Consider the following 141,867-nt stretch of genomic DNA (forward strand, 5'->3'; position numbering starts at 1 on the left):
TCTTTGGAAAGGAAACTGAAGAACAGAGAGGCCGTATGAATGCCCAAGGTCACATGGTGGGTAGGTGGTGGAACCAGTCTTCAGGTGCTGGGTTTTTGCTTCCTCTCTGATACCGGCCTGCTTTGGTAAATCTGAGGAGGTGGTTGGTGAACAAAGTGAACAGTAAGGATTGCTCAGGGGAGGAGTAATTTTAAGGCAGTCTAACACTGTGTTTTGTTTTTGTTTTTTCTTCTGGGCAGGATCTTAGTTCCCGGAGCAGGGATCGAACCTGGACCCCCAGCAGTGAAAATGCCGAGTCCTAACCACTGGACTGCCAGGGAATTCTAGACACTATTCTGTTTTTAAATATACTGAGCACTTACTGTGTACATTTGCTGTACATTGTCACATTTAAACGTCACTTTGATCCTCTAGGTACTGTAACTATCCCCCATTTTACAGATGATGCAATCGAGGCTCAAAGAGACAGGGTCACCTGCCCAAGGTCATAAACTGAGTGGTGCAACACAAATTTAATGCAAGGCAGCAGGAATTTGGAACTCTTGCTCTTAATCCAGATGGACTTGGTAGGGACCCACTCTAACACAGGGGTGCCTTCCTGGCTTCTGCCAATCTGGGATGTCCACCTTTGTGTCCTCAAGCACCTAGGATAGATTCAGGCACAGAGTATGCACAGAGTGAATGTCCATTAAGTGACATTAATAACATTTGTCTAAATAAAACAATCTACAGAAACCAGAAGAAGGAATTAAAATTTATGGAGTCTCTCCCACGTGCCGGGCACCTTATACAGGGCACATTTAATTCTCTCAGAGGGTCCTTCCTTTTGTTTTATTATCTGCATTTTATAGATGAGGAAAGTAGACTCAAAGAGGAAGCATGATGTTAATGGAAGAGCCAGGGTTGAAGCCCAGTCTGCCTGACCTCCAAACTGGTTCTCTTTCCACTGGTGGGATCTGTGACTGGAGGTTAGGAGTGTGCAGGTAGGGTGGGTTCAATAAATGGCGACTGGTATAATATGGTAACAATAATTATTATTATTATCATCATCTGTAAAGTGGATGTGTAATCCTGACATGAGGAAGGGAAGGAAGTGCTTCAGAAGTGGCAATCTCAAGGATGCCCTATTCTCACCCCATTCTATTTGGTTGGCCAAAAGATTCCTTTGGTTTTTAAGTAAAAATAAAAGACACGTTTTTCAGTTTCATCAAGAACTTTATTGAACAACGTATTCACCCTTTTGTTCCACTACCTTCTGCCATTTTTCAGGCAACTTTATAATTCCATATTCACAAAACTTTTTATCTTTTTGAGCAAAGAACTGTTCCAGATGTCTTTTACAGTCTTCCAAGGAATTGAAAATTTTTCCATTAAGAGAATTTTGTAAAGACTGAGATAAATGGAAATCCGAAAGTGCAATGTCCGGTGAATACGGCGGATGAATCAGAACTTCCCAGCCAAGCTGTAACAGTTTTTGCCTGGTCATCAAATAAACATGTGGGTCTTGTGTTATCCTGATGGAAGGTTATGCATTTTTTGCTGACTAATTCCGGATGCTTTTCGTCGAGTTATGCTTTCAGTTGGTCTAATTGGGAGGAGTACTTGTTGGAATTAATCATTTGGTTTTCGAGAGGGAGTTCATAATAGAGTCCTCCCCTTCCAATCCCACCATATACACACCGTCACCTTCTTTGGATGAAGACCGGCCTTTGGTGTGGTTGGTGGCGGTTCATTTCGCTTGCCCCATGATCTCTTTCGTTCCACATTATTGAACAGTATCCACTTTTCTTTGCCTGTCACAACTTGTTTTAAAACCGGAAAGTTTTCATTACGTTTCAGTAAAGAATCTCATGCAGAAATATGGTCAAGAAGGTTTTTTTCTGCTTAATTTATGTGGAACCCAAACATCAAAGCGATTAACATAACTAAGCTGGTGTAAATGATTTTCAACGCTTGATTTGAATATTTTGAGTATGTCTGCTATTTCCCTCATGGTAAAACGTTCGTTGATTGTTCTCAATTCATGTCTCGATTTTTTTTTTTTTTTTTTTGCGGTACGCGGGTCTCTCACTCTTGTGGCCTCTCCCATTGCGGAGCACAGGCTCCGGACGCGCAGGCTCAGCGGCCATGGCCGCTGAGCCGCTCTGCGGCATGTGGGATCCTCCCGGACCGGGGCACAAACCCGTGTCCCCTGCATCGGCCTGCGGACTCTCAACCACTGCGCCACCAGGGAAGCCCCATGTCTCAATTTGATTGCTATCAACTTCAACAGGTGTATCCGACCGTGGAGCATCATCCAGCGAGGAATCTCTAGCACGAAACTTCGCAAACCGCTTTTGACACTTTGATCAGTCACAGCACCTTCTCCATACACTGCACAAATCTTTTCTTGCGTTTCACTTGTGTTTTTACCTTTCTTGAAATAATAAAGCATAATATGTCGAAAATGTTGCTTTTCTTCTTCCATCTCCAGTATTAAAATGGCTACACAAAAATTCACCAAATTTTTATGTTTTTTCTTTTTAATGTACGCTGATATGACAGCTGTCACAATACAATCTAACACAATTGTTTCCAATGAAGTTAAAGACAGCTAAGTGCTACTAGAGCCATCTTATGGAAAAAACGAATGAACCTTTTAGGCAGCCCAGTGGGTTCCAATCTTTCTTCTACCAGAGCTGGATGGCCAACCTGCCCAGGACACTACAGCCCTGGCTTTCTGCTGCCCTCTGCTGGCATCTGTCAGATGTGGCACGAGGATGTGAAATCCATATGGCCCCAGCATCAGCTCGCTGACAGGTTCTTTGTGAGTGACCAATACTGGGTTGGGGAGACAGGGCTAGTGAGGCTCTCTAGGGCCTCCCTCGTGAAATACTCTCCTTGCTTCCAATTCACCCCCCACTGCACATTGTCCATATCCTATCTGGTGGCCAGAAGGTTCCTTTAAAAACATATTAGTCAACAGTTTAGTGGATTAGATAACTCTGAACAACTTTTTTTTTTCTGAACACCTCTTTTGCTCAAAAAAATCTAAAAGTGCTAGGTAAAATATAAAAATACACTACTGAGCTGCTAAGAATGAAAGGGATATAGCAAAACCTATTTCTTTTCTTTTTGGCTGCGTTGGGTCTTCATTGCTGTGCACGGCTTTCTCTAATTGCGGCCAGCGGGGAATACTCATACTTGCGGTGTGCAGGCTTCTCACTGTGGTGGCTTCTCTTGTTGTGGATCACGGGCTCTAGGCATACGGGCTTCAGTAGTTGTGGCTTGTGGGCTCTAGAGTGCAGGCTCAGTAGTTGTGGCACACGGGCTTAGTTGCTCTGCGGCATGTGGGATCTTCCCGGGCCAGGACTCGAACCCGTGTCCCCTGCACTGGCAGGCAGATTCTCAACCACTGCGCCACCAGGGAAGTCCATAGCAAAACCTATTTTGATACACGAGTATTTCTGCAACATCTGAGTCATACAGCTTATGAAAATAAAGGAGATTATCAATTCATGAAGTCTTCCTACATGTAAATCTCAAACATGATTGGACAAGAGTAATTGTATCATCCACTTTAGACCTTTTCTATCATATTGGAGGACATGAGTCAAGTATGACAGTGGAATCTTTGGTTCTGAAAATTGTAAATCTTTAATTGTAATAAAACTGGAATTATATAAATACTCAGTTTTACTGAAATACAAGTTATATATCACAAAGTTCACTTGTATACAATTCAATGGTTTTTAGTATATTTACAGAGTTGTGTGACCATCACCATAATCTAATTGGATTTTCATTTTACATTTTCATTACATTTATCACCCCCAAAAGAAACCCTTTACCCTTTGATAGACACTCTTCATCTTCCCACCCTGCCTCCCACTCTGGACAACCACCCATCTATTTTCAGTCTCTAAAAATTTGTCTATTGATATAGCTTTGCTTATTCCTTTCATATAAATGGAATCATTCAATATGTGGTCTTTTGTGACTGGCTTCTTTCACTTAGCACAATGTTTCTGAGGTTCTTTCATGTTGTAGCCTGTATCAGTACCTCATTCTTCTTTTTTATTGCTTAATAACAATCTATTGTATGAATATATCACATTTTGAGTATCCATTGCATCAGTTGATGGACGTTTGGGTTATTTCCATCTTTTGGTAACAATAATAATAATAAAATACTATGAACATTATGTACGAGTTTTTGCATGGGCAAATGTTTTCATTTCTCTCAGGCATATACCTAAGAGTAGACCTGCTGGATCTTATGATAACTCTCTGTTTTATAACACTTGAGGAATTGCCTAACTATAAAACTGGAATTGTTTATTTTTTCAAACAAACTTTTAATTTTTTTAAATATAAGTTTTGCATTTTTCTGTCTGGTGATCTGAGGGTGCAGTTCCTTAGACCATAAGAGTAGACCTTAACACATATTTATTGGATAAATTGACTGTTTTGTTTGATGTTGACATAAGCTAGAGGTTATTTTTATCTCTCTTTTTCTTTTATTATTGAAGACACACAAAGACTCTTTTTAGAGTTTTACTTCAACCATGTCTTGTAAAATATTCTTCAATTTTTCTTTAAATGAGTGCTGTAGTGGTATGTTGATTGAACTGATATATATGAAGATGATGTATCAAAAGATTACTATCGGGCTTCCCTGGTGGCACAGTGGTTGAGAGTCCGCCTGCCGATGCAGGGGACATGGGCTCGTGCCACGGTCCGGGAAGATCCCACATGCCGTGGAGCGGTTGGGCCCGTGAGCCATGGCCTGTGCTCTGCAACAGGAGAGGCCACAAGAGTGAGAGGCCCGCGTACCGCAAAAAAAAAAAAAAAAAAAAAAAAAAAAAAAAAAGATTACTATCAATTTTGATGAAATAAACTTTTAATTTTAAAAGTTTTAGATTTACCAAAAAATTGTGAAGATAGTACAGAGAGTTCCTATACATCCCACACCAAGTTTCCCTTATTATTAATGTCTTATATTATTATGGTACATGTGTCACAATTAATGAACCCATGTAGATATATTATTATTACCTAAAATTCATACTTTAATCAGATTTCCTTAGTTTTTCCTAATGTTCTTTTTCTGTTCCAGTATCCCATCCAGGATGCCACATTTCCTTTAGTTGTCATGTCTCCTTAGGCTCCTCTTAGCTGTGAAAGTTTCTCAGACTTTCCGTATTTTTGGTGACCTTGACAGCTTTGAGAACTGGTCAGCTATTTTGTAGAATGTCTCTCTATAGAGATTTGTCTGATGTTTTTCTCACGATTAGACTTGGGTTCCTGGTTTTCGGAAGGAAGCCCAAAAGACAGATTATCTACAAAGGGAAGTATTTGACTGACAGCAGACTTCTCAATAGCTTCAGTGGAGGCCAGGAGACAGAGATAGAATATCTGCAAACTGCTGAGGAAAAAACCTGCCAACCTAGAATTTCTACTCAATGAGACTCTTTTTCAAAAAAAGCATAAAATAAAAACATTTTCAGATAAAGCAAAACAAAGAGTTTACCATTAGCATACCCTCTCTCGCTAAGGGAAATTCTCAAGGATGTAATTCAGAGAATAGGAAAATAATCCCAGAAGAACATTCTAAGATGCAAGAGAGTGAAGAGCAAAGAAGACAGTGAACACATAGGTACCTCTGAATCGACATTGACTTTATAAAGCAACCATGATATCTAATTTGTGAGATTAAGGAAAAATGAGCACGAAAATACTAGACGAACACAGCAAATAATTTGGGAGAGAGTAACTGAAGATCATAGATTGGAGTTAGTATGATTAGAGAATACAACTTCCAAATAGTAGAAGGAGAAATGTTTTAAAAATAGTAAAACTAAACAATAGACTGTTTAGTATTCATACATATGCCAATATATTAATACTGTAATGAAATATAAGGACATGATTATAGCAAAATTCACATATTGGTAATCTCTGGATGTGGGAAGAGGGAATGTGATAAGGGGTGGGGCAGTCAGAGGGACTCAGATGAATTGATCATGTTCTTTTTCTTTTTTGGCCGTGCCCAGGCCATGGCAGTGAAAGTGCCGAGTCCAAACCACTGGACCGCCAGGGAATTCCCCATCATGTTCTATTCTTTAAACTGGGTGTTAAGTATATGATTATTTATTTTCTTATTCTTTACACATTAGCTAGATGCCTTAATTATTTTAAATATTTTAAATACTTAATAAAAATTAAAGGTAACTCCATAAAACAAACCATGTTATTTCTCCACTGAAACCCTCTAGTGCCCTCCAGCTTGGAATAAAATCTGGCTGTCTCTCCTGGCCTCACGTGGTCTGCATTATCTGGCTCTTGTGACCTCTCTGCACTTTCTCTCTTGGTCATTAAACTACAGCCACCCAAAGAAGCCAAGGTCTTTCATACCTCAGGGCCTTTGCACAGGCTGTTTCGTCTCAGCATTATTGGCTCCTCATTAACTTTTAGGTCTTAGCTTGAATACACCTCTTCCCCTGACTACTCTCCAATAGGTCCTTCTTGTTATTCTCCATCGTTATCCCCTGCTAGTTTTTTCAGGCAGACATCAGATTTGGCAATTATTTGATTTGTTTTCTTGCTTAATAAAGACTCCTCCACTAGACTGTAGATCCCATTAGGGCAGGGACTGTATACATCTTGTTCATGGTCTATCACCAGCACCTAGCACAGTAACTGGCTGAGACTTACTAATTTTTTTTTCCCCCGTTCGTGCCGCACGGCTTGCAGGATCTTAGTTCCCTGACTAGGGATTGAACCCTAGCCATCAGTAGTGAAAGCATGGAGTCCTAACCACTGGACCACCAGGGAATTCCCAAGAGGCTTAATAAATATTTTTGAATGAATAAATAAATGAACTAATGTCAGACAGATTGAGAGAGGAGGCCCAGGAATAGTCTGTTTGATCAGAAAAGATGTGATTTTTCACGCCTACCCCAGCCTCACTAAACAAAATTTGTTGAATAAATGAAAGAAGGAAAGAATTCCAGCTGTGGGTGGCATCATTTTAAGTGGAAACCAGAACACTTTTCTGCTATTCAGTATTCATTCATCAAACATTACTGGACTTTTACCGTTTACCAGGTCTTGTGCTGGGGCTTTGATGGTGTGTAATACCGTGCCTGCCCTAATAGATGGAGATTATTGAGCCCTGCCTGAAGGTATGAAGTGCTGAGCTCAGTCCCTCTCCCAGCCTTCAGCCTGGAAGGCCATCCCTCTACTTACCTTTCACGGACACAAGCTCCTATTATTCTCCCTCAGGAAGTATGCATTCATTCATTCATCCATTTAATAGATATTTATTGAGCATCTACTTTGTGCTGGGCAGTATGCTAGGTGCTGGGGTTACAGCAATAAACCAGGTGGACAGAGTTCCTGCCCTCAGTGGGTGCCCAGTCTATTGGGGAGACAGGTGATAATCAACTAAACAAACATATGAAGCATGAAGTACAAATTGTGATGAGTCCTGTGAAGGAAATGAACAGGATGGTTATGGGAGAATTATTAGACGTTCTCTCAGCTTTCATTTTAACAGGCATTTTAAAAAGGCAGTCTTGAGCCTCCAGCACAGAGACAGCAAGATTACAAAGTGTGAGGGTGTCCTCTCTCCCTGACTTGGCTTGGGTGGTGGAGAGAGCCCTCTTAACTGGAATGGGTTACCTTGTGGGAATGTGAGGTCCCTATTACTGGAGGCACCTAAGCATGGGCTAGAGTGGGAGCTCTTGGGGATGCTATAAAGGAGCTTCTTGCTTGGGGTGAAGTGGGGGAATTGGACTTGGTGACATGTGATGGGTTGCCCCTCCTAAACACCAAAATTTTTCGTTGCTAATGTTCTTTTATTCTAAATTCCACAAGCCTACAATTTGAAATCTCTAAACATTCTGAGAGTCTGATTTTTTTTTTTTTTTTTTGGCTGTGCCGTGTGGCTTGTGGGATCTTAGTTCCCTGACCAGGGACTGGACCATGGAATGAACCTGGGCCCCGTCAGTGGAAGTATGGAGTCCTAACCACTGGAACACCAGGGAATTCCCCTGAGAGTCTGATTTTAACAAGGATCTTAAGGTAGCTCAGAAGAGGCCAAAGCTTTGGAATCAGAAATAACCTGGTTCATATTCAGGCTCTGCCATTTATTAGCTGTATGACCTTGGAGAAATTGCTTTCCCTCTCTCATCCCTGGTTTCCTCCCCTGAGGAATGGAGATGATAATGCCTGCCTCACAAGGTTGCAAGGAAGATTAAAAGATGGTATATAAGCGTAGCACCTGGTTTGGTTTCCATCCCACAAGACGCCACAGAGTCTTAGATTTTGTTATTTATTTATTTATGGCTGCGTTGGGTCTTTGTTTCTGTGCGCGGGCTTTCTCTAGTTGCGGTGAGCAAGGGCTACTCTTCATTGTGGTGCATGGGCTTCTCATTGCGGTGGCTTCTTTTGTTGCGGAGCGTGGGCTCTAGGTGCACGAGCTCAGTAGTTGTGGCACACGGGCTTAGTTGCTCCGCGGCATGTGAGATCTTCCTGGACCAGGGCTCGAACCCGTGTCCCCTGCATTGGCAGGCGGATTCTTAACCACTGCGCCACCAGGGAAGTCCCTATTTTTAATTTTTTTAATAATCTTTTTTTCCTGACCGCGCCATGTGGCTTGCAGGGTCCTGGTTCCCCCACCAGGGATCGAATCTGTGCCCCCTGCAGTGGAAACACAGAGTCTTAACCACTGAACTGCCAGGGAATTCCCAAGTCTTATATTTTGGAAACCTCCTCACTAAGATCCAAATTTCTCCTTGGGTGCAGTATGGTGACACAGTGAGCTCTGGTGCCAGACTGCTTGGGCTTAGTACCAAATGTCTCTGAACCTCAGTTTCCTCATCTGCCTAATCGGGATAATAACAGGACCTACTTCCTAGGATTATCTTGAAAGTTAAATGAGATGATCCACCGAAAGCAGTTATGTTAAGCAGTTGGTCCTGTAAACTCTCATTATTACTTTCATCATTGGGTCTTGGAGGTTAGGAGTGTTGAAAACTCTGCTACCTGCCTTGGATCCCGAGCACGGAGGTCTCCCTATCTCAGATGAGGGCCTGAGACCGCTGGTCCAAGGGCCTGAGCCTGCAGTGCCTTCAGTGGGAAATGGAGACTGGTGAGCTGATCGGCTCCTCTCTTCTGCCTTTTCCCTTCCCCCTCTCCTATCCTTTGAGAGTGAACTGGTTTCCTCTGGGAGCTCTGCCCTGGGGTTTGGTGGGAAGCCAGGCCTGTGTGTATGTGTCTGGAACGCCAATTTCTGAGCCACAGCAGAGAGGCATCAGCTGACCACAGAGGAGGGATAATGCATTCCTCCAGCTACAGAGTTCCTGGGGGTGGAGTGACAGGGGCACAGCTGATTGGCATTGCCCATACTGTGTGATCATGGACACACACACACACTCTGTCTCTCTCACAGATATGCACATAAAATACACATACACATCTCTATATACACACGTACACATATACGCATGTACATGCATACACCACTGTTTTCTCTGACTCTACATCCTTCTTCCTTCTCTGCTAGCCTCCTCTTATTCTGCACACATCATCCCTCTTCTTCCTCCTTTCCCATTATAACCACAGAAAACAGTCTCCCAGGGCAGGAACTCTGTTTCAGGGCTTTTTCTCACCAAGTTTGTCTGGGGCTTATTAAGTCTTTTTAAAGCAGGGCAGTACGTGGGGGGACTTTTAAGGATCTGGTTTCAGGCTTTGGTTCTGGGAAAGGAGTCTCATCTCCCCTCTGGTCTCTTGCTTCCCTCCTGATCCCCGCCGCCCACCCCGCTACCTTCAGAATGAAGCTTCCAAAAGCCAAGTAAAATGCAGTTCTCATTTATCATTGTTTACTGTCAATTTTCTCAGGTTGCCCTACAATCTTCAAGCACACTCATACTTGAAAAATATCAATGCATATATATAATTCTGTATTTCCTTCTTTCTTCTTTCTTTCCTTCCTTCCTTTCTCACCTTGTCTCTTTCTTCTATATATTTATCGAGTGTCATGTATATGTCAGACGGTTGCTTGGTTTGTTTCACTTGTGTCTACCCTGTTTTGATACTTATCACTCTAAATTAAAGCTATTTGATTGATGCTTGTTTTCCAAGATAATTACAACTCATATTTTTATTTATTTTTATTTTTTTAAAAAGGTTTTTGTTTATTTAGAAGACACAGACTAACATTATTAGATGGTAAAGTTCACAAATGGGTTCATTTCATTCCTTAGTTGTTTTTGGTTGCATTGGGTCTTCGTTGCTGTGCGCGGGCTTTCTCTAGTTGCGGTGAGCAGGGCGTACTCTTCGTCGTCGTGTGCGGATTTCTCATTGCAGTGGCTTCTCTTATTGTGGAGCATGGGCTCTAGGCGCAAGGGCTTCAGTAGTTGCAGCATGTGGGCCCTAAAGCACATGGGCTTCATAAGTTGCAGCACGTGAGCTGAGTAGTTGTGGCTCTCAGGCTCCAGAGCGCAGGCTCGGTAGTTGTGACGCACGGGCTTAGTTGCTCTGCGGCATGTGGGATCTTCCTGGACCAGGGATCGAACCCGTGTCCCCTGCATTGGCAGGCAGATTCTTAACCACTGCACCACCAGGGAAGTCCCACAACTCTTATTTTTAAATGCTAATTATGTAGTACAGGAATTGTGTTAAGCAGTTTACCAATATTATTTTATTTATTCCTCATAATAATCCCATGGATAGTAATTTTAATATCCCTATTTTATAGATTATGAAATGGAAGCTGGGGCTTCCCTGGTGGCGCAGTGGTTGAGAACCACCTGCCAATGCAGGGGACACGGGTTCGATCCCTGGTCCGGGAAGATCCCACATGCTGCGGAGCAACTAAGCCCGTGCTCCACAACTACTGAGCCTGTGCTCTAGAGCCTGTGAGTCACAACCACTGAGCCCGCGTGCTGCAACTACTGAAGCCCACGCACCTGGAGCCCGTGCTCCTCAATGAGAAGCCTTCGCAATGAGAAGCCCGTGCACTGCAATGAAGAGTAGCCCCAGCTCGCTGCAACTAGAGAAAGCCCGTGCACAGCAGCGAAGACCCAACACAGCCAAAAATAAATAAATAAATTTATATAAAAAAAGAAATGGATGTTTATAGGTTAAAAATGTCACCCAGGACCACAGAGATAGAAAATGGCACAGTGTTATATGTCAATTATATCTCAACAAAGATGGGGAAAAAAAGGCACAGTAGGAATTTGAACACAGAAAATCAGAATCCAAAGTTCCTGTTCTTAACCACAATGAGATCCTGCCTCCCAGTGGGCTGTATGTCCTGTGAGGTGAGACACTATCTTGTTTACAACTACTTGTTTATGTACTTACCACTGTGTCTGGCATATAGTGGATATTCAATAAATATTGTTGAATGAATGAATGAACTGTGAACTCATCCTTTGCTGCTATGTAGGCTGCAGAAATGAGAAGGAGGGATATGGGCTTAGAAGCCAGAGAGACCCAGGTTTGCATAGAGATCTGTTCTTACTAGTGCTGTGCCTCAATTCCCTCATCTATAAAATGGGGATAATATAAAGACTGTGCAGGATTCATGTGAGGTTTAAATGACAATGTATATTAATCAGCCAGCTCATGTGCCAATGTATAGCAAACTGAACAAATGACATCTATTTTTTATATGTACATGTGCATATAATACAACCGCATTATGTATGTGGCCTCAGTGGGTTTTTTTTATTTTAAAAAATGTATTTATTTTATTTATTTATCTTTGGCTGTGTTGGGTCTTCAATGCTGGGCACAAGCTTTCTCTAGTTGCGCCAAAGGGGGATGCTCTTCATTGTGGTGTGCCGGCTTCTCAATGCGGTGGCTTCTCTTGTTGTGGAGCACGGGCTCTAGGCGCGTGGGCTTCAGTACTTGTGGTGCCCGGGCTCAGTAGTTGTGGCTCGTGGGCTCTAGAGCACAGGCTCAGTAGTTGTGGTGCATGGTCTTAGTTGCTCTGCGGCATGTGGGATCTTCCTGGAGCAGGGCTTGAATCTGTGTCCCCTGCATTGGCAAGCTGGTAGGCGGGTTCTTAACCACCGTGCCACCGGGGAAGTCCCCTCGGTGGGTTTTCAGTGATATAGAGCCATTCCCCTCTTGTTGGATACTTGGCTTGGCCTCTAGTTATTTGCAAACAGAGGTTTGCTGTGGACAATTTGTATACGTACCTATTTTCTTGTGAGTTTTTTTTTTTTTCCCTTGATGGTATCTTATGTGGAGGATTCTACCTGAAGATGCAGGGAATCTACAGACTGATGTGGCCCTATTTATTGCCTAACACATCCCAGGTAGGAGTGGAAGATGGAGACAAGAGGCAGAGATGAGGGCTGCTTGAGATGCGCAAAGTGATGGGATTTTTCTGGTAATGATCACACCTCACTTGTGTGTTTGGCAGCTGTCTAGCAGAGTGGGTCAGTGCCCAGGCACCAGTGTCAAACAAGCCTAGGTTTGAATCCCAGCTCTGCCCTTCTCACAGATGTGTGACCCGGGCCAATGAGATCTTCTAAATTGTAATTTTCCCTTCTGTATAATGGGAGTGTTCTTAACGGTAGCTACTCCACGAAGCTATTGTAAAGTTGAGAAAACACATGAAAATGCTTAGATCTAAGCCTGGCCAATAGTAAGCATTCAATAAAAGTGATTATATTGATTGCATAAGATTCACAGAGTACAGTATATTTCCCCATTGATTTAATCCTGACACAGTCCCTGTGAGGTAGGGGTTATTAGGACCTCCATCTCACAGATGAGGAAATTGAGGCCTAGAGAACTGAAGTGCCGGGACCAGGGTCGATGTGGAGCTCACACAGTGTCTGAGCAGGGTTCGTAAACCAGGTCTCCAGAGGCCCAGACCCAGAGCCCCACCGTCTAGCTTTCTTCTCTCACACCAGGAGTTGTGGGTTCTTCTCTGGCCAGTGTGGTACTTCAGGCTTTTCCGTATTCGACTGTGAACAGAACAGGGGCTTAATCTCTTAAACTCCCTTCCAACTTCGAAGTGGGGACAGTGTTCACCCCTTACCCAAGCCCTAAACAGCCAGCAACGCGTTCATCCCAGAGGGCGGAGCCTGGCAGCGTTAGACACCAGGCCCCACACTAAGCCACGCCCACAGACCAAAGCTCCAGCCCCACAGTGGGAAACCAGCTCCCTCAAATCTCCTCCACTAGCAACCTGCCTGCGAAGTCCCTCGCAGCTCGTGTCTACCTCTTAAACTCAAGCCCTGTCCCTGGAGTCCAGCGCTCCGCCATGTGCAGCCCACCCCAACGCCCAAAGCCTCGCACCAGGATCCACGGTTCTGTCTCTTTTTCTTGTGCTCCCAAGTGGGCGAGCTACGGCGCCGGCCCTCCACGGCCATGCCGGGTGCAGTCTCCTCCACAGGGTCTTAGGGTCCAGCCGCTGACACGAAGTTCCGCCCCCTAATGGCCCTCTCCATCCCACTTCATCCGCTGGTTGCTTTAACTCGTGGCACCGCCCGGACACCCTTATGACCCCACCCCCATGTAGTCCCACAGCATATCCTTCGGCTCTTGGACCCCACCCCTGCCCCCTCTAGCTTGACTGTGGCCACGCCACTAACCGTTAGCCACACCCACATATAGCCCCGCCCCTCTAGGCTCCACCCCCGGAGGCCAGTGGTAGGGTGGCGGCTGGCCCAGCCGGGCCCCGCCCACCCTCCGCCCGCCCTCCGCCCTAGGCGCTGGGTTGGAGCGGGCCGGGCACTGCGGGGCAGGGCGAGCGCGGCGGCCCGGGGGCTCGGAGGCGAAGATGGCGTCAGGCAGGCGTGCCCCGCGCACCGGGCTGCTGGAACTGCGCGCCGGGGCGGGCTCGGGGGCTGGAGGCGACCGGTGGCAGCGGGTGCTGCTCAGTCTAGAGGAGGACGCGCTGACCGTGAGCCCCGCCGATGGCGAGCCCGGCCCGGAGCCCGGTGCCCAGCGGGAGCCGGAGCCCGCGCAGCTGAACGGCGCCGCCGAACCGGGCGCCAAGTCCCCGCCGCTGCCGGAGGCGCTGCTGCTCCAGCGGCGCCGCGTGACGGTGCGCAAGGCCGACGCCGGCGGGCTGGGTATCAGCATTAAAGGTGGGCGCGGGGCCACCGAGCGCACGGGTCGTGGTGTCTGTGGGACCGCCGAGGGCGCAGAGGTCGCGAGGGCTGGCAGCGTATTGAGGACATGGAGTTGGATGGCTTCTGTCTGGGGGGTAAGGGCGTCTGAGAGGACAGAGGGAACCGAGGGCACCAGGAGCACCAAGGTCGGAGAGGGCTTTGAGGTCTCAGTCAGAAGGCACAGGTGTGGAGGGCGTTGGGGACTCACCAAGGACACGTGTGAGTGGGGAGTTCTGTGTGGAGGCAAAGAGATCTGAGACTGGTTGCCTAGTCTAGGGTTGCATGGCGATCAAGAACAACAGGGACCCCAGGAGAGCAAAGGATGGAGAAAGGAGACTGAGGCCTGGGGTGCTACTAGGGCAGGGAGGGGGAAGTCTTCAAGACACAACCGAGGTGGGAGGGAGGAGTAAGGCCTGGAGTAGGAAGCATGGCTGGTGGGGAGATTGGAGACTAGCTGGAGGCGCCAGCTGGGCTGGGCTCACAGACGGGGGCCAGAAAGGACCTAGAAATCTGAGGACCTAGAAAGGCTGTGGACCTAGGTGAAGAGCCCTAACAGCTGGGTTTGAGTTTCCTGATCTGACCATTTCCACCTTCCACAGGATTGAGGTGGGCTCTCAGCCCCCAGTACTGACAGCTTTCTTTAGGGGGCAACCCAGACTGAAGTCCAGAATCAGCTGTGTGAACTTAGACAAGTCATTTCCCATCTCCGGACCTCAGTTTCCTCAACTATATAATGAGGGTAATGGTAGAATTGGGATGTTTCTATGAAAACAGGAGTCCAAAGTACTCACCCTGCCAGCACATAGTAGGTGCCTGGAGAATTATGGCTGTTAGATGAGAGGAAGAATAGAGGTCACGAGAGACTCCCAAAGTAGCTAACCTCGTGCTAAAAAAACTGCACACCCCAGCTGTTGGGTTCACCATTCCTTCCTGAAGGGGTGGGGATGGTGGTGACTTGGCTACCACTGTGTGCCAAGTGCTGTGCCCAGTACTCTAGGCTCATGATCCACTTCATCCTGGCAACGAGTACTAAAAGGTAGGAAGCATAATCCTCATTTAGTAGGTGAAGAAACTGAGACTCAGAAAAGTAAAATGGTTTTCCCAGGGTCACACAGTCAGTGAGCGACAGAGCTGGGATTTGAACCTCAGTTATGAGGCCCCTAGAGAGTGTCCAGAGGAGTCGGTTCTTCCCCATGGAAGGGCAAACTTCCATGCAGCCAACCAAAGGGATCTAAAAGGGGAAAATGGGAAAGCCAGGGAGTGGGCACCAGTTTTGCCTTCAAACTCCGGCATGGGATAGGGCAACAGATCAATCCAGAAATTGTACACTCAATGTGTTAAAACAGGAAGGAACTTAGAGTTCACACAGAGTTCCATTTTGCAGATGGACAAACTGAGTCTTGGAGAGGAGGGGGACTTTCCAAGGTCACATAAAGTTACCTCCTAGCGTCATACTTCCAGGTGGGAGTAGGGGTACTTTTTGGAGGTGTCAGGGGAATACCAGCTCCATTCAGTTCTTCATGTATGGAGACTGGGCTCCTGTTGCAACGTTGACCTTTCCTTTAGGGTCCAGCCCAGCCCAGGCATCCAAGAATAATCATGGATTCAAACTGAACTGAAGTCCCTAATTTCAGGCAGAAGAGGGCAGATAGATATAAATAGAAACTCCTTCCTTTCCTAGGTCTCACGCTCTGTGTGGTGCAATGAACAAACTGTTGGGCCTGTGTGGGGGTCTGGAGAGGCATTCCAGTCCTACTTCTGCCACCAGTTTGTTGGGTGACATTGGAATTATGACCTGGGCCACTTGTTCCTCATCTTTGAGGATGGAGCACTAGTATGATACCTGAGGGCCTGACTTGTAGTCTACCATAGAGTTAAGAGTGTTGGTTCTGGAGCCAGGAGACCTAGGTTCAAATACTGGCTTTGCCGCTAACCAGCTGGGTGACCTTGGGCAAGGGGCTTCTCTCTACACTTCAATTTTCCTAGTAGGAATCTGAGCATGCCTGTGTCACTGGGGTGTTGTGGAGATGCAACGAGACAAGATTGAAAGCATTTAGCATGGTGTTATTACTGTTTCTGATTTTAAAAGGACATTCAAGAATTTAGAAATAAAGCAATGTGGTAAAATGTATTAGGTTTTTTTTTTTGGCTGCGTTGGGTCTTTGTTGCTGTGCGCGGGCTTCCTCTAGTTGTGGTGAGCAGGGGCTACTCCTTGTTGTGGTGCGTGGGCTTCTCATTGCCGTGGCTTCTCTTGTTGCGGAGCATGGGCTCTAGGCGTTCAGGCTTCAGTAGTTGTGGCGCGTGGGCTCAGTAGTTGTGGCTTGCAGGCTCAGTAGTTGTGACACGCGGGCTTAGTTACTCTGCGGCATGTGGGATCTTCCCGGACCAGGGCTCAAACTCATGTCCCCTGCATTGGCAGGCAGATTCTTAACCACTGCACCACCAGGGAAGTCCCCAGATAGGCTTTTGAAATCTCTAGACTCTAAGGCCTTGGTTTCTAGCCTGGATCCTAGGTTGTAAAGCTTTCTGATTGCTAAAGAGATCCTTCGTGGCCATAGCAATAGCTGACTTCTATCTTTATTCTTTTTTTTTTTGCGGTATGCGGGCCTCTCACTGTTGTGGCCTCTCCCATTGCGGAGCACAGGCTCCGGACACGCAGGCTCAGCGGCCATGGCTCACGGGCCCAGCCGCTCCGTGGCATGTGGGATCTTCCCGGACGGGGCACGAACCCGTGTCCCCTGCCTCGGCAGGTGGACTGTCAACCACTGCACCACCAGGGAAGCCCTCTGTCTTTATTCTTGATTAGAAGCTATCAGTGGGTTCCCCCATTATGGGAAAATTGCTTAAAATCCAAAATAAAATAAGAAAAAAGTTTCTGAAGGACCTTGTAAGTTACTCAAACACTGGTGAACACCCAAAGCATTTAACCAAAAGATACATTATAACATTATAAATCTAGAAAATGACTTGCAAGTGTTATTAGTGTCCTAACTTCTAAGGCTCTTTTCTGAGATTCTCTTTACTCTCCACTCCCCATTTCCCAGCACTGGTTTGGACACGGTGAGAGACCTTCAGAAATAATTTTGCCTCGATGTGACTCGCAAGTGTTGGAGTGTCTGCCTCAGTTTCTTCCTCTTTCCGTGCTTGTGCAGGGGGCCGAGAGAACAAGATGCCTATTCTCATTTCCAAGATCTTCAAGGGCCTGGCAGCCGACCAGACGGAGGCCCTCTTTGTAGGGGATGCCATCCTGTCTGTGAATGGGGAAGACCTTTCCTCTGCCACCCATGATGAGGCGGTGCAAGTCCTAAAGAAGACAGGCAAAGAAGTGGTGCTTGAGGGTAAGCATTGGGGACCCCAGGGGTGTTCAGTTCTTCCCTACCTTCCCCAGGCCTCATGCAGTGTGGGCTGGGAGGTGGGCAGGGTTGAAAACAGAAACAGAACTTGGGGATCCGCCTTGAGACAGCAAGGGCGGTGGCCCAGAGCCAGGCTGACCTGGCTTTCATTTCCTCTCTCCCACTCCCTAGCTCTGTGGCCTTGGACGAGTCACCTCATTCCCCTGAGCCTTACTTTCCTCATCTGTAGGGCAGGGATGTAACTTCTGCCTTACTGGGTTGTGGAAGGAGGACAAAAGGTCCATGGCAGGCAGGGTCTGCCACCCAGTGAGTGACTCAGGGGAAGAGAAGGGCGGGGACTGGCAAAGGGGCGGCTAAGATTCTTTCCTGAGGAGCCAGGGGAGCTCTCAACTCTGAGTTCTCCTAAAACCCTGAGACCCATCTTGCTTTGGGAGGGGACTTGGCCTTTATGTTGCAGGACATCAAATACTTCCAGCTAGGCTCAGAGAGGAGTATTATTTTTGGGCGGGGGGGACTTGGTGGCTCCCCTCCACTATCCCGTCACTGTGGGTCTTAGCTGAGACCTTGGCTTTCTCCGGGACTCAGTTTCCCATAGGTTGTTACAGTCTCTTGCTGGGGTGGTCCCAACTTCTGCCTTTTGCCAGCTCTGTCAGGAGGTTTCTGCTCTGCTCAGCCCTTTCATCAAACTCCACTCTGTGGGATAGGGAGGGTAGGAGGGAGATGCAAGAGGGAGGGGATATGGGGATATATGTATACATATAGCTGATTCACTGTTATACAGCAGAAAGTAACACAACATTGTAAAGCAATTATGCTCCAATAAAGATGTTAAAAAAACCCAAAAACCAAACCCCCAAAAAAACTCCACTCTCTCAGTTCCGGAAGCCATGGGGGCCTGAAGAATGTGTCTTTGGCTCCTGGCCCAGAACAGGCACACGGAGGTGGCGGGGGCTGATGGAGAATGCCATGGCCAGTGAAGCTGCAGAGCTGAGCCCCAGGCTCAGATCCTGATAGGTTGCCTTTGTGTCCCCAAAGAGGTCTCCAAGAGGCCACAGAGACAAACAGGCTCTGGATCCCTGGGTGATCTTTGGCATTCTTGACCTAAATTCTCTATTGTTTTGTTTTATTTTATATTTTATTATCTATTTAAATGTACTGTGTGTCTATTTAAATGCTACTGTTGCATTTTAAAAATATATACTGAAAGCTGACTCTGCAGTATTGGTCCCTAAAAGCTTAAGTATATCAATCATATTTTAACAGCAAAATTAAATAACAAGATCACACATTAATGATATGGATATAGGAGACTTTCCCTCCCATATGCCTCATCACTCTGATATTTATAGCCAGTAATGCAGTTTAAACAGTTGAAATTCATCAAAGTGTCATATTTTGGTTGACTTGAAAAGCTCTTTTAGTCTCTGCTGTTTGAAAGTTTAGTCCATGGATGGTAAAATTTCTACTGTAGACACATTTCTGATCCACGCCAAGGTCCCCTTCACCTCCTCATCTTTAGGTAAAGAATGTCTCTATCTGCCTTCTCAGTGTGGATCATTCTGAGAGGGTAGCATCTCTGAGTGTTAGACGTTTGAAGCGTCTCCTGGTTTCGGGGCTAATACCCAAGCCTTCTACCTCATTTACTCCATTCCTTCCTCACTAAAGCCAAGAAGCATTTCCAGAGACCTACTATGTACCTGATTTGCAGAGCATTGGGTCAGAAGCTAAAGCAGACCCGGCCCTTCCTGAAGGAGCCCACCAGTGAGTGGGGGAGACAAAATATGAACACTGTCTTCTCCACACAAACTATTTAAAAATCAGCGTCTAAAATCCTGTCTGCTCTGTAATTAATCTGGCCTTAGGCAAGACCCTCGTCTTCTCTGGGGCTCAGTTTTCATATCTGTTGGGGTTAAGCTAGATCAGAGATGACCAACAGCTTTCGAGTGTTAGCTTCCTTGGTGGCTGCTGAGAGTTCCATATTTGGAAAGATTGGGAGGTCTTATCTGGGCTCAGCAGAAAGGAGCTGGAATTGATTAGCAATGTCTGCTGCACATAGAGTAGGGAAGAGAAATACCATGTGTAACATCCCAGGACTGAGGGTTTCCAGCACTTATGTTCTCTAAGACTTTTCATAGGGCAAGAGCTTTCCTTGGCAAACGCTGCCCCAGGCTGCTGGATGGAGCCTGGCCTGCCTCTTGCCCAGCATAGGATTTGGCACAAGGTAGGCACTCTATAAATGTTAGTGACTCCCCTCCTGTCCCATAGCATTTATATAGAATTGGTATTATTTCCTCCTTAAATGTTTGGTAGCATTCTCCAGGGAAGCTACCTTTATAGAAAGGTTTTGTTTGTTTGTTTGTTTGTTTTGCCACACTGTGCAGCATGTGGGATCTTAGTTCCCCTACCAGGGATCGAACCCTGGACCCCTGCAGTGAAAGTGCGGAGTCCTAACCACTGGACCGCCAGGGAATTCCCGATTTTAATGTCTTTAATAAGGCAATTTAGATGATCTGTTTTTTTTTCTTTTCTTGGTAGTTTATGTCTTGCAAGGAATTTGTCCATTTCATCTAAATTGTCAAATTTCTCAGCATAAAGTTGTTTATAATCTTCTGGTATTTTTCCTCCCTTTTGGATGACAGCCCTCTCCTGCTTTCTCTTTCTCTCCTCCTCCCTTTGTACTGCTCTACTCAGTGGTTTCAAGGGGACTCTCAGTCTCGTGGGGCAGATAGCTGAGCAAACCTACCAGATCACCATCCTGTCACAGGTGCTGAGATGGGGTCTGCGCAGGGATTGGAGGAGGCCGGTGGTCAGGAAAGACTTCCTGGAGGAGGGGATGCTGGCACTTTATGAACAATAAGCAGATGTGGGTATGGGGTGGCGAAAGGGCATTCTGGGAAGGGGAGCTGTGTGAGCAAAACCACGAAGGGGTGAAATGACTTGACTTACCTGCGGAGTTTCCTGGGAAGTAATTCAGCTTTATCTGAGCCTAGGTGTGAGTGGAGAAAGAGAGGGCTATTCAGACTGACAGATTCTGCAGGGCCTTGAGTGCCAGACTAAAGGAATTTGGAGGGAAACAGAGCGGTTAAAGGGTTTTCAGCAGAGGCTCACATGGTCAGCTCTGGGCTTTACAGCATCAACCTGGTTTGGAGGGAGGCAACAGTAGATGCAGAATGGCAACAAAGAGGCTGGGGCCACGAGCAGGAGGGAGATGGTGGTGGTTTGACCTAAGCAGGTTTGAATAAAAAGAGGAGTCTCGAGGTTGTAGCCTTCATGTTAGTTTTTTCCCAGCTTTTTCTTAGTTGAAGTCTCTGTCTGAGCTGCTCTCCAGCAGGCTTGTAGAAGGAGGTAATTCCACCCAGTGCGGGTGAGCACTGGCGTCAAGACTCTTTGAATCGCACAGGTGATCTGAAAAGCCTGGAAGACATGAGGGATCTAGGATGCTGGGTTGTGACTGGTCCTCGAGATTTGGGGGAGTTTGTGGAGACTGGGCAGCTGCCCCAGTCTGGAGCCAGAGCTCCTGGAAGCCTCTCTGGGCTTAGGATCCTCCCAAGCACCCAATCACTGGTCACATTGTTCAGAACTTCCCTGCCCTCATCCCACTTCTAAGACCACCTCCAAGGGCCCATGGCCTGTCCTTTGGATGTGAACTTGGCAGGGCAGCTGGGCATCTTTTCTGAGGTCTGGGGCTTGTTGGGTACAGAGCTTCCTGAGAACATCCTAGAAGAAAAGATGTCACTAGCAAACTGCAGTTGCCAGCCAGAACCCTACTTCCCTGGCCTAAGTCAGGGGCTCAGCTGGGTATCAGCAACCCCAGCCTGCCTTCTAGACCTTTTCCTCTCTGAGGGCAGGAGTTTGCACAAGTGTCTTGAGCCTATTCTCAGCTATAGCGATGTATTTGTGACCAGAGTCTGGACCCAAGCTGACAGCCAACACGCCTCTGTCTGCTGCTTAGAGAGGCCCATTGTGTGCAAGGATCTGGAAGCAGGGCCAGCCTGGGCCCTTGGAGACCAGGCCTGGGGGAAAAGGGAGGGACAGCCAAATGCCTCCCCTCCCTCCACCTGCAGTGAGGCTGACAAGACACAGGTAACAGGGAGCCTCTGATGCATTAAAAAATAATACTAAAGGACAAAAATGAATAAAGCCAATTTTAGTACTTTGTACAAAGTAGAGAAGGTTCACCCCACACAAAGATCAGGCTTTTAAAAGATACAGGCATGGGACTTCCCTGGTGGTGCAGTGGTTAAGAATCTGCATGCCAGTGCAGGGGACACAGGTTCGAGCCCTGGTCTGGGAAGATCCCACATGCCACAGAGCAACTAAGCCCGTGAGCCACAACTACTGAGCCCGCACGCCTGGAGCCGGTGCTCCACAACAGGAGAAGCCACCGCAATGAGAAGCCCACGCACAGCAACGCAACTAGAGAAAGCCCATGCACAGCAACGAAGACCCAACGCAGCCAAAAAATAAATTTATTAAAAAAAAAAAGATACAGGCGTAGAGTAGCATGTACATAAAAGACACAGAGAGTAGTAGGAATTGCTATAATCCCTGCTTTACAGACAAAGTCACCAAGATTTGTTGAGAATAAATAACTTTCTTCAAGACATACAACTAATAAATTGGCTGACTCAGAATTCAAAACTAGGTCTGTCTGATTGCAGAGGCCACTATTGACTCTGCCTTGGATAATACCTACCTCTCATAGTTGTTTGCAACATAAAAAAATAATGCATGTAACATGCTGGGACCAGTGTGCATAAGTAGGCACTCATTTATTTTATTTGCTATTTATAAGGATGAGACAATGCATTTGAGGTTTATGGCACAATTCCACACAGTAAACGTTTGATAAACGTCAACCTTTGTCGTCATCACATCAGCAGCAGCATTTTTGTTTTCTCCAGTAAACCTGAAGGTCTCTGCAGGCAGGAGTCATGTGTAGTTTGCCTCAGAGCCCCAAGCCTGGCACCAAGCCCAGCACACATTAGATGTTGGTGAGTTTGGGGGGAATGATCACCTAGGGGACATCCCTGACCGTTTCTACTTTGCCTTTAACCTCCTCAATTGCAGTTCACTTTCCTAAATGTTTAAGATGGGGCTTAAGGCTCAAGCTGGGCTTGACTGATCCCTGAGAGTTTCCACTGTGAGTCCTCAAAACTCCAAGGCCAGGCCCCTGCCAGCTCATCGCCTGGGAGATGGACACTGCCAAGTGTCCTGCCTGAGATTTGGCTCAATACATCACCCCTGTCAAAAGTGGGATGTTATTAATGGATGCAGCTAATTTGAGGCCACTCCATGCAGCTTAGCCGAGTGATGCTGTGCCTGAGAGGTGCCTGAGGGACCTGTGTTCTGGGAACAGAGGCATGAATGGAGCCCCCGTCCAGTCCTCCCATGGCTGCAAAGACCTGTTGTTCTAATCATTGTTCTCAAGAAAACATTAATTTGGCTGCACACCCATACGGCTTAGGGCCATGTGATTCCCCACAGACAAAACTTGGCTTAATTCAGTCCTGGCCTGTTCCCTGGATCTTTGATTAAAATGCTTGTGGAGCTCTGGAGGCAGGTTTTGGCCTTGATTAGCTATGTGAGCTTGGCTGCTGGTGGTGGTGGTGGAAATTATAATGATAAGAATGTTAATGATAGTGATGGTATGTCTGCTGTTTAATGAGCACCTACAGTGTGCTGGATACTGTGCTAGGTGCCTTCCATATGCTTTCTCGTTGCATCCTCAAAACCACCCTTATGATTCAAGGTACCTTATTCATTCCATTCTACAGATGAGAACACTGAAACTCAGAGAGGTGAAGCTTTTGCCCGAGGTCACACAGGGGCAGAGATGGAATTTGAGGTCAGATCTGTCAGATGTCAAAACCCATATTCTTAAATTTTTTTTAAAAAAGTAATTATTAATTCATTTTTTGGCTGCGTTGGGTCTTCCTTGTTGCATGCGGGCTTTCTCTAGTTGCGACGAGTGGGGGCTGCTCTTCATTGCAGTGCACGGGTTTCTCATTGCGGTGGTTTCTCTTGTTGTGGAGCATGGGCTCCAGGCACGCAGGCTTCAGTAGTTGTGGCGCAGGGGCTTAGTTGGTCCGCGGCATGTGGGATCTTCCCCGACCAGGGTTCGAACCCGTGTCCCCTGCTCTTGGCAGGCAGATTCTTTTTTTTTTTTTTTTTTTTGGCGGTACGCGGGCCTCTCACTGTTGTGGCCTCTCCCGTTGTGGAGCACAGGCTCCGGACACGCAGGCTCAGCGGCCATGGCTCATGGGCCCAGCTGCTCTGTGGCATGTGGGATCCTCCCGGACTGGGGCACGAACCCGCGTCCCCTGAATCAGCAGGCGGACTCTCAACCACTGCGCCACCAGGGAAGCCCTTTTATTTGTTTTTAACAAAAGTTTATTCTTAAATGTACAGTATGTTCCAAGACAACACTTCATTCTAGCTATAGGTGGCAACAGATGTTATGGCAGAGAATCCAGATGTTTAAACAGGAATGGAATTAATGATCATCATTGCCTCAGACACAAGGAGCAGATTACTTTTTGCCAGATTTCCTTTTTTTGCAGATTTATTTATTACTTTTTTATTTATTTAATTTTATTTTTGGCTGCATGGGTCTTAGGTGCGGCATGCGGGATCTTCGTTGAGGCATGTGGGATCTTTTGTTGTGGCACGCAGGCTTCTCTCTAGTTGTGGTGCGCAGGCTCCAGGGCGTGTGGGCTCTGTAGTTTGCAGCTCTCTGTGCAAGCTCAGTAGTTGTGATGCACGGGCTTAGTTGCCCTGCGGCATGTGGGATCTTAGTTCCCTGACCAGGGATTGAACCCGTGTCCTCTGCATTGTAAGGCGGAGTCTTTATCACTGACCACCAGGCAAGTCCCTACCAGATTTCTTAATTCCACCCGTGGTCAGGGGCCTTTCCCCGGGGCTTCGCTTTTAGCTCCTCAAGTTTTTTCTGCTCCTTCTTCTGTTTCTGCTTGAATTGCCTTCAGGGACTTCTTGCCACCTTTGTGGCCCAACATGGCACCTGCCGCCCCTTCCCCAGACCCTGATGGTATATTTTTGAAAAACAGAGTTTAAAAAAAATGTGAAAAGTAATATATCCTTAATTAAAAAAAAAACAAACAGGAGAGTGTAAAGCAATTATCTTCTCATACCCATGGCTAATATTTTCACACACTTCCAGAGAAAGGTTTCCATATTTGTTTTTATCATTGAGCAAGTTGAGGACCTCTTTCCAACTCAGCACATGTAGCTCTGTTTCATTCTCTTTATTATTATTATTATTTTTGCGGTACGTGGGCCTCTCACTGTTGTGGCCTCTCCCGTTGCGGAGCACAGGCTCCGGACGCGCAGGCCCAGCGGCCATGGCTCACGGGCCCAGCCGCTCCGCGGCACGTGGGATCCTCCCGGACCGGGGCACGAACCCACGTCCCCTGCATCGGCAGGCGGACTCCCAACCACTGCGCCACCAGGGAAGCCCTATTATTATTATTTTTAAAAATAAATTTATTTATTTATTTTTGGCTGTGTTTGGGTCTTTGTTGCTGCGTGTGGACTTTCTCTAGTTGCGGCTAGTGGGGGCTACTCTTCGTTGCAGTACGCGGGCTTCTCATTGTGGTGGCTTCTCTTGTTGCGGAGCACGGGGTCTAGGTGCTTGGGCTTCAGTAATTGCAGCACGCAGGCTCAGTAGTTGTGGCTCGTGGGCTCTAGAGTGCAGGCTCAGTAGTTGTGGTGCAGAGACTTAGTTGCTCTGTGGCATATGGGATCTTCCCGGACCAGGGCTCGAACCCGTGTCCCATGCATTGGCAGGCGGATTCTTACTTAACCACTGTGCCACCAGGCAAGTCTTCATTCTCTTAAATGGTTGCATAATATCCCATTATTGGGATTCAGACATTCATCTCACAAATATTTATTGAGCCCTTGCTCTATGCCAAGACTCGATGTAAGGCACTGGGGATGTAGCTGTGAACAGGACTGAGTGGTCTGCCAGGAACTCAACTTTTAAAAATAAAAATAATTTATTTGGCTGTATTGGGTCTTAGTTGCAGCACGCAGGATCTTCGTTGGCATGCAGGATCTTTTGTTGCAGCTCACGGGCTTCTCTCTAGTTGTGAGATGGCGTGTGGGCCTAGTTTCCCCATGGCATGTGGGACCTTAGTTCCCCCAGCAGGGATCGAACCCGCGTGCCCTGCATGGAAGGCGGATTTTCAACCACTGGACCAGGGAAGTCCCGAGCTCACTTCTTGTATTTAGCAACCCCTATTCATGGGATTCAAGTTGCTCCTAGCCTCTTGTGCCATAGACAATGATGCCATGACCCCTCTATGCACCTGTGAACGTTTATCTGAAGGGGATTCCTGCAAAGGGTATTGCATGTTCAAAGTGTTCATGTGCCTTTAGGATCTTGATAGATGGTGCCCCCTATACTGTACAAGGGTGTGGAAGGTCAGATTTTATGCCCCAGAGTGTGGCAATCCAGGCAGCTCTGCTGCAAGGCCTGCCAGTGGCTGGGAACTATGTATAGTCCAGCCTTGCTGGACCAGCAGGACCTCAAAGATCATCCAGAGCCCGTTGGAATGCCAAGTCCTCTCCTCAGCATCCTGGGTGGGCAGGTGGGAAACTTGGACTTGAATCCTCACAATGCCTTACTCAGAAAGCTGGCATATCAGTGCCAATTATATAGGCAAGCAAACTGAGGCTCAGAGAGACTGTGGGACTTGCCAAGGCCGGAGAGTAAGCGTCAGGGCCTGGATTGAAGTCTTTGTCTGTCTGTCTGTCATGACATCCTGTGCTCATCCCCTTATACTGTCATACTAAGAATAGTAGCAGAAATAATAACCACACTGCTATTTATTGAAGACCTATTCTCTGCCAGGCAGGACAAAGTGCTTTACAAGCATTGAATCTCAGTATGTTAGGAGATAGATATATTTTACTCCCATTATAAAGATGAAGATGTAGAGGCTCACAGAAGTCAAGTCACTTGTCCAGGGTCACAGAGCAAGGAAGTTAAACCCAAGCCTGCCTCACTCTAGAGCCCAATTCAATGTTGTCTCCATCCTGAGAAGCCCCAGGCTTGTCAATATTCATTTATTTAACACATTTCTTATTTACTGATTACCAGGTATATGTCAGGTACTATTCTTGATGCTGGGGATATCCTAAAAAGCAAGGAAACATGTCCCTGCCTTTATGGAACTGACATTTTGGTTAGAGGAGAGAGGCTGTAGACTAGTAAGCAAATGGATACATCATGTAATTTCAGGCAGGGGCAAGTAAATGAGCACCCACTGAACAGACAAGGAACAGCTTGAGCTTAGGGGACAGGCTTTAGCCAAGACTCAAAGCCAAAACGTTCAGTCATAAACATTTATTGAGCACTGGGATAAGTACTGGGGATACTGTGTTGAGCCAGAACAGATGTATCCCCTTCTCTCTGCAACACATATGTTCCCTCCCAATTGTCCTGGGCCAGGCAAATGGTCCTGCCTTGCCTCTGTTCCTTGCATTTCTAGTGGAATCTATTCCTGGCTCCTTGGGGTCAGGGCTGGCTTCTCTCCTTGGCAGAGCTGGCAGTCGGGGCCTCTGGAAGGGGCAGGGTGTCCTGTGTCTGTTTCAACTTTCCTGAGGAGGAAGGGCGCACGTATCTGCTTTACCAGGCTCCTGGGCTAGAGGTTTGGCTGGGGAGGGTGTGGACACCAGTTGGGTCTATCCTTGGGGGTCTCAAGAATGCTGGCCACAGGGTCATGGTCCTGCCCTCAGCTCTCTAGGACACTGCCTTTGGGCAGCCCCGCCCTGCCTGGCTGGGTGACTCAGGCAGAAATCAGAGCAGGGAGGAGGCCTCAGAGCTGGGCTATTTATGGCCACACTCTGGGGGCCCCAGCACCCCACCCCCACTCTGGGACAGGCTGATTGGTTGGTGAAGTGCAAGCCGTGTTTCAGACACCAGCTGGTATGCTGTCCATCTATAGCATGTTCCTGTGGGAGAGGAGAAGGAGGACCCACTTCTGGGATGGCCTGGGTGAGCAGGGCCTCTGGTAGTTTCTCTCGCTTCAAAGGTGACAAATATTCATTTGCTGAGCACGTAGCATCGGAGATCCCTGCTGGATTCTGGGGGGTACAGAGACGAGTCAGTCAGGGTACCTGCCTTCACAGTGCTCCCAGCCTGGAGGAGAACACGGACTCCCACATGGACACATAGGGAAGTGGGGTCTAGGGGACTGCAGAGGTGGTGGGCGTGGAGGTTCCAGAGCGGGTATCTGGGAAGGTTTCCTAGAGAGGCGATGTCTGAGCTGAGCCAGGACCTTCTGGGCTGTGGCACCTTCTCCCGCCTGCTGAACGAACCTGTCCTGCCCTGGCGTTCATTTCTCCATTCACAGAGCACTGACTCTGGGTTTGAATCAAGCCTGGTTTCTGTCTTCTAGGAGCTCCCAGTTTGGTGCGAGAGACAGCCCCAACACACAAAATCACAGCAGAGTTCTAAGTGTGGGCGGAACCTGTGTCATATGTTTTATATCATCTTATTTAATTATAACGTCTCTCTGAGGTACACATCATTATGCAGATTGAGGGCCAGAGAGGTGAATTACCTCGTCCATGATCACATAGCTAGACAGAGCTGGAATTCAAATCCTAGAGTGCCTGTCTCCAAACCGTGTACTAAGGGCATTCTGTGCAGGGAGAACTGCATTTTTAGAGGCATTTGGAAGCTCCTACAGCTTCTGAGAGCTCTGAGGAGGTTAGTATAATTGGATTAGAGAGCGAGATTGGGGATGTGGCAGGAGGTAAAGTCAGCAAGGTAGGCAGGGCTCAGGTCCTGGAGAGCCTTGCAGTTGGGTGAAGAGTGCAGGGAGCCAGAGCATGGCTTTGAGTAGGGGAGGGACGTAGTTAATTATAGTAGGGAGATATATCAGTTGCAGCCTGAGTCGGAGTGGGGGGAATGGGTGGGTGCTGTATTAGTTAGGATGCTTTTGTCTGCAAGTAACAGGAACCCAATTCAAAGAGGTTTAAACATTGAAGAAAATACGTTTTCTTCCAGAATACATAAAGTCAGCATGGCTCCAGGGTGGATTAATTTAAGGATTCACCATCCTCAGTGTGTGGACCCCAATCCTGGGGTCAAAGTGACTATCATCGGTTTAGGACCAACTCCCCCCTCCCCGCAACTTCTAAAGGCTAAAGAGGAAGGGAAGGGAGTATATTTTCCCTCACAGCTCATTGGACAGAATTGTATCATCTGCCCCATTCTAAGCTAATCACAAGCAAGAGGGATGGAATGATCATGATTTGCTTTGACCAGTCAAGATTTTCCCCCTGGGCTGGGGAGAAGCCCAGCCTTTTGGGCTCTGGGTTCTGTTAGCAAGGAGAAAAAAAAGTAGGGGAATGGTTTGGCTGTCAGGTAGGCTGTGATGTGTCCCACCTCTATCACCCCTTGAGACATAATCCTGGGGTAAGTCATTGCTGTAATGGTGAGGATGAGTCATTTTTAGTCTTAGTTCCCAATCTTCAGACCTAGACTTTGTTCTCTCAAAAAAATCTGCTCTTGTTTTCAATATAACTTCTCTTCCAACCCCAATAGGGCTTGTAACTCCCTCTCACTTTCACCCCTGTTTGCCTTGGATCCTATCTGAGCCTCAGGGCCAGTCTCCTGCAACAGAAATAGCTTCTTATGTGGTTCTTCCAGGGAGCTGGGCCAAGAACTGCTTCCCCACCCCTTCCTGGTCTGTCCGCTCACAGGCAGAGCATACTGACTGGGCCTTGACTGCAGACATCAGATGACTAGCAAGCCAGATGGCCATGGGAGTAGAGGTGGCTGAGAGGAGAGGAAGAGAGGCTGCCCAAGGGCTAGCAGGCATAGGTACTATTCAGTAGGGCAGCAGAGGGGACAGCCTGGCTGGGAGAAGAGAGACCAGTGCTCGGGCAAGACTTTTAACCACTTTGATGTACACACTGTCCTTCTAGCAGCTCATTTTAGAAATAGGAGACTGCTGCTCATCAGAATTGGGAACAGTCCAGATGCTGGGACAGATGTGGCAGACACTACTGGTTGTCTGTCTTCCAACCGTTTCCCCTTCTTCCATGTTACCAGAGCCTGATTTAATTGGGTGGGAATATGCTCAGCCCTAGAGGCTGAATTGTGATTGGTCTAAATTAATCATGGCTATTCACTCTTACTAATGATTTGCTAGAAGTTGGCATGCAGCCCAGTCAGGCCAGTGAGATATAAGGCTTCATGGAAATATTTACCTCTCTGATAAGAGGGAGATGTGAGGAGACAGCCCTTTTTCTGCCTGCCTCCTCCCTTCTTGCTTTGGGTTTTGTCATGTAAGGAATGATTAGCTTGAGCCTGTTGCAACCATCCTGTGGTCATGAGGGGAAGGCCAGAGAATGGCAGAGATCCAATGGCAGAGAGGCCTATCCAGGATCCAATGTCATTGAGCCACTGAACCAATCCTGAAATTGCCTTCCTCTAGACTTCTTGTTACATGAAATCATAAATATCTTTATTGCTTAAGGCACTGTTATCATATATTCTATTATTTGCAGCCAAACTCAACTAATTGATAGAATAAGAATGCCAAAATGCTTTATTATCAGTTAGCTTTAATTGATTGGTTGTGGCTGCCATGGAACACTATGACTGATTTGTGATGGCTTCCTTGAGCAAGGGATAAACAAGTGGCAGCTCAAGTGTCACATGTTTACCATCCCAGTCCTACCTAGAGCCAGTCCAACACCTGGCACATATTAGGTGCTCAAGAAAACTGACTTGTCTCTGAAACTCTTCTCCCACCAAGCTCTTCTCAGATCAACCCTGTCCTCATGTTGCCTTTCACTTCTAGCTGCCCTTTGTTACTGACATCTTCCTTTTGTCAAAAGGCATTGAATCCAGGCCCCAGTCAAGACTCTTTTGGTTGCAAATATCATAACTCCTGTTGGAATGGCAGTCTGACTTTCTAAATGAGGAGTATCAGAAACCAGAACATTAGCAGATGCCTGGCAGGGCTTTCCCTCTGTCTCTCAACATGCATCTCCACTGATTTTCTCTCCCTACAAATTAGCTCTCTCCTCTTCTCTGTCCTCACTGCAGAAGGTGGTTGCCCCTATAGCTTTCAAGTGTGTTCAAGACATTAGTGTAGGATCTCTCAACAGTCTCAATTTGGGTAGCCTAGTGTGGGTAAGGGGTTGACCCCTGGTCCAGCTAACATAGCCAGGAGAGCAGGATCACATATCAGAACATGACTTTATGGGTCAGTTGGGCAGAGGAACTGAATAAAAAGTTCAGTTCCTCTGAATTTTGTACAAGCCACATTTCAAGTACTCAATAGCTACATGCGGCTAGTGGCTACTGTGCTGGACAGTGTATACAGAGAACGTTTTCATAATCATAGAAATCATTGTCTCTGTTGGACAATGCTATTCTAGAAGGAGTCCACTATACTCACTCAGTGATGACTGGTCAGAGCTAAGAGGGCCTCTAGACATCATATTGGTTAGGGTACAAGTTGTGCTGCTGTAACCAGATCCCCATAAAATACTATGGCTTAAATATAATAGAGGCTCCTTACTTTCTTATGTAACAGTTCAAGTCTGACATGGCAGTCCAGAGTCTCAGCATCCATTTATTTCTGTTTGTTAGTCAGCCTTTTAGAGTGTGGCTCATGTTCTCCTGGTCAAGATGGTGCCCCACCAGCCTGTGTTCTAGCCAGCTCAACCTGTCAAGGGAAAAGACAGGGAAAGGAAGGTCGTGCCCCTTTCTTTTTTCTTTTAAATTTATTTATTTATTTATTTATTTATTTATTTATTTATTTATTTATTTATTTTTGGCTGCACTGGGTCTTTGCTGCTTCGCGCAGGCTTTCTCTAGTTGTGGCGAGCGGGGGCTACTCTTCGTTGGGGTGCATGGGCTTCTCATTGCGGTGGCTTCTCTTGTTGCAGCTCTAGGCACGTGGGCTTCAGTAGTTGCAGCACATGGGCTCAGTAGTTGTGGCACACGGGCTTAGTTGCTCCGCGGCATGTGGGATCTTCCTGGACCAGGGCGTGCCCCTTTCTTTAATGGGCAGAACTTGGTAGCTGCACACATCTCTTCTGCTGTCATCCTATTGGCCAGACTTGGTCAAATGGGCACTAATAGCTGCAAGGGAACCTAGAAAATGAAGTCTTAAAATGGAAGTTTATCACTATCTTGGAGGAAAATTAGCAGCCTCCACCATAGGACTATCTCATGCAGCCCCTCCTTTTTGCAGATGAGAAGACTGAAGAGATAGAGGCAAACAATGGGACAGTGACAGAGCAGCCACATCTTCTGACTCCCGGTGTCCTCTCACTGCCTTGCTGCAGCTGTTGCCCATTCCCTTTAAGCAACCATCCTGAAGCTCTAAACACTTAAACTTAAGTGGTTAGAACTTAGTTATGTGGCCACACCTAGCTGCAAAGGAGGCTGGGAAATGTAGTCTTTCTTCCAAGTGGCCATGTGTCTATAAACCAAGGGAAAAGTGAGAGAATGGATGGTGGCATGCATCCAGAATTTTCTACCATGCTTCCCTGTCCGAGACTTTAGCCTAGAGGAGGATAGTGATAGTGGACATAAATTAAACTTTTAATGAATTAGTGACAATTGTGATGTGTGCTACGTGGGAGCCCATGTCACAGTGGTAACTGCTGACCTCTCCCCTAACCAGTCAAGTACATGAAAGAGGTCTCACCATATTTCAAGAACTCTGCCAGTGGGACCTCGGTTGGCTGGGACTCGCCTCCTGCCTCACCCCTTCAGCGGCAGCCTTCCTCCCCTGGCCTCCCACCCCGGGACCTCCATGATGCCAAACACATGTCCTTGAAGATGGCATATGTCTCGAGGAGGTGCACCCCCACTGACCCGGAGACCAGGTAAGCCTGGCGTAGGGGGCAACTCAGACAGACATGCCCTCGTGTTAGGTAGTGGGGCCAAAGGAAAGATTCCCTTGTGTTGCAAAGTGGCAAGCACGATGCACAGACGTAGTAGGTGCTTAAGAAATGTTTGTTGAATGGATGCAAGGGTGAAGTTATGGGGATGATAGTGTGCTTTGCTTCTCTCTTCTCCCTCTGGGCAATTCACATCTGAGGAGGAACTTGGTCTGCCAAGGAGCCCTGGATTCCAGTCTTGGTTCTCCTTGAACTAGTCCCTTTTCCTCACTAACCTTTAGATTCCCCTTTGTGAAACAAGGATATCGGACTCAGTGATCCCCTCAAGTCTCTTCCAACTCTGCTGAGGTTCTGAGATGTCTGGTAACGTTTGTGTCAGGGCCGTGGAAGGTTACCATCCCTCACATCTGCGCAGCCTTTAACACCGATGATAAGATTGATACCAGCCAACATTACTGAGTGTTTATCACGCACGACTTAACTGTCACAGCAACTCTACAGGCAAAGTCCTATTATTTCACCCCCATTTTGTAGATGAGGACAGAGAAAGTAACCTGCCCAAGATCACACAACCTGGAAGGAATGGAGCTTGCCTCGTTTCCAGGTAGCCCTCTCTGCTTCAGAAGCTTCAGGTGCTTGAGTGATGATGGTGGTGAATGCAGTCTATGTTGATTAAACGCGGTGTGCAGTATTGGGGTGGTGTGTATATGGCTTGGGCATGAAAGGCTTGTGCTGTGGGTCCTAGTTACAGCTGAGCTTCAATGCCAGGCCAATGCCCAGCATTGCCCTGAAGGGCTGATTAATGTTCAGCATCCGTATCTCCTGGCCCTGCTTGTTGCCCCAGCCCCAGCCTGCCCCCATGAGGCAAGAACAAGTGAATCACAGGTCACTTACAGGTGCTCCACTAAAGGGGCCTTGTGTGTTGGGTGAAGGTGAGGTGGTGTCAGTCCTTCCTGAGACTCATAGAACTTTAGGTTAATTGTGGATCCCAGCCTGATCCCACACATCACCTGAAGCATGTGTGTACCTATATTTCTATGTGTGTCTACATGTAGATGGCATTTAAATACAAGCGTTTGTGGGTATATGTGAGCATTTGCACAGGCAGGGGTGTAGATTTGTGCATATGTGTTAATATTTGTATGTGTATACTCATGTATGTACATGTGCCTGATTTGTGTACATATGTGTAACTTGAATATAACTGGGTTTCCATATCAGCACAATATCCCAGTCAAAGGAACACAATCTGGTAACCAAAATGTAATGAAAAATATTTCAAACTTTTACTTAGTGTTAGGATTACATTGGGCTGCAAGTATCAGAAACCCCAGCACGAAATGGCTTAATAAGTGAAGAGTTAATTTTTCCACATGTTTAAAAAGAAGTCCAGCGGTCAGCTGTTTAGGCTGCTGTTGCTGCTCAAGAATGCCCTCAAGGCATCAGGCTTCCAGCTTCCTTTTTTTATTTTTATTTTTTTAATTTTTTTTTCGGCCGCACGACATGGCTTGTGGGATTCTAATTCCCTGACCAGGGATTGAACCCGTGCCCTTGGCAGTGACAGTGCGGAGTCCTAACCACTGGACTGCCAGGGAATTCCCCTTCTGCCATCTTTATTGTGGATTTTCTTCTTCCTGGAAGCAGGATGGTGGCTGCATCTCCAAGCATGTGTCCATATTCCAGACAGGAAGAAGGGAAAGGACAAAGGAACTTTTCTCCTGGTATTTTGTTCTATTGCTGCATAACAAGCCATCCAAAAATTTAGTGGCTTAGAAGATAACAGTTTATTATTTTTCACAATTCTGTAATCTGGGCTGGATCAGCCGGCCAGTTCTGTTCTATGTGGTATCTGCTGGGCATGGAAGTCCAAGATGGCTGTTTCACCCACGTGCCAGCTGGGGTGGTTGGAACAGCTGGAGGCTGGCTAAGCATTCCGCTTTCAGTATGACCTTTCTGTATGGCTAGCTTGTTCTTCTCAAGGTGGGTGGCCTCGGGCTAGTTGGATTTCATGATGGCTTGGGAATGCCCGAATGGCACTTCTGCCACATTTTATTTGTCAAACCAAGTCACAAGGCCAAGTAGAGGAGAAAGAAGCTTCACCTCTTGATGAGAGAGGTGCACCGTGTGTATAGGGAGGGATGAATTTGGTGGAGGTCACCTTTGGAAACTAACTACCACAGCTGGGAAGGCTTTACCTTTCATTTGGGAAGGGACACCCTCCCCAGAGCCTTCTCTCTCTCATCGGTCAGAACTGGGTCAATGGCCAGGGCTAGCTGCAAGGGAGCTCTGTAGTGGAGGAAGGCAGAGGCGGAGGGCATTGGAATGGATGTGTGTGAGCCGTTCTCCAGTTTCTGACCCACTTCACTGTTTACAGAAAAGCCAAAGGGGAGTGAATCTTTAATGCCCCACAGAACATTTGAAAGTCCTCTCCCTGTCACTAACTCCTCTTGTACCTCCCTGAAACCTTTCCCCCACACTTACCTGTGTGGCTTTTTCTCTCCCTGCCCTTTTCCCTTCTCCATTCCCCAGCTCTTTTTTTTTTTTTTTTTTTTCCACACCACGGATCTTCGTTCCCCAACCAGGGATGGAACTCGTGCCCCCTGCATTGGAAGCATGGAGTCCTAAGCATCAGACTGCTAGGGAAGTTCCCTGCCCCCCACCTCTTTTTATGTAGACCATCTCAGGCTACCAAGCCTCTTCAGTTGCTGTGTCCACACCCCTACCCCGTCAGTGCGTTACTTTGGTTCTGTACCACAAAGGAGAACCTGGGAGATGGCCCAGCAAGACAGTCCTTCTCCTTAGAAACCAGGAGGACAGGGCAAAATCATGAATCCTCGCACAGTGATAATTTTGGCTCCCGTCACACATGTTTGAGTGTGTGTGTTTGTGTGTATATGCCTATGTGTGTGTGTGTGAGATAGTCTCTTATCCTGAGATAAGATAGATAAGCCCCATGAGGCTCCAACAACTGTGGCTGGAGCCCTGCAGCGAGTGTCGCTCCTGATTCTGTCATGGACATCCCCTGTGGTTTCTTCTGGTTTTGTGGTAGATGGGGTTTCCTGGGCCAGATTTCAGGGTTGGGTACCTGCAGCCCAGTGGACGGGCCCTCCCCTCCACCTCATTTGTGCCTGCAGGTATCTGGAGATCTGTTCAGCAGATGGCCGGGACACCCTCTTCCTGAGGGCTAAGGATGAGGCTAGCGCCAGGTCGTGGGCAGCTGCCATCCAAGCCCAGGTCAACGCTCTGATGCCCTGGGTCAAGGACGAGCTGCAGGCGCTGCTGTCAGCCACCAGCACAGCCGGGAGCCAGGACATCAAGCAGATCGGCTGGCTGACTGAGCAGGTGCCTGCAGGGCCCGGGACCTATCCTCCCCACTCTTCCCTTGTCCTGGAGCTGACCCAAATCCCATTGCCCCTCACTGCCTCACCCCTCTCTGGCCCTCTGACCTCTCCCCTCTCCGTCCTTCCTCACTGCTGCCTTGTCCCCTGCAGCTGCCCAGTGGGGGCACAGCACCCACCTTGGCCCTGCTGACCGAAAAGGAGCTGCTCCTCTACTGCTGTCTCCCCCAGACCCGTGAGGCCCTGAGCCGGCCGGCCCGTACTGCCCCGCTCATCACCACCAGGTATCTGCGGACAGGCAGGACTGTGTGTCCCACCCAGAGCTTGGGGAGTGATGCTCTAGATGGACCTCAGAAGCTGGGGATTCCAGCCCTATCCTGCCCTGAGTTATTCCCCAGGTGGCCTGAAGCGAATCTCTGCCTTGTCTGGGCCCTGGTTTCCTCGTCTGTAAAATGGGGGCTTGGAACAGAAGGATATGAGGTCCCACCAGTCACTCATTCATTGATGCCTACTCTGCCCAACCTTGTGCTGTGTGGTTCAGGAGACAGAGAGCCCCCAGAGGCTCCGCCCTCAGGGAGTCCCCAGCCTGGCAGGGGAGACTGACCCGGGAACAGACTTTAGGATGCAGAGTTGTAGGAACCACTTAACTCTACCTGGCCTGGTGGGGGAAGTCTTCGGGCAGAAGGTGACATTTGAGCTGGACTTTGACAGATGAGTAGAAGTTTGCTATTTAAGAAAGGCTGGAAAAGCATCTCACACAGAGGGAACAACACAGTCAACGGTACAGAGGCATGAAGGGCTCTCGCACGTTCATGGAGCTGTGAGTGTGCTATAACCAGTTTGTAGACTCTCTGCAGGAAATGGAGAGGCAGGGAGTTGGCAGGGCCTGATCTTGCAGAGCCTCTATTGGCTGGTTAAGGAATGTTAGCCTTATCTTAAGAGCTGGGGCAGAGTTGAAGAGTTTGAGCCTGGGAGTGAGGTGGCTCTTTGGGTTGTGTTTTTTTTTTTTTTTCTGCGGTACGCGGGCCTCTCACCCTTGTGGTCTCTCCTGTTGCGGGGCACAGGCTCTGGACGCGCAGGCCCAGCGGCCATGGCTCATGGGCCCAGCCGCTCCGCGGCACGTGGGATCCTCCCGGACTGGGGCATGAACCCGTGTCCCCTGCATCGGCAGGCGGACTCCCAACCCCTGCGCCACCAGGGAAGCCCTGGGTTGTGTTTTAAAAGAATCCATGTTGCTGCCACCTGGAAAATATGCTGGGGGTGGGGGTGGATGGGAACAGTCATGCAGGAGAGCTGGTGGAGGTAGGTGGAGGCAGCAGATGGAGAAGGAAGGCCGCATTTGCATTGGAAAACACATGGGTGGTAAAATTAACCAGGCTTAGTACTCACCAGATGGGGAGGGTGAGGGAGGTGTCCGGATGAATGGATGAATGGGAGGTTTGGAGCTTGTGTCTGGGGGAGCAGTGGGACTGGGGGTGGGAGTGCAAAGGGAGGAGGTCAGAGCAAGACGCTGAGTTGAGTCCAGAGTGTGCAAGGGACAGGTAGGGAGCTTGGGTAGGAAACTTGGAGACTTGTGGGTCTGTAGTTTAGGGCTGCAAAGTAGGGGACTGGGTATCAGAAGCAGCTCCAAGGGGGAATGAAGCTACGAGAGAAAGTATGTGGAGTGAGGAGCAAAGAGGGCTAAGGAACAGAACTCTGGGGTCTGCTGCCCAGAGAGGGGCATTGAACTGCCCAAGGTTACACAGCAAGTGAGAGTCAAGCTGCGGGGTCTCGGCCCTTGTTGTCCATGTCTCCTCACTCTGGGCTGGGCTCTGGCGTACGTGTCAGGAGCCTGCTGCCTACCAGGGATAAGCAGGTCATGAATTGCCTGCCTAATTAAGTGATTCATTAATTCAGGTCACAAATGTTTACTGAGCACCTACTATATGTCAGGCATTGTTTTAGTTGCTGGGAATATAGTGGCGAACAATTAGACAAAAATTTGTACCCTAGATGATGTTCTGGAGAAAAAGACAAAAGCCAACCAAAACAGTGAAAAGTAATTATAACTTCTGGTACCATAAAGAAAAGTAAGGCTAGTGGGTGATAGGGAGGGGTGCCACTTTAGACAGAGAGGTCAGGGAAGCCTTCTCAGAGGAGATGGCACTTGAGCAAAGGTCTGAAGGAAGTGAGCAATGCAGATAATCAGGGAAGCGTGTGCTCGGCCGAGGGAACCGCAGAGGTGCTGAGGCAGGAGTGTGCTTGGCGTGTCTGAAGACATCAGAACGGTTGGAGCCGAGGGGGCAAGGGGAAGGGTGGCAGGAGATGGTCTCCTGTGAGTCAATCAGTGGCTGTCTGGAAGTCCTGTCCCCACATTAGGTGGCAAAGGAGTCGCAGGGTCCCTTCCCAGGTAACCACCCTCGTGGCCCAGAACTACCTCCCTGCTGCCTGAGGCCTCATGCTTAGCCCTCTGCCCCCTGCCCCCAGGCTGGTGCACTCAGGCCCCTCCAAGGGCTCCTTGTCCTACGATGCAGAGCTCTCTTTTGCCCTGCGCACGGGTACGCGCCACGGTGTGGACACTCACCTGTTCAGCGTGGAGTCACCGCAGGAGCTGGCTGCCTGGACCCGCCAGCTGGTGGATGGCTGTCACCGGGCTGCTGAGGGTGTGCAGGAGGTGTCGACAGGTGGGCTGGGTGGATCTGGGAGTGCCTTTCTGGTAACAAACCTCTTATCCCCAGGGGCCTTCAAGTTTCCTTCTTTAGGGTGCTTCAGGAGGGGGAGAGAGAGTGGGATTTGGGGTCTCTGAGGGCCCTCTGTTTTGGATGTGCAGGTGCCCTGGTAGGTAGTGAGACTTTTCCCAGGGGTTTTCTCGTGCCGGCTTTGTGACTCTGCTGGTGAGGATATGAGAGATGGCACTTGGAGTAGGGTTGCCAGAAAAAATACAGGACACTCACTTAGATTTGAATTTCAGGTAAAACAACAAATAATGTTTTGGTATAAGTATGTCCAAATGATCCATCGCTTATCTGAAATTCACATTTAACTGGGCAAGTCTACAGGCCTCTAAGGTCTCCAAAGGCCATGCTTGGTGGGTCTGCTGATGCCTTTATAGGGAGTGGGCCTCCTGTCCAAAGCAGAGTTGAAGCTCCCCCTTTCCACCTTGGCTGCTGGCAGTGGGACTGGAAGTGGGGTATAGGTTTTCTGCCTGCTCATCCTTCTGTATTTCAGAGTGTGGGTGACTCTATACAGGGTGGGTGTACAAATGGCATTGACAGTGAGCCTCCCACCTCCAGTGGCATTCAAGTTCTGCTTTTGGAGCTGCCAGTGGGGATTGGAGGTAGGGCTTGCGGTCTCTGAGGTGTCGCTGTGCCCATGCCCACACCCTCCCCACAGCCTGCACATGGAACGGCCGTCCCTGCAGCCTCTCTGTGCATATTGACAAAGGCTTCACACTGTGGGCGGCTGAGCCAGGTGCGGCCCAAGTTGTGCTGCTCCGACAACCCTTTGAGAAGCTGCAGATGTCCTCCGACGATGGTGCCAGTCTCCTTTTCCTGGACTTCGGGGGCGCTGAAGGAGAGATTGTGAGTGGAGGGGCTGGGGGGTGATGCTGTCCGGGGGCCCAGGCTGGATGGGGCTCCTGACCCTTCTCTCCGTCCACCCTGCAGCAGCTGGACCTGCATTCATGCCCCAAAACAATGGTCTTCATCATCCACTCCTTCCTCTCGGCCAAAGTCACCCGTCTGGGGCTCTTAGCCTAGAGGTCGTCAGATGCATTAGCCCTGAAGAGGGGGTGTCCACCACATGGCCTGACCTGGCCCTCCGCTGATTGCCTGCTTACCGCTGGGCTGAGGGAAGGGAGAGGAAAGGAACAAGGAGGCAGAGACCCAGCCCCTGAGAGGCTGGGACCCAGACTCAGGACACAGTGGATCCTGCCAGTGATGTGGTAGCCTCCCTGCTGCTCCCCCCACCCACACCAGTGCCTTTTGTGGAGAGATATTTTGTGTATGCAGAAGCCATTCCGAGCCTGGGACCTGCCCCTCTGGGGATCTTGACCCTAGCTGACAACTGCCAGGCCTCCCAGGGGCCCCTAAACTGTCCCCAGAGGCCCCATCTGAAGCTGGAGTTCCCTGGGGTCTGTGTCAAGAGAAAGAGGAGGAGCCTTTCTGTTCATTTCTCCCATCAGCTCTACCACCTTGAGGCATCTGGTTTTTCTCTTCATCCTCTCTCTCTCATCCTTAGTCTCGGATAAATAAACAGCCTGTGAGTACATAGGCAGCCTGGCCCAGTGTCTGTGGTTTGTACCTTGGCCTGTGGGTGCTGTAGTGGCCCCTGTAGTTGCAAGAGGGACCAGACCCAGGACTGGAGCCCCTTTCCCTAGAGAAGAGCAGACCTTTAACCACAGGGCCAAAAAAGAATCTATTGGTTATCTACTATTGCATAACAAATTACCCCCAAATTTCACAGCTTAAAACAGTGAACATTTATTCTCTTTCAAGTTCTGTGGATTAGGAATTTGAGAGGGGCTAAGCTGGGTTGTTCTTGCCTCAGGGTCTTTCATGAGGATATAGTCAAGGTGTCTGCTGCACTCATCTGAAGGCTTGACTGGGGCTAGAGGATCTGTTTCCAATATTTTTCACTTATGGATGTTGGCAGGAAGCCCTAGTTCCTCACCACATGGGCCTAATTATGGGGCTGCTTGAGTGTGCTCATGACAAGAAGGTTGGCTTCACCCAGAGTGAGTGACACAGAAGAGAGAACCAAGAGGGGTCCACAATGCCTCTTATCACCCACTCTTGGCTGTCACATACTGTCACTTTTGCTTTATTCTATTCATTAGAAGTGAGTCACTAATCCCAGCCCACGCTCAAGGGGAGGGGAATTAGGCTCCACCTCTTGAAGAATTTGTGGACCTATTTTATTTATTTATTTATTTAAACATCTTTTGTGTGTGGACCTATTTTAAAACCATCATAGAGAGCCTCTCGCTCCTTTCCTGCAGAAGGGAGGACGCTTGGAGTGTGCTTCGTGGAATGTTTCTTTGGAATCTGTACCATGCAGCTGGCTGCATATGAGCCCCAGTTGCTTGCGTTGTCCAGAAAAATTACCGTGATGACAGTAACGATAGCTTACATTTAGAGAGTGCTTGCTATGTGCTAGGCACTGTACATACATTTCCTCATTGGATCCTCACCACGTATCTATGTTGATAGGCACGGCAGTCTCCATTACACAGGTAAGAAAACGGGGGCTCAGAACAGGAGAGTGACTTGCCCGAAGTCACACAGCTATGAAATGTCTGAGCTTGATTCAAACTAGGTTTTTCTGACTGCAGAGCCCTTGTTCACCTTAGAGACTTTCTGGCCCTGCACCATCCACTAGAAATATAATGCAAGCCACATTTGTAATTACCAATTTTCTAGTAGCCATATTTTTAAAAGTAAGAAAAAACAGATGAAAATAATTTTAATAATAAATTTTATTTAACCCAGTAGATCCAAAATGTTACCACTTCAACACATATTATAAAAATTCATTAATGAAATGTTTTACATTCTTTTTCTCATACTGTCTTTGAAATCTGGTGTGTATTTTATACCTACAGCACATCTCTATTCAGATACCAAATTTTCATTGGAAACCTTTGATTGGTATTCAGATTTCATAAAGTTTCCAGTTGAAAAAATTAGATTCACATAATCAGGTATTTCCAAATGTACTAAAGTTTTCCAATAACTGAATTATCAGTTTTTAAATTAAAATTCATTAAAATGGAATTAAATTCAGTTCCTCATTCACACCGCTTGCATATCACATGCTCAGTAGCCACATGTGGTTAGTAGCTACTGCATTAGACTAAGCAGTTCTAATCAAGGTCCCACAGGAAACTGAGGCCCACATAGATTCACGTAACAAGCCAGAGCCAGAGCTTGTTCTAGAAACCTGGGGAAATGCAGGTAAGCAGAGATATTCCAGCTTTGCCCACCTCAATCTGCCCACCCATTCGTCAAGCCACTGTTCATTTTTTTTTTTTTTTTTTTGCGGTACACGGGCCTCTCACTATTGTGGCCTCTCCCGTTGCGGAGCACAGGCTCCGGACGCGCAGGGTCAGCAGCCATGGCTCACGGGCCCAGCTGCTCCGCGGCATGTGGGATCTTCCCGGACCGGGGCACGAACCCGTGTCCCCTGCATCAGCAGGCGGACTCTCAACCACTGCGCCACCAGGGAAGCACCCACTGTTCATTTGAGAAATACATAGTGCACACCTACTTTGTGCTAATCCTTGGGTCCAGGAGCTGATTTGCTGGGAGCAAGACTGACAGGCCCCCTTGCACAGGGGAAAGAAATTCAGCAGAAGCCCTCACAATCAAATGTGTGATTGGGTAGACTCATGGAAATACCAGAGAGGACAGCAGGGACCTGACCTGCTCTGGGGGTGAGGGCAGGTTTCTCTCAGGAGGAGACCTGAAGCTGATGTCCTTCTGAAGGAGCAGGCTAGAAATCAGCTGCTGTTGCAATAATGCTGTGGACCAAACAACTCCAGACTCTGTGGCCACAGCAACAAGCATTTATTTTCATGCTTCTGGGGCTGCATGTTGACTGCAGTTTGACCATTAGAAGCTGGGCTTGGCTGGGTGGCTTTGGTCCAGGCTGTGGGTTGGGCTCAGGCCTACTCTATGATTTTCCTTCTGGAGCCCAGGATGAAGGGGCATCAGCTCCCAGGGCATGTTCTCATGGCAAGTCACTGGAGTTCAAAGACAAGCAAAGTGCACAAGCACATGTACATCCTCTGCATTGTGTCCGCTCTCATTCCGTTGGCCAAAACAAGTCATTTGGCTGAGGCTGAATCAGTGGGGAAGGAGGAGGGGAAGAAGAAATTGCTCAGTAACTGTTAGAACTATCAGCAACCAGGAGGAGTTAGGTAGGAGGGGGAATGGCATCCCAGATGACAGATTCCCAAGGTGGGATGGAACATGAGCCTTCCAAGCTCCTGGAGATCTGGGCGGGGGTGGGGGGTGTTGTTTTTATCACCTTCATTGCCCAAGACACAACACTGTCTGAGACTCCACAATATGGCAGCTGAAAGGACCCTTGTTGTTGGAATGTAGTGGGTGTTGGGTTGGGAGGTTGGAAATGGTCCCTGGCCCTCACATGGGCTGATGTGTGTGGGAAAGGATAGTAGGGATGTTGGGAATGGCTGGTGTGTGTGTGTGTGTGTGTGTGTGTGTGTGCATGTATAGGTGGGGGCAACATAACACGCACCAGAGAACATCCCTCATGCCCATCCCATGGGCAATCAGAACTGGCAAGGGGTGGCTCTGACATCTGACTTGCTGCCTCCTGCTCTGGCCACAAAAGGGGAAGGTGACACCTCCTTCTGGGGCCACTAGGGGAAGATCCAGATTTGAAAGAGCACAGTTCTAAGAGGCCAAGAGACCTGGGTTGAAATCCTGGCTCCTCCCTGACTCCCACATTGGAAGCTCTAAAAGTGGCTTCCTTCCAGCTCTAGAATCCCTCTCTCCTGTGATTCTAGGAGGACAATACCGAGGCTAAAGAGGGAAGGGCCATGTTGAAATGATAAGTAGGACCTGGGATAGAGAATTGATGTGTCGGGAAGGACAGGGTCCATTCTTGGGGTCACTGTGGAGAGTGAATGGGTGTTGTCTGACCTTGGTAGCGTGGGTGGGAGGCTTCCCTCCTCAACGTAACTCCTATTGGGATGGAGGTTCGGCCACCATGGTGGGGCTCTGTGTGGCACAGGTGGCACCCCACCCCCGGCCGAGTTAGGACAGAACATCTTCCCCTTGTAGTAAAAACTTTCACAGGAAACCTGAATATTTCTCCAACTGGAGTCTTTAGATCTCAGAGTTTCCAGGAACTTGTCTCTAGAGTCAAAAATTTTCCAGGAATTCTGAAATTTTGTATTTTTGGTGCTGATTATTGCCTGAAAAGATCAGAGCACATTCTAGATTACCCGGAGAACCACAGTAAAAAACAAGAGCCATAATACAATTCTTGGGCTGTGTTTGCCTTTGTATATTTGACTCAATTGGCACCCAGCAGTCATGTAAAGAGATGCTGTGGAATTTATTGTGGTATGTCTCAAACTCCTGAAATCTGGGTCTGTTTTTTCCTCACTGCCCCAAGCCATCGCACTGGCCCAGGACTCCACAATCTCTGGACAACTGCCACAGCCTCCTCAATACTCTACTGATTTGTCTTCCCACCCTCCTACCCTCAGTGCAGTATATTTTCTGCATAGCAGCCACTTTATATGCAAAGAAAGTGGAAGTCAGCAGCGGGGACTGACTTGGCCATGGCTATCATGGTAAGCATCGGAGCCTTAATGTGAACCAGCCAGTCTGACTTTGAATTAGTCAGTCAGTGTTAAGAATAGGACTTTGGGATCAGACTGACCTGTGGGTGGATCCCAGTTCTGCCATACCCTAGTTATGTGAGCTTCAGCGCTCGACTACCTTTTTGTATTTTCAGTTTTCTCACCTGTAACTTGGGCCAATAATAACCTCATAGAGTTCTAATGAGGTGTCGAAGAGGCCAGTTGTAGCAGGGGTTGTCAGGCCGCCCAGAGCCTTGGTAATTCAGAATGCTGGAGTCAGTGACTGCATTTTATTGATAGAGGTTTTTCTCCCAAACCACAGCCTTCCCTGCATAGGCAGAGTAGAAGCACTGAGGAATTAACACATGTAGGAATATACTTCCACCATGGCTGGTAGTATATAACTACCCCAGCTTCCTCTCCGTTTGGGTGAAATAATTCTGAGGTCTGTGTCTTACACTGTTTCCTAGAGCTCCCCAACAGAATGAAGACCCAGATGCCCACCTGGCTTGATAACACCCTCCTTATTGGCTGTCTCCCCTGTCTCATTCCCTGAGTTACCTTATCAGCGTCTCCTGTGATCACCTGCCTGCACTCAAGTCCTTTTTTCAAGGTCTGCTCTGGGGAACCCAAAAAAGCAGTCATTTGTTCATTCAACAAGTATTTATTAAGGCTTCCTATGAACCAGACTCTGTGCTACGTCCTGGGGATATTGCCGTGAACATGACAGAATGTGTTGCTCCTCTCAGGGAGCTGAATGTCTAGGAAAGAGGCAATGGCAAGTAAACAAAAAATGCTATCATTTTGGATAGTGACAAATACTGAGAAGAAAATGATGTGATAGTGATGGGAGCCTTTTACATGGGGTGGTCAGAGAGGGCCTCTCTGGAGAGCTGAAGGATGAGAAGGCACCAGCCTTGAAACAATTTGGGGGAACATTCCAGAGAGAATGTTCAAAGTACAAAGGCTCTGAGATAAACATGTGCTTGGGGTATTGAAGGAGCAAAATAAAATTGTGTAGTTGAAATATAGTTAATTAGAGAGAACATGCTAGGAGAAGTAAATAGTAAGAAATAAATAAGTAGGTTGGAGAAGTAAAAAGTAAGCAGTAGCCAGATCATGCAGGTCCTAGGACACAGTAGGAAATCTGGATTTTATTGCAAAGGCAATGGCAAGCCACTGGGAGTTTTCAGCAGAGGAATGATGTGATCTGAGTTGTCTTGTTTTTTTGTTTGTTTGTTTTGTGTTGCTTTCTTCCTGCTGCACTGCACAGCTTTCAGGATCTTAGTTCCCCAACCAAGGATGGAGATTGAATCCAGGCCCACCTCAGTGAAACTGCAGAGTCCTAACCACTGGACCGCCAGGGAATTCCCATGATCTGAGTTAAGAAAACAAACTCTCTTAGGCTCTGTGTGGGAAATAGTTGGTAGGAGACTAGGTTAAGGGCAAAAGCAAGGAGGCCAGTTAGCAGGCTATTGCTGTCCTTTCTGATGAGATGATGGTGGCCTGGGCTAGAGTTGCAGCAGCAGAAGAACGGGAGAAAAGGAAGTGGATAGATTTAAGACATTTTGGAATTAGAGCTGACAAAACTTTGCTGATAGACTGAGTGTGGAGATTGAGGGAGCGGAAACAAAAAATGACTCAGTTTCTCCTAGTGCAACTGGGAGGATGCTTGGGTCATTTACTGAGATGGGCAAGACTGGGCAGACACAGGTTTTGGGTTAGGATATGTACGAAGAAATGAAGAGTTCTGTATTGAGTTACAGACGGTCGATAGGTACCCAAGGGGAGGTGCCCCATAGACAGTGGAACTATGTGTCTGTGACTGCAGGGGTTGGGAGGGGGGTTCTATGCTGGAAACGTGAATTGGGAAATCTTTAACCTATAACGCAGCACTGTCCAATAGAAATAGAAAGCGAGCCACGTAAATAATTAAAATTTTCCCAGTAGCCACATGAAAAAAGTAAAAAGAAACAGATGAAACTAACTTAAATAATATACTCATTTAAACCAATAAATCCCAAATATTATCTCAGCACGTAGTCAATATAAAAATTATCGAGGAGGTAGCTGGCATCCTTTCTTCGACATCCGGTGTGTATTTTACATTTAGAACACATTTAACTCGCACTCGCCACATTTCAAGCGCTCAGTTGCCACCTGCCGGCTAGGGGTTACCGCTTGGTTCAGCTCACCAGTGGAGGGTTTTCAAAGCCAGGAGCTTGGACCCACCCGGACAGTAGAGAAGACGCACTTCCGCCGGACGGAGCGCCCCGGACGGAAATTGGAGGCGGAACGGAAGTTGCGCCTGTGCGTGCGCAGCCGCAGACAGCTGAGCCGGGAGCTTGCCTACTGAGAGGAGCTTTCGCGGCTGGACGCCAGGCTTTCAGGCAGCGGTAGGTGAACGGAGCGCCGGCGGAGGTCGCTTGCGCCCTCGGCCACGCCCCACGTCTGGGACTGGAGGGGCGGCGGTGCCCCGGGAATGCGCGGTGTTCAAGGGGAGGTTGGCGCGGTGGTTACAGCGCGGACCCTGGAGTTCGGCTGTCGGGGTTCGCACTCCAGCCCCGCTTCCTACTCGTTTATGACCTTGGACAAGTCAGCCCTCTTTCCTCTGAGCCTTAGCTTTGTCACCTGTGAAGTGAGGATGATCGTAGAACCTGCCTCACAGTTGCTGTGAGGATTAAATAAGGTAATCCATGAAAAGCGCTTAGCACCACGCCTGACACATTGTAATCACCAATGAAGTGGAATGCTTTATTGTTTATGTTGAGATGAGGCTATTGTCTCATCGTTATTGTCGACTAATTAATGTGGGCCCCCACCGAGGCCCCCTACATTGTGCTATGCAAGCATTTTGTTCGTATTGTCACATTTGATCCTCACAACAGACATGGAGATAGGTGCTGTAATAGGTACTATTATTCCCATTTTACACATGAGGAAATGGAAGCTCCCAGAACTTAAGACGCTTCCACGTGCCCAAAGTTACCTGGCGAGGCAGCAGTTGGGTCAGACTCTGTCTCTCGCGTCTTAACCACAATGCTCTATACCCACCATCAAAGGAGGTGTGGGCAGCAATTGTGCAGTTACTGAAGACTTACTGTATGCCAAGTTAGGTTTTAACATCTTTAATTCTCACAACACCTCTGAGAGGTGGGTATTATTTTTATCCTTATTTTACAGATGTGAAATTGGTGGCTCAGAGGTGGGAATTTGACTTTCCTGAGGTCACACAACAAGTAAGGGGCAGAAACGGGTGACTTTAAAGTTCACACTAAAAGTCTGCTGTTTTCTGTCACTTGAAAGGAGGTTGGCATTGCTCCTGCCTAAAATGCTGGTAGCATGTACAGCAGGTGATCGGGTTGGAGAAGTAACAGGCTACATCTGCTCATTTTACATGTATAGCACCTGCCATGTTACTAGAATGGGAGATACTAAGAATATAGATATGAATGAGATTTGTTCCCTGCTTTCAGAGACCTCCGGCTTACAAGAGATAAGCAGTAATTAACAGCAAAGTGTGATGAGTCTTGTGATAGTTATAAGGAGGCTTTGGGAACCTAGGGGAGGACCCCTAGACTTTGGCGGTGGTGGCCAGGAAAGGCTTCCAGGAGGAAGCAGAGACCTAAAAGTAGTGTAGGAGTTGGCCACATCAGTTGAGCGAAGATACACTAGCCAGAGAAAACAGCATGTGTAAAAGCCTGGAAGCTAGTGAAGATCAGTACAAAGATGTCTGGTATGGCTGGAGTGAGGTAGTCAAGCTGGAGATGTGGGGTCCATTAAGAATATGTGGTGGAAAGTAAGTCTCCACCTTTTGTACTTTGAGTCACCTAGGTTCCTTCCTGGGAGGCACCCACTGTTTTTTATGCATTCTAGAGATATTGTGTGCATTTATAAATATGTACCTGAATGTTCATGTCTTCTTTCCTACACAGATTTGTGGATGGCCCGCTATATCTAGTATAGCACTTTGCTTCTTTGCTTTTTTGTCATGTATAGATTCAACCTCACTTTCTAACGGTTGGATCTTATTCCATTGTATGGATGTACTGTGACTTATTTAACTAGTCCCCTATGGGTGACATTTAGATCTTCCCCGTTTCTTTGCTATTAGAAACACTGCTGCATCAAATATCCTTATGCATAGGTTATTTTGCACATGAGTCTATCTGTAGGATAAATACCTAGGAATGGAACTGCTTGGTCAAAGGGTTTTTGTGTATGTGTGTTTTTTTAAAATTAATTTTTATTGGAGTATAGTTGACTTACAGTATTGTGTTAGTTTCTGCTGTATAGCAAAGTGAATCAGTTACACATATACATATATTCACTCTTTTTTAGATTCTTTTCCCATGTAGGTCATTACAGAGTACTGAGTAGAGTTCCCTGTGCTGTATAGTAGGTTCTTATTAGTTATCTAGGGTTTGTGTGTTTGTAATTTTGATGGAAGGTGGCAAATTGCTCTCTGTAAAGGTTGTGCCATTTTCCATCTCTCTCCCCCAGCCATATGTGAGAGAGTCTGGGTGGGAAGTTTGAAGGGCAGTAATCTGAGACTCTTGGAGGTCGAAAGTAGTCACCGATCAGGCATATGGTGCCCCCACGTTAGATACTTTACTTTTGAAGGAACCCAAAAGAAGATGCCCTCAGTAAATGGTTTTCACAGTGTGGGGAGGCGGTGTAGCAAGGTGGCTAGGGACAGAGGCTTTGTTGTAATAGAGACCTTTATTTGAATCCCGACTCTGCTGCTTACTGGCTGTGGGAGCTTAGGTAAGTCCCTCAGCCTTTCTGTCTATTTCCTCCTCTCTGAATGGGGATAATAATAGTGTCTGTTGCCTATGTTACTCAGGATGCTGTGAAGGTTTAAAGAGCTGATACACTTAAAGCCCTTGGAACTGTTCCTGGCACAAGGTGCTACTTTGTTATTTTGTCAGGGCTTCTCATTTCATCTCTACCACCCCTTTGTTTTGAAAACAGACTACCTGGATTTGCGTCTCATCTCTGGCACTTCTTTGTGTGATATTTGGCAAGTTGCCTCAGTTTTTCACCTGTAAAATATTATTAAGGGGACAATATTATTAAGAGTACCTTCTTGGGTTTTTGTGAGGATTAAATGTATTAATACACTTGGAAGTGCTTAGAGCAGTGCCCTGTATATAGTGTTCAATAAATGTTGGTGATGTCTGTCATTCTCTTGCAGTCTTTGGGCTGTTTTAGTGCCATGCATCCTTTACAGTGTGTCCTCCAAGCACAGAGATGTCTGAGGTGGGGGCCCTTGACCTCTGTGTCCTGGCTGCTGCTTAGGACCTGCAGGGCACACAGTGGTGTCTGCAGCTCTGCAGGTCCCAGTCCAGAGAGGCGGCAGGAGGATGGAGTTTGGAAGGATTTCAGCTCCAGGCTGGCCACTGGACCGACTTTTCAGCATTTTTTAAGAAGTGCTTCAGTTCCTCAAGAGAAACCGTCTACTCCAGATGTGGAGGACCCACCCCCATATCTCACAGTGGATGATCTTTTAGGAAGGCAGAGAAAAGGTTGGTTTTACTTTACTTCTCTTTGGACTTCCTGCTTTACTCCTTTCCAGTATCTGTAGTCTGATTCTTTCTTTATTTTTTTGGCTACGTTGGGTCTTCATTTCTGCACGCGGGCTTTCTGGGCTACTCTTGACTGCAGGGTGCGGGCTTCTGATTGCAGCGGCTTCTCTTTGTTGCAGAGCATGGGCTCTAGGCATGCGGACTTCAGTAGTTGCAGCACGCGGGCTTCAGTAGTTGTGGTGCGTGGGCTCAGTAGTTGCAGCGTGAGGGCTCCAGGGCACGCAGGCTTCAGTAGTTGTGATGCGTGGGCTTAGTTGCTCCATGGCATGTGGGATCTTCCTGGACCAGAGCTCGAACCCATGTCCCCTGGGTTGGAAGGCAGATTCTTAACCACGGTGCCACCAGGAACGTCCGATAGTCTGATTCTTAACAGGTCTTTTATTACAGACGTGGCTTTGGAGGGTTAACAGAGTGGGAAGGCTGCTAAGTTATGGAATTGTCAGACTCTACCAAGTAACAATAATATAAAGGAATTTATAGTTTTGGTACACGCAACTTGTGGGTAGAAGTCCTGGGTAGTCCTCTTTTTGGTTACCTTTGGAAACCCTTATGATCTCTATTCTGATTTTTAGATCGTCCTAAGTTATAAGGTAGGTTTCATAATTGGTGCTGTAGAAAATCATTATGCTTAGGCAGAGGTCTTCTGAGAAACATAATGCACTCAGTTAAAATGCCTTAAAAAAAATGTTTGAGGGCTTCTCTGGTGGCACAGTGGTTGAGTATCCACCTGCCAATGCAAGGGACACGGGTTCGAGCCCTGGCCTGGGAAGATCCCACATGCCGTGGAGCAACTAAGCCCATGCGCCACTACTACTGAGCCTGCGCTCTAGAGCCTATGAGCCACAACTATTGAGCCTGCATGCCACAGCTACTGAAGCCTGCATGCCTAGAGCCCATGCTCCGCAACAAGAGAAGCCACGACAATGAGAAGCTCGCACACCACAGCGAAGAGTAGCCCCCGCTCACCGCAACTAGAGGAAGCCCGCACACAGCAATGAAGACCCAATACAGCCAAAAAAAAAGGTTGAAGAGACATTAAGAGACAACCAGATCTCTCCCCTTTTGCACTGTTTCAAAAAAAAATTTCCCTTTATAATTCTTAATGATTTGGTTGCAGTCATATGGTGCAAATTATTTGTAATGTGCTATTTTCATTTAATATTCTTCCAAATACTAGTCTTAATAATTAAATTTAAAAACATTGGTGCAAAATATCACATGCTGTACCATGATGTTTTCCAATTGTTGGGACATTAGGTTGTTTCAAAAATTTTTATATTATAAATAACACTATAATAAGTGCCTCATATATATGTATACAGATACATGCATATATAGATAGCTTCTTTAAAAATTTTATTCTGGAATAAATTTCTAGGAGTTGAATTGGTAAATCAAGGAGTCTGTATACCTTGTGACTCCTGCTCAGTATTTTGTAGTCCTTTAAAATTTGTTGTTCCCTTCAGTGTCTGCCTGACATAAGTTTGGTGTTTTCTTTTTTTGTACAAGGGAAGTGAGCCAAGGAAGGTTTAAAAAAAAATCCTGATTGTTTCTTTTTTTAAAAAATTACTGATCTTTTCTATTGGTTTTCATGTGATTATCCTTCAACTTTTAACTCCATTTAGAATTTATTTGGGTTTGTAGATTAAAGTGCGTTGGTGGGCACAGGGGTTGAGATAGGAATTTAGTTTGAAGGGTCTTACTACGGTGTGAAATTGAGGTTCTTATAACTTTGTGCAAATGTGTTTTATGTCATGTTAGCCATGCTTGCTTTCACTTAAGACGTTTGAAGTTACTGTAGGAAGTTGCCTCATTTTTATTTTGTGGCTTTATGTACCCTCTGGCCACTGCTGCTCCCTCCAGAGTCTGGAGAACCTCATTTTGAGAAGGAGGAGTGTAACATATGGATTTTTTTAAAAATAAATTTATTTGTTTTATTTATTTATTATTTTTGGCTGCATTGGGTCTTCATTGCTATGCATGGGCTTCTCATTACAGTGGCTCCTCTTGTTGCGGAGCACGGGCTCTAGGCACACGGGCTTCAGTAGTTGTGGCTCGCAAGCTCTAGAGCATAGGCTCAGTAGTTGTGGCTCGTGGGCTCTAGAGCACAGGCTCAGTAGTTTTGGCTCACTGGCTTAGTTGCTCCGCAGCATGTAGGATCTTCCCGGACCAGGGCTCGAACCCGTGTCCCCTGCATTGGCAGGCGGATTCTTAACCACTGCACCACCAGGGAAACCCTAACATGGATTTAAATTTATTTCCCCCAGGTTGATAATTATTGTCAACTAGTTCTCCCTTTTCTAATTGTTTTTATAACCATATTTCCTGATTCTCAGGTGCATGTTTTCTCCATTTTTAAATGATATGGCTTGTAATTGGTATGTGTATATAATGTAATATTTCTTTTGTTCTGAAAGGCTGTCATTAATTTGGGGGTACATCTGGCAATTAATGACGCCTTAGAATTGAGGCAACAGGGGACTTAGCGGCTAACCAGTTGCCTCAGGTGTTTCTGGGGCATTTGGGGAGGAGCCCTTTTGAGACATGCTGTCCCTTTTCATCTGCCTACAGTGGAATTGCCCTCTCATTGCAGTCTACCTTGAGACCTATGGCTGCCAGATGAATGTGAATGACACAGAGATAGCCTGGTCCATCTTACAGAAGAGTGGCTACCTCCGGACCAGTAACCTTCAGGAGGTACACACTATTTCCTGCTTCCCCTTGTTTCCTGGACGAGATTCTGCTTGTGTGCCAGTTCTTGGGTGGAGTTTCATGAGCAGGCTGTGGCCTAGTGACAGTGAATTCCCTTGAGGAAAGTGCAGTGTGGGACCGAGCTGTACTTTTGTTGCAGTTATTTTTGAAACTTTTAAGGTAGTGCTCACCTTCAGGCAAGGAACTAGGTTAAAAATGGGCCGTGAAGAGGGGAATGGGGAGTTAGTGTTTAATGGGTACAGGTTTTAGTTGGGGAAGTTGAAATAGTTGTGGAGGTTGATGGTGGTGATGGCTGCACAGCAGTGTGAATGTACATAATGCTACTGAACTGTACACCTAAAAATGGTTAAAATGGTAAATTTTATGTTATGTGTGTTTCACCACAATCTGAAAAAAAAAGGGGCTGTGGGCAGTGATTCTAAAAGGTTAATTTCAAAGATCATAATTTTCTTTTTTTTCCTTGCTCTCCGCCCAGGCTGATGTGGTCCTCCTTGTCACATGTTCTATCAGGTGGGAATTTGTTCTTTACCTAGAGAGTGAATATATCTTATATAATAATGCCAGAGCCAACGGTGCCAGGCTGGCCCTACCTATGGAGATGAGCCAGTGGATTTGCAGTTGTACACCAGTGGAGATAGTAATGGTAGAATGTCAGGTCTTGTACTGAGTACTATACGTGCACTAACTAATTCTCACAACAACCCTGTGAGGTAGGTGCTGTTATCAAACTCATTTTATTGATGAGGAAACCGAGAGTGTGCTGAGTTGCCCAACTTTTCCTTGGGTTTTTCTTGCAGCCAGTGGCACATGTTTATGATGTACCTCACATCATAAGGGCTAGGTACCGTCAGTGGTCAGGGACAGAGTTCTTCTGAACAGAGATGGGTGGCATCCATCAGAAGTGAACATACCCCGTTCATTACTTTGTCTCTGTGTACAAGGCATGTTGGTGTTATGTTTCCTCAGCTGGCTATACTATCAATTAATTAATCCAGCATTTTTGTCCTGAGGGTCTTTGCTGCAAGACATTGGACTAGGTTCTTTGAGAGATTCCGAAATGAACCCTTCCTCCATGGAGCCTGACTTTAAGGAGTCTGGTCTGATATGGGAACTAAGACACATACACAAATAGCTCTAACATCTGGCAGAAAGCACTAGGTAAAAAAATCAAACAGTAAAAAGAAATTGCTGAGTACAGGGAATAGAACAGTTAAAGTGACAGGAGAACAAACTCTCCAACAGAGGAGAGTTGGGGAGGGCTTTGTGGAGTAGATTGTTTTTGATTTTGGCTTAAAGGCTTGTCAGGATTTGGAGATGTGCAGGGAGGGCATCATTCTAGGAATAGTTTTGGCCACACCGCATGGCTTTCAGGATCTTAGTTCCCCAACCAGGGATTGAACCTGTGTCTTTGCAGTGAAAGCGTGGAGTCCTAACCATTGTACTGCCAGGGAATTCCCATTCTTCCCATTGTCTTGCTCTTTTAGATTGCTTTGTAGTTTATTTTCAGGTTCAGGTCTACCTTTTTTGACCTCTGCAGGGAGAAGGCTGAACAGACCATCTGGAATCGTTTACATCAGCTCAAATCCTTGAAGTCAAAACGGCTCCGCTCCCGAGTGCCTCTGAGGATTGGGATTCTAGGTATCTGGTAATTTGCAGATTTTGTGAGTTTTGTGAGACTTGGGCTCCGTGTAGCTTTATATGCTAGGATTTCCCTTAGAGGCTGGATTCCCAGTGGTGAAGAAATCTTATACAATCTTATACATGCCGTTCAACTCTTATACTTAATGTCAGAGGCTGTAGGATTAAATGAGATAAAGCTCATAAGAGGGCTTTTCTTAGTGCCTTAAAGTAATAGGTACTGTACTCAGAAAGCGATCTGTCCTTACTAGTCTGGTGGGGCTCATGGTGGCACAGAGTAGTGGATAGGAGAGAGTTTGGAGTCTGAAGGGGCAGCTTGAATTTACCACGTAGGCACCTTTTATCTTGACTCCTGAAGCATGCGCAAGTGAAGATCTAATTATTCATTGACCAGTATAATAGCCACTAGTCACATGTGGTCATATAAATTTAATTGCACTTAAATAATATTAAAAATTCACTTCTTCAGTCTCACTAGCCACATATCGACTGCTCAGTAGCCACACTTGACTAGTGCTACCAGTTTGAACAGTGTAGATACAGCACATTACCATTGTCTTAGAAAGTTCTATTGGACAGCTCTGGTATAGATAGCTGGGAGGAATATTTCAAAAATAAATATTCTGTACCCTCATGGTCCCAGAATTTAGTCAATGTACTTAACCTTAAAATAGACTGTGTCCATTGTGCAATAGTTAAATTAATTCTTCTTGATGATGGGTCGAAACACAGGTTGGAGCATACCCTTTATTACACAGATTAATGTACTGAGTGATGCAGGAGGATGGAAAGATTAGCTAGAATGTTCTGTTCCATTCCAGTTCCTTCATTATAGAAGCCCCTGGGTATATATCTGTTAGGAATGTCAGAAATCCCCCAAATAGTTTTTTTCTTTTAATTGTGGTAAAGTATACGTAACATAAAGTTTACCATTTGGACCCCTTTTAGATGTACAGTTCAGTGGTATTAAGTACATTCACATTGTTGTGCAGCCATCACCTCCGTCCATTTCAGGAACTTTTTCATCTTCCCAAACTGAAACTCCACACCAATTAAGTAATGACTCCCCATTCCTCCCTCACTTCAGTCCCTGGCAACCACCATTCTACTCTCTGCCTCTGTGAATTTTACTGCTCTGGGTACTTCATATAAATGGAATCATACAACATTTTGGTGACTGGCTTTTTTCACTTAGCATAATACCCTCAAGGTTCATCCAGGCTGTAGCTTGGGTCAGAATTTCCTTCCTTTTTAAGGCTGAATAATATTCCATTGTATGTATATATCACATCTGTTTATGGACGCTCGGATTGCTTCCACTTTTTGGCTATTGTGAATGATGCTGCTATACACGGTTGTACAGCCAAGAATAGTTCTTAAACCAGTGTTTTTAAAGGTTTTTTTTTTTTAAATAAAATGAGTTTTTTAATTGTATAGTTTTACTGATAGTGGTATTCTTGATTATGGAAGATACCAGCGTAGATGGATAACTCATTTCTTATAGGTTTTAATAAGTATTATGGGCAACAAGAGGGATAAAGTGTGTAAGTGCAGATGTATATAAATAAGTTTTATTTTAATAAATAAGTTCCTGACACAAAATAGTTTTTATTTGTAGCACCAAGTAATTTTCAATTGAAAAAAGAGGTGGTTCATGTCTAGAAAGGTTTTTGGGTGGTGGTTTCATTTTTTCCAGGCATTTAATTGAATTGCTATAGAGCTCTTTTCCTGTGGTTTTCTTATATAGGAATATGCAGGTTCCAGAGGTATAGAAGTGTTGGGCAAATTTGAGGGATGCTGCTAAACTCTTAGAGAAGTTTCTGTGACCTGGTCTCTGATCCAGCTGGAGAGAATGTGTACTAAAAAGAAGTGAGACGAGATGAATTTGGGAACAGGTCTTAGCTTACTTCTTTTCCCTCCCAGGCTGCATGGCTGAGAGATTGAAGGAGGAGATCCTCAACAGAGAGAAAACGGTGGATATTTTGGCTGGTCCAGATGCCTACAGGGACCTTCCTCGGCTGCTTGCTGTTGCCGAGTCAGGCCAGCAAGCTGCCAATGTTCTGCTCTCTATGGATGAGACCTATGCTGATGTCTTGCCAGTCCAGATGAGCCCCAGTGCCACTTCTGCTTTTGTGTGAGTCACTGACCAAGAGATGGGGAGTCAGCTTCTCCTTTCTTACTTTTAAAATAACATGTTAATTTTATTACATTAAAAAAATTAATGCACATAGTACAAAAAACTGAAGACAAAAGATGGTATAGTAAGACTCCCTCACACCTGTCATCCTCAGTCTCCTAGGCTCCCTCTCAGAGGCAGCCATGTTAGGAGTTTCTTATATAATCCTTTCAGAGGTATTCTTTGCACATGCATTCATGTATATAATATGGAATCTTTCCTACCCTCCCTTCTATACTCTTATTATTTTTTTCACTTAAAATATCTAGGGCTTTCAGGATCTTTTTTTCCCCTCCTCTGATCTTTTAAGTTAAAAAGAGAAGATCTGGTGACAAAATAGTTCATGTTTGTTGAAGAATATGTGGAAAGATAGAAAAACATAAAGAAGAGAGTAAGAATTACCTATACTCCTACCAGCTAATGATAAACACTATTATCAGTTTGGTGTGTATCACTCTGTTCTTTCTTCTGTGTTTGTATGTGTATGCTTTGTGTATATTTATTTATAAAAATTGGCTCTTGGTGTACTTGGTTTTATGACCTTTTCATATTTAAAATAATGTACATTTGTTATGTCATGAAGTTTTCTCTAACAGATTGGCAAATAGGCTTATAGCCTATTTTTGTAAATAAAGTTTTATTGTAATACAGCCATACCCATTTGTTTATATATTATCTGTGGCTGCTTTTGCCACTACAATATCAGAATTGAGTAGTTGTGAGGAGGATGAGTCTCTACTGTATAGTCTGCAAAACCTCAAATATTTACCATCTGGTTTTTTATGGAAAAAGTTTGCCAACCTCCCATTTTAATGGCTGTCCAATACTCTGTTGTTGGAATGCTTTATAAAAATTAATAGCTAACATTTATTTAACAGTCCTTCAGTGAACATCTTTACTATACATCTATCCATCATTATTTCCTTAAGATAAATTTAGGCTTTTATATACATGATGCAATGAAAGAGGGTGATGTAACTTAGATACTTAGCATTTGGATCAGGAATGAGTGAGAGATGCAGAACCTTGTGTTTTAAATCCAAGGTCTCCATTCCTAATACACTCTTTTTTTTTTTTTTTTTTTTTTTTTGTGGTACGTGGACCTCTCACTGTTGTGGTCTCTCCTGTTGCGGAGCACAGGCTCCAGACGCGCAGGCTCAGTGGCCATGGCTCACGGGCCTAGCTGCTCCACGGCATGTGGGATCTTCCTGGACCAGGGCACGAACCCCTGTCCCCTGCATCAGCAGACAGACTCAACCACTGTGCCACCAGGGAAGCCCCCTAATACACTCTTTATAGTATTTATTTTTTTCTGGTCTAGATTTAAAGAGTTCAAAAATATGTAAATATAAACAGTAGAAAGTGTGGTATGTCTGCAACCCGTTCGTTCACCACTGCGGTCCCTTAGGGTAACCACTGCATCCACCAGTTACAGTTTGGTTTATATCCTGTGATTAACACATAATTTTTTTTTTTTTGGCCGTGTTTTGCAACTTGTGGGATCTCATTTCCCCGACCAGGGATCGAACCCAGGCCACGGCAGTGAAAGCCTGGAATCCTAACCACTAGGCCACCAGGGAACTCCCCATAATAGTTTTTAAAGATAAAAAATGTCTGCTTTATTGCTTCTTAGATCTCCAATTGGTACAGTGTGAGCCTGTTGCCAAGAGAATTCAGAGCCAAAGGATAATGCCAAGGGAGCTGCTCCTTGGGTTGGACCAGGCTATCCTCCTCCTGTTACTAAGTTCTGGTGCTTTCCTCCCCAGGTCTATCATGCGAGGCTGTGACAACATGTGCAGCTACTGCATTGTTCCTTTCACACGTGGCCGGGAGAGGAGTCGGCCTGTTGCCTCCATTCTAGAGGAAGTGAGGAAGCTTTCTGAGCAGGTGAAAAATTCTCCAGCCCTTCTTACCCTGAGCGTGTTTGTGGGAGGATGAGGACAACCTTTCTAGTTTTGCAGCCTGTGCTGTCTCTAAGCTGTACAAGTTTAGAACCATACCTGGCCAGAAGGAAATACCTGGGTATACATCTTGGATTTGCTGCCCAGGAATTATAGGCAGATCCACTGAGAGGTTTGCTTGGGCTGCAGCACAGTAGAATGGAGAGAGCATGAGTCAGATGATTGTGAATTCTGGCTCCACCATTCTCTGGCTTGATGCCCTGGCATAGGTCACTTAACTATCTTCTTCAAAACATAGTTTCCCCATCTATGAAAAGAGGGTAGATACCTTCTTTGCTAGGTTATTGGAAGGACTGTTACTGGAAGGACAGTTGTTACTGGCACTTAGTAAGTTTTCAGAGAATGATTTATTAGTCTGTCTTTGTATTCTAGGCTATTCCCAAATCTCTTGTTCATTTTATCACTGAGCCAGCTCACTGCTTGAGGGACAGAGGTTAGGTGAGGGTAGTGAATCAGATCAGAGGCCAGAGGGGAGATATCTCCTGCCTTCCTCCTATTGGGAGCTGGTCCCTCAGCCCTTGAGGTCTCTCCCTAACCCTAGGCCCTAATTTTCCAGACCTGCCAAAGAGGACAATAGGTGGGAATACAGAGCTTTTCTTCCACTTGAGTCTCTGTGTTTTCTTACTTGCTTGGCTTAGGAACCATGGGAAGCTAGCCCCTGCTCCAGTTCTAAGTCAACAGTTTGCCTTTGTTTGTGCACTCGGGCACGCTCTCTTCTCTTCTCCCATCCCCAGATTCTCAGTTCCCTGATTCGGTCTCTGGCTGCTTACAGGCACTGTGAGTATTCTTCATACCTTACCTCACCCAGTGCTATCCAAAGTGGTCTAAAGTGGTCTTCTTCCTCTCCCCTTCCAGCTCCCCAATAGTACCAAAACTCACTCCTTTGGTATGGAGATATTCTGTTTAAATAGACTGAGGTGGTGACAAAAACCCCCTAACTTTTCTAGGGTATTTGCAGATAAAAGAAGGAACTTAATAACATTAAAGTGAATCTTAGTGAATTCAAAGACACTGACTTATGAAAAGTTAAGATTCTGCATTGTGTGTGTGTTTTTAAAAATTAATTAATTAATTTGGCTGCATCGGGTCTTAGTTGTGGCACTTGGGACCTTCGTTGTGGGATGCAGGATCTTTTGTTGCAGCGCGTGGGCTTAGTTGCCCCGCAGCATGTGGGATCTTAGTTCCCTGACCAGGGATTGAACCTGATTCCCCTGCAGTGGAAGCGTGGAGTCCCACCCACTGGACTGCCCGGGAAGTCCCTGAAATTTAATAATTGTTACATTTTGCTATATTTACTTTATTTTTTTGGTTGTTAAGTATCTCAGAGTACAGCATGACATTTCACCCTTAAGTGATTGTGCATCCCTAAAAAAAAATAAGGATATTTTCAATACCATTAATTCCTCTAAGAGGATTAACAAAAAATGCTAAATATCTTTTCATTTTAGTCCACGCATATTCAAATTTTCCCAATTGTCCCATAACATTTTGCATTTGGTCATTACATCTCTTTATATGTGTGTGTTTTACTTAGTTTTATATCTCACTATCTTTTTTAAAAAATTTCTGGTTTGGAATAACTTCAAACTTTTCTGTAAGAAAAGTTGCAAAGATAGTTACCTCTAATGTTAACATCTCACTTAACTTTGGTACATTTCTTACAACTAAAAGATTAGCATTGGTATATTATTGTTAACTAACTTCAGACTTTATTCTGATTTTGCCAGTTTCCCCACTAATGTCTTCTTTCTGGATCCAGTCCAGGATCCATGTTGCATTTAGTATACCCTGTTTTTTTAAGCTAACATTATGTCACAACTTGTAAAAATAAATAGTCTTTATGGAGACTCGGGTTTTGACAGTTAAATGCATTGCATGGTCCTGGAGTGGGATTCTAATCAGGGGGAAAAAGTGTTTAAAAAAATTACATATGTGGGCTTCCCTGGTGGCGCAGTGGTTGAGAGTCCGCCTGCCGATGCAGGGGACACGGGTTCGTGCCCCGGTCCGGGAAGATCCCACATGCCGCGGAGCGGCTGGGCCCGTGAGCCATGGCCGCTGAGCCTGCGCGTCCGGAGCCTGTGCTCCGCAACGGGAGAGGCCAGAGCAGTGAGAGGCTCACGTACTGCAAAAAAAAAAAAAAAAAATTATATATTTTAATGTGATTGTGATGTCATTGCCTAAGCAAGGTTGTATCCTGTCTGTGATAGTGTGAACATTTTCTCATGTCATTAACAGCTTTTAATTTATTTTTGTAGTTGTGTGGCCTTCCTTGGTATGGATGCACTATGATTTACTTGTAGGACAGCAGCTTTCAATTTGCTTTCAGTTCTTCCTCTGTTAAAACAGTGCTGTGTAGAAGTACATCTCTATGCATTAATCTTTGTCCATCTACATAGTTATATCCATAAGATAAATTTCTAGACATGCTGTTGCTGAATAAAGATTAAGAAAAAACTTATAAAGGACATAGGACAGTTGGTGAAAATTTGGCTTATGGAATGTGGATTAGATAATATTATCATTATTTCTGATTTTGATAATTGTCCTGTGACTACTATTATATAAGAAAATATTCCTATATGCTGAAATATTTAGAAGTAAAAGAGTATGATGTTTGCAACTTATTCTCAGAAGACTTAGAAAAATGTGTGCTTGCGTGTGTGTGTAGAGAGACAAAGTATATACATGAGGTGTGAATGTGAATAATAAAGAAATAGGACACAGTGTTAACAGTTATTGAATCTGGGCAAATAGTATATGGGAGTTTTTTTTTTTAATTAAAAATAAATAAATTATTTATTTATTTATTTGGCTGTGTTGGGTCTTAGATGTGGCATGTGGGATCTTGTCATTGTGGCGCATGGGCTCTTTGTTGTGGTGTGCGGGTTTCTCTCTAGTTGTGGCACGCGGGCTCCAGAGCACTTGGGCTCAGTAGTTATGGCACGTGGGCTCTCCAGTTGTGGTGCATGGGCTCCAGAGTGCGCGAGCTCGGTAGTTGCAGTGCGGGCTTAGTTGCCCCACAGCATGTGGCATCTTAATTCCCTGACCAGGGATCGAACCTGCTTCCCTAGCATTGGAAGGCGGATTCTTAACCACTGGACCACCAGGGAAGTCCTGGTAGTTTTTTACACCATTGCAATTTTTCTATAAGTTTGAAGTTATGTCAAAATAAAATTATAAAAAATAGTCTTTATAGAAACCATTATTCTTCTTTCTGAACTTTTACAATGCAAGTTTTCAAACAGACAGGTTGAAAGACTAGTCTAATAAACATGATTATTAACATTTTGTCATATGTCCTTTATCTGCCTATCTCTGTAGATATATAAATATATTTTTTTGAACCATTTGAAAGTAAGTGGTAGTCATCAGGCCACTTTGCCCTGCATCCGTCAGTATGTATCTTCTCAGAATAAAGAATTTTCCCCTTCATAACCATAATACCATTATCATTTGTAGGAAATTTAACAATTAACTAATATTCTCTAACACACAGCCCATATTCAAAATTTATTAATTTCTCCAAAAATATCTTGTTACTGTTCTGTTTTCAAACCAAGATCCCATCAAGATTTGTACAGTTTTGTTTGATTGTATTGTAATATTTCTTCAAACTCTCTTAATCTAAAACAGTCCTTTCACTTTTTTGTTGTGTGTCTTAAATGATGCATTAGACATGTCTGGGTTTGGCTGATTGCTTCCTCATGTTGTCATTTAAAATATTGCCCTGAATTCTGGTAAACTGGAAGTTAGGTGTAAAAGCTTGATGGGATTTAGACTAAATGCTTTTGGCAAGAATACTTCATAGGTGATGGTTATATAACATTCAGTGGACAGAATGGTGTCATAACTTGATTTTGGGTGTTATAAATTAACCATTGTTATTGAACATGGGGCTTGAATCCAGCTTTTTTGCTATTCTAAAAAATGCTTTGAAGATTTTTTTACATAAGGTTTTATTCTGAAGTTCATTTCTTCAGACAAGGTGCCCAAGCATGAAATTATTGGGTTAAAGACAGAGTACATTTATGGATGGCTCTTGGTAGGTTTAGCTAATTTTACTTAGAGATTTGGTATGAAGCTGCCAAACATGTTTTAAAATTGCTTCCAGTATATTTATTTTCCCTTTTTCAGGGGCTGAAAGAAGTGACACTCCTTGGTCAGAATGTTAATAGTTTTCGGGACACTTCAGAGGTCCAGTTCAACAATGCAGTGTCCACCAACCTTAGCCGTGGCTTTTCTACCAACTATAAAGCCAAGCAAGGGGGCCTTCGTTTTGCTTACCTTCTGGATCAGGTCTCCAGAATAGATCCTGAAATGAGGATTCGTTTCACCTCTCCCCACCCCAAGGACTTTCCTGATGAGGTGAGTATTGAGAGTTTAGTGTGTCGAACTGACATCAGTATCCTTAAGCATGCCAAAGGCTGCAGCCAGTAGCATGCAGCAGAGGCATCCGTCCTCAGAGGATCAGGGGATCCTGTGGTGTATTACTATATATTGCCCTCTGAATCTACCCATCCTTTGGAAAGATTTGAAATCTCCCAAGGTGGGGGCAAGTAAAGGACTGATACTAAGACCACCAGTGGGACCATGAGGGCTGTGCGGAGAGAGGTTTTATTACAGGATGTTGTGGGAAGGACAGGTGGGGGGCAGTGTGATGCAGTGTGAAACAGTCTAGACTTTGGCCTCAGAGCTGAGTTCAGTCCTGGCTCTTCCACTGCTTTACCAGTAGGGGTGACCTTTTCAACTTGTCATCTTTGTTTGTAAAATGGTTAATAATCACTTCCTGCTTTGGGTTATTGGGAAGTAGATATAACAGGTAGAACGTACTCGGCAATGTGCTTGGCATGTAGTATGTAGCTCATGTGTGAAACCTTTTTTTGGAAGGTTTTTTGTGTTGGTGAAATGTCTGTCTTTTGGCCCCACCCCTACTTTTTCCCCTCTGTGTTATTTGTCTTATTGAGTTGTGAAAGTTCTTTATGTATTCTTGATATAAATCATTTGTCAGTATTTTTTTTCAGGTATTTTCTCCTAGTTTTAGTGTGTTTTTTTGGTTTGTTTTTTTTTTTGCGGTGCGCGGACCTCTCACTGTCGTGGCCTCTCCCGTTGCGGAGCACAGGCTCCAGATGCGCAGGCTCAGTGGCCATGGCTCATGGGCCCAGCTGCTCCGTGGCATGTGGGATCTTCCCGGACTGGGGCACGAACCCGTGTCCCCTGCATCGGCAGGTGGACTCTCAACCACTGCGCCACCAGGGAAGCCCTAGTTTTAGTTTCTTGATGATATCTTTTAAAGTGGCTAATTAGTTTGTAAGCTGGATGAAACAAATGCTGTTTTTCCTTTCTGGCCTCTGTTGGCACTACCCCTGTATAGCCCCATGGCTTGAATCTGACCACTGCTTACTTTCTTCACTCTTTGAAAGCAGAGGTGCTATCAGGTGAAATGTCTGGGACAGACAGAACGTGGGTTGAGCAAAAGTAAAGATTTTCGGTAATTTATGTGTTTGGTTTAGTCAGCCTCTTAATTCTCAAAAATTAACCTTGGTGGAGAAACAGTGGGGGGTGGTATTCCTTTCCGCAAGATTCTTTGGTGTGACTTTGATGACCTTTAATGTGTTCTATTTGATCAGGTTCTGCAGCTGATTCATGAGAGGGACAATATCTGTAAACAGATCCACCTACCAGCCCAGAGTGGAAGCAGCCGTGTATTGGAGGCCATGCGGAGGGGGTCAGACTTGCTTGCGGGGGGGGGCATCCCATACCTTTCCATGTTTCCTTAAGGACCAAGCAGTGTCTAAGAACCTAGTGTAGTGTGTGGCACACAGTAGCTGCTCACTAAATATTTATTACATGAGTAAACCCATGGACATTATAACTTGCTTCTGTTCATTCTATAAGTATAGACTGAGGACTAGATCACTCATTTCATTTGTTTAGCATGTGTTTTATTAAGCACCTACTGTGTGGCACACTGAGATTTTAATCCTTTAGCTTTTAACATTAAAGGTTTTTAGGTCTTAGAATTTAAATATAGCTCCATGTATTCACTCACTTTGGGAATAGTAAGTATAGCAAAGATAAGACTGAAAGGATCATGTGACAAATGGCAAGCTGTATGGAACTAGTAATTTCCTTGTATTCCACATTGGCAAAGAGTTTTAGAGATATTAAATGTTAATTTGTCTTCATTTCTTAGTTAAATAAAAACATCTATTTAGAGTAATTTATGTTCTTGAATTAAAATTTTATAGGCTTTGGATTAGGTTATAGTACAGGATTTGGATCAAAAGGACTCTTCTGGATACTTACTCTTGTACTGTCCTATGTGAATGAGAAGTAATTACATGTGATTAGTTCATAGTGCTATCTTCTTATAGCATTCATTTAAAGAAGATTGGTTCATCTAAGCGTTTTCTTTTTGTTCTTTATTGCAGATATTCAAGAGAAGCTTATGTGGAATTAATTCATCATATCAGAGAGTCTATCCCAGGTACATTTAAGAAACATATTTTGCTGAGCACATTACTCTACCAGTGACCCCAGTCTTCTTGGTCAGATACAGGCAACACCTGTGGTAGTACATTGTGTCACCTTTCTCACTTCTTTTGCTCCTCTTCCTTTCTCTCTTTCTCTTCTTTCCGATTTTTTAATATCTTGGTCTTGCTAGATATACTCAGAGGTGTGGATTAGCTTGTGGCCTCAGGTACTAAAGGGATTCCTTTTCTATAGTCTTTGTGTTTCTGAACACATGAGAGAAACCTCGTTCCTGCTCGTTAGCTGGCAAAGTTATAGTCTAAATTAGTTCTGATTTGGGAGCAATTGATATTTTTAAAAATGTGTACTTAGAGGTAATTTCCTTTCTTGTTATCATAACCCTTACTCCCCTTTCTCTTTTCCCTTCCTCCGAATAAAATTACTCTGTAAGTCTTTTAGTTTAGATTTGTTGACAATGTCTACATTGTTTTACAAATTTCTAATTATTGTAACTTGTGTTCTGTACCAATACTTTCATTTGGATGGGACAGGATAGTGTGGAGGTTCTCTGGGCTGCAGTTTTCTCATCTGTAACATGGAGTTAATAGTACTCACCTTATTGGATTGTTGGGATACTTAAATAAATTAAAGTGTGTCGGAACATTGTGTTTAACTTCAAAAGTATATGTTTGGATGAGGTACTGAAACATTCTTCATGATAGATCGCATGCTGGGTCATGCAAACCATGGGAAATTTAAGAAAACTGAAGTCATATCAAGCATCTTTTCTAGCCACGACATTGTGAGATTAGAAATCAACTACAAGAAAAAAACTGTAAATTTAAACACAAACACATGGAGGCTAAAAAATGGATTGCTGAAGAAATCAAAGAGGAAATCAAAAAATGCCTAGATACAAATGAAAATGAAAACATGACGATCTAAAACTTTTGGGACACAGCAAAAGCAGTTCTAAGAGGGAAGTTTATTTATTTATTTATTTAAAATTATTTATTTATTTTTATTTGGTTGTGCCGGGGCTTAGTTGCGGCAGGTGGGCTCCTTAGTTGCGGTTCACTGGCTCCTTAGTTGGAGCACGTGGGCTCCTTAGTTGTGGCATGTGAACTCTTAGTTGTGGCATGTGTGTGGGATCTAGTTCCCTGACCAGGGGTCGAACCCGGGCCCCCAGCATTGGGAGCGCAGAGTCCTAACCACTGCGGCACCAGGGAAGTCCCTAAGAGGGAAGTTTATAGCAATATAATCTTACCTTAGGAGACAAGAAAAACCTCAAACCACCTAACCTTACATCAGAAGCAACTAGAGAAAGGAGAACAAAAACAAAACCCATAGTTAGTAGAAGGAAAGAAATCTTAAAGATCAGAGCAGAAATAAATGAAATAGAGATGAAGAAAACAACAGAAAAGATAAACTAAACCTGGTTCTTTGAAAAGATAAACAAAATTGATAAACCTTTGGCTTATATATAAGAATATAAGGGAAAGGGCTCAAATAAATAAAATCAGAAATGAGGGAATTCCCTGGCAATCCGGTGGTTAGGACTCCTTGATTCCACTGCAGGGAGCAAGGGTTTGTTCCTGGTTGGGGAACTAAGATCCCTAAGATTCCATATGCCATGTGGCACAGCCAAAAAAAAAGAAATGAAAATGAAGAAGTTACAGCTGATACCACAGAAATACAAAGGATCATAAGAGACTACTACAAGCAACTATATGGCAATAAAATGGACAGCCTAGAAGAAATGGATGAGTTCTGTATGTATTTTTTTTTTTTTTTTTTTTTTTTTTGCGGTACGCGGGCCTCTCACTGTTGTGGCCTCTCCCGTTGCGGAGCACAGGCTCCGGACACGCAGGCTCAGCGGCCATGGTTCACGGGCCCAGCCGTTCCGCGGCATGTGGGATCTTCCCGGATCGGGGCACGAACCCGTGTCCCCTGCATTGGCAGGCGGACTCTCAACCACTGCGCCACCAGGGAAGCCCTGGATGAGTTCTTAGAAAGGTAAAATCTTCCAAGTCTGAACCAGGAAGAAGTAAAATATGAACAGACCAATTGCAAGTACTGAAATTGAACTGTGATTAAAAAACTTCCAACAAGGGACTTCCCTGGTGGCACAGTGGTTAAGAATCCACATGCCAAAGCAGGGGATGGAGCTTTGAGCCCTGGTCCGGGAAGATCCCACATGCCCTGGAGCAACTAAGCCCGTGTGCCACATCTACTGAGCCTGTGCTCTAGAGCCTGTGGGCCACAGCTGCTGAGCCCATGTGCCACAACTGCTGAAGCCCATGTGCCTAGAGCCTATGCTCCACAACGGGAGAGGGCACTGCAATGAGAAGCCTGCACACTGCAACGAAGAGTAGCCCCTGCTTGCCACAACTGGAGAAAGCCTGCACACAACAACGAAGACCCAATGCAGCAATAAATAAATAGATAGATAGATAGATAGACAGACAGACAAACCCACCCCCCAAACTTCCAACAAACAAAAATCCAGGACCAGCTGGCTTCACAGGCAAATTCTGTCAAACATTTAGAGAAGAGTTAACACTTATCCTTTTTATCCTTCTGAAACTATTCCAAAAAATTGCAGAGGAAGGAACACTCCCAAACTCATTTTGTGAGGCCACCATCACCCTGATTCCAAAACCAAAGATACCACAAAAAGAAAATTACACGCCAATATCACTGATGAACATAGACGCAAAAATCCTCAACAAAATACTAGCAAACTGAATCCAACAGTACATTGAAAGGATCATATACCATGATCAAGTGGGATTTATCCCAGGGATGTAAGGATTTTTTTCAATATCCACAAATCAGTGTGATATACCACATTAAGAAACTGAAGAGTAGGGGCTTCCCTGGTGGCGCAGTGGTTGAGAGTCCGCCTGCCGATGCAGGGGACACGGGTTCGTGCCCCGGTCTGGGAAGATCCCACGTGCCGCGGAGCGGCTGGCCTTGTGAGCCATGGCCACTGAGCCTGCGCGTCCGGAGCCTGTGCTCCGCAACGGGAGAGGCCACAACAGTGAGAGGCCCGCGTACCGCAAAAAAAAAAAAAGAAACTGAAGAGTACAAACCATGTGATCATTTCAGTAGATGCAGAAAAAGCTTTTGACAAAATTCTACAACCATCTGTGATAAAAGCTCTCCAGAAAGTGGGCATAGAGGGAACCTAACAACATAATAAAGGCTATATATGACAAACCCACAGCTAACATCATACTTAAGGGTGAAAAGCTGAAAGCATTTCCTCTAAGATCAGGAACAAGACACTTTTTTTTTTTTTTTTTTTTTTTTGTGGTACGCGAGCCTCTCACTGTTGTGGCCTCTTCTGTTGTGGAGCACAGGCTCCGGATGCACAGGCTCAGCGGCCATGGATCATGGGCCCAGCCGCTCGGCGGCATGTGGGATCTTCCCAGACCGGGGCATGAACCTGTGTCCCCTGCATCGGCAGGCGGACTCTCAGCCACTGCGCCACCAGGGAACCCCAAGGAACAAGACACTTTTATTCAGCATAGTTTTGGAAGTCCTAGCCATGGCAATCAGAGAAGAAAAAGAGATAAAAGGAATCCAGATTGGAAAAGAAGAAGTAAAACTGTCACTGTTTGCAGATGACATGATGCTATACACAGAAAATCCTAAAGATGCTACCAGAAAACTACTAGAGCTCATCAATGAATGTGGTAAAGTTGCTGGGTACAAAATTAATGTACAGAAATCTGTTGCATTTCTATACACTAGCAACAAAAGATCAGAAAGAGAAATTAAACAATCCCATTTACCATTGCATCAAAAAGAATAAAATACCTAGAAATAAACCTACCTAAGGGGCAAAAGACCTGTACTCTGAAAACTATAAAACACTATAAGATGAAAGTTAAGAAACTATAAGATCAAAGAAATTGAAGATGACACAAACAGATGGAAAGATATACCGCGTTCTTGGATTGGAAGAATCAATATTGTCAAAATGATTATACTACCCAAGGCAATCTACAGATTCAGTGCAATCCCTATCAAATTACCAATGGTGTTTTTCTCTGAACTAGAACAAGCAATTTTAAAATTTATATGGAAACATAAAAGATGCCGAATAGCCAAAGCAATCCTGAGAAAGAAAAATGGAGCTGGAGGAATCAAGCTCCCTGACTTCAGACTATACTACAAACTTACAGTCATCAAAACAGTATGGTACTGGCACAAAAACAGAAATATAGATCATTGGAACAGGATAGAAAGCCCAGAAATAAATGCACACATCTATGGTCAATTAATCTATGACAAAGGAGGTAAGAATATACAGTGGAGAAAAGACAGTTTCTTCAGTAAGTGGTGCTGGGAAAACTGGACAGCTACATGTAAAATAATGAAATTAGAACATTCTCTAACACCATACACAAAAATAAACTCAAAATGAATTAAAGACCCAAATGTAAGACTGGATACTATAAAACTTTTAGAGGAAAACATAGGCAGGGCACTCTTTGACATACATGGCAGCAGTATCTTTTTTTTGGCCATGCCACATGGCTTGAGAGATCTTAGTTCCCCAACCAAGGATTGAACCCAGGCTATGGCAGTGAAAGCGCCAAGTCCTAACCACTGGACCACCAGGGAATTCCTGCAGCAATATCTTTTTTGGATCCACTTCCTAAAGTAATGAAGATAAAAATAAACAAATGGGAGCTAATTCAACTTAAAAAGCTTTTGTACAGCAAAGGAAACCGTAAACGAAAAGACAAGCCACAGAATGGGAGAAAATATTTGCAAACGAAGCAACCGACAAGGGATTAATCTCCAAGATAGACAAACAGCTCATGCAGCTTAGTATCAAAAAACAAACAGCCCAATCCAAAAATGGGCAGAAGACTTAAATAGACATTTCTCCATAGAAGACATACAGATGGCCAAAGAGCACATGAAAAGCTGCTCAACATTGCTAATTGTCAGAGAAATGCAAATCAAAACTACAATAAGGTATCACCTTACACTGGTCAGAATGGCCATCATCAAAAAATCTTCCGACAATAAATGCTGGAGAGAGTGTGGAGAAAAGGGAGCCCTCCTACACTGTTGATGATAATGTAAATTGGTACAGCTACTGTGGAGACAGCCATATGGAGACAACCACTACGGAGACAACCTCCATATTGGTACAACCAGTTTGGATGTTCCTTAAAAAACTATATATAGAGCTTCCATATGATCCAGTAATCTTACTCCTGGGCATATATCCCAAGAAAACCATAATTCGAAAAGATGCATGCACCCCAGTGTTCATTGCAGCATTATTTACAGTATCCAAGACATGGAAGGAACCTAAATGTCCATCGACAGGAATGGATAAAGAAGGTGTGGTACATATATACAATGGAATATTACTCAGCCATAAAAAAGAATGAAATAATGCCATTTGCAGCACTGTGGATGGACCAAGAGTTTATCATACTAAGTGCAGTAAGTCAGACAAAGACAAATAACATATGATGTCAATTATAAGTGGAATTCATAAAATAGATAATCAACAAGGACCTACTGTATAGCACAGGGAACTCTACTCAATATTCTGTAATAACCTAAATATATGGGAAAAGAATCTGAAAAAGAATGGATATATGTATGTGTAAAACTGAATCACTTTGCTTGCACCTGAAACTGACACAACATTGTAAATCAAATATACCCCAATATAAGATAAAAATTAAATTAAAAAAAAGTTAAAGCAGGACAAATTTGAAAATACGGACTCCTACTGTGTCCCTAAATCCAATATTTGTAGTGAAAAATATCTTTTCTAGCACTGAGGGGAATGTAGACTGAGAAGCCAGGCTCTGGCATGGGAACCTTGTTGATGAGCAGGCCTTTACCTCCTTGCTCTATAATAACTGTTCCGTTTTACTTGCACACGGGTTGGCTAGCTCCAGGGAAGGCCTTACAGTCTCTATCCTTCCCTCCGTAATCCACAGGTACCAAAGGCTTCTCTTGAAGGTAAGCAGCAGTGACATGCTGTCTTTTGTTGTGTGTCACAGGTGTGAGCCTCAGCAGCGATTTCATTGCTGGCTTTTGTGGTGAGACGGAGGAAGATCACCTCCAGACAGTGTCTTTGCTTCAGGAAGTTCAGTACAACATGGGCTTCCTCTTTGCCTATAGCATGAGACAGGTGAGCCCTGGGCTGGGGGAGGAGCTACTTCTATGCTGAGACTGACATAATTCCCGACCAGTTTCTGGTCGATTGTGGACAGCTGGGAAGAAAAGAAAGTGGCAGCGAGGCTGTCCTTGAGAAACCACAAGGATCTTACCATTCATTTCCTTATTTTTTCTAATAAACCTGTCTACCCTTTTACACAGTTCAGCAACTTGAGATGAAAAACAATTGTGCTAGTATTCCTCTTCATTAGAATATTTAAAATTATGTTTAGGTTGTTCAGAATTTGAAAGTGGAGGGAGGGGCACTGTTCTCTTTAAAAGAAACCGAAAATCTTTTATTAATATGCAGAACTTCTTTTTTGGCCAACAGATGTGATTTGTTTTACAGAGGCTCCTTGTTGCCCTCCTAGCCATCCTCAGCCTTTTTTTTTTTTCTTTCTCGGTACGCGGACCTCTCACTGTTGTGGCCTCTCCCGTTGCGGAGCACAGGCTCCGGACGCGCAGGCTCAGTGGCCATGGCTCATGGGCCCAGCCGCTCCGCGGCATGTGGGATCTTCCCAGACCGGGGCACGAACCCGTGTCCCCTGCATCGGCAGGCGGACTCTCAACCACTGGGAAGCCCGAGAAATTCTTTTTAATGCTAGAGTTGGGAAGTGAGTTTTCAGTGTGAGGTGGAAGCATATCCTATGGGCATTGAATATGAGTGTTTACTTGGAGTCTAATTCCTAGATTAGGGTTAAGGTCCTAGAGGCTTAATCAAGTAGCATAGTGGATGAGAACAAGCACTCACGTTGTGCCTTTCCCATTTAATAATGTGTGACCTTGGGAAAAGTTTTTGCTTTCTTCATCTGTGAAAAGGGATAACATAAATACCAACCTCATCAGGTTATTTTGAGATTTAAGATAATATATATAAAGCACTTAAAATAGTGTTTTATAATAGTTAAGTGCACAGTAGAGGTTAGTTGTTAATAAGACAGAATAGAGTAAATCCTGTAAGAGAATTCTGTTTTAGAATTCTCTACCCATTCTTCATTTCCCTCTGGATGTGGTAGTTCTCTTAAAGGCAGATTGGTTTGAATGTCTAGACTTTGGTGTATAGACTTTCCACTTTTGTCTAGCTCAGTGGTTCTCCAACTCCATTATGAGCTGCGTACCTAAAGATATATATAAAGTGTGTGTGTTTATATATATAAACATGTATGTACACTATGATTTTGGATGATTTAAAAGGTTTTCAAGGATACATTTTCTTTTCTTTTTTTTTTTTGACTGGGTAAAACCTGAGTGTGGTATAAAATTCAAAAGGTCAAAATAGTATGCAGTGCAAAGCAGTTGTTTTTTCTTCCTGGGTTGCCTAGTTTTTCAGTTCCTTCCCTGAAGGCAACTGCTTTTAGCAACTACTTCTTTAACCTTCCAGAGACATTTCATGTATTTATAAATATATTTATTTGTATACTTTCTACATCAAAGTTATTATACATGTTGATCTGTGCCTTGCTTATTTCTGTTCAGAGTATATTTTGGAGAGCAATCATATCTGTATACATAGCTATCTCATTCTTTGTCACAACTGGGTAATATTCCATTGTGTAGATAAACCATTATTTGTTTTACTGGTTACCTATTTTTTAAAATAAATTTAAAAAAATTTATTTATTTATTTGGCTGCACCGGGTCTTAGTTGCGGCACCTGGGATCTTCAGTTGTGGCATGTGGGATCTTTTAGTTGCAGCATGCAGACTTCTTAGTTGCACCATGCAGACTCTTAGTTGCGGCATGCATGTGGGATCTAGTTCCCTGACCAGGGATTGAACCTGGGCCCCCTGAATTGGGAGCACAGAGTCTTACTCACTGCACCACCAGGGAAGACCCTACTGGTTCCCTATTGATAAACATTTACTATGCTTTGCATCTTGTGTCTTTATAAACACTGCTGCTGAGTAACCTGGTATATGAATTATTTAGTGTCTGTATCCTATAAAAATATCAAGAACAATTTTGAGTCTATGATTTCCATGTGCTAAATTTAGAATTTAACCCTTGTAAAAACGTGGCTCCACTGTATAGTTACCTTTTTCTCTTAGAAGGCCCAAGAGTTAGAGAACCCTTGTGGTGTGGCTTGTGTTCCTATACATGTGTCTGTAAATTGCAAATTGGATGAGCATGTCTGCCTCCGTGTTTGAAGAACGGATTCTACAAGTCCGTGGTGACCTCCATCTCTCTTTTTTTTTTTTTTTAATAGAAGACACGGGCATATCACAGGCTGAAGGATGATATCCCAGAAGAGGTAAAATTAAGGCGTTTGGAGGAACTTATCACTGTCTTCCGAGAAGAAGCAACAAAAGCCAACAAGACCTTTGTGGGTTGTACCCAGCTGGTGCTGGTGGAGGGGGTGAGGCTATGTGTGTATGTATGTATGTATGTGTATATATATATTTTGTTTTGTTTTTTAGAGCACAGTATATCTCCCTTTATTTAGATCTTTGATTTCTTTTAGCAGTTTTTAGCATATAGATCCTGTACATGTTTTCTTAGATTTACACCCATTTTTTTCTTTTTTTTAGCTATTGTAATTGCAACTATATTTTTATTTTGGGTGTCCATATGTTCACTGTTAGTATGTAGAAATAATTGATTTTTGTATTTCTATCTTGTATCCTCTGATCTTGCTGAACTAAATAGTTCTAGGAGTTTTTTGGGTAGGTTGCTTGGGATTTTCTTTGCAAGTTATCATGTCTGTTTTTCTTTCTTCCTGTTGTTCCAGGGTTCCTTCTTTTTTGTTTACTTTTTGCTTAGAGAACTCCCTTTAGACACTCTGGCAGCACATTCTCTTTGTTTTCCTTCATCTTAGAGTGTTTTGATTTCTTCTTCATTCCTGAAGGATATTTTTGTATTTAGTGCAAGGATTAGTGAAAAGTATTTCTGCTCCACCTTTTTGGAAACACTATTATATGTGTATTTTTAGAAACAATTTTATTGTTTGTTTTCAGTCCTTTTAAAAATCACACTTTCTTAGAAATGTACTGCGTTTTGGAAGTTTGGAGTTCTGTAGTCTTCTGTGGTCAAGCTTGGGAACCTGGTCATCATTTAGAGCACTAAACAGATGGGATAAGGGGTGAGTTAGGGAACCTAACCTTCTGTGAAGCTGCATTCTTCGGCTATTGAAGAGGAGAGGAAAGAGAGAGATAGGGCTCTTTCTGTGACTCCTCACAAGTCCAGGTTTGAGAAAGGAGAGTCCTGCTCCATGCCTTAGGATATGGCAGTGTCAAAATCAGCAATTGCTTGGTATTTGTGTTTGTTAGGACTCTCTGGTAGTGAGTAACAGAGGGGAAACTTGTTCAAGCCATTCAGTCTAAGCCAAAAATAATTCTGTGTTGTATAAGACTTCAGGAGTGTTTTGTGGAGCCCAAAGGCAAGAATACTGCCAGGTGTCTGGAAGGGACTGTACCCAGTCTGGGAAGCCCTTGAGGCTCAGACTTTCTTCTCTCCTCCTCAGACCAGCTTTTCCTGATTCTTCATCTGTGTGGTAGAGTACAGCAGCCCTATAGTTCCTGTGTTTCATGGTGTAGTTCCAGTTTTTCACAGACCAAAGTTGTGTCTTTTAGCTCCAATTCAGATTTCCAGGAGAGGGAGTCTGATCACCTCAGCTTGGGTTAGGAATCTTCCTGTGGTCTGGTCTAGTAGCTGCTGATGGTTGGTGATGCTGAGCTGGTGAAATACGTCAAAAGTGTTTGCCTCGATAAATGCTTTGTTATTTAGGGTGTCACTGTGATTCTGGAGACCTGTACATGAACATGTCTATTAGTAATCCACATTTTATCCAGTAGGAATTAGGTCATTATATGCCCAGCTCTCCTCACACAGGGTCTGGTCAGAATAGTGTACCTGTCTTTTGATTGAATGAATAAGTACTCAAAGGTTACTAATTTTTGTCCAACACTTCATCAACCCCACAGAGGGCCCATGATAATTAAATGAACCAAAACAAGGCTTTGTTTTTTTTTTTTTTAAAAAAAAAACATATCCAGCATAAGCCAGTACTCACCTGGGGCTAGAGAATAAATGAATTTTTCAAGGCCAGCATTGGAATCTTCACTTTTTTTTTCTTTTTACATCTTTATTGGAGTATAATTGCTTTACAATGGTGTGTTAGTTTCTGCTTTATAACAAAGTGAATCAGTTATACATATACATATGTTCCCATCTCTCTTCCCTCTTGCATCTCCCTCCCTCCCACCCTCCCTATCCCACCCTTCTAGGTGGTCACAAAGCACCGAGCTGATCTCCCTGTGCTATGCAGCTGCTTCCCACTAGCTATCTATTTTACATTTGGTAGTGTATATATGTCCATGTGACTCTCTCACTTTGTCACAGCTTACCCTTCCCCCTCCCCATATCCTCAAGTCCATTCTCTAGTAGTTCTGTGTCTTTATTCCTGTCTTACCCCTAGGTTCTTCATGACTTTTTTTTTTTCCTTTCTTAAATTCCATATATATGTGTTAGCATGCGGTATTTGTCTTTCTCTTTCTGACTTACTTCACTCTGTATGACAGACTGTAGGTCCATCCACCTCATTACAAATAGCTCAATTTCGTTTCTTTCTATGGCCGAGTAATATTCCATTGTATATATGTGCCACATCTTCTTTATCCATTCATCTGATGGTGGACACTTAGGTTGTTTCCATCTCCTGGCTATTGTAAATAGAGCTGCAATGAACATTTTGGTACATGACCCTTTTTGAATTATGGTTTTCTCAGGGTATATGCCCAGTAGTGGCATTGCTGGGTCATATGGTAGTTCTATTTGTAGTTTTTTAAGGAACCTCCATACTGTTCTCCATAGTGGTTGTACCAATTCACATTCCCACCAGCAGTGCAAGAGTGTTCCGTTTTCTCCACACCCTCTCCAGCATTTATTGTTTCTAGATTTTTTGATGATGGCCATTCTGATGGGTGTAAGATGATATCTCATTGTAGTTTTGATTTGCATTTCTCTAATGATTAATGATATTGAGCATTCTTTCATGTGTTTGTTGGCAGTCTGTATATCTTCTTTGGAGAAATGGCTATTTAGGTCTTCTGCCCATTTTTGGATTGGGTTGTTTGTTTTTTTGTTATTGAGCTGCATGAGCTGCTTGTAAATTTTGGAGATTAATCCTTTGTCAGTTGCTTCATTTGCAAATATTTTCTCCCATTCTGATGGTTGTCTTTTGGTCTTGTTTATGGTTTCCTTTGCTGTGCAAAAGCTTTGAAGTTTCATTAGGTCCCATTTGTTTATTTTTATTTCCATTTCTCTAGGAGGTGGGTCAAAAAGGATCTTGCTGTGATTTATGTCATAGAGTGTTCTGCCTATGTTTTCCTCTAAGAGTTTGATAGTTTCTGGCCTTACATTTAGGTCTTTAATCCATTTTGAGCTTATTTTTGTGTATGGTGTTAGGGAGTGATCTAATCTTATACTTTTACATGTACCTGTCCAGTTTTCCCAGCACCACTTATTGAAGAGGCTCTCCTTTCTCCACTGTACATTCCTGCCTCCTTTATCAAAGATAAGATGACCATATGTGTGTGGGTTTATCTCTGGGCTTTCTATCCTGTTCCATTGATCTATATTTCTGTTTTTTGTGCTAGTACCATACTGTCTTGATTACTGTAGCTTTGTAGCATAGTCTGAAGTCAGGGAGCCTGATTCCTGCAGCTCCGTTTTTCGTTCTCAAGATTGCTTTGGCTATTCGGGGTCTTTTGTGTTTCCATACAAATTGTGAAATTTTTTGTTCTAGTTCTGTGAAAAATGCCAGTGGTAGTTTGAATAGGGATTGCATTGAATCTGTAGATTGCTTTAGGTAGTAGAGTCATTTTCACAATGTTGATTCTTCCAATCCAAGAACATGGTATATCTCTCCATCTATTTGTATCATCTTTAATTTCTTTCATCAGTGTCTTATAATTTTCTGCATACAGGTCTTTTGTCTCCTTAGGTAGGTTTATTCCTAGATATTTTATTCTTTTTGTTGCAATGGTAAATGGGAGTGTTTTCTTGATTTCACTTTCACATTTTTATCATTAGTGTATAGGAATGCCAGAGATTTCTGTGCATTAATTTTGTATCCTGCTACTCTATCAAATTCATTGATTAGCTCTAGTTTTCTGGTAGCGTCTTTAGGATTCTCTATGTATAGTATCATGTCATCTGCAAACAGTGACAGCTTTACTTCTTCTTTTCTGATTTGGATTCCTTTTATTTCCTTTTCTTCTCTGATTGCTGTGGCTAAAACTTCCAAAGCTGTGTTGAATAATAGTGGTGAGAGTGGGCAACCTTGCCTTGTTCCTGATCTTAGTGGAAATGCTTTCAGTTTTTCACCATTGAGGATGATGTTGGCTGTGGGTTTGTCATATATGGCCTTTATTACGTTGAGGAAAGTTCCCTCTATGCCTGCTTTCTGCAGGGTTTTTATCATAAATAGGTGTTGAATTTTGTTGAAAGCTTTCTCTGCATCTATTGAGATGACCATATGGTTTTTCTCCTTCAGTTTGTTAATATGGTGTATCACATTGATTGATGTGCGTATATTGAAGAATCCTTGCATTCCTGGAATAAACCCCACTTGATCATGGTGTATGATCCTTTTAATGTGTTGTTGCATTCTGTTTGCTAGTATTTTGTTGAGAGGATTTTTGCATCTATGTTCATCAGTGATATTGGCCTGTGGTTTTCTTTCTTTGTGACATCCTTGTCTGGTTTTGGTGTCAGGGTGATGGTGGCCTCGTAGAATGAGTTTGGGAGTGTTCCTCCCTCTGCTATATTTTGGAAGAGTTTGCGAAGGATAGGTGTTAGCTCTTCTCTAAATGTTTGATAGAATTCATCTGTGAAGCCGTCTGGTCCTGGGCTTTTGTTTGTTGGAAGATTTTTAATCACAGTTTCAATTTCAATGCTTATGATTGGTCTGTTCATATTTTCTATTTCTTCCTGATTCAGTCTTGGCAGGTTGTGCATTTCTAAGAATTTGTCCATTTCTTCCAGGTTGTCCATTTTATTGGCAGAGAGTTGCTTGTAGTAACCTCTCATGATCTTTTGTATTTCTGCAGTGTCAGTTGTTACTTCTTTTTCATTTCTAATTCTATTGATTTGAGTCTTCTCCCTTTTTTTCTTGATGAGTCTGGCTAATGGTTTATCAATTTTGTTTATCTTCTCAAAGAACCAGCTTTTAGTTTTATTGATCTTTGCTATCTTTTCCTTCACTTCTTTTTTATTTGTTTCTGATCTGATCTTTATGATTTCTTTCTTTCTGCTAACTTTGGGTTTTTTTTGTTCTTTTTTCTCTAATTGCTTTAGGTGCAAGGTTAGGTTGTTTATTCGAGATGTTTCCTGTTTCTTAAGGTAGGATTGTATTGCTATAAACTTTCATCTTAGAACTGCTTTTGCTGCATCCTATAGGTTTTGGGTCGTCATGTCTCCATTGTTATTTGTTTCTAGGTATTTTTTGATTTCCTCTTTGATTTCTTCAGTGATCACTTTGTTATTAAATAGTGTATTGTTTAGCCTCCATGTGTTTGTATTTTTTACAGATCTTTTCCTGTAATTGATATCTAGCGTGTGGTCAGAAAAGATACTTGATACAATTTCAATTTTCTTAAATTTACCAAGGCTTGATTTGTGACCCAAGGTATGATCTATCCTGGAGAATGTTCCATGAGCACTTGAGAAAAATGTGTATTCTGTTGTTTTTGGATGGAATGTCCTATAAATATCAATTAAGTCCATATTGTTTAATGTATCATTTAAAGCTTGTGTTTCCTTAATCTATTTTCATTTTGGATGATCTGTCCATTGGTGAAAGTGGCGTGTTAAAGTCCCCTACTATGAATGTGTTACTGTCGATTTCCCATTTTATGGCTGTTAGTATTTGCCTTATGTATTGAGGTGCTCCTATGTTGGGTGCATAAATATTTACAGTTGTTATATCTTCTTCTTGGATTGATCCCTTGATCATTATGTAGTGTCCTTCTTTGTGTCTTCTAATAGTCTTTATTTTAAAGTCTATTTTGTCTGATATGAGAATTGCTACTCCAGCTTTCTTTTGGTTTCCATTTGCATGGAATATCTTTATCCATCCACTCACTTTCAGTCTGTATGTGTCTCTAGGTCTGAAGTGGGTCTCTTGTAGACAGCATATATATGGGTCTTGTTTTTGTATCCATTCAGCCAGTCTCTGTCTTTTGGTGGGAGCATTTAATCCATTTACATTTAAGGTAGTTATCGATATGTATGTTCCTATTCCCATTTTCTTAATTGTTTTGGGTTTGTTATTATAGGTCTTTTCCTTCTCTTGTGTTTCTTGCCTAGAGAAGATCCTTTAGCCTTTGTTGTAAAGCTGGTGTGGTGGTGCTGAACTCTCTCAGCTTTTGCTTGTCTGTAAAGGTTTTAACCTTTCCATCAAATCTGAATGAGATCCTTGGTGGGTAGAGTAATCTTGTTGTAGGTTTTTCTCCTTCATCACTTTAAATATGTCCTGCCACTCCCTTCTGGCTTGCAGAGTTTCTGCTGAAAGATCAGCTGTTAACCTCATGGGGATTCCCTTGTGTGTTATTTGTTGTTTTTCCCTTGCTGCTTTTAATATGTTTTCTTTGTATTTAACTTTTGACAGTTTGATTAATATGTGTCTTGGCGTGTTTCTCCTTGGATTTATCCTGTATGGGACTCTCTGTGCTTCCTGGACTTGATTAACTATTTCCTTTCTGATACTAGGGAAGTTTTCAACTATAATCTCTTCAAATATTTTCTCAGTCCCTTTCTTTTTCTCTTCTTCTTCTGGAACCCCTATAATTCGAATGTTGGTGCATTTAATGTTGTCCCAGAGGTCTCTGAGACTGTCCTCAGTTCTTTTCATTCTTTTTTCTTTATTCTGCTCTGCAGTAGTTATTTCCACTATTTTATCTTCCAGGTCACTTATCCGTTCTTCTGCCTCAGTTATTCTGCTATTGATCCCTTCTTGAGTATTTTTAATTTCATTTATTGTGTTGTTCATCATTGCTTGTTTCATCTTTAGTTCTTCTAGGTCATTGTTAAATGTTTCTTGTATTTTCTCTATTCTATTTCCAAGATTTTGGATCATCTTTACTATCATTATTCTGAATTCTTTTTCAGGTAGACTGCCTATTTCCTCTTCATTTGTTAGGTCTGGTGGGTTTTTATCTTGCTCCTTCATCTGCTGTGTGTTTTTCTGTCTTCTCATTTTGCTTATCTTACTGTGTTTGGGGTCTCCTTTTTGCAGACTGCAGGTTCGTAGTTTCCGTTGTTTTTGGTGTCTGTCCCCAGTGGCTAAAGGAGGTTCAGTGGGTTGTGTAGGCTTCCTGGTGGAGGGGACTAGTGCCTGTGTTCTGGTGGATGAGGCTGGATCTTGTCTTTCTGGTGGGCAGGTCCACGTCTGGTGGTGTGTTTTGGGGTGTCTGTGGACTTATTATGATTTTAGGCAGCCTCTCTGCAATGGGTGGGGTTGTGTTCCTGTCTTGCTAGTTGTTTGGCATAGGTTGTCCAGCACTGTAGCTTGCTGGTCGTTGAGTGAAGCTGGGTGTTGGTGTTGAGATGGAGATCTCTGGGAGATTTTTGCCGTTTGATATTACGTGGAGCTGGGAGGTCTCTTGTGGCCCGGTGTCCTGAAGTTGGCTCTCCCACCTCAGAGGCACAGCACTGACTCCTGGCTGCAGCACCAAAAGCCTTTCATCCACACAGCTCAGAATAAAGGGGAGAAAAAGTAGAAAGAAAGAAAGAAAGGAAGGAAGGGAGGGAGGGAGGGAGGAAGGGAGGGAGGGAGGGAGGAAGGGAGGAAGGGAGGGAGGGAAGGAGGAAGGAAGGGAGATAAAATAAAATAAAGTAAGGTAAAATAAAATAGTTATTAAGATAAAAAATAATTATTAAGAAAAAAATTTTTTTAAAAGTAAAAACAAAAACAGATGGATAGAACCCTAGGACAAATGGTGAAAGCAAAGCTATACAGACAAAGTCTCACACAGAAGCATACACATACACACTCACAAAAAGAGGAAAAGGGGAAAAAATAATAAATCTTGCTCTCAAAGTCCACCTCCTCCATTTGGGATGATTCGTTGTCTATTCAGGTATTCCACAGATGCAGGGTACATCAAGTTGATTGTGGAGATTTAATCCGCTGCTCCTGAGGCTGCTGGGAGAGATTTCCCTTTCTCTTCTTTGTTCTCACAGCTCCCGGGGTTCAGGTTTGGATTTGTCCCTGCCTCTGCGTGTAGGTCGCCGGAGGGCGTCTGTTCTTCGCTCAGACCAGACGAGGTTAAAGGAGCCGCTGATTCGGGGGCTCTGGCTCACTCAGGCTGGGGGGGAAGGAGGGGTACGGAGTGCGGGGCGAGCCTGCGGCGGCAGAGGCCGGCGTGACGTTGCACCAGCCTGAGGCGCGCCGTGCATTCTCCCGGGGGAAGTTGTCCCTGGATCCCGGGACCCTGGCAGTGGCGGGCTGCACAGGCTCCCCGGAAGCGAGATGTGGAGAGTGACCTGTGCTCGCACACAGGCTTCTTTGTGGCGGCAGCAGCAGCCTTAGCGTCTCATGCTCGTCTCTGGGGTCCGCACTGTTATCCACGGCTCGCGCTCATCTCTGGAGCTCCTTTAAGCAGCGCTCTTAATCCCCTCTCCTCGCGCACCAGGAAACAAAGAGGGAAGAAAAAGTCTCTTGCCTCTTCGGCAGGTCCAGACTTTTTCCCGGACTCCCTCCCGGGTAGCCGTGGTGCACTAACCCCTTCAGGCTGTGTTCACGCTCCGACGGAAGCCCGAGCCTCAGCTCCCAGCCCCGCCCGCCCCGGCGGGTGAGCCAACAAGCCTCTCGGGCTGGTGAGTGCTGGTTGGCACCGATCCCCTGTGCGGAAATCTCTCTGTTTTGCCCTCTGCACCCTTGTTGCTGCGCTCTCTTCCGCGGCTCCGAAGCTTCCCCCCTCCGCCACCTGCAGTCTCCGCCCGCTAAGGGGCTTCTAGTGTGTGGAAACCTTTCCTCCTTCACGGCTCCCTCTCACTGGTGCAGGTCCCGTCCCTATTCTTTTGTCTCTGTTTATTCTTTTTTCTTTTGCTCTACCCAGGTACGTGAGGAGTTTCTTGCCTTTTGGGCGGTCTGAGGTCTTCTGCCAGCGTTCAGTAGGTGTTCTGTAGTTGTTGTTCCACGTATAGATGTATTTCTGATGTATCTGTGGGGAGGAAGGTGATCTCCGCGTCTTACTCTTCTGCCATCTTCCCCCTCTCCCTCCCTACATCTTCCCCTTCTCCCTCCTTCACTTTTTCTTAGGGGAGACTTTCTTTCCTCCAGTCATGGCCAGTTCATTTATTTATTTTGGCTGCGCTGGGCAGCATGTGGGATCTTAGTTCCCCAACCAGGGATCGAACCTGTGCCCCTTGCAGTGGAAATGTGGAGTCTTGAGCACTGGACCACCAGGGAAGTCCCATGGCCAGCTTAAAACACCGGGTTGCTGTATTCAGTGTCAGAGAAGATGATAACGTCTGTATACTGAGCATTTACTATGTGCCAGAAACTGTGTACTTTACAGTCATCAGCACGTTGAGTCCCACCACAGTCCTTGGGGGTAGTGCTGTTATTACCTCACTTTTGTAGATGAAGAAAGGAGACTCAGAGAAGTAGGAATAAGTTCCCCAAGGTCACACAGCTAGTGTGGCAGAGCCAGAATTTGACCCATATCTGTCTCATTCTGTAGCCTATAAGTACCCCCCCCCCACCTTTTCAAATTATGGAGAATCTAAAAAAAAAAAAAAAATAGGTATAGAGAGGATAGTGAATGCCCACGTACCCATTAACCAGCCTCAGCAATTTGTTAATACAGTGTTAATCATGGCTGATCTTGTTTCATCTCTACTGCCCCCACTGAGTTGTTTTGAAGCAAGTACAAGACATATATTATTTTGTCAGTAATTATTTCAGTATATATCTCTAAAAGATGACTCTTTTTTAAAATAGACATAATGTGACTATCATATTTGAAATAATTGACAGTAGTTTCTTAATATTATCAAATATGTAGTTGATGTTCCAATTTCCCTCTTTGTCTTATAAATGTTCTTTTATGGTTGGTTTGTTCAAATCACAGAACATGAACACTCTCTCTTTTAAAAAAATTATTGTAAAACAATCACAAACTTGTAGAAAAGTAGCAGTATAGTACTTTTTTCTTTGAAGCTTTTGAGAGTAAGTTGCCCTGGTGCCCCCAATTCCCCAAATACTGCAGTGTGTATTTTGTGCAAACAGGAGCATTCTCCTGTACAACTGTAGTACAACCATCAGAATCAGAAAATTAAGCTTGTTAGATTACTACCATCCAGTCCTTAGACCCCCATTTAAATTCTCCACTTGGCTCAGAACTGTCATTTATAAGAAAAAGATTTAGTTTAGTATTACATGTTGTGTTAGTTGTCATTTTATCACTTTTTAGAAATTTGATGTGTCTTGGCATGGCTTTCTTTGTGTTTTGTTTGGGATATGTTGAGGCTACTTAGTTTGTGAGTTTATAATTTTCATCAAATTTGGAAAATTTTCATTTACTATTCTTCAGATATTTTTTCTGTACTCCTCCTTCCTGCCACCCGTCGCCTGCCCCCTGTTTCTTCTCTCCTTCTCCAGTCACCTATATGTCCAACCACTTGATATTGTGTCATAGGACACTGAGGCTGTTCAGTTTTTTTTCTCTTTTTTATATCTGTGCTTCATTTTAAATAGTTTCTATTTTTCTGTCTTCAGGTTCATTATTCTTTTCTTTGGCAGTGTCTCATTTGCTATTATGTATTGAATTAAAAATTTTAGATCATATATTTTTCATCTCTGTAATTTACATTTGGATTTTTTAAAATATCTTTGGCTTCTCTTCTGTGTTCTTGTTTTCTTTTGAAACTTAGTATTTGAGCCTAATTATAATAGCTGGTTTAATATCTTTGTGATAATTCCATCACTGCTATCATTTCTAGGTCTGTTTCTATTGACTGACTTTTTTTTTTGTGGTACGTAGGCCTCTCACTGTTGTGGCCTCTCCCGTTGCGGAGCACAGGCTCCAGATGCACAGGCTCAGCGGCCATGGCTTACAGGCCTAGCCGCGCTGCGGCATTTGGGATCTTCCTGGACCAGGGGATGAACCCGTGTCCCCTGCATCGGCAGGCGGACTCTCAACCACTGTGCCACCAGGGAAGCCCCTATTGACTGACTTTTCTCTTGATTATGAGTCACATTTTTCTGCTTCTAGGCATATCTAGTGATTTTTGATCGGATGTTGGACATTATGTTGTCAGACATTATCTTTGAGTGTCTGAGTTTTGTGTTGGGCTTTGTTCTGATAAGCAGTTTTGTTACTTGTCGTTTGTAGTTTTGTTTGATCCTTTCAAGGTTTTTTTTTTTTTAATTGGGGTATAGTTGCTTTACAATCTTGTTAGTTTCTGTTGTACAACGAAGTGAATCAGCTATATGTATACATATATCCTCTCCCTCTTGGACTTCTCTCCTACCGCCCACCCCTATCCCACCCATCTAGGTTATCACAGAGCACTGAGCTGAGCTCCCTGTGCTATACAGCAGGTTCCCACTAGCTATCTGTTTTATACATGGTAGTGTATATATCAATGCTGATATCCCAGTTCATCTCACCCTCCCCTTCCCCCCTGTGTCCACATGTCCATTCTCTATGTCTGCCTCTCTGTTCCTGCCCTGCAGATAGGTTCATCTGTACCATTTTTCTAGATTCCACACATCACACTGGTCAGAATGGCCATCAAGTCTTGTTTTTAATCTGCTAGAAAAGTTTTTTTATTCTAGGGATAGTTTAGTCTTAGTACTACTTATGGCTCTTCTAGAGTTGTTACTGCATATCCCAAGGAATCAGTGAGGACTATTTGGTGGTAGGACAGATGATTCATAGCCCTTTGTGAGATCTGGGAGCTAACCAGCTGGCAGTTCCCAGGTTACTTTCTTTGTCTGACATCATGGATTTTTGCTCCACACAGGGACGTATTATTATTCAGCAAAGACTCAGAGGGCCGCTATGCACATTTCTACAGCTCTTTTTCTGCTTAGCTCCCTCCTCTCTCGAACTTGCTCCACAATTTCCAGCTATTGCAGGCTCCCTGGACTTTGATCCAACTTTCCTCAATTCAGAGAGAACCACCATGCTCTGCCTTGAGATCTCCCTCCCCGCTTTGCATTCTCTCGTCTGGCATATGTCTTCTGGTAGAATGCAGGGGTGATTGAAGGGCTCACCCCATTTGTTTTCCTTCTCTTGGGGATCATAATTTTGCAAATCTGTTGTCCAGTATCTGAAAATAGATGTCTCATATATTTTGTCCAGTTTCCTGGTTATTTAAGGCCTGAGGATAAATTTGGTTTTTGTCACTTCCTCATGATTGGAGCAGAAAGACTTGGGTATGTTCTGGAAATTAATACCATCATACTGGTTTTAGTATTCTCCTGGCCCAGTCTTTTGCATGTTGTGATGGAAACTCTGGCTTCCAGTCTGCCTATTCACTGGGACAAGTAACCCAGGCCAGACAACCCCAGAACATTCCTGAGACTATGAGAGTCTGAGACTCTGAGACTCTGTGAAGTGAGAGTCCTTTTGCCAAGTGTATCACCCCTATGTCCTTGGCATCAGGCCTGTTGGAGGTCCATTCCCGCGAAAGGTAATTTTGTAATCAAAGACTCGTTGATTGAATCATATATTATATTGTCAGAAAATTTTATTGAGCTTCTGTTGTGTGCTATTTACTGCCCTTGTTGGTGAAGCAGCAGTAAAGCACTTAGTCTTGTGATTCCTTGGTTAAGAAATGCTCTATGGGGACTTCCCTGGTGGCACAGTGTTAAGAATCTGCCTGCCAATGCAGGGGACATGGGTTCGAGCTCTGGTCCGGGAAGATCCCACATGCTGCAGAGCAGCTAAGCCCGTGCACCACAACTACTGAGCCTGCACTCTAGAACCCGCAAGCCACAACTACTGAAGCCCCGTGTGCCTAGAGCCCGTGCTCTGAAGCAAGAGAAGCCACCGCAATGAGAAGCCCACCGCAACGAAGAGTAGCCCCCACTTGCTGCAACTAGAGAAAGCCCGCACGTAGCAGCAAAGACGCAATGCAGCCAAAAATAAATAACTAAATAATTAAAAAAAAAAAAAAAGAGGTATCATACTTAAAAAAAAAAAAAAAAGAAATGCTCTATGGGTCAGACCCCTGAGGATCTGAGACAGACCAAGAACTGATGACTGTGACAGACTGGTAACCTCTCCTCTGTTCTTTTGCAGCTCAGTAAACGCTCTGCCACTGACCTGTATGGCCGGAATGATGGAAACCTTAAGGTGATCTTTCCTGATGTAGCGATGGAGGATGTCACTAACCCTGGGCTTAGGGTCCAAGCCCAGCCTGGGGACTATGTGCTGGTGAAGGTAAGGTGTCCTTTTGCACTGTTGACTTGCACTGTGAAGTGGGTATTGGATTGGATAATTTGGGGGAATGAAAATTTTTTCTGGAGAAATTCTTTAGTAAAATAAAAATCTCTTCTCAACCTGACCAATGGAAGGGCACTTGAATTGAATTTTAGCCTGCTCCAAACTAGGCTTTTTGTTTTTCTTCTCTCCTGCCCTGAAAGGGTTCTTTCTGGGAATTTGGTGAGGTTGGAATACATAGTGGCAAGTAGTTTCCTGCTGCAGAGAGGCCAGGAAGTGTAAGTGATTTTAAGTGAGTTGATAGTTCTCTCTGTCAGAGATCAGCATGCCCTTCAAGGTCTCTGATGCTGCAGGCATCCCTAACTTACGTGTGCTCCAGTTTCCTGCATCCCTTCCCTGGACTAACAGGTCTAGTTGAATGGCTGTGGGATTTTCCCTTTCTCCCTCTCGCCATTTCACTGAGGATATTCCTCATTTCTTCCCTCCTTCATGAGTTTCTTCCTTCTTCTTTTTCTTCCTACACTACCACAGGTCTGCTACTGCCATCTTCCTTTTTTTCCTCATGTCCACTTTGCCCCAGAGCCAGAGACTGGCAGGACACGTACTGATGAGGTGGGCAGGAGTAAGACCACTTTTCCAACACTGAGCTTTGAAGCATCTGCAAAGAGAGAGGTGGCGAGAGGGTGATGCTTCTGCTGATGTTGTTCAGTGTTATGTCGTCCACCCTGTTCCTTAGTGCCTTACCCTCTCCTCTGCTTTCTGTCCTTGCTCTTCATCACCTCCCTCTGGAGTCATGGGAGCCATGGTTCATGTTGTGCAGCTGAGGGAGGCTCATTCCCCTGGCATGTAACTTCTGTAGATTGGCCTGGAAATTTTACCAGCGCTCAGAACTTTTCTGTTCTGTCCATCTAACAAAAACAATGATTTTTCATGTTGGGAACTTGATGATCCCCTTCCTTTCTGGCCTTGTCCTGACTGGGGATTGTCTTAACTTTCAGCATTACCTAGAGATTTCCTAAATGAAGTAATTCCTACTAGGCAACAACGTGATTGATCTGGAAACAGTCTCTCATAGGCTCTTCTACTTGTTCATTCTTCCTTTTTGACACTGTCTTGTTTTCTTCTTTGTCTTCTGAATGTTTGCTTCTTTGATTTTCAGTTGCTTTTTCATACCTCTTCCTGTTCTCTTTCTACTGTAGGTAAGGGTTATTTGCAAGATGAGTTTGGTGGTATGGGTTGTAATGTTAGTATGATATTCTTTTGTAAAATGGAAAAATTCCATTTGTCAAGAAAGATAGAAAGGTGATACTTGGGACTCTTTTTTTGTTCCGATACTTACGTTACTTGGGACTCTTTTGATGCGAAGTGACATAAACCCCACAAGTGAGATTTAGTGGAAGGATCAGAATGAAGGAGAAGATGTGGAACCAGAGGTCTGTTGGATTTTTCTGTCACTTTTCTCATCTTTCTCTACTTAAGCGTCCCCGGGCTGTGCTAGAACCATTTCCTCATAAATTTCATTTTCTTGTCTCCCTTTCTTCTATGGTGCTTATTTGGCTAAACTCCAACCTTGGTGAAAGTGGTTATCTGCTTACTCTGCAGCCGCACCCTAGCAGCTGAACGTTGTTGGGGAAGAGCACACAGTTAATCTTTGTTACATAGATTAGGTCAGATGATGGGGATTGAAAACTCAAAATATGGTGGCTTAAATAAGGTAGGAGTTCTCTTTGTCATAAAAATCTAGATATAGAAGGTCCAGGACTGGTGATTTTGATGACTCCATGATCACCAAGGGTCTAGGCTCCTTCTGTCTTTTGCTCTGCTGTGTGTGGCCTCCATTCTCAAGGTTACCTTATGATTCAGCTTGGCTGTTCCAGCAGCCATGTCCTAGCTAGTAGCAAGCAGGAAGAAGAAAGGTGAAGGGCTTGTCCTCTTCCTTTTAGGACAGTTTGCAGAAGTTGCACATCCTATTTCCACCATGGTAGCATATCACGCCAGGCTGCGAAGAAGCTGAGAAGTGTGGTCTTCATTCTGAATGACAATGTGCCCAGTTAAAAATTGGGAGTTCTGAGGAGTAACTGAGGAAGAACAGGAGAACTGTTGGGGGACAAATAACAGTCTCTTCACATAAACCAACTGCACTCAGTTCACATTCATGCCATAAAACTCAAATGAATGGCGCTGAAATCCTAATCCTACTGTATTTCCCCAGTAAAGTAACTTTTCCACTCTCATTCTCCCTAAATCTTCACTCACTTATCTAAATCCTAGTCTCAGCTGATGTCTTTGCCGCATATTTCATAGAGAAAATCGATACAATCAGGTGTAATCTCATTGTCTCATCATTATTTCCACCAGCTCACTCACATCTCCACCTGTCCACGCTATCTGCTCACGTGGGACTGTGTAGGAAGTGTCTGCGTCTTCTGTCACGCTGCTCCTTGCGCTTTTTGCTTCCATCCATTCACTTCCTCTCCAGATTTGCATTTGTCTCCTTTCTTTCTTGCATCCTAAACTTAATGTGGCCAAAATAGAATGAATTCTTCCCACTTCCCTGCAGCTTTCTTCTTTTCAAGTCTCCTCCATCTCAGCAAGTGGCACCACTCAGTTGCTCAAACTGAAAATATAGGAATCATCCTAGATACTTACTTTCCTGTACTCCCCATCAGTAGTTCATCTGTTTCAGCTCTACCTGTGGAATGTATCTGGGACCTGACCGTTTCCTTCCTTCTCTAAGCCATCATAATTTCTTGGTTGGGAGATTAGAGCAGCCTCCTCACGGGTTTTCTGTTTCTATATTTTGAAAATGAATTATTTATTGAAGCATATCATAAATGTAGAAAATTGCTCACAAGTGTACTACTTGATGAATCATCACAAAGTGACCCTACCCATGTGAATACCACCTGAATTAAGAAACAAAATATTTTCAGAACTCCCCAAACCCCTGTCATGTTCCTACCAGTTACTCTTTTCCCCTGCGTCCTAATTTCTAATACCATAGTTCAGTTTTGCTTGTTTTTGATATAAAATTGAATCATACAGTGTGTGTGTGTATATATATATATATATATATATATATATTCTTAATATCTTTATTGGAGTATAATTGCTCTAATACAGTGTATATTTTTGATGCATGGATATTGTGCAATTCATCCATGATTATGTTTATCCATATTATATGAATATACCACAATTTATATATTGGTCATTTTGGTTGCTTCCAGTTTGGAGCTATTATGAATAGAATTGCTACGACTATGCCTGTGTTTTAGTGCAAGTATATATTCATTTCTATAGGGCATATGGTTTGGAATTGCTGTGTAACAGGGTGTGTATAATAGAAATAGCCAAAATGGTTGTACCAGTTTACACTCCCACCAACAAACAGTACCTGAGAATTTCAGAGGCTTCATATTCCTGTTTCCATTCTTGCCCTCTAGTCGTTCTGCCCCATAGAAGTCAGTATGACCTTTCTAAATCAGATCACTCACTCATCTGCTTAAGCCCCACAGTGATTTCTCATTGGAGCCAGCATAAAATGCAGGGTGTCCATGGCCTTTTGTGATCTTCCCCAGCTACCTTTCCAACCTCATATGCCCTGTACTCTTTTTATTCTCTTTCCTCTAGTCTTGGTGACCTCCTTTTTGCCCCTCAGACCTAGTTCTAGTGTCAGGGACTGTGCACATGCTGTGTTGCTTAGGAGACTCTTGATTTTTGCCTGGCTGCCTTCTTTTAAACCTTCAAGTTCTCTTAAATGTCATCTCCTTGAGAGGCCCACTGTAGTGCTGAAAGCAGCTTCCCTCTGCCTTGCTTTTTTCACTGTTTACATTAGCCCATTTTATCTTCATAGCACTTTTTAGTGCCTGAAATAATTTTCGTTTGTTTATATATTGTCTGTCTTCTCTTGAAAGCTCTTTTGAGGGTAGGAAAAACATCTGTTTTGTTCTTCTTGATATCTCTAGCACGTAGGACAATTCCTAGAACACAATAGGCACTAAATAAATATTTACTAATAGACTGACTCATTCTTATGGTCAGAAATGAGGCCTCTGGTAATTTTGGGGGTCACATGCTTTCAGCTCTCAATTAGAGAAAAAAGAGAGCCTTTCTCACCAAATATTGGCCATAAATATCTTAAGGAGGAATTTGACTGGTACAGCCTGGATCACAGCTTACCTCTGGGATTAGGAGGGGCAGGGTCTGTGATAGGCAGCTCACACCTGAACTTTATGGTTGCCTCTGGGGAGAAGCCATCTCCCAAGAGAAAAGGGAGAAGTGGCTGTTTGGGAATGACCTATTTTGGACTTCTTAACTTATATGCATTAGCATTGTATCAAACGTCTCTTCCTCTAAGCATCGGGGGCACAGAGGAACCATGCAGTCTCTGCTGGCCTGTTATCTCCATTAGATTCCTTTTGGTGGCCTCTCCTCTGGATGATTCACATTAAGTCCCTGTAGTTCAGTCCTGGTTACCTTGCCTTCTTCTGACTGGTTTTCTTTCAGATCACCTCAGCCAGCTCTCAGACACTTAAAGGACATGTTCTCTGCAGGACCACTCTGAAGGACTCTGCAGCATATTGCTGACCTGAGTGGTTGGCCTCTCATTGCTTCCCAGCAGGAAGAGAGAGATGACTGGTCACTAATGAAAGAGGTAACGAAGCTTTGGAGACAAGCTGTAAGTGGTGAAGCAGCTTTCTATGAAATGGAAAATGCATTTCTTTGCTCCTTTGTGAACAGCTTTTACAGTCATTAAATTTACCTAAACTAAAGTGGTCCCTTTTTATCTACTTTTACTTCATTTTTGCCTTGGTTAGTGTCTCTGAGATTTTCCCTATAGTTTCTGGATTAAGTGTTTCCCAGCCCGATTTCTACCAGAAAACCTCTCTGGTTTTCTCCCATGTACCCTAGGAATTAGAGACTGAAGGGGAGGCGAAGGTGGAGAGAACCATTTGCTTAGCAAAAACTGCTCTAGATCTTTCTAACATTTTGGTTTGATAACATTGACTTAGCTGCCTGTCTCCTCACTTTATTCTCATATTTTACCTGAGAATTTCCCTCATGGACCCCTTTTTTAGCCTGTCAGTTCATTCTTTTTTTTTTTTTTTTTTTGCGGTACGCGGGCCTCTCACTGTTGCGGCCCCTCCCGCTGCAGAGCACAGGCTCCGGACGCGCAGGCTCAGCGGCCATGGCTCACGGGACCAGCCGCTCCGCAGCATGTGGGATCTTCCCGGACTGGGGCACGAACCCATGTCCCCCCGCATCAGCAGGCGGACTCTCAACCACTGCGCCACCAGGGAAGCCCCTGTCAGTTCACTCTTTACCTTCAGGTCTGACAGCACTTGGAGTTTAGAAAGCATCATTACCTTATAGTAGGCTCTGAGGAGTCATTTTTGGCCCATTCACTACCAAGATTATGTCATTCTGTGGGGATCATGAAAAAAAAAATCCAAAAGATGGTAGTGTAGAATATTTGGAGTCAGAAGGACTTTCGTTGAATTCCCCACTCCATTGCTTCAGAGTTGTGTGAACTTGAGTAGTTACTTTATTATTCTTGTGTGCCTTGATTTTCTCTTGTGACATGGGGATAATAATAAAATGCTTATCTCATATGGAGGTCAGTGAGATTATACTTGTAAAGAATTTAGCACTGTCTATGGAACATAGTAAAATCTTTTTTTTTTTTTTTTAGTTTATTTATTTATTTATTTTTGGCTGTGTTGGGTTCTCGTTGCTGTGCGTGGGCTTTCTCTAGTTGCGGCGAGAGGGGGCTACTCTTCGTTGCGGTGCGTAGGCTTGCAGTGGCTTCTCTTGTTGCGGAGCACGGGCTCTAGGTGCACGGGCTTCAGTAGTTGTGGCTTGTGGACTCTAGAGCTCAGGCTCAGTAGTTGTGGCGCATGGGCTTAGTTGCTCTGCGGCATGAGGGATCTTCCCGGGCCAGGGCTCGAACCCGTGTCCCCTGCATTGGCAGGCGGATTCTTAACCACTGCGCCACCAGGGAAGCCCCCATAGTAAAATCTTAACAAATGAGAGTGATCATTGAAAGATTTTGCTTCTAAAACAGACTGTGTATATTAGAATATGCTGAGGCTTTTATTGTGTGTCTGGCTATGATCTCCTTTGACCCCTTCCACTGACCTGCATGGTAGCCTTTGGGAATCCCAGGCTAGGAACATCTTCCTCACCTGTCGGTATGGCTTGAGAGGGTTGATTTCTGCCCTCAAGATCCATCTTCTACTCAAGAAATGTTTGTTATGGCTCTTCACCTCAGTTCTTTCAAAATATGTGAAAAATTCTTTTTTGGAAATTTTATTTTACTTTTTATGAAAAAGTGAAACATACATGTGGTAAATAATTCAAACAATACAGTAGGTATCTGTAATTGGCCCGTTTCCTTCCCATCACTTTTTTCTAATCCCCTAGTTCCTTTTTAAAAAGCCAGCACTTGGGACTTCCCTGGTGGTCCAGTGGTTAAGACTCCGCGCTTCCACTGCAGGGGACACAGATTTGATCCTTGGTTGGAACTAAGAGCCCACATGCTGCAGGATGTGGCCCCCCCCCAAAAAAAAGCCAGCACATTTATCATTTTCTAATATGTCTTTTCAGATATAGTCTCTGTATATATGGTGTTTAGTGTGTGTATTTGTTTCATACAAATGGTTATACACCATGTACACTACTAACAGCTTTATTGAAGTATGTGTAATTGACATACAACTGATATGCACACATTTCAAGTGTATAGTTTGGTAAGTTTTGACCTATGTATATAACCATGTATAAACCGTCACCAAATCAAAATAGTGAATATATTCATCACCCCTGAAATTTTTCTCATGTCCCTTTGTAATCCCTCTCGCCTCTGATCCCCCATCCCCAAGCTACCATGGATTTTTCTGTCATGCCTTTTGACATGTTGTGTTTAATACTTCCCAATTTCCCTTTTGATTATTTTCTTTGACCAATGGGTTATTTAGAACTGGGTTATTTAATTTCTACATGTTTGGGGATTTTCCTGAGATCTTTGTGTTAGATTTCTAATTTAATTACGTTGTGGTTAGAGAACATACTTTGTATGACTTTAATCATTTGAATTTTATTGAGACTTGTTTAATGGCTCAGAGTATGATCTGTCTTTGTAAATGTTCGGTGTACACTGGAGAAGAATATGTATTCTGCTGTTGTTGGGTGTAGTGTTCTGTAAATGTCAGTCAGTTCACATTAAACCTATAATATCCTTGCCTACTATCTATCGAGTTCTATCAGGTATTGAGAGAGGGGTATTGAAATTTTTTTTTTTTAAATTTTATTTATTTATTTACTTTTGGCTGTGTTGTGTCTTCGTTTCTGTGCGAGGCCTTTCTCTAGTTGTGGCAAGCGGGGGCCACTCTTCATTGCGGTGCGCCGGCCTCTCACTATCGTGGCCTCTCTTGTTGCGGAGCACAGGCTCCAGACGCACAGGCTCAGTAGTTGTGGCTTACGGGCCTAGTTGCTCCGCGGAATGTGGGATCTTCCCAGACCAGGGCTTGAACCCGTGTCCCCTGCATTGGCAGGCAGATTCTCAACCACTGCGCCACCAGGGAAGCCCGAAATTTTTGAAAATAATTATGGATTTGTCTCTTTCCCTCTTGCAGTTCTACAGTGTTTTGCTTCACGTATTTTGAAGCTATGTTAATACATGAATAAACATTTAGGATTTTTATGTTCCCTTGATAATTGATTCCTTTATCAACATGAAGTGACCTTCTTTACCCCTGGTAATATTTTTTGCTTTGAAATCCACATTGTCTGATGTTACTGTAACCCTATATAGCCACTTTGACTGATTCCCTCTCCCTTTTCGTTGCGATGTAATTCACCTACCATTAATTTCACCATTTATGCAGTTCAGTGGTTTTTAGTAAATTGATGAGGTTATGCAACCATTACCACTGTCTAATTCCAGAACATTTTCATCTCTCCAAAAAGAAACCCCATGCCTGTTAGTGGTCAGTTCTCATTTTCCACTCCCCCCAACATCCCTTGGCAAACACTACTATCCTTTCTGTCTCTATGGATTTGCCTATTCTGGACATTTTCTTAATATATAAATGTAATAATACAATATGTGGCCTTTGTGTCTGGTTTCTTTCACTAAACATAGTGTTTTCAAGGTTCATCCATGTTGTGTAATGTGTTAGTCCTTCATTCCTTTTTTATCGTTGAATAATGTCAATCATTGGTAATACTCCATGTTAATAGAATGTATTGATTACTAATTCAGTCTCCTTACTAGTTATAGATCTGTTTATATTTTCCATTTCTTTTTGAGTCAGATTTGGTAGGTTGTGTATTTCTAGCAATTTGTCCATTTCAACCAGGTTATCTAATTTATTGGCATAAATTGTTCATAGGATTTTTTTGTAATCCTTTTTATTTCTTTTGTTTTACTTGCTTTGAGTTTAGTTTGCTCTTCTTTCTCTAGTGCTTATGGTGGCAGATAGGTTATTGATTCAAGATCTTCTTTTAAAAATAGACTTTGTTCTTCTAGAGTGGTTTTAGGTTTACAGCAAAATAACAAGAAAGCACAGAGCATTCCCATATACCTCCTGCCTCGTGCCCATGTACAACCTCTCTCACTATCAACATCCCACGCCAGTGTGGTACATTTGTTACAATTGATGAACCTACATTGACTTACCATTATCATCAAAAGTCCATAGTTTACACTAGGGTTCTCGCTTGATGTTATACATTCTGTGGGGTTTTACAAATTTATAGACTTGTATCCATCATTATAGTATCATACCGAATAGTTACCTTGCTCTAAAATTCTTTTCATCCCTCCCTCCTGCCAACCTCTGGCAATCACTGAATTTTCTACTGTCTCCATAATTTTGCCTTTTCCAGAATGTTATATAGTTGGAATCATACATTATGTGGCCTTTTCAGATTGGCTTCTTTCAGTTAGTAATATGCATTTAAAGTTCCTCCATGTCTTTTCATGGCTTTATAGCTCATTTCTTTTTAGTGCTGAATATTATTCCATTGTATGGATATACGACACTGGATAAATGTATTTATTCATTCACCTAATGAAGGTCATCTTGGTTGCTTCCAAGTTTTGGCAATTATGAATAAAGCTGCCATAAAACATCTGTGACAAGTATTTGTGTGGACATAAGTTTACAACTCATTTGGGTAAATATCATGGAGCGTGATTGCTGGGTCATATGTGAAGAGTATGTTTAGTTTTATAAAAAACTGCCAAACTGTCTTCCAAAGTGGCTGCACCATTTTGCATTTTCACCAGCAATGAATGAGAGTTCCTGCCTTATCAACATTTGTTGTTGTCAGTGTTTGGAATTTTACCCATTCTAATAGATGTGTAGTAGTATCTTGTTATTTTATTTGCAGTTCCCTAATGACATATGTTGAGCATCTTTTCATATGCTTCTTTGCCATCTGTGTCTCTTTGGTAAGATGTCTGTTTAGATCTTTGTCTGTTTTTTTTTTTTTTTTTTTTTGCAGTACGCAGGCCTCTCACTGTTGTGGCCTCTCCCGTTGCGGAGCAGAGGCTCTGGACGTGCAGGCTCAGCAGCCATGGCTCACGGGCCCAGCCGCTCTGTGGCATGTGGGGTCTTCCTGGACCAGGGCATGAACCCGTGTCCCCTGCATCGGCAGACGGACTCTCAACCACTGTGCCACCAGGGAAGCCCTTTTGTCTGCTTTTTAATCAGGTTGTTAATTTTCTTATTGTTGGATTTTAAGAGTTCTTTGTATACTTGAACTTCCCTGGAGGTCCAGTGGTTGAAACTCTGCATTTCCACTGCAGGGGATGTGGGTTTGATCCCTGGTCTGGGAACTAAGATCCGGCATTCCACGCAGCATCGTGCAAAAAAAAAAAAAGAAGAGTTCTTTGTATATTTTATATACATTTATTTATTTATTCATTTATTTATTTTTGGCTGTGTTGGGTCTTTGTTGCTGCTCATGATGGGCTTCCTCTAGTTGGCAGGGTGAGTGGGGGCTATGCTTCATTTCGGTGTGAGGGTTTCTCATTGTGGTGGCTTCTCTTGTTGCAGAGTAGGGCTCTAGGCACGCGGGCTCAGTAGTTGTGGCTTGCATGCTTCAGTAGTTGTGGCTTGCAGGCTTCAGTAGTTGTGGCTCACGGGCTCTAGAGCGCAGGCTCAGTAGTTGTGGTGCACGGGCTTAGTTGCTCCGTGGCACGTGGGATCCTCCTGGACCAGGGCTCAAACCTGTGTCCCCTGCATTGGCAGGCAGATTCTTAACCACTGTGCCACCAGGGAAGTCTCTTCTTTGTATATTTTGAATACCAATCCTTTATTAGATATATGCTTTGCAAATATTTTCTCCCAGATTGTGCCTGGTCTTCTCATTCTCTTAACTTCATCTTTCACAGAGCCAAAGTTTTTAATTTTAATGAAGTCCAACTTCTTAATGACCTCTTTCTTAGATTGTGCCCTTGGTGTTGTGCCTAAAAAGTAACTGCCAAACTCAAGGTCACCTAGATTTTCTCCTATGTTATCTTCTAGGATTTTTATATATATTTTTTTGCATTTTCTTGGGAGTTATTTTTTATTGAATTTGAATTTACGTAAAATTAAATGCTCATATTTTAAGTGTACATGTTGATGTGTTTTGACAATGTGTACACTTTCGTAACCACCATCCCAATCAAGATATAGAATATTTCCCATCACCCCACAAAGTTCCCAGTGCACCTCTCCAGTCAACCCTCCCGCTAAGGCAACTACTGCTCCAATTTCTATTACATTAGCTTAGTTTTTGTCAGTTCCAGAAATTCATTTGCAGACTATACAGACTATACAGTAAGCAACTTTTGTGTCTGGTTTCTTTTGCTCAACATAATGTTTTGAGATATATGCATGTTGTTGTACACATCGGTTCATTCCTTTTTATTACTGATTAATATCTTATTGTATGAAAATATCACAATTTATATGTCCATTCACCTGTTGGTGGACATTTGAGTTGTTTCAAGTTTTAGTCTTTTATGAATAAAGCTGTGAGGAAAATCCTTGCCCATTTTGGACATATTTTATATTTCTCATTGGTGAATGACCAGAACTAAAATTGCTGGGTCATAGGGTAGATATACGTCCCAACGCACTTTTGTTCTTTTATTCCTGAGAATGAAGTTCACAAAACATTTTGCCTTCTTCTGGCCTCCACCCCATCACAAGAAAGTTCATATTAATCTCCAAAAATAAGTAATACGTATTTAGTGCTCACTGTGTGCTAGAACCAGGGATAAGCTTTCTGCATGCAGTACCTCATTTAATCTTTTTATTTTATTTTATTTTATTTCACATACACGCTGTATTTTATTTTTACAAGAGATAAACTGACACCAAGCATTGTAAATGGATGACCACAACAAAAGCAACGATTGCAATTACCAAACACAAAACACACTCATACTATGTCATAATATTGACATTCAGTCCAGTAATCCTCCACTGTAACAGCTCCTTTACTTTGCAGTGAAAATTGATTTGTATATTTTTTGCCTCTGAGTCCTTGTGGGATTTTTTTTTTATTCAAACAGAAAGTCACAAAAATTATAATCATCCTCATCAGTTCACTCAGTCCCATGTAATTAATTTTTTTTCATCTTGATCTTTTGTTAGCACTTTTATGAATTCATCAGTTTTCCATTAGAGTTCTGAAAATGCTTATTCATTCAGTTCAGCAGTATAATCAGTTACCAGAAACCTGTACTTGTCAGAGTCTTTTCCATGAATTCCTTGAAGATGAAACCCTTTTATAGGAACATATTTGCAAAAGCATCAGAGTATACCCAGAACTGTCTGAAATGACAAAAAGACTTAAAAATGACCACGGTTAAAGATTTGATGAAAGTTCATAATAATGCAATTGACAAGGAAATTTAGTTATTTCTGAGATATACATTTTAAAATAATAACTAGAATTATGACTTATAACATTATACCAGAACATATAAGATTTTTAGAAATTTCATGTAATGTCTGAGACATTTATATTAACATATTTCCATACAAATAACCCTAAGAAAGTTTAGTATTAGTTGGTTTTTTTGTTGTTCTTGTTTGTTTGTTTGTTTTTTTGCGGTACACGGGTCTCTCACTGCTGTGGCCTCTCCCATTGCGGAGCACAGGCTCTGGACGCACAGGCTCAGCAGCCATGGTTCACGGGCCTAGCCACTCCGCAGCATGTGGGATCTTCCTGGACCGGGGCATAAACTCGTGTCCCCTGCATCGGCAGGCGGACTCTCAACCACTGCGCCACCAGGGAAGCCCTGTTTGTTTTTTTATACTGCAGGTTTTATTAGTCGTCAATTTTATATACATCAGTGTATACATGTCAATCCCAATCGCCCAATTCTGCACACCACCATCCCCACCCCACCGCAGTTTTCCCCCCTTGGTGTCCATACGTTTGTTCTCTACATCTGTGTCTCAACTCCTGCCCTGCAAACCAGTTCATCTGTACCATTTTTCTAGGTTCCACATACATGCGTTAATATACGATATTTGTTTTTCTCTTTCTGACTTACTTCACTCTGTATGACAGTCTCTAGATGTATCCACTTCTCAACAAATGACTCAGTTTCGTTCCTTTTTATGGCTAATATTCCATTGTATATATGTACCACAACTTCTTTATCCATTCGTCTGTCGATGGGCATTAAGTTGCTTCCATGACCTGGCTATTGTAAATAGTGCTGCAGTGAACATTGGGGTGCATGTGTCTTTTTGAATTATGGTTTTCTCGGGGTATATGCCCAGTAGCGGGATTGCTGGGTCGAATGGTAGTTCTATTTTTAGTTTTTTAAGGAACCTCCATACCGTTCTCCATAGTGGCTGTACCAATTTACATTCCCACCAACAGTGCAAGAGGGTCCCCTTTTCTCCACACCCTCTCCAGCATTTATTGTTTGTAGATTTTTTGATGATGGCTGTTCTGACCGGTGTGAGGTGATACCTCATTGTAGTTTTTTTTTTTTTGCGGTACACGAGCCTCTCACTGTTGTGGCCTCTCCCGTTGCGGAACACAGGCTCCGGACGCGCAGGCTCAGCGGCCATGGCTCACGGGCCTAGTCGCTCCGCGGCATGTGGGATCTTCCCAGACCGGGGCACGAACCCATGTCCCCTGCATCGGCAGGCGGACTCTCAACCAGTGCGCCACCAGGGAAACCCCTCATTGTAGTTTTGATTTGCATTTCTCTAATGATTAGTGATGTTGGGCATCTTTTCATGTGTTTGTTGGCAGTCTGTATATCTTCTTTGGAGAAATGTCTATTTAGGTCTTCTGCCCATTTTTGGATTGGGTTGTTTGTTTTTTTGATATTGAGCTGCATGAGCTGCTTGTAAATTTTGGAGATTAATCCTTTGTCAGTTGCTTCGTTTGCAAATATTTTCTCCCATGCTGAGGGCTGTCTTTTTGTCTTGTTTCTGGTTTCCTTTGCTGTGCTAAAGCTTTGAAGTTTCATTAGGTCCCATTTGTTTATTTTTGTTTTTATTTCCATTTCTCTAGGAGGTGGGTCAAAAAGGATCTTGCTGTGGTTTATGTCATAGAGTGTTCCGCCTATGTTTTCCTCTAAGAGTTTTATAGTGTCCGGCCTTACATTTAGGTCTTTAATCCATTTTGAGTTTATTTTTGTGTATGGAAAACTCCCGTTCTTTTAAATGTTTTTCAGAAAACAAGTTCTCTTTTCAGTTTTCTCTGAGTGTAGGGTTAGATAGATGGGAAGAAGGGGAAATTTGAGTCAGGGTGGCAGAGAATGAGAGGCTCCAATAGTCACAAGGTGACAGTGTAGATGAATTAGGCATATATAGTGGGGGTGTTTCTAATCCAGGGTTAGGACTTACATGGTAACTGAAGGAGCAGTACGCAATGAATCTACCTAGGAAAGAGTGGGGGGACCAGAGGGAGCTGGTGGGAGAGCCCTGAACAGACTGTGATGCCAGGGCCCACTGGCCCCTCTTTGTTACTCTGAAGACTGAAGTGCAGAGTGAGCTTTAGCATGAAAGGAAAATGTTTATATTTCTTTTTCTTACCAATTTAAGCACTTGAACCTTGGCATTGTTTAGTGAGTTTGAGATTACTCCTGGTGGAATATTCCATTGATTTAAATTTTCTGAAATAAAGAAGGAGCATCTTATGATATGAGTTGAAAGAAACAATGACTAGGCTGGGTTGTTTTAGCCACAGTCAGCTGGAGGATATCTTTGGGCAGTGTATGGCTCTAGGAGAAATCTCTCCCCTGCTCATTCAATGGAGGGATTTGAGTTAAGGCATAGTCTCTCCCAGTCTTTTGTGTGTGTGAGGGTGAGTTCTCAAGGACCCTAGAACTAGCTGGAAATCTGATGGACATTATATGCGCGGAGAATTGATACCAAGAGATATGCCGGCATGTCTCCCCTCCCTACCTTGAGAAAACAGAAGAATTAAGCCCTACTATTTTGATTTCATTTGCAGTACATTGAACCCCCTAGAGTTCATCATAAATATGTACAGATGGCATTTTGCATCATATCTCTTGATGGTTATAAGGGTTATGAACTCACACTCTTGCATTTCTCAAACCCCAGTATCTATGTGACTAGGTGACTTGGTCCCTGTTTCCTGTCATGATGCTGTTGTTCTGAAAACACCTAGTGGGCTGGATTTCATTTGGAAGTGTAGAAGGGACATTTTGATTTGTTTTTCATGTTTTGCCATCTCAAGATGCTGAAGTCTCTATCTAAAAACAAAAAAGTGCTTTTCAATCACAGTGATCAGACGCCGTGTCACATTCTGGAGTGTGGTTTCCCATGTTTGTACCTTTCTTGTGACACTGACTCTTGTAGGTGTTCACGTTATTAGTTCCACATACCAACAGTGGCAAGCAGTAGTTTCTTCAGAACCACAGGTATCACATTTTGCACCTCGTCCATCTGAAAGAGATGGGTAGAGCATTTTTGTTAGTATATCTGCTAGTCCCCCAGGTAGTCCTCACATCAGGGAAAGTGGTCTTAGGTGCCTCTGTACATATGGGCTTTTTTCCTGGTGGAAGAAGTCTGGTACTCTACAAGGCTATGAGGGGAAGTGGATCTTAATCTATCTCTCAGGCCTCTAATTCTTTGGGAATTTTCAAAGGCCCTTCAGTAGGTTTTGATGCCTCAGGTGGCTCCTTTACCAGTGTTTTTTGGGCTCCTTTTATGTTCCAGACATTGCTGTAGGCACAGTGGTACAGCCATGTGCCCTCAGGCCAAATGTGAATTCAGTATTTTGGGGAGGATGGATGGTGCTTCCTTTGGATCCATTCTGAGTCCCTCCCTGATCTGGTCGTCCTCGCTGGTGCTATGTTTACCTCCCTTCTTATGCATTCCCCTCAAGAGGCCGATGTGTCCATGCGACCTACCCTTTGCACATCCTGTTCCCTCTACCTGGTACATACTTTTGCCCTCTGGTAAACTGCTCCTTCTTCAGGGCCGAGTTCAGGCATCATTTTCTCAGTGAACCCACAGTCTGCCTTCCATTTCATGCTTCCTCCACTCTGTCTTCTTCATGCTCAATTGACAGCTATTTGCATGAGTGTCTGTGTTCCCTGTCAGGTGGGTAGTTATGTGGCGTCAGGGTTCATGCCTTTTGTGATCCTTCCCTGGCACAGAGCTTGGCCTAACACATAGCTGCCCGGTACAGATAAGATGAAGCAACCCCAGGCTTGCACCGACTCCCAGAGTCTACCTCTCACATGACTCCCCACTATCTCACGGCTGACATATGGGACATAGACATAAGGTTGTTCACCTCTGGGTACCCATTGTGTGCCTCCGTCCAGTGTGTGGTTACCAGACTCTTAATGATGTGGCTTATTTATTTATGGTTTTAATCTGTTCCTGTCCTCCTGCTTAAACTAGAGGGTCACTCCTGGAGTCTGGGACCTCATCACCGCTTCATGTTATAGATTTAGGGCTGGACACGTAGTGATGCTCACTAAATGTTTGTTGAATGAAAGTGTGAACATGTGGGAGATCAAATGTCTTAAATGCGGAGGTGGTTGGTGAACCTTCTGTAAGTTTCCATATCTCTTTCTGGAGCCTGGTCCCTGGGTCCCACCCTTGCTCTCCCCACTTGCGTACCTCCCAGGTCTCGTCTGGGGCTCCATGTGCTTGCTCTGTAGAACAAGGACTGAAAACCTCTGATGGGAAGTGTGAGGCTATGGGAGGCTGGATATCCTCCTGTGAGCCAAGGCAAAATTAGAATCTAGATCATCTTTTTCCTTCCAGTGGACCCCCAAGACTTCTTGGTGTATGAGAATCACCCAACACTAAAAAAACACAGACTCTAGGCCTTCCTTTAGGTCACCGACTGAATGTGGCATTCCAGTACTGAGCTTGGGGAACCAAGTTTTAAGAGCTTCCCAGAGAGAACCTAGGTTTGGAGCCTGCAGTCCTGCTCCACATTGTGCCTGTGATCTAGTCTGTGTGATCTTTTCCTTTGCAGAGTCCCCGTTTCACTGAGTGCCTGGCTTTAAAATAATTTCTCCTCTATTATAGATAAATGTTTTGAAAATCAAATCGACTTACAGCCTCAGGGGGTGTCACTCTGTATTGAGAGCTGTCAGGAAACAAAATACAAGGAAAAATTATTTTTAAATAAAAATTATTAACCAGTTCTAAAGTAGAGTTTAGGTATTAGTTCAGTTGCTTCTTTTTTAAAATTTTATTTATTTGTTTTTGGCTGTGTTGGGTCTTTGTTGCCGTGCGCAGGCTTTCTCTAGCTGCGGTGAGCCGGGGCTACTCTTTGTTGCGGTGCGCGGGCTTCTCATTGCGGTGGCTTCTCTTGTTGTGGAGCACGGGCTCTAGGCTCATGGGCTTCAGTAGTTGTGGCATGAGGTCTCAGTGGTTGTGGCATGCGGGCTCAGTAGTTGTGGCACATGGGCTCTAGAGTGCAGGCTCAGTAGTTGTTGCGCATGGGCTTAGTTGCTCCATGGCACGTGGGATCTTCGCAGACCAGGGATCAAACCCATGTCCCCTGAATTGGCAGGCAGATTCTTAATCACCGCGCCACCAGGGAAGTCCCAGTTCAGTTGCTTCTTAAAGTCACGTATAAAATTTATTTTTTATTTAAAAAAATTTTACTTTTACTTTTATTTTTTAACATCTTTATTGGAGTATAATTGCTTTACAATGTTGTGTTAGTTTCTGCTGTATAACAAAGTGAATCAACTATATGAATACATATATCCCCATATCCCCTTAAAATGTTGAATACAGAGGGGAAAGAGCAAATTTAAGGTGAATAAGAGCACGTGAGTAAAACTTCCTTCTGATTTCCCTGTGATCATCCAAGTATTTCCCAAGGGCCTTCTCCATTACTCTTCGCATGTGATTTGAATTGGGTTTTTGATATTGCTTCCTGTGCTGACGAATGTTGAGGGGTTTGTAGTTACAGACAAGTACCTCTCAATCTTGATGTCCGCTATCAGTTTGTCTTTTGAAATCTTGCATGCATGGGAGATGATTAAATCCTGCATTAATATAAAACAAACATGAGTTAAAAAAATACCTTCACCACGCTACTCAGCAAACATGTCATATTGTGATATGACCAACAAGGTCACAGGTGAGGCCTGGAGTGGAGATGACTGGGTCTCAGGGGACCACCTGTTTAGTCTTCCCTCAAGGCTGAGCCTACCAGCCTGGTTGGTCTCCTCCTCCTAGGGACACACAGGCACTGTGGCCCCCAGGGTTTTGGTATGAGTTCCCCCTACAGAACACTCTTCTTTCCATGTGACCTCTGCTCCTGCTAGTTCCTCCTCACAGCTCAGTCGTGATTTGTTACTTAGCACTCACCGTCTGCCCAGTGGCAAACTTCTCACCATCCTTTTCCATGTCAACCCAGTAGGTGGCGTGGATTTTGTTTCTTGACAGGTGGTTGTAGACTATTTTGGTGATCTTTGCACCTAGGTTACTCATCTGTTGTAAAGAAGTCATCATTTAGAGTGTGGAGAGGAAGAAGGACTGCAGGATGTTACATTGCGAGATATCCATGCATTGCTTGGTTCTTTTATTTAAATATTTATTGATCCTGCAGTATGCATTGGTCACCTTGCTGGGTGCTGGTACAGGTGATATGACCACACAGACACTAATTCCAGACATTTCCCTTTATCTCATTTCCTTTCTCGGAAGGACAGTGGGGCATATAACACAGAGACACATTTTCTGTTACTCCTCATCCTGTTTAAAGCCCGTTTCTTTCTATGCTCTTGTGGCAGATAGTTCTGCACTTGATGATTTTGGGAGACTCTGGTAAGGAAACATTGTACATTGCTGAAATAGAGCCTGACACAGAGAGGACTTAAGGTTAGTATTTTGTTGTAACTACTGCCTTCTACCGCTTTTGGGGCGGGGGGCAAGTGAATACCTCATATGTAGATAAACCCACCCCCTTGCACATGCTTTGACTATTGGTAAGTTGCTTCTCTCACTTTGGTCACCTGTAAAGTGGGAATAAGAAGCTCTACCTCTCAGTGCTGTTGTGAGGACGAAATGACATCATGTAAAGACACCTGGCTTTGTACCTGGCACGTAGGAGACACTCAGAAAACATTTGTCCTCCTGTGCCCCTGCTTTCTCCTTTTCCCCAGTGTAAGCAAGGACCCACTTATATGACCATTAAGGGAAAATATGTATCCCATAGCATTTCCTCATATTTATCTATGGAAGAATGTTCCAGAACCTACTTGTATTTCTACCTTCTCAAACTTAGAGGTTGATAGACTAGACTTAAGCAAAGAGGAGAGTGGAGGAGCCATGTGGGTAAGGCTTACCTTGACAGAGCTCTGCCTGGCACTGTTAGTGATGATTTCCTTGAGCATTTCTTGGGACAAAATTACAGCAGTGTTGACATTTTTAGGATCTGGAGGAAGGGGACTTCCAGGCACAGGGGATGTATTTTGGTTAAAGTGGGTCTAGAGGGAGAACAAGAGAAAAATCCCTGTTATCATGTGAGACTACCATCAATTTCAGTATCTTTGGAGGCCTGGCTCTGATGTTGAGGAGTGAGGTGGCCCGGTGTGAGCACCCCAGTGGATGAGCATGAAGGCAAAGGGCAGTTGACCTCTCAGCCTCCATGTTGCAGGACCGTGGGGGCGTGGCGGGGTTTGTGGAGACGGAGAGAGGAGCCCCTTAGAGAGGAGGAAGCACTGCTCTCTCCAGCTGATTAGCCCTGAAGCAGACGGCTCGGTCCCCCAGACCTCTGATTTTCCAGGAGAAGCCACACATCTTCATTTTTCAGGTGAATTCCTCCATTTAAGTAGTGCTTCAAGTAACGTGTGTGTGTATGCATGTTTATACGTAACTCACAGTTCTCCCAACCTTAGAATGACTTTCTTCTCAAGCAAGCTCAAGCAAGGCTCATCTTATCTGTGGAATTCTGGCCTCCATTGAATAATTCCTCTTCCTTTCATACGCATTTCGCTCTCTGTTTATAAAATACAGACCCCACATGGCAGGAAAAGTTCAGAGAAGTATGAAGAAGGGAAAAGAGATTCTGAGTGACGGCACTGGTATTTCTCCTTTTTTTTTTTTTGTTTGCATAGACCTAATGTCATTTTTATTTTGCTTTTGAAAAATTAACAGTACCTTCATAAGCATTTTTGTACACCATTACATTTTTTGAGAATTTTCTAATCTCATGCTTGACTCAGATATTTCCTTTTTGTTCTTTTCTAGTTTTTTTTTCTTTCCCCATCATTAATATCTGTATTTCTTTGTACTTAAATATATCTATACTCAGGATGTTTAATACAGATGGATTCACAGAAGTGGGTCCAAAACCTTGCCTCTCCTCATGGCCTAGATTTGCATTCCCTGGGTGGGTGAGTCGGCACTTTCTGTTTTCTTATGTATTGTCCGTTGAGTGTCTAGACCTGTGCTGGACACGTCCTACTGGTCGAGAAATGGTCATCGTTGTAATGCCTCACAGGGATTGTACATATGGAAGTGAATACATGGCCGGCCCCTATGGCAGGCTTTTAGGTGTTATGGTTGAAGCCTGGGAGATTCACTCTGTGGTGCCAGTGTCACGCCTTGGTCATAGTTGGCACTCAGCATTGAGTGACCAATACTAGACAGGGGATCTGAGGGAGTGGGTATGGGGTCCCTTTGGATAGGGTGTTCGGGGATGGCCTCCATGTCAAGTGACATTTTGTATCAGATGTGTGTGATATGAAGGATCCAAATGGGTGCAGGAGGATTGGAAAGTACACAGTGTCTCAGGCAGACAAGAGCATGAATGCAGTCCTGGGGGATTTTAAACATGGTTGTTACATGATTTGTTCAGCCCCTTTTCCTTTCCCTAATTGCCTCAGGAATGAGGCTTGAATGGTGTCAGTAGCCTGCTGTGGTGCTCATCTGAATTCAGGATTTTCCAGTCTCTAGCCCAGGCTCCTTCTCACTTATTGTCTCATTTAATAGCTCCCCAAATTCTAGAGCCTATTCTCTGGGCCTCAGGTTTTTCCTATAATTTAGAGAAGGCCCAGTTCTCTGTTAGGTTCCTACCACTCGATGTTTTGTGATTTTGTACGTCCTGTTATGATCATGCTGTGGTATTCCCACAGCTTTACAATGCAAGAGTGTGGGAGAGGGAGGCGATTTTGACTGATGGGATGGTTAATGCCTGAAGTGGGGGAGTAGGGGCTGGGGTGGGGATTGGGCTGGGTCCCTGCCTTCAGGCTCAGCATTTTGCTGCAGGGCCCTCCCCAACTTCACTGCTCTCATACTGTGAACCTCAGCTACAGTTTCAGTTGCCAAAGATCCCATTTTGGAATTGGCTGGAATGTTAAATGCATAGAACAAATGACATTGACCTTTTCCAGAGGGCAGAACCTAGGCAGAACCTATACATGATGATAAGCAGAAGACAAAACCCAACTGTCCTGGGTCTTATTTTTCTTGGACATTTGAGGGAAATGGAATCATCTTTTAGGTGAAATTTGTGACACCTGTTGGTGGGTGAACTTTGATTTCAGTGCATCCATTGATTTTTTGGACCCAGAGAATGAACCCAACTCCAGAGGTCGGGAAGGGGCACATCAGGGATGCAACCTCTGACGGCCCTTGGGACCTCCCAGTTCTTTGTGTCTCTGTCCTTTAGCTTTCGAAGGTGGGGCAGCCTTTGAATTCTGCTAATCCAGGATCCGTGGGAAGGTGTTTCATGCAGGTGTGGTTTCTCAGGCTGGGCACAAGGACAGTGCTTGTTCCCAAGCTCTAAATGATTTGACCTGCCGACTCTTGAAGGAGAGGGCCCTTTCAAGGTTGGCCAAGGCTTGGCTGGGATCGCAGTTGTAGGTCATAAGGCAGGGACAAATTCTTAATGACCTCTGTGTGAAGAGGTCTTAATAGGCCCGGCTGAGCCACAGTTGTCTTGGTTGGCATCAGGATTATGGCCTTTCATATGTGGTTTTTTTTTTTTTTTTTTTTTTGGCGGTACGCGGGCCGCTCACTGTTGTGGCCTCTCCCGCTGCGGAGCACAGGCTCAGCGGCCATGGCTCACGGGCCTAGCTGCTTCGCGGCATGTGGGATCTGCCCGGACCAGGGCACGAACCCGCGTCCCCTGCATCGGCAGGCCCTCTCAACCACTGCACCACCAGGGAAGCCCCAATCCATTGATTTTTGAAAGTCGTAAATCATTATAGAAGACACTATAAAATGTATACAGTAAAAATGAAAGTCCATCCCAACACTTCTTCCCCTTTTCTCCTAAATCCTATTCTCAGGGGTAACCACTATTGACATTTTGGAGTATATCCTGACAGACTGTTTTCTACACACATAGAAGAATGAATAGATGGGAACATTCTAACCAGATGGTCCTGCACCTTATTTGTTCCTCTCAACATCAGTACATATAGAACAACCCCTTTCTTTTAAACAGCTGCATAGAATTCCACCTTATATAGCCATTACCTGACTTATTTTACCAATTCCCTATTGATGGACACCTAGGTTAACTTTATTTTTCACCCGGTAACAAGTGAAGCTGCAAAGAACACCCTTGCACATGTACCCTCATCCACTGGTGTAAGAATTTCTGTAGACATGGAATCACAGGGTTCACTTCTAGTCTCAGAGCTGCCACACCTGTGTGGAAAGGAGGGAACAGTATGGGGAGGCAGGAGCCCTGGCTCCAGTCCTGATCCTACCTGCTGGGTGACTTGGGAAAGTCATTTTCCCTATCTGGGCCTTGGTTTCTCCATGTTAATAATGGAGCAATAACATTAGATCTCTTCCAGATATAGATCTTGGGATTTCATATTTCAGTGTTTACTGAGCACACCCTGTGTACCCTTCAGAGAGTATACTGTTCATAGTCCCCGTCCCCAAACTGGAGAGACAGTGAACACACAAAGTTAAATAAATGAACACACACAAATATACATATGTGTGTATATGTATATATACAACTTCGCATATATAACTTTACTCATACACACAGTGAGATCAGTATTTCGAAGGGAGCAGAGTAGAAAGAGAGAGAGGTTTTGGGTGAGGGAGAGAGAAAAGGCTTACTTTAGATATTTACATGTGGTGGTCAGGGAGCAGCTCCCTGAGGTGATGACATTCGCACAGAGACCAACAGTGGAGAGAAGAGTGTTCCAGGCAGGGAGACGGCATGTGCAAAGGCCCTGAGGTGAGCATCAGCCCATCCTGTGTGGCTGGAGCATAGTGGGTGAAGAGACAGAGCTAGAGAGGTGTGCAGGAGCCAGATCTCACGAGGCCCTGGGGCTGCAGAGAGGAGACTTGACTTTATTCAGAGCACGATGAGGAGCTGCTGGGGGCTTCTGAGCAGTGATCTATGTGTATTTCTCCCTCATGTGATGCCCTCATCGACCCTGGGAACTTGCTCTTCCCATTGACTTCTGTGTGTGTGTGTGTGTGTGTGTGTGTGTGTGTGTGTGTGTGTGTGTGTGTGTGTGTGTGTGTGTCTCTGTGTGTGTGTGTGTCTGTGTGTGTGTGTGTGTGTGTGTGTGTGTGTGTGTGTGTGTGTGTGCGCGCCTCCTTGCCACCATTCAGGCCACCTCCTCAGAGATGTATTCACTGACTACAGTGTCCAGGATAGCTCGCTCACCTCCACCACACACTTGCTGATCCATTGCTCTGCTTATTATAAATAAGATACATTATTTTATTTATCTGTTTTCTTGTTCAGTTTCTATTCCTCCAGTAGACTTTGATCTGTGAAAGGGCAGGGACCCTGTGTGCACAGGGCATGGCACACAGTAGGCCTTCAATACATGTTTGCAGCATAAATGTTATGAAGAGAGGAACAACAAAGGGGTGTTCAAGGAAGTCTTTCCAGAAGAAGGAACTTCTATACTGGGTTCTGAAAGCTGAATAAGAGTTCTCCAGGTGAGGTCCAGAGAGGGGAAGTGACTTACCTAGGCCCACCCAGGAAGGCACTTATGCCACCTGGGCCTTGGTTTCTTCATGTGAAAAGTAGAGCAGTAATGTACTTTTCTCAAACACTCACCATGGGGTCCTGGAGGTTCACATGTATCTCCTTGCTGGTGTAGAGGCAGGACAGGATGTCATTGTAGGTTTGCAGTGAAAAGACCAGGTCTGCCAGGCTGCCCGGGGCTAACTTTGGGAGGGGCTTGGGGGCCAGGTGGTCAGGCCTTGGGGCTCTCTGGCCTGGGCTGCAGGGATCATAAGCTTTAGAAAAATGAAGGAGGAAGGAGAAATTCAGAGGGAACAGTCTCCTCAGGCAAAAACTGGTTACAGCTAACATATGGAGGGCTCAGTATGTGCCAGACACAGCGCTGAACACTTACAGGCACAATCTCATTTTGACCTCGCAACAGCACCACGAGATGGAAACCATTTGATAGATGAGGAAGCTGAGGCCCAGAGGAGTGAAGTGACTTTCTCAAGATCCTATACATGGTAAGAGGTGGAGCTGGGTTTTGCTTCTCCCTCATGTAACCCCATTCTTTTCTCCGTGACTTTGTTAACAGTGCCTCCTTCCTATCCACTCAAATCCTCCTGTCCTCCTGACTCACCTGCTACCATCCCATGGAGGAGAGGGGCAGCCAGCCTCATCCCTTCTCTGGGCCTTTGTTTCCCCATCTGAGGGGTCCCTTCCAGCTGGGTGTTACACGCGGTCCTGCTGTTCTGAGCCACCCCATCTGCCCTTTTGTTGGAGCCTAATTTTCACTTGTGGGACATACAGCCCCGTGGCCTCTCCACCTTTCCAGGGTTGAGCGGGACTTCCCAGGCTCAGTGTGAGCTCCAGAGGGTGGGGCCTGCCTGGTCTGCCCTTTCTTCTCCCTTCCCCTCTCTCCTCCTCTTTTGCCCACCACTTCCTTCGCTTGCTCCTTCTCCTCTGCCTCCTATCCAGAGAAGCCCCACCTCATTTTCCTCTGTGCCCATTCTCCCCCAGACCAGTGGACATCCTCAGAGGGTCTGCCCTGGCCAGGGGCTGCTCACCTGGACTTTCATCAGGATGGCCTCCTCCGTGAATTCTGTGCTGGTGACATAGTGCTGGAAATCTTCCGGGCCGGAGATGGCTGGGGCTGCAATGAGGAAATGGAACTGGGGCTCAGCCTCCCTGGGGGATGGAGGGAAGGGCATGGAGAGGCACTGAAGCAGCAAGAAATTTCTTCTCCCTCTCTGCTTAGCTTGAAGTTCATTGTGGGCTGGGCCTCAGCTTCTTGTAACAATGAGCATTTATTGAGCCATAACTCTGTGCCAGGTTTTATGTATTATCACAACAGTCCATTCTGTGAGCCTGTGATTAATCCCATTTTACAGACTGGGGAACTGAGGCTCGGGGGGGGAAATGATTTACCAAGGTCATAAGGCATAATGCCCTTTTCCCCCTCCTCTAGGAAGTAGGCTCCCCGTGGGAAAGCTTTGACTGTTTTATTTCCCGTCATATTTCCAGAGCCTAGAAGAGTTCCTGGCACACAGTAGGGGGACAGCAGATAAGCCCCTTCCTTGGCTGGGAGCTACGAACTCAGAGTGATGTGTAACAGGTCTTCCAGCAGCGAGTTGAGCAGGGCTGTGGCCAGGGGACACCCCTGGAGGGAAGGCATGAGGGGGTCATTGTTGAGGTCAGGGCGAGATCAAGGGGCTGTCCCATGGGGTCACACCCCTCTCTCAGGGGGTGGGGCGGGGGGAATGAGCAGCTTACTATCTTCTGTAGGAGGAAGGGCAATGCCTCATCCAGGACATCTGTCACTAAACCCAGAGCTTTGTTCACCCAGAGGGGGTCCATTTTAGAGGCGGGGAGAGCAGGTGGGGTCTGAGACACCATGGAAGGGGAGACTGAGGCCAGAGAGGGGAGTCCAGGGCAGGGCTGAGGAAAGCCCCAGTGGGCCTGTGAACAGGGAAGCTCAGGGTGGCTGCTTCCTTCCCCGCCTGGTGTCCCTCTCCTCTCCTCTCTCCTCTTTCTCCCCTTTCCTTTTCTGTTGTTTCCCATTCTTGCTTTCTCTCTTCTAGACTTTGCCCTCCTCCACTTTATTTCTTCCTGATTGTCCCTTTATGCCTCTCTTGCTTTATTTCTCTCTCTAATAAAGGTCTCTGGGATTTTCAAATCCCAGAGTGGAAGTTAATGGAAGGCTTCCTGGAGGAGGTGGCTTTTTTGTTAGGTATATTAAGAATCATAAGCAATGGCCACTTTATGCGGCAGGTTGTGTGCTAAGTAGCTCACAGGGGTTAGCCCATCTCTTCCCCACAACCACCCCGTGCTGGCTGAGTTCTGTGATCCTGTTTATTGGTGAGAAAACTGAGGCTCCTGGAAGCCTAATAGCTTGGCCAGGGCTCCTGGTGTTAGCGAGCAGCCAAGCCAAGGTTTGACCTGCGTGGCTGCACACTTTGGCCATAACATTCAATGTGAAGGCAGGAGATACTGATGGGTGGTGTGTACAGTTGGTGGTCTTGGAGATGACCGTGTCCCTGACACCCTTGGTCACTCTAGACAGCTTAGGCTGGGGAGAGGCAGCCTAAGACTGAGACTCTCTGGGGAGAGGCTCAGTGAAGGGCTGGGTGCAGGAGTGGTAGGGGGTAGGTACTCACTGCTCCAGAACCTCAGTGCTCAGGTATCCTGGTGGGGTGTGGCACTCCTCAAAGGCCACATTGGTCTTGTTCCCCATCTGCTCCAGCCGTACCCAGATGCAGATGTTGTTGGTGACTTTGAACCACAGGATCCTGTAGGGGCAGCATGTCTGGGCAGGCTCCAAGCCGCAGCCCAAGACTGAGTCCAGAAGTCACAGGCTGGTGGGGCCTGCAGTTGTCTGGAGGGCTCAAATGAAAAACTGGAAGAGTTCATTAAAAATACAGGGTTCAAACTTTGGAAAACCTAAAAGATCTGGAAACTCTCGGCCAGCATCCTCACAGGCGGCTGATGTGACCTTGAGATGGGCCACATCCTCTCCTGTTTGCTACAGTCCCCACCAGGCCAGGGGTCAAGCTGCATTTTTACTGCACATCATTATAAGGGTGATGATATGTTTATTGTATAGCAGAGAAATATTTCTCTGTGCCCACATCCGGGTGAAGAAAATATTTCTTTGTGCTCACTTTTCTATTAAAAAGGGAAGCTAGACAAAAAATGCCATCTTTCACACACGCAAAAAAAGACAGTGGGCATATTCCTAAGGGGCATGTAAGAATATTCCTGTTTCATGTGCAAATCACTCCCTTTATTGGCTGTTGTGTTTACAACCCCAGGTTGGCATCATCTTCCACAGTTTAGTGAGCGGTCTGAGCTCTTAGATTAGCAGTGAACTCTTATAACAGCCAAGGGCAGTAGGGGACTTGATCATAACACTTTGTGGATGAGGCCCAGAGGACAGACACCCTTACTCAAGTTGCCTGGATGGTAAGTGGGATTGGCGTCCAGGCGTGGTGGACCCCAAGGTGAGCTTGAACCAGACCCTCCTTGGATCATCCCATGAAAGCATCTGCCTTTTACTCAGATGGGGCACATGTCCCCTGACATGGAAGTCAGAGGGTTTTATCTCAGCCTCTGCTGCAGATTTCACTGTGTGATCCTGGGCAGGTCCCTCTCCTACTTGGTGCTTCAGTTTCCCCATCACAAAAAAGTGACTTTGAAACATGCCCAAGTGGAAAGGATTATTGTAACCCTTTTGGTGACATAGGCAGCAGAATTTTGCTAGCCTTGCATGGCAACCGAGGGAGGTGGAGAGGAAGCCCCCAGAGCACACACTCACCTCTAGAGCGAGAGGTACAGTTTGCTTCGCAATGTGACTTGCAGCAAGCTGTCAGTCAGGATTTGTAGGGTGACATCAGGGCCTTTGGCATCTTCTGTGACCAACCTGTGAGTGGGTTGGGGGGTGTTGTTTGTATGGCCTGGTAAGGCCCCTGTGACTCTGTGGAGTGTGTCTGTATTGGCTAGAATAGGGGCAGACCCCAGGAGGGGTGGGGGCTGCTTTGGGACAACCCCTTCCCTGACCCTCAGCCCAGCTGCAGAACACTGGGCTCTAGTTACAGCCTCTAAGCCTTGAAGACCTGGGAAAGTCCCTTTCCTTCTCCAGGCGTCAGTGTCACCCTCTACAAAATGAGGAGAATACAGTGGAGGACCTGTCCGTGCACATTATAAACAGGTCTGAATTCAAATATAAGGGTTCTGCAAAAAAGACGCAAGCAGGCAGGAGTCAGAGAGAGCAAGACGGCTGGTGATCCCACTGCCTTCCACTCAGGGACCACCGGCCCTGCTGAGCATCCAAGAAGGAGGACGTGAAACTTCTGCTCCCCATGATGGCCTCAGGTCCTCGCATCTCCCTGAGCTAAGAGCAACCCAGAGTTTTATGTACTTTTTGAACATTAGATACAAGCTGGTGACTTACCTGGTGCCCACTGGAGTGGGCAGCAACAAGTTCCAGTGCTGGAGGAAGACCTGGATGGGTTGGGCTCCCCAAAGGCTGCCTCCACCATGGCACCTTCCAGAGGTTTTTGAAGAATGACTTGGACCATGTGGGGTTTTTCCTACGGCCCTCCCAAGCTGATGCCCTGTGCCAGGATGGGTGAGTAGAGGTGGTGCAAATGCACAGGCAGGGGTGAGTGGTGGCTAGTCCTAGGCCTTGGAATGGGCTGGGGCAGGTGTGGGTGCTGGGCCTAGCACCCTCCTCCCAGGCCTCTCTGGGAAGCACCCCTACCCACCCCAGGCCCTAGCTTTTCATTTCATTTCACCCCCATCAGAAAACTTCTTCTGGACTCTATCATCTTAGGACCCATCTGGCTCTCCCTCCTCATTCTGGGGGATGGATTCGGAGGCCTACCTGTGGCTACATAGTTGACCTTGCAGGAACCCCTGCCCCAACCTACATAAATATCATTCATTTATGTTGGTACTTATTTTGCCAGAAGTCTCCAACTCATTTGCCTTCAGGGCCAAGCAGGTAATGTAAAGGGAGTGGAGGAGGAGGTGTCTGGGGACTGACTTAGGGACTACAGATCCTACACCAATGATTGCCACGTGGGAGGTCAGGCCAGGTGTGGCCAGATCTTTGTTATAGAGAGAGTTGCTATTAGGGGTTGAATTGTGTCTGCCTTCCACCCCCCCAATTCATATATATATATATATATATACACACACACACACACACACATACATATATATATATATATATATATATAAATATATAAATATATATAAATATTTTGGGCACATTGGGTCTTAGTTATGGCACACGGGATCTTTAGTTGCGGCATGCAGGCTTTTTAGTTGCAGCATGCAGACTCTTAGTTGCTGCATGCGAACTCTTAGTTGCAGCATGCATGCGGGATCTGGTTTCCCAACCAGGGATCGAACCCAGGCCCCCTGCATTGGGAGCATGGAGTGTTACCCACTGGACCACCAGGGAAGTCCCCCAATTCATATATTGAGTTCCTAATCCCCACCTTATAATGTGAACTGATTTGGAAATAGGGTTGTTGCAGATGTAGTTAAGATGAGATCGTACTGGAGTAGAGTGGGCCCCTAGCCTAATGTGACTGGTGTCCTTATAAAAAGGGGAAATTTGGACACAGACAGAGACACACAACCAGGGAGATTGCCAAGTGAAGAGGAAGGCAGAGATCAGGTGATGATTCTGCAAGCCAAGGAAAACCAGACTGCCAGCAACCCTCCAGAAGCTAGGGGAGAGACATGGAAAACGCCTTGATCTCAGAATTCTAGTCTCCTGAATTTCTGTTGTTTAAGCCACTCAGTTTGTGGTATTTTGTTATGGCAGTCCTAGCAAACTAATACAATCAGAAAATCTGGATTTTTATTAAAACACTCCAGATTTTTATATATTGGCAAGTCACTAAAATATTAAAAAAATACTATGGGAGTTTGCAATACCCAGGTATAAGCTGAATGTGGAGGGTTGGAGGGCTGCCAGGCTAAGATCCCTGGTTGAGACTCTGCTTTGTTCCTTGGAGGATTTCAAGTGGCTTCAAGAGGTTTAGGGACAATAAAAATGTACTTGCTGAGGGCTTTCCAGGCTGGAGAAAAGCTCCGACGACGCTGGGGCCTCCTACCCACCCACAAGGTGAGAACACTGTTTCTGAGGGGGAAGAAAAGCCAGAAGGCCACTCACCCACCCAACTGGAGCAGCTCCCCCAGCAGGGGGAAGCTCTGCCCCGAGAGCAGGTCCCAGACCAGCAACAGATCAAGCCCACTGCTCTCTTTGGAGAGGCCTTCTCTTACGAAGGGCAGGTGGTCCAGGATGGCGACTCCTTCACTTGTGGCCCCCATCACAGGGATCCTGGCCACACGGTCCAGGACATGGTGTTTCGAGAGCAGGCCTGAAATGTCTGAGGACAAGGCCCTTCTCAGGGTGGGGCTCACCTTTCATTCAGTCGTTCAACAAAGGCCCACCAGCACCTGCCCCGAGCCAGCGATTTAGACAGTCATTTAGCAACAGGTACTTATGAAGCACTTACTCTCTTCTGGGCTCAGGGCCCGTGGGGTTCATTCTAGGAGCAGGGGTGGGGGGGTGGGGGCGGGCACAGAAAACAATTGAGCCCTCAGATAAGCAAGCAAGGCAATTTTTGAAAATAAAATGGAGTCGGATTGGAGCATGACTAGGGGGAAGGTCTACTTTAGATAGGGTAGTCAGGGAGAGCCTCTCTGAAGGGGAGGCATTTGAGCTGAGACCTGAATGAAGTGGAGAAATCCACTATTGCAAGACCTGGGGAGAGAGCAACGTAGACAGAGGGAACAGCACATGCAAAGGCCCTGAGGTGGTAATGAGCCTGGTGAGTATATGAAACAGAAAGATCAGTGAGGTTGGACTGTGTTGAATGGGGAAGGAGGTGAATGGATAAAAAATAGCTCACAGCCAAGAGTTAGGGAGAGACAGAAAGACAGACAGACAGACAGGACAAGTACAGTACGCTTGGATAAGGCCATAGATGAAGCTTCACCAAAGGGCTGTGGGAACCCAGTGGAAGGAGACTCCTGCTGGGGAAACTGGGACTATTAGAGCTTTGCCTTAAATGGTGAATCAGAATCCATTGTGTTGAGAATGGGAGAAAGAATAGCACAAGCAAAGGAAGGAGGCTGGAAAGTCTATAGGGGCGGTCAGGGCAGGTGGTGGTAGAAGAGGCTGGAGAGGCAGGGCCTTGAAAACCAGGATGAAGAGCTTGGAGCTTCTCCTGAAGGTACTAGGGAGCCACAGCAAGTGTTAGAGCAGAGGAAGGATGGGGTCAGCTCTGGGCAAAGGAAGGCAAATTCTGCTGCTGGTGATGGGGAGGCCAGAAGAGGAAAAGGCTTGAGCAGGGAGGTGGTATCACCTTCCACCCCTGCTCTTCCCTGAGTTCCTGCCTCCTGCCACCCACCCCTTAAAAAGCTACCTGTTTCCAGCTGATCCTTGCTGAAGTGCAAGAAGACTAGGTGCTGGGCCTCCCCTGGGGCCTGGGGCAGCAGCCCCCAGCATAGCAGTGACCCCCAGAACAGCAGCATCCTCCTGGCCAGGACCTGGGGACACAGAGCTGGGAACCCCACTGGCCACCTCACTGGGGAGCCACTGGCTAGCTTCTCCCAGCTCTGCCTCTCCTAGAGCCATCTCTCCAGCTTTCTTTCCCTCTCTTCTCCCCCTCGCTCTAGATCTGCTAGTCCTTGAACACAGCCTTACCCCCACCATCTCACATTAGTGCTTTCGGTTCCTTCTGCCTGAAATGTCCTTCCCTCTCAAGTGGGCTCTCTTCAATTCTGGGCTTTGCCACTTCCAGACTGTGTGACCCTGAGCAAGTTACTTGATCTCTCCGTGCCTCAGTTTTCTCATATGTAAAATGGGGGACAATCATAGATTGTTGTGGGGAATGCACTCAATATGCACAAAGCACTTAGCAAGCAGTGTGCCCAACAGCTGTTAACGTGGCTGTGTGACATTGTGAGACATTAAAACCATGGAGGTTTCTGAATCCTGAGGAGGACAAGGGTTGGGGGTCCTGGGGGAAGCTCCATAGTGGCCAGGGTAGGCACCTGGGGGGCTTAAAGTCATGGCTCTTTACCAACTAGTAGGGAAATACTTCCATATTTCAAACAGTACGTTTGTACTGGTTCCTGCCTGTTGAGCCTCAGCCCAGGTGGCCAAGCGGCATAGTTGGGACCCCAGAGCCTGCAGGCAGGGGGCGCTCCAGGTGGGCAAGGGTGTGCTGCCAGGAGATGCAGCCTTTGGAACTGCAAGGCAGAGGCCAGCTGGATACAGACACGTCCAGGGCAGATGCCAGCGTAAGCGGGGCCCATTAAGGAGCCACCACATCCCCACCCCAATGCCCATGAAGACACTACCCAGAGGGTAAATGCTGCCTCTGGGCAAAGCCCCCAGAGTGGCTGAGCCTACTCTGGAGTGCCTGAGAACATCCTGGCATCGTCTCAAATCAGCAACATCCAGTTTTTTTTGCTTGATGGCAGGAATTCAAAACAGTGATTAAAATGGGTCCTAAAAAGAAGAAAGTTTCTTGTTTATTTGCAGATGTGAATTTTGGATTGGGAAATGTGTACTCATGGCATTAACTATTCATATTCTGCTACCAGGCTGATCTTAAATTCATCCACTACTCATCCAACCAGTGTTTAGCCAGTGCCCATGTTAGGCACTTAATCAGTTCACCCAAGTCAGGTCTCTCCTCCCTTCCTGCCCTTAGTACTTCACACCGTCCCCCAGCTGTCTCCATCTCGTACCAGTCTTGAATCATACTGGCCCCGACTTTTACTTGAGTCCTTACTATGTAGCAGGCTCTATGCCGAGAGCTTTACAAGCTTTGTTGCATTATTGAATCCTTACCATAACGGTCTGGGGTCATTGATAGCAGGCCTATTTTACGGAAATGAGCACAGATAGGAGAGATGGCTTGCCCAAGGTCACACAGGTAGTGGCTGCAGAGCCTGGATTGGAACCCAGTTTGGCTGAGAATCGATGCACCACATCACCACATTATTGTAGGTACTTAAGAAATATTTGCGAAATGCCCATGTTAGCCTCCTTGTCCTTACCTCTCCGAGAATAGGGCTGTCCAGAATCTCTCCCGGGGCTCTGTCACTAGCTTCTCAGAAAGGCACAACTTTTATAACCCGAGCTCTGAAGCTCGGGTGGGTGGAAACATGGCAGGAAGTCCAGCCTCCTGGCTGGTTTGTGCTCAGTGGAGCCCTTCAGAGGAGGGAGGGGTCCTCTTGGCACCGGAAGGCTAGGGGCTTCTGGCCAAAACTGATGGGGCTAGTCACTGGGGTCTAGGGGTAGGTTCTAGTCCTGGGCCAACAGACCCCAGGGAGGAAGTAGGTGGGGGCCTTGTGGTTTTGGGGGTGGGCCCTTTCCCTTAGGAGCCACATCAGTGCTATGGAGCCTGGGGCAGGGCCTCCAGCTCTCAGGAGGGGCCCGAGGAGGCTCCTGTTGCAGGATGTAGCAGTCACAGGACCCAAGGGAGTTAGGATGTATGTTGGGGTGTGTGTAGAGGAGAGCAGGGCTAGAGGCAGGCCTGGGAGGGGCCCAGTGACCACATTGTGGCCACTCCCCATGCTCTTTCCATATATGGCACCCATGCCATGCCTCTGCAGCCAGACAGGTCTGGGTTCAATCCCCACTGTCACTCAGTAGCTGTATAAATGTTGGCCAGTTACTTTCCCTCCTGAGCCTCACTTTTCATGTCTGCAAAATGGGAATAATAATCCATCTATGTCTTTTGGTATTGTGAACATTCATTGGGGCAATTCATGTGGATGTTCCAAAAAAGTTGCTTATTTTAATTTCCATTTTATAGATGAGAAAATGGAGACTCAGAGAGGTTAAGTGATTTACTCAAGGTCACACAGCATGTCTGTGGCAAAACTGGGATTTGAAATCAGAGCCCAGAGAGGAAACTGGCCATCCAGTGAAAGGGAAATTTGGTGTTACTATGTAATGCAGCTCCAAGACCTCAAGTCCTCACTCCCAACCAAACTGCTCTGCAGACCTCCTCTTCCATGAGAATCTTGACGCCACCATTGTGAGTGCACGTAGCTGACTGTGTCAGCATCCACTCCTTCATTAACTGCTGTCCAGTGCAGTCATCTCAATGGTGGGCAGGACTCACCTCTAGGCGGCTTTTAGATTTTCCCTGTGGATAATTCCTTTCCCTTTCACAGTCAGAGTTGTGGTTAGGGCAGGTGTTAAACTCCATTCTTGGGCTGGAACATGGCACAGAAGGGCTGATGATGAAAGGGCTGGTTCTGGAAGACAACAGCTATGCAGGAAATGCTAGGGCAACGTTAGCTACGGGCTCCCAGTGCAGAGGGCCTGGGTTTGATCCCTGGTCAGGGGACTAGATCCCATATGCATGCCGCAACTAAGAGTTCGCAAGCCACAACTAAGGAGCTGGCAAGCCGCAACTAAGGAGCCCATGAGCCGCAACTAAGATCCAGTGCAATCAAATAAATAAATAAGTCAATGGCTGATATTAGTATGGTTTGGTGCCATATTTCAGATGGGATGTACTTATTCTAGGATCTCAGCATCATCATCATGGACGTTTTGGTTGGAAGATGCTTTAAAAGTTGGCAGGTCCCCCTCATTTCTGTCAATTGGGTCTCAACATACTGCCAAGTGCTGTCCTCCTGCCTGAGCAGAGAAAGGCTCTAGGGTTAATTTCCTCATCTGAGTCACTAGGGGCTGGTGCAGGATATTGGTGGAAGCACAGAGGTCTCCCTTCCCTTCCAAGATCTGGCCTCTCTAAACAGGATAGGAGGAAAGATTTGGCTGGAGCACCATGAATTCTGTATGTTTACCTCATGGACTAATCTCTGCTGAGAGATGGGAGATTTCCTGGGGGTCTCCTCCATGAAAGGGAAGCCCTGGGAAGGACACAGAGAGGTACAAGACATCATTATTGTCTGTCTCTGAGCCCCAGTCTATTCATCTATAAAATGGGAAAGTTAACCCACAGGAAATGTCTAGTACTGTACTGGGAACTGAGTAGCCCTCAGGGAATAGAGGCTGTTAGTTGTCACTGTTATTTTGAGGAACAGAGAACAAACATATGGATACCAAGGGGGAGGGGGGGTTGGGATGAATTGGGAGATGGGGATTGACACATATACACTATTGATACTGTGTATAAAATAGATAACTAATGAGAACCTACTGTATAGCTCAGGGAACTCTACTCAATGCTCTGTGGTGACCTAAATGGGAAGGAAATCCAAAAAAGAGGGGATATATGTATACATATAGCCGATTCACTTTGCTGTACAGTAGAAACTAACACAACATTGTAAAGCAACAGTACTCCAATTAAAAAAAAAAAAAAAAACTGGGTCACTGTCCTGCTGTGGATTCAGGTGGGAGGCTGGGGCAAGTGGGTGAGGCTTGGGTTCCCACCACTTCATCAGCTCTGTGTTACTTGAGTTCTCATCTGTAAGACAATAATTCCTGCAAGGCAGAAAGAGTTACTGAGATATAACTTGGTGTTTTTCATTTGCTGCTGCTGCTAAGACTCAGAGGGAAGCAGAGGACTTTTCCCTCTCCTAGCCCAGGAAGGTGCTGGAATCTTGGAGTTCCGGATCTGCGGCTCCTGCCTCAGGGGTGTACGGATGGCTCCTGTGTTTCAGGGTGCAAATCGGAGGGGGGCTGGCACAGAAGACCACCTTTCTTCTTCTTTACCGGGGGGTGGAGACTCTGGGGGAGTGATGAGGGAGCAGAGAGTAGAGGGAGGCGGTGCGGGGTAATGCATAGGGGCTGCTTGGTAGTCGTGTTGAGCTGTGAGAACCTGTTTCCTCACTTGCCAAGTGGGAGCAGCATAGGAGAGGCACTGGGTGAGTGAAGGTCCGTAAGACCCTTGGCCTAGTACCTGCAGAGCAAATACTTGTCTTGGTTTGGGTTCCCTAGAAACAGAACTTCAGACCAGGATTTGAGTGCAGGTAGCTGATAGGGGAGGTGATGCCAGGAGACACTGGTAGGAGAGGGGGAAAGTGAGGCAGGGAGGGAGACAGCCCATAAGGGTGTGTATCAAGCAAGTGTCCCCATGGGCACCTGGGGCTCAGTTCCTCTGAGGTGCTGTGGGGGCCAGTGTGGAGTTGTTCCCAAGGGGTGAGGAAGCAGGGTTATATATTCACCACCCTCCAGGAAGCCCAAGAGGTTGTGGGCGGTCGGAACCCAGGAGCCATGGCCATGGCTGTTTTGGGGAAGTGCCCCAGTGTGGCCAGGGCTCCAAGCTGCTCACCTCTGACAGGATCCTGTGGGCTGGGACGGAGATCCGTTCATCGGCACCAGATGGGACCAAGGACCGGAAGCCCTGCCCTACTCTCCAGGCTCCTGGGAAACTCTCACAATAGAACGTGACATGACCCTAGGGAGCCAGAGAAGATGGAGATGGACTGTCTCAGCTCCCTTGTGAGTGGGGGCTCAAAACCCAGGTTTAATATGATACAGAAAAATAATGGAATGTGGGATGTGGACCACAAAGCGTGGCTGGGGGTCGAGGATGCATGTGGGGAGCTGCAGCACAGGGCCCAGCACTCAGCAACTGCCCAGCGAGTGTTCACTGACCCCAGTGTAAGCACCTCGTGCAGCGTCTTGTCCTGTCCCTCTCGGCCTAACCTGTAGGAGTCCTGTAGGAGAAACTCCTACCTGGCTGCCGTTCCACGTTGCGAGGTGTTCTTATGGATGTTTTTACTGTGAAGCTGTGTAGCGTCTTTTCCTGAAACACCCGCCTGTCCCTTCCTGCAGGGCCCCTCATGGGATGTGAGCTCTGTGTGCTGGGACGGACCCAGAGTCTGGAGGACAGGGGCCTTATTGTCTGTCCTGAACCTGCTGGCATCAGGAGGGCCAGGGAGACAATGACAGTCACGTGCTGTCTAAGTGGGAAGGGACTTCAGTGATAAGGCCCAACATCCCGGAGTCCAGGTAACAAGAGTGACAATGACATCACCCACAGATGACATTGTTTGAGCACCTCCCACGTGCTGGGAACTATTTTCTCTCATTTCATCCTCACCACAGCCCTCCAAGGTGGGGACTAAGATTCTCCCCATTTTACAGAGAAGGAAGCGGAGGCCCAGAGACGGGGAGCCATATTTTAGGGTCAAGCAACCACTGAGGGGTCCAGGCCAGAACTCAAATCCTGCCTCCAGAGTCACACTGTTCAGCGAGCCCCCGACCCACCACATCACCAAGATCAACACAATGTGCGTACCCCCCAGAGAGGCTGTCCTACCATAGGTGGTCTAGAAGCTGACGTGGAAGGCAGGAGGGGGCAACTGGCTTTTTTATTCCTGTCGCTCAGGGAGGTGGCCAAAACCTTGGACCTTGTCCACGTGTGTTTTGATATCACCAAGACATGTCTTGGACATGGCTCAGATTGGCTCAGATGTGCCTGAACATGACCTAGATGTGGCTTGGATGTCCAGTCCCTAAGCCTGCCAGGGGCAAAATGACCTCTGAGTTGGGACAAAGACACACTCCAGACTGCAGGAGTCACAGACAAGTTTATTTACTGCAGAGAGGGCCAGTCTACAGAGCTGGCTTCCACACTTCCAGTGCAAGTCTTCACTGGGAGAGAGGAAAATGGTCTGAGGTTCTACGAGGAGGCCGGGGTGACCACAAGGGCATCCTGGAATTGGAGGAGAAAAGTCAAAAAAGTTTTTTTAACATTCTGCCCTTTTGTGGTTTATGCTAGTTTATCCTCCACAAGGTGACTGCTGGTATTGGGGGTCATGACCTTGAACTCACTCATAAAAAATTCTTGGGAGGGTCAGAGCAGGAGCGTCTGTGTGTGAACAGTGACACCATGCAGGGGCCTGGGGCACAGGTAAAGTATCTGAGTGCAAAGTCTGGGGTTATATAGGACTGTTGTCCCCAGGCCCAGCAGATTAACAAAACTCCCAAGAAGTTTTGGAAAATGTAGATTCCTGGCTGTATCCATTGGGTCCCAGGCAGCTAAATTTTTAACAACAGTCTGCCTTTTTTGAGGAAACTAAGTGTGATACAAGGAATGTAACCTATTAGATTTCCCCCAACATTCTATTATCATAATTTTCAAATATACAGCAAAGTTGAAAGAATTTTATAGTGAACACTTGTATACTCATCACCTAGATTCTACCATTAACTTTTTAAAAGCCATACTTGTTTAATCTCGGATCTGTCCTTTTTTTGGGGGGCCATGCTGCGCATCTTGTGGGATCTTAGTTCCCCACCAGGGATTGAACTTGGGCCCTTGGCAGTGAAAGCACGGAGTCTTAACCACTAGACCGCCAGGGAATTCCCTCAAATCTATCCATTTATTCATTCCTTTGACTAGATTTTAAAACATATTACATTGTGAGGCTATAAAAAGGATATCAGTGTGCTGCTAGTCCAAAACAGATTAATAGAGCAAAACAGGAAATTTGGAAAAAGCAGATCCAAAGTGTGAAATGATACCTTTCTAACCCGAACTGCAAATGATGATTTGCAACTTGATTAAAAAAAAAAAAAAAGGACAGTTGCTAAATGCCCCCTAATAAGAGATACATGAGATCTACTAAGCTCCAGCCACCCAGTTGGATGGACACCTGTTGTGTCCATCCAACATGAATTAAATGCAGTATGTGTCTTAGATAAACTGCTTATATTATAATTGAATCATTGTATATAGTTCATTAGTGCATGGCTGGCCTGTATATTTAGACACCTGCTGGTTTTATGGGTAAGGAACCTGGGCTCAGAGAGGCCAAAGGATCTGCCTGAGGGCCCCTGGCTAGAGAGAGAGGCAGAGTTAGCATTTGAACTGGTCCTCTGGTCCCTGAGTCTAGACCCAGCCTAGGTATCATGCACAGTATGCTGTCATAATTCTCCATCAAAGCCAGCTGAAGCATGGACACAGTTTTTGAGGCTGGGCAGCTGAAAATGAGTCAAATGTCGCCTTGCCTTTGAAGCCAGTTAACAAAGCCTCCTACCCTTCCCTCTGCCAGGTGGGATGACAGGTAAGATAGAAAAGGCTGGAGGTTTATGACTCCAGGCTAGGACAGCCATCCTCTTGCGCTTACAGATGAGGACGTGAGGCCCTGAGAGAGAAGGGACTTGCCCAAGGTCCCCCATAAGTGACCGGAGGGACCAGGATTGGAGAGCAGCACCCACCTCCCATCCCTGGGCTCTCCCTGCGACTGTATGTTTAACCCCACTCACCTCTGTCAGAGACCACGAAACTGCCTCAAATCCCAAGGCCTTCACCATTGACACTGAGATCCCGGATCTTAATTTGCCTGAAATCACAAGTGTGGTCAGAGAATGGTGGGCCTGGGGTGGGATTGGGCAGCTGTGGGAGGCTCACAGTTCCTCGATGTGGCACTCCCGACTCAGACTGCCCCTTTTGCCTCTCCCTGTTCTCCAGCCCTAGCATCCACCCAGCCTCATCTCCCCATTTTTTGTCTCCAGCCCCAGCTTCTGGCTGCTCCTAAAGGTACCCTCACATCCTCTCCTGCTCCTGCTCAAGAAAGATCAGGGCCTCCTATCATCCACAACACGTGCCTATACTTTGAGATTTCTTACTCTGATAAAACAAAGACATGACAAAAGTCAGAGGTTACCAATTCTCCCCATCCCCAAGACCTGGGGCTGAACGGGAATAATTCCAACCTTTTCTCTTGGCTTCCTCCACTACTGACACGAATAACAGCCAACAACAGCAAAGGCTAAGAACTGTTGAACACTGACTGTGTCAAGGCGCCCCCTCTCTGCCCCCATACACACATCTTCTCCTTTATGCCTCTGAGGAAGGTGCTCTTATTTTCACATTTTACAGAGGGAGAAACTGAGGCTCAGGATGATAAGGCAGCTTGTCCAAGGCCAGGCAGCCAGCAAGAAGGGGAATCAGCACTTGAGCCCGGGTCTATCGGAGGCACATTGGGTGTGCTCTAGTTGTCTGTTTCCACCTCTGTCTCTCTCCTGCTGTCAGCCCTGTGAGCCTGGGGCATTGCCATGCATGCCTAGGCTCTGGCATGAGTGAAGGAATTGGGCTGGGATGCTGGAGATGGGAAAGCTTATTTCCAGGTGGGTGACCTGGAAGACTTCCTGGAGGAGGCAGAATTAGAACTAGGCTCTGAGGATAGGTGGAAAATAAATGAAAGGGGCCCCAAGTGGAGACACAGGCAGGAGAAGTAAAGCACCTGCCCTCAATGCCCTGGGGACCAGGGGGATGGACAGCAAAGGGACGCACCGTTCTCGTTTGGCAGCAGGACGGAGGCAAGGATCTTGGTGGTGAAGTCTTTCAGAAGTTCAGGCTGTGAAAGAGAAGGGGCCCCATCACCCTGGCTGAGAATCTGAAGTCCTCCCAGCCATTGCTAGGATGGGCACAGTCCCGCCCTGTGGCGAGGGCAGCTGGTGGAGATGCTGAATCTCAGGTTCCTGACTGGTCAGAACTGCAAGGGTTCCATGGACAAGACAGGCTGTGGGGGGAGGGGTGGGGCACAAACCAGGTGACCCCAGATCCAGCAGGTAGGGGACTGGCGTACGTTTGTGGGATGCATCCCTCGCCCCCAATCTCAAGGGCTCCACCGCTCTGTTTCAGCAGAATTCTCCAAGGGAATTTCACCCTGTTTCCCGAGTTTTTGACTTCTCAAGGGAAGCCAGAAGTCCTGATTTTCATGTGGAAACCTCCCCATTAAAAAATATTTGTCGGGCTTCCCTGGTGGCGCAGTGGTTGGGAGTCCGCCTGCCAATGCAGGGGACACGGGTTTGCGCCCCGGTCCGGGAAGATCCCACATGCCGCGGAGCAGCTGGGCCCGTGAGCCATGGCCGCTGAGCCTGTGCATCCGGAGCCTGTGCTCCGCAACGGGAGAGGCCACAGCAGTGAGAGACCCGCGTACCGCAAAAAAAAAAAAAAAAAAAAAAAAAAAAAATTTGTCAAAAAAAATTAAAAGAACAAAAGGGTGGAAAAATTTGCCCCTCTTCAAAACATAGAAACAAATACCCCACCACAGCAGAAGACAGGATTCAGCCAATTTGAGATCTCTGATTCAGTCTGACTCAGGGAAACTGAGGACTGGGGGGAAGGGGCTGCCCAGGGTCACCACTGAGGTGAGTCTATATGAGCAAAATGAGATGTGAATAAAGATTTGTTTCTGATTTAGGGTCAGAACTTTACAGAAGGGAAGTCTGTGTGTATCTGTGTGTTTGTGAATGTGTGTATTCTCAGCTGTGTCTGGCATACAGTAGGTGTTCAGTAAATACCTGAACCAGGAGGTTGGACTTTGAGGCTGAGATCGGGGAGGCTGGCCAGCTCACCATGGGGCTGCCCGTGGGGACCTTGTTCAAAGCAAATCCTAGTCAATGTCTGCTTCTGAGATGGACTGTCCTCGGCAATCCCCTGCATACCCAGGGAAAATGTGTACATACTCACATTGAACAGGCCAATGGCTGAGTTCATCAGGTGAATCTGATCAGAGCTGCAACAGAAGATGCCCATGAGGCTGGTCCCTCGGAGTCCCATTCATTCATTCACCAACTACTTACTGAGCACCTATTGTGTACCAGACACGGTGCAGGCTCTGGATGTACAGCAGTGACCCAAATAAAATCCTTGCTTCATGGAGCTTACATTGTAATGCATGGGGGAAGCAGGGGGAGATAGCAAACAAATAGTTGCCCAGAGAGCAGGCAGAAAGATCACCCCCAGGAGTGAGGACCATGGTGGACTGAGGAGCTCTTTCTCCTTCTAAAGGGGGTACCTAATTCCTAGCTCCACTGTTTGTTGCCATGTAGGAATGCAGGCCATGGCGGCCAGATACTCTGATTTGTATATGTTGGCGACTAATTTATATTAAAAAACCTAACCCTATGTGAGCTGATGAAAACACATCCATGGGCTTGATTTGTCCCAGGAGGCTCCAGTTTGCAACCCCTGAACTCCCTTTGGGGCAGCAGGAGGGTGGTGGGATGAGGGGAGGACAGGCAGGGTTGTAGGAGGCAGCGGGAGCCGTGTGCTGCTGGGCTGGGCTCCGTGGGGGCTCAGCATCTGGGCATGACTGTCACTGCCACTTTCTTGGTGTCCAAAATGGGCTGCCCCAGGCCGAGGGGATGGTGCTGGGCGGCCCCTTCCCGCGTGGCCAGGGTCAGCCTGCCCCGTGACTGCTGCAAGGCCATGTCCCTCTGCTTTCTCTCACACTCAGTCCTTGACAGTAGGACAGACCCGGCAAGACAGCCTCTCTGCCTGTCCTGAAGCAGCCTTCACTCACGCTGTCACCCCAGAGGCTCAAAACACTGGGTGTTTAAAGAAACCAGTGGTCACCAGACAGGACTCATTTTCATCAGCAGAATCTTCACAGTGATTTTCATGTTTACCTGATTTTGTTAAAGTAGAGCATAAGTAGGTCACCTCTCGTGTAAAACTGAGCTTCTGAGGTGGCTTCCTGCAACAAGAGAAACCCAGGCCCCATTTATTTAGAGGATGTGTCAGGTGTAGAGCGTGGGGTTCTGCGAGGAGGCTCTGGGACCAAGCTGACACCGTCTGAATCTCAGCTGTTGGCTGTGACCTTGGGAAAGGGTCTGACCTCTGTGGGCCTCAAATTCCTTCTTTATTGGGCTGGTACCTGTACCCACTCCCCACTGAAGAGACTGCACAGAGGATTACTGATCATGACAATGATGACAGTAGCCAATACACACAGAGCCCTCACTGTGTGTCAGGTGGTGTTTTAAGAGCTTTATCTGATCATCTCCTTTGATCCTCACGACTCTTGTGAAGTGAGTCCTATTATTACCCCATTGTAGAGGTGAGGAAACTGAGGGGCAGACAGGATGGTAAATCTTAACCGGTTATTATTATTGGAAAGGTCAGAAACAGCCAGGCCTGAAACGCAGGTGCCGAAGATATCCATCATCTTGACCCATGGGCTGGGGTGAGCCCAAGTGCCAGGCTCCAGCTCCAGGGCAGCTGCACCCAGAGAACAAACTTCTCCTGCAGGCCTGGGCTTGGTGACCTTTTGAAAAGTGCCTGCCATTGGCCATGGAGGGGAAGTCCCCAGGGAGTGAGGCTGGCCAGGGGCAGTCCACTTCCCCTGCTGGTTGGGGGCTCAGAGTATCCTCCCACACAGGAAACCAGGGCACTGTGCGTCCTGGAGTTGTGTGAATGGTGCCCGCTGACGTGGCGTGTGGACAGCCTGCACAGGACATGCAGCGACCCTCCTGTGAGGAGAGTGTAACGTTAGCCTCCAACAACCAGGTGATGTCCAGATTCCTCGGCCTCACTTATCCAGGGCCCAACCATGAACCTTGCCTCGTCTCTTTCTTCTCCCTGTCCTCTGTAGCATGCAGCTGGTGGCCCACTCAGATCCATTTTTGGGGTGGGGCATCATTCTTCAGCTGAATGCAGCTGCGAACAGTGCCCAGCCTTCCCCTTGTCTGGGGAACTGCCCTTGCTGGAGCGGAGCAGCCTTGCTGGGAGGTTATGTTGTGCCTACTCTGGGGACAGTTATGGCCAACAACTGAAAGACAAGGGGGAACAAAAGGCCAACCTTCTTGTTTCAGCCTGGGCTCGACTCTGTGGTGCCGCCATGCTCCAGAGCTCTCTGTGGGGTGAAGCAGAAGCGAGCCTCCAGCTGAGACCACATCCTTGCTCAGTCCTTCTCCTGGGAGCTCTCCCCCAATACATCACTTTTATAAGAGTCTTTGTCTCGGGCCTGTTTCTAAGGGCCCCATCTAAGATACCTTCCTACTGGGCTTGCCCTTTGATGACTCCCAGCCCCATACCTTTACGCACAGGGTCCCCCTATATAGAAGCTCTGAGATCTGACCTGCTGGGGTTACTGCAAAATCAGTTAAGAACTTACTTGGAGCTGATTTAGTTCTGTTCATATTTCAGAAGAGGAATTACCCCTTTCCCTCTCAGCCCTGTGGTTTGGATAGAGCCAAACCCAATCCCCCACTCCTGTGTGTTTGTGTGTGTGTGTGTCCCAGCTCAGAAAATTTACATACTTCGTTTTTCTGGCCACACTGGTTGGTTCATGAGTGGGCATTTGACCCTAACTCAGCCAATGAGAGTCAGGTTTGGAAGTTCTGCTGGAACTACTGGGAAAGAGAAGCTTTTCCATTGGGGTTGCCAAGCGGATAGGTTATAAGCCTGATGTAGCTTGGGGGCACTTCCATGAAGGGATAACCTGCCTGAGGATGAAGGTAGCACAAAGAAAAACAAGGGAAAAGAGAAGAATGAAGATGACATTGCTTGAACGCCTGGATCCAGCTATTCCTGAAGCTATCTTGACCTAGACTTTTCAGTTATATGAGCTAATAGAATTCATTTTGTGCATGTCAATTAAATTTCTGCCCAAAGATCCTGACTAATAAAGAGCTGGGCCCCCAGATCTCCTGATTCTTGGTTCAGAATTCCCTTCCCCTATCCCTCTGAGATAAAAAGAGTGGTGGAAAGGTTTAGCAAAGCAAAAGGGGTGAACAGGAACAGTGGACAGGGGTGTCCCCCAGGTTGCTGCCAACATCTCAGACAACTGAACTCACAATGCCCAGGGTGAAGAAGGGGTGGTAGGCTTCATTGGTGGCAAATACTTCCAGCATGATCAGTTGGGCCACCTTGGCATGGCCCTGGTCCACAAGGAGCTCTGGGGTCTTCTGAGTCAGGATCTTCACGATTTGTGTGCGCCCCAGCTGATTTGCTGCCTGAAAGGACATCAGACCCACATGTGACCTCCCAAGTGCCTCACCATGGCCTGCCGGCCCCATGCAGCCCCATGTGGTCTGGCCACTGTCAACCTTCCTGGACTCCCTGCTTCCTCAGATCTTGGAATAGACTGTTGCTCTCCCCATCTCACAGCCTTTGGTTTTGCTTCTCCCTATATCTGGAATACTTTTCCCTTCAGGGAAGCCCTTCCTAATCCCCCAGACTCTATCAGGTGCCCCAGTAGTGCTCTCATAACCCCTAGAATCTGTCCTTTGTCATCACACTTGTAACTGAATTACTATCTGTGTAATTATTTGATTCAGGTCAAACTGTCCTGTTAGATTGAAATATCCGTGAGGACTGGGACCAGTCTGTTACAGTCACCAGTGCTCGAAGGACAGAGCAGTTCCACACATACTTTACTCCCCAGAGGCCAGTAGACAGACCAGAGCAAACACCCTTCAGGCTGCAGATGGCAAATGGACCAACCTTTTCACTGATCACCTTGATGCTTGACTTCAGCCTGCGGGCCGTCTCAGGAAGCTAAGGAAGAGAGGAAGCCAGAGCAGGTCCGCTGGCGGGGAGAGGGGAGACACACCCCCAGCAGCCCCACTGCTGGGATCCCCCAAACCCCAGAAAAGCTGGGAGGACCTGGTGGTCCAGTGCACATGTCTGTCCCTGGTGGGAAACATCCCCTATGTCAGTGGCTGTGGAGAATGAAGTCCCCGCCAGCCTGGACTTTTATTGTGGGTTGGTGGTGCTCGTGGGTCTGTGGGCGGCTGGCTCCCTGTTCTGAGGACATAGAGAAGCAACCGAATTCTTACTATAGTCATGAATGTGGTTGCTGGTGACCACTCCCCTTTTCTTGTCATCCCAGCCCCTCACCCTGACTTCTAATCCCCGAGATCTTGGTGATCTCTTGTCTGTCAGCTGACCTGAAGTCCTGTCCCACTCCCCTAACTTTGGGCCAACCCTATCCCCTTCTGGGCCTCGATTTCCCCATCGGTCACCCCGGTGAGGTGGCACACTCCAGTTGACTAGGGGTGGTTTTCTGTTGTGCTGGTTTGATCAGGATTCTGCGGCTGTGTCGGCATCCAGGGTCAACAGGAAGGAGGGCCCCGAGAGATTAGTGATGTCTGCCGTGGGTCCTGCAGTGGACGGCGGTGGTGCAATCACCATCCCAGGGCCAGTCAGAATCTAAAATGCCCTTTGGACAGGCCTGTTATTTGGTAGAGGAAGCAGGCATTTCAGGTTCCAGGAGGGCAGAACTAGGACTGGTGCTGGATGTTACAGGGAGGTTTTCAGCTTTGGAGTTATATATCAGAGGCAGGGTCTGTTCGAGAAGGGAGTGAGCTCTCCATCACTGGAGGTATGTAAGCTGAGCCTGACAGATGGTGCCTGCTTAGGGGTCCTTGTGTCCCCGTTGATTCAGGAAATCCCCATAATGCGGCAGAGGTGGCTTCACGCTCTGTCCCATGCTGAGGCTTACCACATAGTCCAACAGGACCATGAGTTCTTCTGGAGGGAGCAAGGCAGCTACTGCAGCATTCACTATATCCTTCCTCATGGTGAGGCTGAAAGGGCTGTGGTATAGGGAGGGCAGATTCAGGGAATCCACACTGTCATTGAACAGCTTAGTCACGTTTCCTTCCGAGTCCACCAACTTGGCCTAAGGAGACACAGAGCAGAAAGTTGTCTGGGAACTTTAACTCCACGACGTATCCAGTAATAACCTAGAAGGAAATGACACCATTCAGCTTGTTTCCCTTTTTGCATTTGCTGCCAGGAAACTCAGCCTGGCATTCAGTGCTTTGCTGTAGATGATGACTTATCTCAGGTGCCTAGCAACATCTACTGCACTTGCACCCCTCAGGTAATCTCTGATTTTTAAAAAATCTAGATGTCTTATGTGGCATTTAGGTTTCAACTTCTCAGATACCTCACAAACCCTTTAGATGAAGGGAAAATTCAAGACTGCAACAGAACGGATGGAAATGTTTGATGCTGCTGTTTTCCAAGGATCCATGAAAACTGGTCTGAGATTCACGCTCCGTTGCTTGAACTGGTCCCTGAGGGCATCCAGCCCCAGTGTGGGTGGGAGGCTCCACATTTTATAGAGAACTGATGGTTACTGGTTTCTTGCCAGGCCCCATGCAGCCTCATTTCTTCCTCTCCTTGGTGACCATTGTTATTACATTTTACAGATCAGGAAATTGCGGCTTAGAGGGGTGAAGAAACTTGCCCAAAGTCACACACCAGGGAGCTGTGGAGCTGGGAGAGAAACTTAGGTCTGTGTGATCCTCAATGATGTGTCTCCATCCTGGGCTCTTGTTCAAGGTCACCAGATATTTGAGGAATGGAAGGGGCTTGCCTGCAAGAAAGGCCAAGAACCCCACACACTCTGGACCCTGACTGGAAAAATCAGGGTTGGAGGAAATCAGGTCACTGGGGTCCATGTTCTGTGTGTGGCTTCCAGCTGCTGATTTTTCTCCATCAGAATGGTTTACATGGGACACATTCAGCCTGTTGAGATTCTTCTAAATCAGCCTGTGTGTCCTAACTGTGACTGGCGTTTTTCTCCCCTGAAACACACCCATGGTGTCTGACCCTTGGGGGTCAGAGAAGGGCAGTGATGTCCCCACTTTCTCCTTGAGGTCCCATGACACTCACCCCCAGGATGAGATGAACAACATTATGGTCGATGGCAGGAGACATAAAGTCAAACTCCAGATGGTCAGAGTTGAGAGAAACAGGCACTGCTCAGGGAGAAGAAGAAAGTTCTGTGAGGGCGGAGGACAGTATTGGATGGGATGGTTTGGGGCTGCTTTGGGCTGGGACAGCATTATTGCATGAGGTGGAGTAAGGGGAGGGGCAGGCGTAATGATGATGTTGATAAGGACCATGATAAAAATGATGATGGGGCTTCCCTGGTGGCGCAGTGGTTGAGAATCTGCCGGCTAAGGCAGGGGACACGGGTTCGAGCCCTGGTCTGGGAGGATCCCACATGCCACGGAGCAACTAGGCCCGTGAGCCACAACTACTGAGCCTGCGCGTCTGGAGCCTGTGCTCTGCAACAAGAGAGGCCGCGATAGTGAGAGGCCCGCGCACTGTGATGAAGAGTGGCCCCCGCTTGCCACAACTAGAGAAAGCCCTCGCACAGAAATGAAGACCCAACATAGCAAAAATAAATAAATAAATTAATAAACTCCTATCCACAACATCAAAAAAAAAAAAAAGATGATGATGATACTGACTGACATTTATTGAGCATATATCAAGCACCAGGTAATGTGTTAAACTTTTACATGTGTTAGCTCATGGAATCCTCACAATAACCTTAGGAAGTAGGTCCTACAATTACCCTCATTTTACAGATGGGGAAAGCAAGGCTCACGAGAGTGAAGTGACTTGCTCAAGGGCATACTGTGAAAGGATCTGAACCCAGTCGGTCCTATGCCAACGTTCTGGTTTGGAACAAAACTGACCTACTGCTTATACCTGTCTACCTCCCCCACCAGACTGATCTGCACGCCCCCCCAGGGTCTGGGTCTGTGCTAGGGATTGCGTGCGTTTGCCTTGGGATTCCCCACCTGGCCGCCAGATGGCGGTGGCGTCTCATGTGCCCGGGCGGAAAATGGAGAGGACAAGGGAGGGGCGCAGAGGCGGACGGGGAGCTGGTCGTTGGTCTGCCTACTCCTCGGGGAGGCCTCCTGCCCTGCCCCTGGGGAGCAGGGAAGCCGGACAGACTTGGGTTGGAGCCCCAGCAGCCTTGGCTAGCCTCTTCCTGCCTCTGAACCTCAGTTTCCTCATCTTAAAATGGGGATAGAGTAGTATACCGGCCTCATAGGTTGTACAGGACTGGTACCTAGTAAAGTTGGCTCAAATCTGAATTAAACCAGATTTGGAACTTGAAGAATTGGGTTAAAGCCTTCCCCTATCATTAATTTCCTCTGTGGACTTGGACAAATGATTTCATTTCTGAGCCTCAGTTTCCTTATCTGTGAAGTGGGGTAGTGATCCACTCCACTTCATGGAGTTGTCTGAGGAGTCAGTAAGACAGTGTATATAAAACACTCAGCCCAAGGGCTTGGCCCAAAGCAGGTGCTCTATGGGTGCTGAATGCCTATTGATTCCATTCTCTTCTTTCCACTCCTCTCTGGGGGCTTTGAATGAACCTCTTCAGATCCCAAAAGAGTAGATGGTAGAATTTTCTTCTTCCTACCAGTTCCCTCTCTGAGGGGTCCAAGAACTCAGAATTTCACTGTGAGTGATCTGAGGATACAATTTATTTCTTCCCTAGTAGCCCATAGTAGTCTCTGATCATCCATCCATCCATCCATCCATCCAACCATCCATCCATCTATCCACCCATCCAGCACACATCTGTAAGCACCTCTCTGTGCCAGGCAGAGAACCTGCTATGTATCTGGAACTTTCCCATAAACTTTTAAGCCTCACTAACAATTCTGTGAGGTAGGGCTGCATAAACCCCATTTTATAGTTGAGGAAACAGAATAAGGAGGTGGAGTTGGCTTTTTCAAAGCCATGGAGCAAATCAGTGGCAGAACTGGGATTTGAACTTGCGTTTATCTGGGGCACCCACTGGCTCACATAGAACCTTGCACATACTGTGTGCTCATGAAGTCACAGTTGTGGTGATTTCCTGTCTGCTCATCCTGGCCAGGGATCAGATGATTCTTGTCTCACTTGCTCCTGGGCCAAGTTGCTGCTCAAGCCTGATGGGGGGAGGCCTGCCTTGGGCAGGGCCGGGGCCTGGAGGCCAGCTCAGCAGTCAAGGAGAAAGGTATGAGAGAGCGGTGCACCTACCGTTCGTCAGGTTCAGGAGGTCCTCACGCATGTCCTCAAAGGCTGCCTCGATCACAGGGCACAGCTGCAACAGCACAAATGCAGGGCCTCCATCAGTCAGGCGCCAGCACATAGCCCCACAGCGACCCATGCCCAGCTCTCCTGAGCTGAGTCCCATCCCTGTGCCCACGGCCAGCCAGATTTTCACCCATGGGCTTGAGGACTCAGTGGTGCGTCTACGTCCCCAGCCATCACCGCTGCTCGGAGCCCGTCACAGCCTCTGGTGTCACTTGGCATCTTTTGCAATGGTTTGTCCCTTGCCCTGTGTCCAGGGTGTGCCTGTCCTGTCAGCTGTCCTCCCCTCAGACTCATCGTGTTCACAAGAGCCCACGTTTCCATAGGAGGGAAATGGAGAATGCGTTCCTTCATTCACTTCTTGAGTCAACACTAGGTACTGACTTCCTTCCACGTGTCAGGTTAGAATACAGGCCAGCAAGACAGACCCAACCAGACTTGCGAACAATCTCTGTGGGTTTCTAGCTCCAACATATCTCTTTGCCCCCCAAACTCTTCTCCCCTCAAAATTGCAGCAGTTCTCAGCAGGGGAGGATTTTGTCTCCCAAGAGACATTTGGAAATTTCTGAAGGCATTTTCAGTTGTCACAGTTTAGGGGGAGTGTTACTGGCATCTAGTAGGTGGAGGCCAGGGATGCTACTAAACATCCCTCAATGCACAGGACGGCCGCCACAACAAAGAATTAGGGGGCCCAAATGTCCAGAGTGACAACCTCTGGCCTGAGCTGTTCTTCTTGGGCAGGAAGTTAAACAATTGGCTTACTTGACCATGGGGCCCAAACGCCTTGTTCTCTGCTCTAGGCAGCCTGTTTTCCAGGGCAGTGCTCTGAGATTTTGTCATTTTGTCTTAGGTACAATTTCCCCAGTGAAGAACCTTCTCATTGACCACCCATTGCTACTCTCGAGAAATGACAATGCACTTTGACGAATGTTAATTTTTCCTATGAAAATCCTGTTCCCTGCTCCAGCTGCTTTGCCAACCCTGAACCCAGGAAGGATGGAGGAGTTGAGCTCAGAGACTCCCAGCATTCACTGCCTGTTCCTCACGGGAAGGGTGTCGCTGGCACCCTCTGCATCTTCTCCCACAATTCCCCTTCCTTCAGTTCCACCCCTGGGTCTCAACTCTGGCTACGTATTAGAATCCTCCTCTGGGGCAGCTAGGATCCTCCGGGATACCAGGGCCCCACCAGGCCAATTAAATCTGAATCTTTCAGGTCGAGCCCTGATATCAGTATTTTAAAAAGCCTTCCCAAGAGGTTCTGATGTGCATTTGGGATTGGGACCCACATATTTACACTGAAAGGGGCATCAGCATTTTCTAGATGGGCTCCTGCCAGATTTAAACATGCTGCGCCTTTTTCCCTTCATGCCAAGTAAAATATTCATAGGACTGCAGTTTCAAATCCAGTGATTCATGGTGGGAAACCATGATGATTAATGGAATGCCAGTTTTCACTTTATTTGGCTTTTCACCCTTAAAAACAGATATCATGCAAGAACATTTTATAATCCCAAGTTCTTGCCATCTTTTCTAGTGGAAGACACATCTTTAGCTATTAAAGTATAATGCCAGTTAAAATATGATTTTGCTGGAGGCTGGGAAAAAATTTCCAGCTGGGCTCTACTTGAAGAAACTGCCACCTTTAAATAGAAAAAAAAATTTCTTAAGAGAAAAAGTACCTCACATAAGTAAAGCTAAGTTTTACAGAATTATTTACTTTCAGAGTCCTTTCAGAAGGCTCTCTGGAATGGTTTTAAGAAGTATTAAATACGGTGCAGCTATTAAAATAGTTATGATTATCATATCTATCATAGGAAATAGACACACTGTAGAGGATATCAAATAATATTGATGTCGAGTGCAGCCACATAAAAATCTGAGTGCATGTGGGTGGAGATTTGGAAAACAACAGGCAAAAGGAAAAATAACCGCCAAGTTAAGGTTGAAGGATTATGGGTATTTTTTTCCCAAAAGTTTTGGTTATAATAGTGTGTTTTCCATTCAAAAAAGTTTTTTTATTAAAAGTATATTAATTATTTGACAAGGTGTTTTTATTATTTATTTATTTCATTTTGGCCATGCAGCGCAGTGCGGCATGCAGGATCTTAGTCCCGTGACCAGGGATCGAACCTGCGCTCCCTGCAGTTGAAGCGTGGAGTCTTAACCACTGGGCTGCCAGGGAAGTCCCTGACAAGGTGTTTTTAACCCCAGGAGAATCACTGTTGTGAACACATCTTGGAATTTACAGTGAAAATCAATGGTCACGGTGGATGAATCCAACTTATAGAGTTTTAGTTTACCTGTGACATTGAAGGGACATATAAAATGAGATGGATTCGTGTTTATGAATAAGAAACATAAGAAAAATAAGTGCAACAAGACCTGGTGGGTGACAAACCCCTGATGACACAACCAGGATGGTGTGAGGCCCTGGTGTGCTCGAGCCAGCTTGGACCGATTTACGAGGGCCAACTGTTCAATTTTTAGGAATATCTGAGCTTGGTGCTAAAACTGACACTATTAAAAATTAAGTTGTATAAACTTACAATTAAATAAGTTATGCTAAGATCAAAGTCAATGAAAACTCAAAACTCATTACTTCCTAATTATTTTATTTTGCTGTTATCTATTGTTCTTAGCTTATTTACATCTATGGTATCTGCATGGTGGAAGTGCCATACAAGAGTGGGCTACCAGGCATCTCTTCCTGACTCTGCTCAGTGACGTCACACTAGTAGCTTGAAATTGGCAATGGAAGGGGTGTTTACATCAAGGAAATCAGTAAATGTTACAAATCAGAGCTCCCTTCCTTCAACCAACCCCTCCTGAGTCAATTGTGAGCAGTTTATCAGCACATCACTGTTCAAGGTCCCCTGGCTGACTTTTGGGAGTTTCATTACCTTGATCTCAAGAATCCACTGCTGAAAGAGTGACCCAAGCCCAGAAGCTTCCCACTCAAGGAAACACAGGTCCCTTAGCACCAGCGTGCAGTTCCATCCCCAACCACAGGGGGAGCAAGCTTTCACAGGCCAGAGAGACCCTGATTCCACTTACCTCGCTTTTCACCAGTTTGGGCAGGGCTGGCACCAGGAGGCTTATGACCTTGTCAGCTAAGGAGTTGAGCAGGAAGGAGCGCCTTCCCAAGAGGAGAAGAGGAGAGAGATGAGGCAGGGTCAGAGATGATCACCCCTCCCCTGTTTCACAGGAGGGGAGACTGAGTCCAGGGGAGGAAGGAACTTGCCCAAGGCACAGGGCCTATTAGAAACAAGGCTGGGGTAGACCCTGAGCCTGGTGTAGACAGTGGCAGACAGTTCTCAGGGACAGGGCCTGGGGCTTGTCTTTAGGAATTCGTGCTGGACACTGGGATGAGGGCAGTTGGCATCCCCCCCATTCTCCTGCTAAGGAGAGATGGAGGGAAGCACCATGTCTTTGAGCATCTTTTGCGTGCCCTGCCCTCAGCTGAGTGCTTAGCGCTGCTGCCCTGTTAATCCTCTCACTGTGGCCTGGAAGGTGAGGCATGGGGAGGGGACTTGCCCAGCGTCACCTGGACAGTAAATGAAGGAGACACGTTTGCCTGACTCCACAGTTTATACCCATGGCTCCACCCTAGTCTACCTGTGTGGTTTGAGGGGCCTAGGAAAGAGCCTCCTCTCCACCTTCAAAAGTTTGCCCCAATTTCTGGCATGATGCCTGAAATCCCATCATTATCACTTCACCCTTGATATCTTGAGCTCTCTTTGACATCACAGATTTCCTGGAGGGAGCTCCAGATCAGGAGTCAGGAGAGATAAGTCCTTTTCCTTCTGTGGGCTTCAATGTTCTCCATCTGTAACATGGGGCCAGGACACCACCTGGCTTCCCTCCCAGGCATGCCAGGAGCCCAGTGGGAGGAGGTCACACTCACTTATGTAGCAGGCTGATGCGCAGCCTCCCGTGGCTGTTGGAGCAGTTGCTGAGGACCAGGCGGGAGTGGTCTCTCTCGCTAGTCTCCACGTGGATGATGGCTTGGGCCTCCACCTCCATGTGCAGCTCCACAATGGTCTTGACCAGGGGCCTGGGAGTGGAGGAGCCCCATGCTGTGAGCTCCATCCCAGCTTCAGGCTGGATCAAGCCAAGCCTGCTTTCCACCTCTGTCTCCTGGCTCTCACTCCTCCCTTCTCAGGCTCCTTGCTGGGTTCTCCTCGTCTCCTCAACTGTTGACTTCATTGTGTCCCAGGCTCAGTTTCTGGATTCCTCTCCTGGTTTAAATCCTCTGCCTATGTCAGTAGCTTCCAAACTTACACTCACTTCTCAAATGTCTCACAGGCATCTCAGGTTTAACATGTACAAACTGAACTATGGCTCCTTCCCCGAATCTTCTCCTCTCATGATCTTCCCTGTTTTGTTTGCTGGCCACTCCATGCTGCCTTGACCCCTCAATCTCCCCTCTCCTCCCGCCCCACCCTGAGCCCCCATTCAATCTGTCAGGAAATCCTGTTGTGTCCTCCGAGACGTATTTGGAATCTGTCTACTTCTCACCACCTTCCTGTTCCTAAACCCCGGTCCATGCTATTATTGTCTCCTCCTGAATTATTGCAGTAGCTTCTGGATAGCCTCCCTGTCTCCACTCTTGCCCCCATACACAGCAGCCAGAGGGCTTCTTGAAGAATGTGAAATCATGTCGTGTCCCTCCTCTGCTTAGAGCCCTGCACGGCTCCCATCTCGCTTGGTAAAACCAAGTCCTCACCTTGACCCACAAGGCCCTGTACGATCTGGCCCCAGATGCCTACTGGGGCACCACCTCACTGCCCCCTTTCCCCGCTCTCATTCCGTTCTGTGAACAAGGCAAGTGCACTCTTGCCTGAGGGCCTTTGCCCTTGCTCTTTCCTCTGCTTGGAACTCTCTTTTCCAGACACCTGCATGGAGGATGGGGGTGGCGAGAATGAGTGGAGGAAACTGTCAGGCCAGCTGTGCCTGACTGAGGGGACACTCACGTGTTGAATCCAGCTACCATGTCCAGGGGAACATTGATCATCAGCTCCCGGCCATCATGTAGGGGTTGCACCTGCAGCTGGTGGATGCTGGCTGAGGTGACTTTCAGCCTGGATGGGACACGAGAGAGATGAGATTCATGCCTCATGTTCGCTGAGCATCGTCCCCAGACCAGCTTCCCTCCATCTTTCCTGTCTCCAACCCCCCAGTGCCCAGCCAGCAGCTGGACCCAAGCCCTGTGTGCTGACTCCTCCTCAGCACGGTCTTGTCCCCATCCTTCTCCTCTCCCCTGCCCGCAACACTTCCATGGCTCCCCCATCACTTAGGAGATGAATCCAAGCTCCTGGGGCTGACTTGTAAGACCATCTGAGCCCTGGCCCTGCTGATCCCTCCCTCTTGGCCTTGGGGTCTGAGCACCGGCCACTCTGACCCTCACCTCCCCCTGCCCATGCCTTTCCTCAGGCCAGTCCCTCTGCCTGGAATGCCATTTCTTCTTGTCTCCTGGTGAGCATGGAGTCATTGGCTCACCTGTCCCTTCCACTGAGAAGCATCACCTTATCCCTTCACCCTCCCACACCAGGTGACCTTCCTCTGAGGTCACCCCCCTTAGGGTTCCTGGGTCACTCTCTTACGGTTATTGTTACTCCTCTGGGAGCCTCTGAGGGAGAGGCTTTGTTTGAGCCATCCTTCACGGTCAGGCACAGAGCTGATACCAACCAATGCTTGTTGACCGATCGATGGAGCATGCAAAGCGTGTCCCGGGCAGATGTGTGGGCAAAGAGTTAGCTCCCGACTTGGTTCTGCTCCACTTACTGGACGATATGCTTCAGGATGGACCTCACCAGGCTGCCGAATATGCCCCCAGCCGACTCCTTCTTCATGGCACTGAGCAGCGGCAGCTGCCGCAGGGTGTTGACAGCATCGTGATCCTTCAGTTTCTGTGTCAGCCCTGGAGACAGATCCCAGGGATTAGGGTCCAGCAGGGGGGGCGAGAAGGATGGCTTGGTGGGGGCTCCAGGCTGGAAGGGGACATCACTCAGGGCTACGTGGACTGGGATATAAGGTGAGGCTCTGGATGGCTCCATGCTGATCATCTCCACTGTGTAAATGTGGCCTGCAGGACGATGGTCCGGATGGGTCGCTTTCACATGAAGACTGTGGCTGGGCACGGGTGGGACCATTCACACCCTTGAACATTGCCAGCCTCTGCCGGGAGTGTTGGCCAGGACACCCGGCACATGGACCTGCAACTCTCTCCCTAGCCAGGGGCAAACACTCTGGAGCCAAGAGGCAGGGAACTCATAAGGCCTTGTTTGGGGCTGTTTTGCTGCTGAAACTCACTTGCTAATGATTCTCTGACGTCCATATCCTATGGGCCTGTTGTCCAAAGAGCCCCAGGTGCTGAGTAGAGAAAGGAAGAGCCAGGAGCCCTGGGTTCTGGTCACTGTTGGACTTTTTTTCCTGACAGCTGGAGCCCATTTGACTTGTGTGCAGAGCAGCTCAGAGTGCTGGAGAGCTGATGCTCCAGAAGAAAACCTCAGCCAGTGACTGACGGGAACTGGTGTATAAACACCCCAGCTCCCTCCACCCTCGGGCAGGAGGACTTAGGTGTGTCGCCGCCCCGTGGGGACACTGTATCCCAGAGTCCCTGTGTGTTGGTGCCTCTCAGAGACAAAGTGGGCCTTTTTGCCTGCCCT

General features: G+C 45.9%; 4 protein-coding genes across 11 annotated transcripts in view; 2 read left to right on the top strand and 2 right to left on the bottom strand.

Annotated features, from left to right (window-relative positions):
* Positions 1–13,696: 13,696 nt before the first annotated feature.
* Positions 13,697–41,197, top strand: SNTA1 (syntrophin alpha 1). The gene is made up of 8 exons (XM_079943982.1): positions 13,697–14,102; positions 17,279–17,464; positions 32,161–32,365; positions 35,515–35,722; positions 35,872–36,002; positions 38,185–38,381; positions 39,091–39,278; positions 39,363–41,197. Exons 1-8 carry the CDS (start codon positions 13,793–13,795, stop codon positions 39,453–39,455), a joined length of 1,518 nt encoding a protein of 505 aa, XP_079800108.1. The 5' UTR covers positions 13,697–13,792; the 3' UTR covers positions 39,456–41,197.
* CDK5RAP1 (CDK5RAP1 mitochondrial tRNA methylthiotransferase) lies at positions 35,894–109,524 on the top strand. 7 transcript variants are annotated; one of them, XM_079943979.1, is made up of 14 exons: positions 35,894–36,002; positions 49,230–49,560; positions 52,214–52,317; positions 52,808–52,842; positions 53,870–53,970; positions 55,894–56,104; positions 57,913–58,033; positions 62,242–62,472; positions 63,735–63,832; positions 64,539–64,594; positions 70,626–70,756; positions 72,989–73,138; positions 86,040–86,180; positions 90,690–92,730. In XM_079943979.1, the coding sequence occupies exons 2-14, from the start codon at positions 49,251–49,253 to the stop codon at positions 90,768–90,770; spliced, it is 1,770 nt and encodes a 589-aa protein (XP_079800105.1). In that variant the 5' UTR covers positions 35,894–36,002; positions 49,230–49,250; the 3' UTR covers positions 90,771–92,730. The 7 variants fall into 7 exon arrangements, 4 of the variants coding, with proteins under 4 accessions (XP_079800105.1, XP_079800106.1, XP_079800104.1 ...); XM_079943980.1 differs by lacking the exon at positions 35,894–36,002 and adding an exon at positions 46,171–46,428 and having other exon boundaries at positions 72,989–73,033; positions 90,690–92,731; XM_079943978.1 differs by lacking the exon at positions 35,894–36,002 and adding an exon at positions 46,171–46,428.
* Positions 103,391–113,432, bottom strand: LOC307197731 (uncharacterized protein). Of its 2 annotated transcripts, XM_079943983.1 has the most exons (6): positions 113,419–113,432; positions 112,262–112,393; positions 110,672–110,757; positions 109,716–109,897; positions 105,013–105,153; positions 103,391–103,707 (listed from the first exon to the last, which is right to left on the bottom strand). In XM_079943983.1, exons 2-6 carry the CDS (start codon positions 112,336–112,338, stop codon positions 103,552–103,554), a joined length of 642 nt encoding a protein of 213 aa, XP_079800109.1. In that variant the 5' UTR covers positions 112,339–112,393; positions 113,419–113,432; the 3' UTR covers positions 103,391–103,551. The 2 variants fall into 2 exon arrangements, 1 of the variants encoding a protein (XP_079800109.1); XR_013831496.1 differs by lacking the exons at positions 109,716–109,897; positions 110,672–110,757; positions 112,262–112,393; positions 113,419–113,432 and adding an exon at positions 104,033–104,155 and having other exon boundaries at positions 103,577–103,707; positions 105,013–105,516.
* A 9,815-nt stretch (positions 113,433–123,247) lies between these two features.
* Positions 123,248–141,867, bottom strand: part of BPIFB1 (BPI fold containing family B member 1) — a gene marked incomplete at both ends in the record, with an annotated part of 20,574 nt that continues 1,954 nt past the window's right edge. The window contains 14 exons of the mRNA XM_079944975.1: positions 123,248–123,280; positions 124,837–124,913; positions 125,867–125,930; positions 127,049–127,094; positions 127,990–128,057; positions 130,159–130,317; positions 130,808–130,861; positions 131,808–131,987; positions 132,989–133,074; positions 135,146–135,209; positions 138,254–138,335; positions 139,104–139,253; positions 140,173–140,280; positions 140,984–141,119. Coding sequence (XP_079801101.1) covers positions 123,248–123,280; positions 124,837–124,913; positions 125,867–125,930; positions 127,049–127,094; positions 127,990–128,057; positions 130,159–130,317; positions 130,808–130,861; positions 131,808–131,987; positions 132,989–133,074; positions 135,146–135,209; positions 138,254–138,335; positions 139,104–139,253; positions 140,173–140,280; positions 140,984–141,119 — 1,307 coding nt within the window. The remainder of the gene's footprint in view (positions 123,281–124,836; positions 124,914–125,866; positions 125,931–127,048; positions 127,095–127,989; positions 128,058–130,158; positions 130,318–130,807; positions 130,862–131,807; positions 131,988–132,988; positions 133,075–135,145; positions 135,210–138,253; positions 138,336–139,103; positions 139,254–140,172; positions 140,281–140,983; positions 141,120–141,867) is intronic.

Source organism: Stenella coeruleoalba, assembly GCF_951394435.1.
Source record: "Stenella coeruleoalba genome assembly, chromosome: 15".
In the NCBI taxonomy this organism is placed as follows: Eukaryota; Metazoa; Chordata; class Mammalia; order Artiodactyla; family Delphinidae; genus Stenella; species Stenella coeruleoalba.

Excerpts from the sequence above, each read along its gene's own strand:
- SNTA1 (XM_079943982.1), top strand. The coding sequence starts at position 13,793 with ATGGCGTCAGGCAGGCGTGCCCCGCGCACCGGGCTGCTGGAACTGCGC. Across the intron at positions 14,103-17,278 it reads GCTGGGTATCAGCATTAAAG|GGGGCCGAGAGAACAAGATG; the intron begins GTGGGCGCGGGG and ends GTGCTTGTGCAG. Across the intron at positions 36,003-38,184 it reads GCCCCGCTCATCACCACCAG|GCTGGTGCACTCAGGCCCCT; the intron begins GTATCTGCGGAC and ends CCCTGCCCCCAG.
- CDK5RAP1 (XM_079943979.1), top strand. The coding sequence starts at position 49,251 with ATGCATCCTTTACAGTGTGTCCTCCAAGCACAGAGATGTCTGAGGTGG. Across the intron at positions 49,561-52,213 it reads TTTAGGAAGGCAGAGAAAAG|TCTACCTTGAGACCTATGGC; the intron begins GTTGGTTTTACT and ends CTCTCATTGCAG. Across the intron at positions 56,105-57,912 it reads AGTGCCACTTCTGCTTTTGT|GTCTATCATGCGAGGCTGTG; the intron begins GTGAGTCACTGA and ends TTTCCTCCCCAG.
- LOC307197731 (XM_079943983.1), bottom strand. The coding sequence starts at position 112,338 with ATGGGGAACAAGACCAATGTGGCCTTTGAGGAGTGCCACACCCCACCA. Across the intron at positions 109,898-110,671 it reads CCATCCTGATGAAAGTCCAG|CTTATGATCCCTGCAGCCCA; the intron begins GTGAGCAGCCCC and ends ATTTTTCTAAAG. Across the intron at positions 105,154-109,715 it reads TGAACCTCCAGGACCCCATG|ACCCACTTTAACCAAAATAC; the intron begins GTGAGTGTTTGA and ends TTCTCCCTCTAG.